Source organism: Ambystoma mexicanum, chromosome 11 (genome assembly GCF_040938575.1).
Source record: "Ambystoma mexicanum isolate Mex_15411 chromosome 11, UKY_AmexF1_1, whole genome shotgun sequence".
NCBI lineage: Eukaryota > Metazoa > Chordata > Amphibia > Caudata > Ambystomatidae > Ambystoma > Ambystoma mexicanum.
The window spans coordinates 586,209,039-586,353,217 of record NC_090934.1 but is presented as its reverse complement, the minus strand read 5'-3'; the positions used below and the strand labels follow the sequence as shown (position 1 = coordinate 586,353,217).

The 144,179-nt window shown below is 43.9% G+C and overlaps 1 long non-coding RNA gene across 1 annotated transcript; it reads left to right on the top strand.

Annotated features, from left to right (window-relative positions):
• The first annotated feature begins 36,234 nt into the window (after positions 1-36,234).
• LOC138503596 (uncharacterized) lies at positions 36,235-119,778 on the top strand. Its single transcript, XR_011279671.1, has 5 exons — positions 36,235-36,334; positions 60,220-60,304; positions 99,948-100,055; positions 102,797-102,903; positions 119,061-119,778. It is a non-coding gene; the product is annotated as an uncharacterized lncRNA (long non-coding RNA).
• The last annotated feature ends 24,401 nt before the right edge of the window (positions 119,779-144,179 follow it).

Below are 144,179 nucleotides of genomic sequence, written 5' to 3'. Positions count from 1 at the left end.
GAAAACATGGGGATATGGGGTTCACGTTGGCCATTCCAATTGTAAACACTAATAGAGGATGGGTTTAATCTGTAATCTGTCATATGTGATTACATTTTTCAAAATTAATTTTTCAAGCTTCCCTTTAGTTGCATTATTCTTCAATGAAAGACAAGTTGTCAACAATGATGAACAAACAAGTATAATATCCGCTATTGCTGTCTTTTAACACAACTGTTGTGCCAGAAAATCCCTGTCTGCTCAAATATTGTATCAAAATCCTTCCAACCAGATGTGGGCGAAAATGTGAAATTCCATTTCGCCTGCTACGGATGCAAAATCTGTAACATTTTCATCTGTTTCACCCCAATCCGCCATTTTCCCACCCCTGCTTATCAAAAAGAGTGGTGCAAATTTTCTCGTGCTGTCTTGCTAACGGAAACGAGATGCGTAAAGTGCGTTGAGCCGCTGAGTGAACCCAGCATGAATTGAATGGAGCGGCATGAAGATTTGCAGGGTGCTGCGCGAACCTAACACAAATCTAAAAGAGCGGCACAAAGTTTCTTATGCCACTGCTCGAATTGAACAAAAAGCTGTGCAAAGTTTCTCATGCTGCTTTGTGCACCTACCACATATCGAACAAAAAGTAGCATGCCGTTTCTCGTGTCACTGTGCGATCCTAGCACGCTTCGAAAAAAACTAGTGAAGTTTCACGTGCTGCAACACAAAACTAATACAGACCTAAAATAAGCCCACGCGAAGTTTCTTGTGTTGCTGTATGAAACTAGCATGGATCATGGAAAACCAAGCAAAATTTCTCGTGCCACTGCATGAAACTTCCATAGATTAAAAAAACCTGCACAAAGTTTCTTGTGCCTCTGCACAAAACTAGTATGTATCGAAAATAGACCAAAGGTTTCTCGTGTCGCAAACCTAGCACAGATCGTAAAAAGACCCATATGAAAGTTCTCGTGATGCTGTGCAAACCTATCACAAATCGAAAACCCGCACAAAGTTTCTGAATCCTACAAAAATGTCGACCTGAGAATTGCGACAGATGAAAATGCTGACTTTTTTTTTATGCCCCCCCTTATACCACATATATATGTGGGGGGATATGGGATATTATAGTAATATAGGGGTTTGAGGGGGGTCTCCCCCCGCATATCTATGTGGTGCAAAGAGGGTTGAATTAAAAAAAAAAGTCTGCATTTCGGTCCATCGCAATTATGTGCGGTCTCAGTGATCATATAGGTCCCAAAGTTTCTCATGTCGCTGCAGGAAACTAAAACAGATTGAAAACAAAGACCTGTGCAGAGTTTCTTGTCACACGACACAAAACAAACATGGGACCAAAACACCACGCTCTGTGCAATACCGGGCAAAATTTCAGTGGCAGCAGCACTGTAATGCTTATTTCGCAGAAATGGCAGAAGCGGATTCAAGTATGGATTCCGCACATTTTGTTTCACGGGGAACATTATGCTCATCCCTACTCCCAACCTACTGGTTTCTGAATATGATCCCCTCTCTGGGGCATCCAGCAATCCCACTCAGGAGGTGGTATTGGGCTGGAAATGTGGCAGTTCACTGTCATAGTACCCCACCTTCAAAAGCCTGACTCATACATCACTCACTTGTGATTGGAATAGAAACTCTCAGGTTACATGACAGGCTGAAGTCAACCATCCCTCTATGGTTCAAAATCCCTGTATCCAAATAGGTCGCCTTTGGTTGAAGATACTGACCTTTAACATGTTGGGCCCTAGCATCTGGAAACCCCTCCCCTCACTTATATCCTAGACGAATACAGCCTCCTCCCCATATTCGTGTTCCTGGGGCCTCTCTCTACCTAATAAATGCAGGTGAAAAGAGTAGGATGTAAATTACAAATATATGTATCTCACTGCAGATGTGGAGATTTGTTTTGTAGTTCGCACACTACAAATCTTGTACAATAAAATAGATACATGCACGCATGAAAATGGCAGCTGTGCACAGTATAAATCTCGCTAACATAACATACATAGTACAAAATCAGTCCGCTTGCTAATGACAATGAGAAAGAAATTCATAATATCCTCGTGTTTTTTTAATCAGATTGCTGCTGGTTGTTATGCCAATATAAGATGAAACAACACAGATCATTCAAGGGCACGAATATTTTTAATTTGTCAGATATAAAAGTCAGGAGAGGACAGAGAGGCATAACGTTTTCCACATTTGACCTCGGAATCTGGAATAGCTTCCCCTTCTATTTGCCAAGAGTGTAGGCTTGATATGATATCTTTATATTTAGCAACACCTTGTACATTTCCTATCTGCTTTCCTTCCTTTTCATCCTGGTAAATAGAATTATCACTCGATTGGTACTCAATGTATCAACCTCGGAAGGATGAAGGACTGAGGCAGCCTTGCCAGGATTTGAACTTGCAAGGGTATTAACCTGTATTCTATTACCTAAGTACAGATTCACTCCCGGATACATGTGCCAATTATTTAACGATAATCTTAACATCTAGTCCATCTCTTCCTCGTCACAGTACTTGCTCTCTTGAAGTCAGGCTGTCTTCCCCAGTCTTTCTTATAAACATATCTTTTTTTAAAATGTTCCACCCAGTCATAAACCAGCGTCCCCTCAGGGTTTAAATTGGACTGGCCTACCCACAATCGTCCTCTTTTTTAGCCAGAGAATGGGGCAATCGGTTAGATAGGGTGAGGCAGGTGTCAGGTCTGGTTTTAGAAGCAATACCCCACATCCTCTTTTCCCCATATTTCTGTTACCAAATAATAGAGATTTCCCCAATAACAACAGAAATGTTAAACAGACCTCTGCATGCGGCAAAGCCCAGTGCTTTTTCATAGCTCTCAACTCGCACGCTTTTGGCGGGTGTCACCCGCCTTGTAAACAGCGGACTCACCCGCCAAGCCTCTTGCACACCCATTCATTTCAATGGGCCTCTCACCCGCCAAAAATAAAATTGGGTGTTTTCACCCGCCTTTGCGTCACAAATGGTTGAGAGCTATGGCTTTTTACCATGTGAGGCTTGATGAGGTCATCTCGAGAGAGAGCAGTTGTGATTGATTAAACGTTGGAATATATTGTTGCATGAATGTGCAGTGTTTTGCCTAAGTGGTGTCCCTGCTGTTGTCCATGAAGGAAGGACCCCTTGCCCCTACACAAGATGTGACTGTTACTTTGGACAACCTTTCTAAAGTCCCACTTGTGGGTAGGAAGCCTGCATGGTTGTGTGAAAGTGAGATGGTGTCAGGATCCGAGGTAAGAATCATGTTGTATTGGTCTCAAGGATGGAAGGAGGGGCTAAAACACTCACGATTCACCCAGTATGTAGCCTGCCCAAAGCACGTCTGTCTGCATGTCATCATTGTACAAACTCGTGTTCCAGCAAAGTTAGCAAAAGAAAGAGCAGACTTAACGTGCCTTTACGTGTTTGCTGGAAGCTACCATGAAACGGTAGTGTTCCTTGCACCTGAGCAGAGCGGAGCTTCCGTGAAGGTAACAGTGGACGTCATCACGTGATTTGGCACTTATTAGCCCCGCCTGCTCACAACTCGCTGCTTCCAAATCTCGTATAGTGAGCATCAGGGGCGTTGCTAGGGGGGGCCAAGGGGGCTGTAGCCCCTGATCTTTTGGTTATAGCCCCAGACAGAATCTCAGGAGCTACAGCCAAAAGACTAGCTAGCCCCCAGTCCCAACAGTTCCGACATCAGCTTAGCCCCGGGTCTTTTCCAGACCTAGCAACACCCATGGTGAGCGTTATACACTTCTCTTACATATCTAGATGCCAACTTTGTTTCTGTTTACCACAACCAGGTTCTGCTTATGACTCTGCTGTGCTACATGGACTTGCCGCGTCTCTGATTTTGTACCTTGATGCCTGATTACCTTTGGACCCGGACCAATTCACGGACTGCCTCGTTAATTTCTGTTCTGTCCCTTTTTCTGCCCAATCTCCTGTTGACCTGGACCGTTTTCTGGACTGCCTCTGCCATCTAAATTGTCCTTGCCACACAATACCTCCAGTAACTCTGTCCAACTTCTGGATTGAAATTCGTCCTGGCATTGTACCCGCCCACAGCTTCCGCGTTCATAAGGATCACAGCGCTGTATTTCGCGAACGGACAAATACCATTGTTCAAGACACACGGACTAGTGACTGCCTTTGTGTGTACCTGGACATTAGGCGTCCTCGTGCTGTCGGATTAGGGTTTTGTGGAGAGTTCACTAGGCGTTCTTGTGCCGTCGGATGAGGGTTGTGGAGTACACAAACTGTATTGCATTAAAGACTCAGTGACTCAAGAAATCAAGGATCCGTTACGGTAAGCCTTGCTACTCATCTCTTAACCTTTCCAGCACCATCTGTCTTCTGTAGCTAATCACTCCTTATGTGAAATTGCAAACTATCACCAGATATCCATTTTCCTGTATCTTCTGCACGAATCCTGCCCTTGCAGTCAACTACTTCTTGGTTTGGCACAGGTCAGTCTGTGTTCTTGGTCTTTGAATGGTTATCAGTTTTTGTTTGCAAATCAAAATCCTTGTACATTGCATTTCTTTGCAGCCATTGGTGTCTCGTTTGGATCCTATCTTTCAATTAATTAATCCCTCGGTATGCTTTATTCTACATTCAGAGGTGTACATTAGTGCGAAGAACTCTTCTTCTAGAATACGGGGTCAACTGCCTGAAGGAGAATTCTGACAGATGGTGATCATGAGACAGCTGCTGATGCAGAGAGAGGAGGCCTTGTGTCCCTTGTTGGCCCTTCTGAAGGCAATGAAGAGGCCATTTGTGGATCAGAAGGACCATCAATTTTCTGCACAGAAATGCAAGAATGACCAATCTGACAGCCAGGGAGGTAAGGGGTTTCGTAGTCCTCTTATGAAGATTTAAGGATAGATAAGGAAGGATGATGTCCTGAGACATGTGGAGACAACGTTGGATCTCAGTGCAGGGTTGCAGTGAAATGTGACAGCATCTGAGGTGACCACCCGCTGTGGGTAGTAGAGAAGAGCCCCTATTTCCCTAATCCATCTGTCTGAGGTGATTGCCCCGAGAAAGACTCTTTTCATGGCCAAGTGCATCGGATCAGCCTGGGCGAGAGGTCAGATCAGAGGGCCCTTTTGGGCCTGGAGCACTAGTGGGAGGTCCCAAGGTGAGGTGAGGGACATGACTAGGAGGTGGGATACAGCAAATCTCCAAAGGAACCTCGATATAGTGCCATCAATTGCCTCTGTCTCAACCCAAGGGCACCTGAAAGCCCAGATGGCTACTCACTGGGCACTGAGATTTAGGTGTACCAGTCCCAACTCAAAGCCCTCCTGGAGAAAGCCAGAAATGTCAAGTGGGCCGGTGGCTAATGGAAGGAGGTAATTCCTGCCATATCAGGAGACATATCACTCCAGTGTTGGCAGTAGCAGTGCAGCATGCATGATTTTCTAGGGTTCGGTAACTCTCGGAGGAGGAATCTGAAAAGGTAATTTCCTTGGATACCCTCCTTTGAATGTCCATGCCTCCCAGTGCCAGTTGTTGGTCTGTTGGTGGGATCAGAATTGGCAGTGGTAAACTAGGCAGAAGGGTAGAGGGGAGCTGAAGCCAATGGGAACCATTTTCTCCTGGCCCGGTATTGTGTGATCATTAGTACCTGAGCCCTGCTATTCTTGATCCTTCAGAGGATTTTCGGGGTTCTTTTTGTAATTGTATATGGGCTTATAATGGGCAAACCTCGCTAGGTAGCAAGGGAACACTGTTCAATGTACAATCTTGGTTGAGGATTACAACACAAGTCTTATCAACCCCTTGAGGGGACACGTTCTGGCTCTGGATATGGAAGGTCCAGGCCCACAGTTCTGGTTTTCTCCAGGGAAGAGGAAAAGGGGGTCCTAGGTATTCGTTAGGTACTTCCTGATAAATAGGATCTTGGGGTTTTTCTGGTCCTGCAAGAGCACTGGGGTCATCCTAATTGTAAGCAAGGTGGTGTTCCAATACACTGGTACGTAGCAAGAACATTATTGTTTCCTGTGTTTTCATATGTTTCAGTTTTGTTTCAATGATTAGCAGTATGTGTTACCTCTGGCCATGTTATACATTAGATGTCCATCCCCTAACCCTCTCCTCCAGGAGTTTCAAACACACGTGGGTTAGCTTAGCGTTGGTTGTCATGGCAGGCATACCTTTCTTTGGGAGACTGAAGACACTTGTGCTCTCCAGGAATGCAGCTGGTTGTCAGTGCATTTCTTATGATGTCATACTTACCATAATTAGGGAATCCACCAGGGTATTACTGAGCCCCTTGATGCAGAATGCCACCAGGGACAGTAAATTCCTCTCTTCCCAGGTACCCAATGAGTGGACAGTTTGACACAGGGCACAAGACCTAATGCCTCCTGATGATTTACATATACCACCGCTGTGGTGTTGTCAGTTTGGACTGCACAGTTCTTGAATGGAGGAGAGCCATTCAGGGCATATGACCTCCCTTCATTTGAATGTCTTGAGGAAATCCTGTATTTGCCACACACCCTGTGTCAGCTGCGTTGAAAATGAATGCCCACACCCGCTGGTAGGAAACCCCTTCAAGAGGTTAGCTGGGTCGAACCACCATTGAAGTGGAAATCTGTTCCAAGGTGCACCCAGCACTGGTTTCTTGAAGTCCATCAAACTATGGGTTGTTCAAAGCATACTCACCACTAATGATGGTGGTGTGCCGATGGGTTGGAGATAAAACACCTTGAACGCTGAGTCCCCTGAACAATCTGCCACATTTATGTACCTTTCAATCAGGCTCCTAATAGACAGGCTTTCAAAGCAATGGGTCCAAAATGTGACGTATCAACGCTTGCCTGCACTAGTATCCACAATACCCACTTAGCTAACAAAGGAGAGGATATTGGTTTAAAAGGCCTCCTGATAGCTGGGAGAAATGTATCCTGACCCTGTTGCCTAACATTTTCAGTCACATCCTCATATGCTTTTAATCAACAGACTATACACAGCTGAGGATGGTCTGGAAAAGCCGGATACGATGTTTCTCTGAATTGCCATTAGTTTGCTACATAATGTGGAACTGAACTTCGGCGAAAATGCCTGACACCCAACACTCTGCGGCATGAAACTAGGCAATGTTACCCAGTCAATTTACAGGATAAAGATATCCTAGAATGAGCCTCTTTACGATGGCATGGCTGGAATAGATATAGTACTTTGTTGACATTCCATAGGATAGAATAACATGGCATTGGAGGTGCTACCACTCTTAAGCAGTCTGCACACTAGTTTTGCTTGCCAACCAGGATGCCTTTTATTACATTATGGTCTTCTGAAATTGCTGATCTTTTTCCATCTTTATCCCCCAATGAAATGATAACTGCTGCTAAGCATCTTGAATCAGTTTCCCCTTCAGATGCTATCCCTTTGAGGATTCTCCAGAACATTATGCCTCAAATTGCACCCTGGGTGTCCCAGCAGTCCGTTTATCTTTCTGAATTAGCCTATTGGCTTAATTCCTGCAGAGTTAAACAGTCCTGCATCATTCCTCTTCTAAAAAAAACCTTCTCTTGACCCCAGTGTGCCCGCTAAATTCTGCCTCAAACTAGAGAGACAAATGTTATGGTTGAGGGGGCAGCAGTGGAGCGATGAGGTGGTAACTCCATAAGGAGAGAGGGTTCAGAAGACAGAGGTAATACCAGAAGAAGGAGATATTAGAGGAGGTCATAATACCAAATGGAGAGAGTGTGTAGGAGGAGATGCTAGCAACAGATGGAGAGCAGAGGCAAGAGGAGGTGGTGCAAAAATCCATGGTGCCTTAGAAGGTGGTGAAACCCAAAGGAGAGGAGTAGATAATAACAGCAAAGATCAGAAGTGACAAAGAGAAAGTGGTAACATCAGGTGTAAAGAGTGACATGGTGGAGGTGGAGATAGAGATAAACACTGGCAACAGTGGCAGTGGAAGAGACATATATCAGATGAGGAGATGGAAAGGGTAGAATGAGGAACCAAGGGAATGATAGCATCTAAAGGAGAAGGTAGCACAGACAAGTGGTGGTAATGAGAGAGAAAGATAAATAACAGGTGGCAAAGAAGTAACAGTTGAGAAGGAGGTGGGAAGACCAGGTAACAAAGGAGAGACCAAGGAGAAGGTGTAGAACAGCATTGTAATTAGACAAGGTAGGAAGGGTTTAGCGGACAAAGTCAGACCCTGCAGGAGCAGATGGTAGGAGGAGTAATGACACCAGGATATGGAAGTTCACTTGAGTCTAGAAAGGTGAGGGGAGAAGAATCAGGAGTACGTTGAGCAAGGGTAGAACCCCAGGGACTCCTCTCCAGCTCTCCCTGGTGGTTATTCCCGCTGACCTTTCTGCTTGCAGAAATTCATGCCCGAGTGAGCCTTGGGGTACAGTACCCTGAAAGCCCACATCTAGATCACCTTCTGAAGAAGGGTTTGGGCCACACTAAAGAATGCACCGCCCAGCTGGAGGTTTATTGAAACTGCTTTAGATTTATTCATCTTGGGAGGACGAGTCCAGAGGTTAGGAGGGCCTTGGAAGTTGCAAGTACTGGGGGGTACATTGTGGGAAGGGTCCCAGATACAATAAGTAGATGAATCAGCCTGACCCTTTTGTTTCTTTGAGAACACCCTGCTTATATTTTACTTGACCTTTGTTGTAGTGAACCCCAAATAATTAATTGTTGAACTGCAACGTTTGGTCTTAGTGTGCTTCTAAGTCCCAGGTGAAACCTTGGACACATGTGTCAGAAACAATAATCCATCCGGAAGAAAAAACATGATTGGTTTGGCAGTGAAAACGCTACTGTAAGTATTGCCTATTGGATCAGTTGCTACTTTGACTTGCATTATAATCCAAGGTTTACACTTGTGTGTGGCACTTGCATCAGAGGGTGTGAACTTGCAGATTAGGTGACAGTTACCTAGACTAATGTGGAATGCTGCAAGCCTAGTTCCCTACACGAATTGAGGTTTATTGGTCCTGATGAAGGCAGAGGTTCCATGAACATATTCTAACCTCCTAGCCGAAACTCAAGCTGGCCTGGGTTCAAAGGATTCATTTTTTGTCCTGTATAATAAATTCTGTTATTTTTTAAATTGAAATACCCGAAAAGGCTGATTCAGTCACCACGGATGTTTGAAATTGACTGTTCCCGATTTTTTGGCCTTGAGCCAGGCCCAGGCAAGGATATTTTCTGTCTTTCTTTTCTTCATTTTTTTGTGTAAAATTGCAAAAGTTTTTCTTTGTTTATGAATGACTGTTGTGTTTAGATGTCGAGGAATGTGTAGGTACGATTGAAGGATGGGCTATGTGTGTAGGGAAAGGGTTTTGTTTTGAAGGATATGTACTGGGTGAGTGCATTGATATGTTTTTAAACAATAAAGGTACTGACCTACCTATAATGCATCTGTTCTTTTGTTGTCCCCCAACAGTTCTTCAAGAAGAGAAGCCTGAAGTGCCTGTTTTTTCGTCAACAGCATCCTTGCTCCTAGAAGCAACAACTACCACAACATCTTCTGAGTTTATGATGTGGTTGTTTATAGAGATTAGAGTGGATACCTGGTAACTAGGAGGGTCCCCAGACTTTGAGCCTGATGGAGGGCTTCAGGAATCCATAGGTCAAATGGCTGCACTTTCACCAGTGACCAGCAGTGGGGCAAGGATCTACTGAATTACAAAAAGAAGTATCTATCAGAGCACACCTAATTACTCAAAGACTAAATAACTATTTAGAGAGATTTTATTACAATTCTGGGTGCTGGGGAGGAATACACGCCCTGACACTGGAGCATGTGTTAAACATAAAACAAAAAGTGTCTAAACTTAAAGACACTCCCGTCCCCTGCACACCTTACAAGCTGAAATAAATCAGTCAAATTTCATAACATTTGCACTTTTATATATAGAAAGAATTGTCAATTTAGAACATAGGTAACAAAATATCTTCATAAAAGTACAGAAAAAAGCTATCAACTGACTTCCAATATGGCCAGCATGAAAAACAAATCAAACCAGACAAAGAAATAAGCTCCCAATTTTGAACTGCAGCTTCAAGCTCTACGCGTTTCGGGGACTATCCCCTTCTTCAGGAGCAAAATTATCTGCAAGTATAGATATATATACAATTAGAGGACATCTCACATATCATTAAAAGTTTGGACAAACTAAACACATTAAATAAAGAGAATACATTAAATAATTATGTACACATAAATCGAACCACAATTCTACATAGCATACACAAGTGGTTGTATATTCACAGTGGTACAACTGGTATGGCTCCAAATGTAAATCTCAAAATGCATTAAAACCTAAAACACTTATTCGTATGTACCTCACAGTGGGAATGTTGTCAAAGAAAATAGAGTCTCTGTCTGTGCATCTGTCTGTGCACGACGTACACATAACCAGGATCCCTGCGAATACTCCTGCCGTCCTCAACAAGTGAAATGTGATTGCCGAACTCTGGAATACCAAAGTATATCTATCAGCTCCAATTACACGTAATTAAATCACCAAACCTTAATGACTAAACAACTAGTTCAAAAAACACCTATTACTCATTGGCAACTAATCTGTGCAGCTCAACGATCACCAAAATCCACAACCTTGTGCCACCACCTCATCTTTGTGCCAACACATCAACTTAACACAGAAAGTTAAAAAGCCCAAATCCTCAAAGAAAACCCAAAATTTAAAATGTGCAACTCTTCCAACATATATTATTTACCTAAGGCAAATCAATAGCCAATCCAATCCAAATTCAGGACTTCCAGTACTCCGCATCCAATGTAAAGCATCCTGCTGATTATAGATATGTATAATGCAACTAAAAAACAAACACAAAATATACCATTTACAAACTAACACCACCTTTCCAATACAAACATAAATAAATATAAACACATCCACACAGCTTAAACTTACTTCCAGAAGCGCACCTCTTCACCTCAGATTCAACGGCTCCTCTCCAATTTACACGTAACAGATCCCAACCCACAACACACTTCCTGGCTCATTTTATACTGTTTCCTGGTAGTCACATGATAAAGTCACGTGACCCGCCGGCACTGAATACTAAAAGAATGCACAAAACTCCCTGCAACCTGCCAAATACACAGCTAATGCTAACTAAGCACACAGGTACTGAGTGAGTAAATCAAACAAAATAAAAAAGACACCAAAGATAAATGTGTGTGTAGTTAAAAAGGAGATAGACATAGAAGAAAGACTGCATTTTTGAAAAAATAAAAAAATAATAAATAAGTGCCTTAAAACTATTGCTGTCCATCAACCATACTTAACTACGCGGCAAATTCAGAAATAACCAAGTAAACTAGTTATGTACTAAAGATAAATGTGTATGTATTTAAAAAGAAGATAGACATAGAAGAAAGACTACATTTTTGAAAAAATTGAAAAAATAATGAATAAGTGCCTTAAAACAATTGCTGTCCATCAACCATACCTAACTACGCAGCAAGTTCAGAAATAACCAAGTAAACTAGTTATGTACTAATTACCCAAACCCAATAACTACTATTCCATACACCTCTAATGGAACAACCAGTATGTAACACCCGGAAAACACAAATCCCTCCATGTGACCTCAAACTCATATCAATTTATGCATTATGAACTACGCGGCAAATTCAGAGATAACCAAGTAACCTAGTTATGTACTCATTACACAAATCCAATAACTACTCTTCCATACACCTCTATGTTACATACTGGTTGTTCCATTAGAGGTGTATGGAAGAGTAGTTATTGGATTTGTGTAATGAGTACATAACTAGGTTACTTGGTTATCTCTGAATTTGCCGCGTAGTTCATAATGCATAAATTGATATGAGTTTGAGGTCACATGGAGGGATTTGTGTTTTCCGGGTGTTACATACTGGTTGTTCCATTAGAGGTGTATGGAATAGTAGTTATTGGGTTTGGGTAATTAGTACATAACTAGTTTACTTGGTTATTTCTGAACTTGCTGCGTAGTTAGGTATGGTTGATGGACAGCAATTGTTTTAAGGCACTTATTCATTATTTTTTCAATTTTTTCAAAAATGTAGTCTTTCTTCTATGTCTATCTTCTTTTTAAATACATACACATTTATCTTTAGTACATAACTAGTTTACTTGGTTATTTCTGAATTTGCCGCGTAGTTAAGTATGGTTGATGGACAGCAATAGTTTTAAGGCACTTATTTATTATTTTTTTATTTTTTCAAAAATGCAGTCTTTCTTCTATGTCTATCTCCTTTTTAACTACACACACATTTATCTTTGGTGTCTTTTTTATTTTGTTTGATTTACTCACTCAGTACCTGTGTGCTTAGTTAGCATTAGCTGTGTATTTGGCAGGTTGCAGGGAGTTTTGTGCATTCTTTTAGTATTCAGTGCCGGCGGGTCACGTGACTTTATCATGTGACTACCAGGAAACAGTATAAAATGAGCCAGGAAGTGTGTTGTGGGTTGGGATCTGTTACGTGTAAATTGGAGAGGAGCCGTTGAATCTGAAGTGAAGAGGTGCGCTTCTGGAAGTAAGTTTAAGCTGTGTGGATGTGTTTATATTTATTTATGTTTGTATTGGAAAGGTGGTGTTAGTTTGTAAATGGTATATTTTGTGTTTGTTTTTTAGTTGCATTATACATATCTATAATCAGCAGGATGCTTTACATTGGATGCGGAGTACTGGAAGTCCTGAATTTGGATTGGATTGGCTATTGATTTGCCTTAGGTAAATAATATATGTTGGAAGAGTTGCACATTTTAAATTTTGGGTTTTCTTTGAGGATTTGGGCTTTTTAACTTTCTGTGTTAAGTTGATGTGTTGGCACAAAGATGAGGTGGTGGCACAAGGTTGTGGATTTTGGTGATCGTTGAGCTGCACAGATTAGTTGCCAATGAGTAATAGGTGTTTTTTGAACTAGTTGTTTAGTCATTAAGGTTTGGTGACTTAATTACGTGTAATTGGAGCTGATAGATATACTTTGGTATTCCAGAGTTCGGCAATCACATTTCACTTGTTGAGGACGGCAGGAGTATTCACAGGGATCCTGGTTATGTGTACGTCGTGCACAGACAGATGCACAGACAGAGACTCTATTTTCTTTGACAACATTCCCACTGTGAGGTACATACGAATAAGTGTTTTAGGTTTTAATGCATTTTGAGATTTACATTTGGAGCCATACCAGTTGTACCACTGTGAATATACAACCACTTGTGTATGCTATGTAGAATTGTGGTTCGATTTATGTGTACATAATTATTTAATGTATTCTCTTTATTTAATGTGTTTAGTTTGTCCAAACTTTTAATGATATGTGAGATGTCCTCTAATTGTATATATATCTATACTTGCAGATAATTTTGCTCCTGAAGAAGGGGATAGTCCCCGAAACGCGTAGAGCTTGAAGCTGCAGTTCAAAATTGGGAGCTTATTTCTTTGTCTGGTTTGATTTGTTTTTCATGCTGGCCATATTGGAAGTCAGTTGATAGCTTTTTTCTGTACTTTTATGAAGATATTTTGTTACCTATGTTCTAAATTGACAATTCTTTCTATATATAAAAGTGCAAATGTTATGAAATTTGACTGATTTATTTCAGCTTGTAAGGTGTGCAGGGGACGGAAGGATCTACTGAAGACTGAAATGAAGAAGCCAATCTTTGCTGATGTGCATCGCTACTGAAGACATCAGCCTGCTCCCAGATAAGGCCCAAACAGATGCGTGAGGATTCATACTCAGACACCACTGGTATAGGCCTGCCAGAGCAGATGCAGACTAGCTAAAGCAGAAAGCAGGAGCGGAAGGTAGGCTGACTGAAGGGAATTAGCGCCGCCCTTTCGCACATGTGCGCTGAATGACTCCTGCAGTGTTCCTCTCCCACACAGGCACAGTGGAACAGGAGGCTCTTTCATGTTTCTGAGTTACTTGTTGCAATATGGGACCTTACAAGCTCATTTATTTACCTCGCAGTGTGATACATTGGGCACCCCCACTAGAGTAATGTCTGTAAAGAAATAATGATGAGCAGGATCTACACATTCTCTGATCAGAGAGGCTTTGCTGGAGAATAAAGAGCTACAAAAGACAGAGGCATGGCCACGAGACAGAGACTCATTCACTATACCTCTTCTTCCTCTTCCTCAATGTCCTCAGCCTCATCCTCACTATCTTCTTCTGATGACAAAGCTAGAGAACATAAGGAAAAATATCTATTAAAGGATGCAGTTGGAAAGGTTTGGTGCCATGTGTCCCAAAACATGGAATGCTGAAAGGATGATCTCCCTGACCTCAAGACAAACCCACCACGAGACAATGCAAGAAGTGAGTCAAAAAGGGTCTCCTTCGGATTCCTGACAAAAGGGGCAAGATCAGGAACTAGACATGATCTCCCTGCCTAGATTTACCAGAATGTTATATCCCTTTGCTGGGGAGAAAACAATCCCACCACCCTACACTGGAGAAAAGGTACTTCTTATTTATTTATTTATTGGACATTTGTATGGCACTTATACACAGGTGTTTCTGTCTAGCCTTACCTTGCCTCCTGAAGAAGTGGCGGTCTGTAACACAGTCGATAAGAAGTTAGAAGGCACTCTCAGACAAAACAATGCATGGAAACACTTATCCATCAGTATTAGCATACTTGATCACGGCCCAATTGACCTTTTCCAAATTGGACGAAATTTTCTGTTTAAACTCTTTAGGAATTTCAGTCAATTTTAATTCAATATATATGTCGGGTGTGGTAAGGGAATAGGTTAAGGTGGGAGGAAGTGGGGGGGTCTCCCTCCACATTTTAGATTTAAAAAAAGAACAAACAAAAGTGGTAAATTTGGAAAAGGTCAATTTTTATTCCATCAAATACACTTAAACCTATCCATCCACACATGTACCTATCCATTTAGCACTCTGTAAGCTTTCATGAATTACATCAGAGAGCTTTATTCCTAAATGGATGATGGATTATACTGTGCCACTCTCCTGGACACAATATAGCATCAGACAACATTCTTTTTGGACCCAGAGTATGTTGAAGTGCAATCAGAAGCACTCACCATGGACACTTCAGTCTCAGCCAGGCAACGATTTCACTTCCAGGGGACACCTTCACCTCCACAAACACTTCAGAGAACATCTGGAGGAAAAGGTAGGTGCATATGGTGCACAAGGAAAAGGCCAAAAACATAAGAGTTGATTTAGTAAATAAAGAGCCTCCTGTCTGAGCTTCACCGGGACCCACAATTCGAAAGCACATGACAGGCCATGTTTCAGAGGAAAGAAGAGGGCCCTCAACCTTGATTAAGCGAAAACAGCACCCACTCATCTCACACCTGACTGGGCCTGCACCCAATTAAATGCCTAGTTGTGAGGAAGACTCTGTTACTGTTTGAATCAGTGGTTCTGTTCTGTCACAGATCATTGGCTGTTAAGCATCACTAGCACATTGTTGCTAGTTTACCCTTTAAAAAACAGAACAATGAATACACAATGGTAAAAGGATCTGTAGAAGAGAGAATCTAGCAGAAGGAGATCCTGTGTCTTCTGTCAAAGAATGCCACCTGCCCAGTTCACGTGGAATCAGACAGCAGGGTTGTTACCTGACGATCTTGTTTGCACCCAAAGCTGGGGGTTACAGGCTAATGCTTAATCTGAAGGCAGTGAAACTAAAGGTTTCCAAATATCAGTTTCAGATGGCAGCCCTGAAATCGATCATCCCTCTTTTTGCAACAGTAGACAGACATGCATCCCTGGAATGCCGGGATGCTTACCTGAATATCCCATAGGTACCTGAGATTCGTACTTGGGACCAGCATTTACAGTTTATAGTCCTTACCTTCAGCCTTAGGTCGTCTCCAAATGTGTTCACCAATATCTTGAGGCCTTTGGTGATGACACAGGGAAGAAGACACTGCCTGCCCCTGTTTCAACGAGTGGCTAATTCAGGGATCCTCTCTTGAAAGCTCAGAAAGTGATGTGTTCAGAGTCTGAAGTGATTCATAGTACAAGGGTTTATAAGTAGCACCAAGAAATCTCAGCTGGCCCTGATACATGATCTTAAATTAATTGGAGCCGCTTCGGTGGATGAGTTCCACTCCTAAAAGCAAGGTACAGGTTCATAATGTGCATAAGGAGCGGAGTTGTGAGCCGAGGTGGAGCCAGTCTGCAGCAGTCCGCTGCAGACGCGTAGTAAGCGGGCAATGGAGACAGAAGTGCGGCCGCTCTTAGTGATTACAGAAACCTCCGGAACAGCTCCGATATCAGGTGTATCAGGGGGCCAACCGGAAACGCCAGAGGTGGAAGAACTGTTGCCGTTAATTCGGACCACCAAAGAAAAGGCATTGATGGCTGCCGCCTGTAAGACATCAGAGGACGTACGTCCAGCAAAGCCAAGAAACCCCAGAGGTAAGCCTCTACTAAAAATACAGCAGAAACTTTTACAAACAGGCTTACCTACTACGTGGGTGACGAAGTCATCTTCCCCGGTCTTAACCCAGAAGTCCTCTGATCCACCTGGCGCCACGGTGGGCAAGAGTGGAGCCCGGGAAGTCCGGCCAGCGAGGGAGGTGGAGCCGCGTTCCAGCGAGTCCGAGGTGACGGACGCGTGCGGTATGAGGAAAGCAGCAGCCGCGCCCGCCCCGCCCGACTGCGCCGCAACAAAGGGCACGCGTACCGTCTTGGTGACGAGCGGGGAAGACGCTGAAGCTGTCAGAGGACGGCCAGCGGCGGACCCTTCACGGGGCCCAGACTGCGGGGCGGGAGGGGGGGGTCGGTGGGTGGGGGAGGACGGAGGCGGTGTAACCGCGTGCGGGACAGTCCCGCGGGAAATGGGCGCAAAACAATCAGAGCCCGGATTCAAGGAACTGGAGGTGTTGAAGAGACCAGTGGAACACAGGGTCCCGATACAAAAGGGAGCCGTAAAAAGTCTCAGCACCCAAGATGAGAGAGGCCCAACCTCAACGAGCAAAAGGAAGATCTCGCTGGGATCTAATCCGCCGGTGTTGCAAGGACTACATAACCACTGCAGCCAATATGCGGAACCACTACAGGCAAGCAACCTTCAAAATCAGACTACTATGGATCAAAGAAAAGCAAATTTATCATCCGCACCTTTGGACTTAGAACCCAAAACGGATACTATACAGACGTCTTCTATCATCAAAGCAATGATACATTCTTCAAATACAGTTCAGGACACTGACCAGAACATCATGCCCAATGGATCAAAATCGACACAACCGGGCCATTCTTCAACAAATATCAATAAGAGACCTATTGAGATTAACTCCGGTGAATCACCCTCAGATAGGGAGAGTGACGAAATCTTTGTAGAGTGCTATACATCAGAAGAATCGCCTAGTCTAAGTGAACAGGAGAACTCTAACAAGGAAACAGAAGACAAGCAAACAAAGACAGGTCGAACTCAACAAAGAACGAAAAAAGTGAAATCCAAGAAAAACCAAACCCCTAGGAAGATACCTGTACCGCAAATAAACAAAAAAAATACGAATGACGTAAATTACAGAATTATAGAGGAAAGAAAGACCATCCAAAAAAAAAGACTTTCTACCACTAAGCTATCCTTACCTGCATTATCCTGCCCTTTAAAAGCGTTCTTCACCCAGCAACACAAACGAAAACTGACAGTGGACTCAGAGGTATCAGATGCAGAGATGCTGGAAGTGATGCAAGACTCGACGTCAGGGTCGAACCTAAGAAAAACAGATGAAAACCCCTCAAAGACTGTGAGGCCAGAACCTCAACTGAAATCCTTAGAAAATGCAAAAAACAGCAACGAGAGAGCTAATGAAACGCAGACTACGATCTGGGGGGAGAACCAACCTCAGATCAGAGACATAGAGTCAATGCACATGAAACCTACATGGGACCCTGATAAGGCCAGCTCTGAACAAAATAACAAGCCACAACCATCCTCGGAAGTCAACAAGGGGGGTGATGACAAAAGAAAACCGTACCTCAAGCCCGTTTTTGAAGGCAACACAAAGACCACTCGAAGCAATGAATGATAAAGATCAGCGGTTAATATGGACGAAACCGCACCTGACTAAGGGTCTGCAAAACACGGCGGAATTAATAACAAGGAACGAAGAGCCGACACGCACTCCGAGTGATACCAGGATGGGTCGACAGCTAATAGACCAGGACAATAGTTCCATAATGGACTATCCGGGCCTACAAACCCAAGGCACATCAAAAAGGACAGAAAAAGCCCAATTATCATCAAAAAATCGCCGGCTAAGCGACATTGCCATGGCAATTCACAAAGACTCTTCAAACAAGAATCCTGATATGGTAACAATTATGTCGGCAATGTCCATTGTCTTAGCACCCTTCTGTAAACTATATGAAGCACTAAAAGAAGAGTTGCAGGACAACACAGCAATCCTTACCAACATGATAGCAAAACTGTCACATGTGGAAAGTTACATAACAGCAGTAGAAGCACAAAAAGGTATTCAGGAAACGCTCTGGGAAAATAAAATCAAGATTCTGGAAAGAAAAATAGAACACTTGGAGAAACAAAACATCGGCTCCGTAGTAACCCAAGATGTAGCAGCGGGTAAGCACGCGACAGTCAAACCACAGAACCTGTGTATAGGACTAAATACGCAGGTGGCCAATACAGAAAAGAACACGGCAAATCAGCCATTGATCAAAAACAAATTAGCAACATCGAGTGCACCACGCACACTTTCCTGGGATAGCAACGTGCAACTGGGACCTCGGGTGCCAACCTTAAAACAAAAAGCAGAGGTGAAGAAAGATGAGTGCTTAACCCGGGACGGTCTGTCCCCGTCAAAGTCCCCCGCTCAGAGGTCACCTAGGACAGCAGAAGAATTTTTGTTGGACTCGTCGTTGATGAACGCCTCATTGTAGAGGAACAAACTCAAACAGCCAGTAGATTACAGGTGGCTACCGCCTTGCCGGTAACCAAAATCAGGAGGGAAGAAAAAAGCAACACAGAAGAAATAAGAGCTCTGAGCGACGAAGAGGATAAATGGGAAGTAGTAAAAGATAGAGAGAACTCATCCAACAAAGGAGTAGCCAATGTGCAAACTAGTAAAACTCAGAAGGACAACAAATACATGCCGCAGAGCCAAACCTCAAGAAGTAGAAGCAGCCCGAGAAAACAAATGCCCACAAGAGTAACGGAGAAAACGGAACCAGCAGAAAAGGGCGCAACTTGCCTATTTAAGCTAGAGCAACAAGACCTCAAAAAAATCAATTTAATACTAAACCGGCCAACCATCTTGCAGATCTTGAAAAAATCTAAGACTCTCAAGGGCGTGAGAACAAAAGATCTGGTATAGGTCGACCCATACCATAAGGGCAAGATTGCGAAATCTTACTTACACGTAAAAGCTGAGAGTATCACACACATGGACAAATCGTTGTTCGAAGACCTCTCATCGATGGGATTTCGGCTGACCGAACTCAAAAAGCCGCAGCAGGAGGAGCAAGTCCAAAAAAAAACAACAGTCAACAAACACAGAATACATTACCAATTACCATTCCATAACAGAAAAACGGTATTGTCAGAATCGGTGGAATAGAAGGAAGGAGGACGAGATTTCTCAAGACGACCTGAAACACCGCCGAAGACCAGCACCGTTTGATCTGGAAGGAACCTTGAAGTGCGAGAGACCAAGCTTGCACCCACGAAGGGCCTCGGAATATACCAAGCGACCGTACGAAACGAGACCAAACAGAAACCGTGGGAAAAAGGTTGAACCATCAAAATCAAACAGGTTTGACAGTGTAGAAACACCAGAGAGGAATTCAGCTGACAAAACAAAGGACACTCGTCCAATGAGAGGCCCGTGGTACTGGTTCACATCTACCTGGTCAAAGAAAGCTGTCAAATAGCAACAAAAAGGGCCGAGCCTCGAGGGAGAGAATGCAGCGACGCCCTCTAAGAAACGGCCCGACAAAGACCAGTATATTGTAGGATCCTGGAACACCAGAGGACATAACCACTTAACAACGCCTGGAGACGTGAATCTGGGGGCCTTTGATATTCTATGTCTGCAAGAGACGTGGTTACTGGAGAAACCAATGCTGGATGGATTTTGTTTGGAAATCTCTGCTGCAACTAGGGGTCCTTTAGGAAGACCATTATCTGGCCTGTTTACAGCCATCAAAAACGGCCTAGGTCTAGACCCACCAAAGAAATGGAGAGAATCATACGAAATGCTGGTGACCCTGTCCACATGGTCCCCAGCCACGGGGAAAAGCATGAGGGCCAAAAGGAACACCTTGGCAATCATAAATTGCTATTGGAACCCGCAGCGTACGCCAGCGAAAGTCTTCTGTTCCTCAATGAGTGCAACCATTGATCAGCTTTATGAAGAGTTTGACGAAATTGAGATTATGATATGCGGCGACTTCAACGCCAACTGTAATAAAGTAACCGAGAGAACGTGGAAGACCTCAACACTGGAACGTGGAAAAGCCTGGTTGGAAGTAATCAGCTCCAGAAACCTACAAAATATAGCAACTTTGTTTCCAAATCAACAGAATTTACCTACTTGGGAAAGGGGAGCATCAAAAGCAACCTTAGATTACATTATCACCTCGTCTGCCTTGGCAGCAAACATAGTCAGCTTTAAAGTTGTAAAAACGACCAACAGCGACCATAACTTACTCACGTGTACATGGGGCGGTCGGAGACCAACGAAACCTGTATACAAAACCAAGGTTGAAACTAACGTTCAACAAACTCGGTTACGAATAACGGAAGCCAATATCCAACAAATAAAATCAGCTTGGGAAGAAAAAGTAACAGCAAACCATCGTTCTAAACTAAGCGAGAAACCAAACTATCTTCCTGCACCCTACCAAAAACCAATAGGAACTAGAAACCCAGCGGCCTCTCAACCCAGCCATGTATACAACAAAGAGCTGGTTGAACAAAGGAAACTAGGCCGACAACTAAAAAGGAAGGCAAGGAAATCAAAAGCTGAACAAGACTGGGCAAATTGGAAATGTGAAAAAAAAAGATATACAACCTGGCGAAAACAATCTAAAGCAACACAATACCAGTTGGACGCAGAAGAAATGATGAGAAAATTATCAACCAATAAATCCAGTGACTTCTGGTCCCTAATCAAAGAGAGCAATTGGGCATCCAATTTAGCACCGACAAATGCAGTCTCAGAAGAAAAATGGATGGAATACCTATCGAGAGAGTTTGACAAACCCCAGACATCGGTAGAGCCCCTGGAAATAACAAAAAACACAACATGGGTGACGACATCGAACGCAGAAGACATTGAAGCAAAAATAAGAAACCTCAAAACATCTAGAGCACCAGGTCCCGATGGACTCACAAATATAATGCTAAAGCAATTCCCGAAGGAATGGTCAGATCTAATTGGAATGATATTTAGCATTTGTGAACAAACCCACGAAATTCCGGAGTCTTGGTCTAAAGCAATCATCGTCCCGATTTATAAAAGGGGCTGCCGGGAGGACCCCGTGAACTACAGACCGATCGCGTTGCTAGATATCCTAGGAAAGATCTTTTCCTCTCTCATCTTGGACCATCTGAGGATATGGGAAAAATCGGCAGAGTGCAAAGACATCTTGCAAACGGGCTTCCAAAAAAATGGAACAATAGCAATTAACATCTTGATAATAAACATCTTTAAAGCAAAAGTCAAAGAAGGGGCGCCAAAAATCTACTTAGCGTTTGTAGATCTGTCAAAAGCATTCGATAAAGTGGACAGAAACATGCTATGGAAAAAATTGGAAGCCTGGAAATGCCCCAGATCACTACTTAACCCACTAATTGCGCTCCACTCAAACACAACAGTGAGAGTAAAGCTTAACCAACAGGGAACCTTATCAGAAGAAATACAAGTGGAAAGGGGTGTAAAACAGGGTTGCCCACTTGCTCCCGCACTCTTTATCGACTTTCTGGGGGACCTGCAGTACTCAGAAAACAAGATCAGAACGTTTCCACCTAAATTAGGAAAAAACACAATTCCTCGTCTCCTATACGCAGACGACGTGATTCTGATTGACCAGACTAAAGTGGGCCTGCAGCGGAAATTGACAAATCTGACAAAATACTTAGAGGAAAATCACTTGGAGATAAACAAAAACAAAACAAAAATCATGACACTTGAGAAACAACGTAAAACTAATACAACAATGCAGTCATGGTTTTTAGACTATACAAAAATCGAAAAAGTAAACAACATCAGATACCTGGGATTTGAACTAGATAACACACCAACAGATAAAGCAATGCAAGTAGCACTCTGGGATAAAGCGAAGAGACTGACAGCGCAAATGAGAACGTTGGATAAGAAATTTGGTAAATTTACGCTAACCCCGGCAATACATTTCTATAAAATGAAATTGGTGCCCTCGCTGACATGTGGAACGGAAGCATCACTGTGTATCCCGGAGAACATCTGGAACAAAATAGAAGGTATGGTTTGGAGAACCGTTCTGGGGCTTCCCAAATCAACCGCAATAACGGCTATCAGAAGGGAGCTTGGGTTAATATCCTTGGCCTCGATAGTCGATGTCAACGCAATGAGACTATTCAGAAAAATCATCCTTGCCAACTCCCTGCCAATCTACGCATTGATTAAAGAAGAACTTGACAATGGAAATTGCATCTTATTCAAGAAGTGGGCATAATTTAGAAAGGAAAGGTTGTCTGAAATACTGTGCACGGAAACAGACCTAAAAGAAAATCCAGATAAAATCAAACGGAAACTCGAAGAAAGGGATTGGATTAAAACAATAGAGGCAGCAACAGAAAACAAACTATTACAACATCTCCCACCAATGTTCAACAAACCAAAGGTTCCAATGAAATATGTGAGCAAATTCCCGGACAAGAAAAAAAGATATTTGTTTATGAAAGCAAGACTAAATTTACTACAAACTAAACAAATACTCGCCATTCGAAATATGACGGAAAACCAAGTATGTCGACTATGTAAAAACTCAGACACTGTGGAAACGATCAGACATTTAATTCTAAACTGCCCCTGCACGAAACAGAATAGAATCACCTACCTATCACCGCTGATCACGAATCATTGGATGATTCAAGAACAAACTTTGTGGAACAGACTCATCGCCGGTGAAGCTACTAGGTGGACAATGGCCATGACAAATTTACTCGAAATGGCTTTCAAACAGATAAACGAGGCCCTGCCCACGGAACCGACTGAAGCAGAGCATGGCTAGGGGACCATGAGTCAGATGACTTCGGAGGTCTCCCACAAGCACTCTAACAAGTCGGATCTGTGAAAAGCCATTCTCGAGGAAATCATTTTCGATGAAACCAAGAGGAACAAATTGCAGGACAAAACTGTGCCACACTCTTTGACAAAATTACAGGCTTTTTCCTGAATATAAGTCAAATAAAAAAAAAAAAAAAAAAATGTGCAACATCTTTCACTTCTGCCATCTAAGCGAGGCCACATGTCAAATGGATTAAAGCCAACCATTTGATGGCAGCATCTGTGTTTGTCACCCACTGGGCACATCTTCACTTTTGCCCACGCATATCTCAATGCCACCAACAACTTCAGAGGGCACTGGAACATCCCAGGCCTTTCGGGAGATGCTAAGCAGATCATTGAAGATGGCTGCGCTCTTGCAACCGCACAATTTTATAATTCAGCTTGGTTTGTCTGCAGTAGCTAGTGTATGGAACAGCATGTGGATCCATTTTCAGCCTCAATATCAGACTTCTTGATTTTCTGGCTTCTTTGGCAGAGCCTGGTAAAGTTTGACACACAGTGAATACTTAGAGATTGGCAATTTTGACATTGAATACTTACAGATGGCAAAACGGACCAACAGTTCATTTGCACCCCTGGCGGAGCCGGTACCTTTGATAGTATCAGTATGCTAGCCTGTGGAAACAATAAGTTTGGAAATATCACTGACCTTTTTAATGAAGAAGTCAGGCAAAGAGTCACATAGTGCTTGTGTGGGATTTATGCCAGCAGATGTGTCAGTACTACACATAAGGGACCGCACCAGAGAGCAAAGCTCCTTAAACTGGTTGAGCACACTTTCCACCTTGTGTGAATAAAATACAGATTAGTCGAGATGGATAGCATGGTGGTAGCTGTTTGAGCTACTTTTGAATGAAGCCCGTTCTTCCGGGGAATAAGAGGTGTGCCACTTGCACTCTTTCTGGCATTTTTCAAGCCCAAGAGATCTCAGGTTGTCATTAAACCAAGGTTCGGAGGGACGACATATGGCCCTCTGCAGTTTGAGTGGAGCAAGGCGGTCGGCAACTGAGAGGCAAACCTGTGCAAGAAACATAAAATCCACTTGCTGGGTGCTATTACATCAGCTTGGACTATAGAATGATCAGGCCGTGGGATTGTAAATGGACGAAAAGTGGTAAGCTTTGAACTGACTGCAAAGATTACGCCCATCACGTTACTCAAAGAGTGAGTGGGGCCACTGACTAACTGTCCCAGGGTCAAGACAGACATAGTTTCAAAGAACTGGGCTGCCACTAATGAGACAGGGGGATTACATTTAAAATTGAAATCACACATAACGATGAGATTTGAGAATTTCAACTGCAGATTAGCTGCCAAGTCAAGAAATGGGTTCCAAGAATGTAAATCAGCCCTAGGAGGCCTGTAAACAATTAGAATGTGAAGGGTAGAGGCAGAGGAAACGATGATGCAAACAAGCATGGCTTGGGAGGGATTGGACTAAGCAGGGTCCCAACGGATCTCTCAACTGGGTATCAGTTACTTGTATGAGATCTGGGCCGAGGCTGCATGTGAAACCAATGAGCGAGCATTCATCAGCAGTCTTTTCAGTTGTACGCTTTAAATATAAGCCATACCTGAGTTCAAGGTATGGTGGCTAGTATCTGTCATGGTAAAATGGAGCTTCAGACTCCCTGCGCATGGGAGGGGGTGCCTGATCACTGCCCTGCATTGTCTCAGAACGTTCTCAGCTGGATCGAAGCTTTAAGAACTGACCTGCCACTTGATGATGTGGGGAGGTTTAAGCGCCCTAGGAATGGCCTTTAATGCAGTATTGTTATTGTTCCCTGTCAGTGACAGGGACCATGCCAGGTTGACCAAGAGATCTTCCCTGTACCATTTACCAGCCCGACATCCACTCACTTGGGGTGACAACAAAACCCATTAGTTACACGCTGGACCCCCCACCCCCGAATTAGGCAGTGCGCTTAATCTGACATTCCCCGCTCAAAACGACTAAGATCAGAGCCTTCTCATAAATCACCATTCACAGAATCTTGCTTCTCTGCTCCTCTTCTCAGCTTCTGTTTTGCATCAGTGAGAAGCTCACAGTCTCCCGGGCCCTGGTTCTCTCTAGGTTGAACTATTGTAACAGCCTCTTTCTAAATCTGCCTTCCTCTACTCTCCACCCTTTACAACTCATCCAGAACAGGACGGCGAGAATTGTCCTTTGCCTCAAGCCTTGGGATCGTATCTCTCCAGCCCTGAATTCTCTCCGCTGGCTCCCAGTGGAAGCAATGATTAAATTCAAAACCCTCTGCATTATCCACAAGGCTTTCTGGGGCCTGGGTTCAAAATACCTTCAACTATCCCTTCGTAAATACCTCCCCTGTTGAGCTCTTTGATCCTCTACCTCTAACTCCCTCAGGGCCAGTCTTTAATCTCTGATCACATGGAGCATGCTCTGAAGGGGCCAACGCAAAGTTCGTTTAAGCTTCAACTATCACTTGTCGCTCAGGATAAAGACTGAGGAAAGGAGTAGTCTGCAATTGATCTAGGCTGGAAGAAAACATATATTCAAAAGGATTTACTATGCCAGGTTTTCAGAAATATCTACTTTTCTCCACAAAAGATGAATAAGAAGAGTTATTTTTTTCTGCAAATACTGAACTTGAGTTTGACTATCTTGCACTGCATATAATAGCGTAGGGCCCTCATTGCAGAAACCTTCCACCAAAACTCAGTTGTTAAAATATATATTTGCCTAGTGCAATTTTTGTATCAGTGATAGTACTGTGGAAAATGGAAAACCTTGTAGGAGCAGCAATGCTGTCTCAAAAATATCACTCAGGTTTACCAATTTACAGAGTTGGAGAAGGAACTTCCAAGGATTCTAAACAATGAATATTGCCTTTGTAACCTATCGAGCTGTTCTACTACAGTGCATTCTAGCCTTTTACTCCCAATGTTCAGCCCCCAGACTCAACTTCTGACATCCCCCTCAGGATAGCCCCAACTACTATTCAACCCCAATGGTTTACACCTTTTTACCCGAAGCAGAGCCCAAAAGCCAGCCCTCCTTTCAGCCATTCAAAAGTTAATGGCTGTCAACGTACTGGGCCCTGATGAGAATGAAAATAAGCTCACAATATTCTATTGTTTCAAAATTCCCTACCTCTGCCTCACATTTCAGAAATCTGCCTCAATATTAAATCCCTGTGGATAATATTCAACTCTTTATCTCCTTCTGCTTGAAAATGTCAAAGGTGGTCTGTCAAAGTTGGACTTCTGTGACCCCTTCTTCTTAAATATATGAGTTAGTGGAATAGTCAATGTGTGTTGCCCAACAGAACTGTTTGCAAATGCTGTAGCTTCACTCACAACAGAGATACAAAATAATGCACTATTTTGACGCTTTTAAGGGAAAGGATTTGTGTTTGAGAACACCATCTGAATGCTTCAGTGGAATTGGGTTTGCTCACTACATTTTCTCTCTAAAAATCAAGAAAACCATTTTAACATTTTGCATAAAATTACTAGTGGCCACCAGCCGCACTGGAGACTGATCAGCTATACTCTGCCCCTCCACTAATAACCACTAATAACCAGCCATATTACAGCTGCCTACAACCTCCTACCCATCTGAAAATGACTAACAAAATTCCTTTCTCCTGGTTTTTCTCCTCATCTGGAACCTGTTGGTCCCTCCTCTGGCAACAAACAACTTAAAAGCATATTTTAATATCCCCATAATGTAATTTCTGAAGGTATGTAATTCTTTATAATGTAAAAATAAAGAAAAGTAAACTAAATTGTAATTCCTCTGATGTGTTTATTCAGAACAGCAATGAGGTAGGCTGAATGTCAATCAAGTGTTTTAGATAAAACAGCATTTTATATAGTTCACATTTTATGACCATAGTGAGGCAGGGGTATGGGCTTTGCACATGCATGGGTCTTGTGATGACAATATTCTTTGGGGTCAGGATGGGCTTTGACTTGATGATTGGCCTCAGAGCAGGGATGTGCCTTGGGATGTGTATGAATTCAGGGCAGGGAGAGACTCCGAATGAGAATTTTCCCTTGTGGTCAAGATGGATCTTGAAGAAGGGATGAGCCTCAGAGGAGAGTTGGGTCTTTAGTAGGGATAGGTCTCAAAGTTGTGATAATCCTTGCAAAAGGAATGGGCTTCAGAGGGTGGTGTAGCCCTGTAGCGGAATGGCCTTCAAGCAGAATTAAGGATGATTTTGAAATCAGAGAAAAGAATATGGCGAAGATTAAATGCTTAGTAATGTTTAACTTTGCCTAGGAAAGGCACTGACTTTATCTCTTTCATATGCCATCAGATCTGGGTCATTGCGTTATAATAAGTTTGCTTAGATATCTTTACCAGTTCACCCTGAGGATATCCTCTATACATATGCTGAGATATTATATTCCTTAAGGCAGTGGTGATATCCCCTTTGATTACTCCAATTCAAGAGCCATTCCAGTTTTTTGATAAATATAATCAATGCCAAATCCTAGAGAGAGTAATGGCCATGGGGTGGAGATGGGTCTAGGAGAAGGGATGAGCCTCTGAGGAGAGATGGAGCTGAAGCAGTCGAAGGGTCTCAAAGCGGTCATGGACCTTGTGGCAGGATCGGACTTCAGAGGTGGGGGGTGATACTCTCAGCACAACCAGACCCAGGTAAGGACTAAGTATTTATTTATTTATTTTGCACTTTTAAAGCACTCACACAGCCTGGGGGCATCTAGGCGCTGTTACCGGAATACGTCTTAGTCGCGTATTTATAACACGCTTAATACCCAGAGGTTTCTGAGCACGGACCCGGGGATCGAACCTGTGTTGCTTTGTGTCATCTTCTTTCCAAGGCGAGCCCATTGCCGCTGAGCTATCCTTGCGGGACAAGTATGATTTTCAAGTGAAAACCGAGAACCTGCCTCAGAAGAATTCTTGGTAAAATGTAACTTTGTGTAGGTAGGGCATTGGAACATGACTTTTAAGTGATCGCAGGACTTGGGAATTATACGATTATCAGCTACCTCTGATTTCTTACTAAGTGATTCTACGATTAGTCTGAACTGTGAATCTAAAGTATCCCTTACTGTACTCTACAAAGATAGTTCAAAGGGACTTGAAATGACATTTTACATATGAGAGGGGGTTATGTTTTCCTTATAAAACCTGCAGCAAATATATAGGATACATACTCCCTACTGAACATTATAAAGATATTGCAAGTCACTCAGTAGTGGAACTCCAGGGGGAATAGCAATTTCCTTTTTCAGTAGGGTAGGGGGTATTTTACTCATTGTAGCACATGGCAGCACTGCCATTGTTTTTGGTCTCTCCATTTACGTTACGCTACCCTGATGTTCTATTGCACTGAAACACAATAGATCTCCCATTTGTTCCTGCATATAAGCAATACAGAATCTTGTTATGTGCTGCAAACATTTGTTATTTAAAATGTGAAAACATGAAAATGAACATTCTCTACTGACCTATTCCAGGCACTTTCTATTTTATTGCCAAGAACAGAGCTACTAAAATGGAAGGTGAATTTCTAAACTTTGTACAGCAAGTTAAATAAAAGTCACATCAACAAGCATATTCTGTTTCATTAAACATATTTTATTTCCAGTTTAAATGCAATCACAATATTATTTACACAACAGACAGCAATATCTATAAAAGGAAAGGAGGAGAGGAAACGAGAGAAAAAAGAGGTGGTGTTTGGTCTGACAGTATCATACATATAATTCATTAAAAGCATCCCACATTTGTCCATAGTTTCCTTATTTGTCCTTCTTTTGAAAGGATATGTTCTCCCTTATAGAAGGGGTCATCAAGTGTCATGTCCACAGGCCCCAGAACACAAAAACCACACCATCTAGTGATGGGGGCAATGGGTCACTTGACTCACTTATGTCCCTTTGGGACCCATAAACACATGGGCCCTGGCTGGACTCAGTCCTAGTGCCTTTGGTGCCAGGCTCATATAGAGATGTGAGCAGGAACACTTTATTCAGTGCAGAAGTGCTTTTACTTTCTTTCAGTGCAGGAGTGCTTTTATTTTACAAGAACTTTCCAGGAGCTGAAAGCCTTTGTTCCAGAGAACATCCTCATGTGCTGACTCAACGGGTGTGGCTCCCTAGGCCTGGTCTTCATGTGCTAACTCATCAGGTGTGGCAGGGTGTGGCAGGCAGGCTGAACCTGGTGGGTGTGGCTTCAGGAGCTCAGCTATGTAAGCTGCTTCATCCTTAAGACCGGTGCTTCGCATTACTGTGCACTTGCGTGCAACGTGAAGCTCACCGCCACTTGGACGAGTTTACATACCTTTGAAACCAGGCGTTCTCCTGCATACTCACCTCCAGGAAACCAGTGCTTCATCGCTTCATCTGCAGACTCATCTCCTGACATCCAGTGATCTTGATCCCGACGCAGCAGCACCGCGCTACGCATCCACAAACTCGGACCCTGTGAAGAAGAAGTAAGACAAGGTTAGAACATCCGTCCTAGGGCCGCGCTGCATTTGAACCCCGGGCGCCCCCCTAGTTCACAATTTACCAGCTACTGTCCCGCAGCAGCTTCATTCGTCATGCCGTCTCAAGCTCCACAGCTTCTGCTGGGCCGGCAACATCACCTGCAAGGGAAGAAAGCAAAAGAGCAAACATCAAAAGCGGAACGGACAGCAATACAAGACAACAAACTTTAAAATACAACAAAAACAGATGAGGAAAGACAAAGGCAAACAGGAACACCCACCTGAAGTATAGTGGCTTAGTCGCAGCAGGATTGGACTACGACGCGCAAGAGACCAGTGAAGGAACTCGGTCCAGATCATACAAGCTCGCCTTCCAGAAGCAGCAGGAAGGAGTGCTCGCCAAACCTCATCAACAGGTGGGCTTTCCAGGGACAGTGCATCCCACGTGTACCACAAGGGGTCTGGAAGGCGATCCGGCGCACAAGCTGGCATACTCACACCCCATATTTTCCATGCAGGAGCAGTTCCGAGCAGCATTACCTATTACCACCAGTCACCACATAAGCGCAGCGGGCAAATTCGGACCCGAGAGATCTCACCCCCCTGAGACCAGGTGAGCGTAACATCAAGCTATTAATCCAGTCTACATAAGAAGACATTTTGTGTTCAATATCATACATGCCTATTGCATCCTGCATAACATACAGACCTAGTACCTGACCTCCGGCCAGAGCCACAAGCCAGGAGAGCCCAGTGCGACAGCAGCGCAAGTGAGGGAGCGGCTGGTCAAAAGCTTCTTCACATGAGCATGCATGCTGCCAGAAAGCAACAGTGACTGCACACGAGGCAGTGTTGATGATGAAAGTATGACAAGTGCCAGGCACGGACTGCACACACTCACCTGCCTCAGACACCCATGGAAACAGACATCTGGCCATGCCAACATATAGCAAACATGCCCGCATCCACAAACACAGCCCTGCACTTCACGAAAATGCAATGGACACATACATACAACCATTTCTACACCAGTACTGCATATCCCTAAAATCCTATAAGGGAAGGCAATGGAATCAGTGTGGATCAACCACAACTCCTTTGCAAACAGCAGCACTCAAACCACCATGTACCCTCCAACACAACGGATTCCAGCATCAGTGTCCACACATAAACACAAATCACCACACGTGCAGCCTACATGACATGACACAAAAGACCAATGTTATGCATGCCGATCCAACCACAATGGCCGATTTTGTACTAGACATTGTGACACAATTAGAGTCCGACAGAGTCCAAACACTCCCCAGCGCCATAACTGATAAGTCACACTTGCGGACCGACAAACACATTGGCTGACTCGACATGGCATGCGTAAAGCAGAGAATACGCCATCCCCCAGCAGAACATCCACCACCCATCCGTCACCGGAAGCAGGCAATGGCAAGAAAGCATTACATAATACTCACTGACAAGGCACTTGTGCATAAGGGGCATAGGTAAACTAGGACACATCAGAGAGCTCACATAGGAAAAATGACTTACCATACTGTATGGATGTGGGGTCATTACAGAAACTCACCCACAATGACATCACATGCACACATGGACAACTATTGTTGCATACTACATAAGTACATAGTGTACAGGACACCACGTGTAATTGGAGCATGAATCTCAAGATTCCCCCGTGCAGTGAGCAAAGCTCACATCCCACCACCAGAAATTGCACAATAAAGAACTGGAAGACTGTGTGACTGGACCTTGGGATGCACACATGACGATGCATGGCCAAGTACAAAATCGCAGGGCAGACGCAACATCATCAAAGCAATGGGGGTAGAGGGACATGGTCTATCCAAGTATGGATTACAAAAGCGCATCACCAAGGAACAGCCATGGGATGCACTGATGACATAAGGCACTGTAACTGCAGGCCACGAAGCTGAACGTCAGTAAGCATCAACGGATGCAACCACAACAACACACAATTCATGATAAGATCACATCGCTGATATCAAGGACACTGATAGTGAGGGCTGGTGGTGCACTGCAAAAGTTGATGCACAATGCATAACTGCACCGCCTGGTATGAGAGATCAGTGGGAGAGGGCACTCCTTGGAACCACATTGACACAGCAGAAAGGTCCAGCCACACCATGGCAACTACTCCACTTCACCCACATAAGTATTTACAGCACCTCAGCCACTCACTGCGGACAACACCCCTCCCCATATGTACACCTCCAACATCCCTCCACCCAACATGAGAGCCAATGACCAACACAGCACAAGTGTGAATATCAGCACACCATGCTTACTTGACATAGGACACCACCCGAGAAGACCTGCGTAAAGCATCATTACACATTAACAAGTTTATTACAACAGGACCCCTGCATGAACCACATGGAATGGCACATATCCCTTCAAGCCCGCTGGCACACATTGCACCTGCATAGCCACTCAGCAGGAACATGATAGAAGCAGCAAGTAGCCACATTTGTGCAAGGCACCAGCATGAGCAACAACCACCATGCATGACATGTAGATATGTTCATGGGGCCAGAGGAGGCTGTACACTTTATTGAAAATCATGCAGATACCATCACATAGGTAACACGAGTGTGTCAGTCACCATGCATACCACATCATAGACGTCACTGTGCATAATCAACAATCATAAAAATCTATTTTCTGGGACAAATATACTGCATCGGCAACAGACAGCAACAATGTATATAGGGACTAGGAGACGGAAGGCACAGTCAGATGCCAAAATAGGGTATGAGATCTGTGGCGGGTCGGAAGATACTCAGAAGACATGATTTCAATTATTTTATTAAACTTATAAGTATGTCTTACTTTCCCCATTACTAGAAGGAATACCCTACCTATATAGAGAAACTGAAGGTGCTTGTCAGTAGCTGGGAAGTAAAAGTAAAATGTCCTCTGTCCAACCTAACCAGATCTGACCCTACCATTATATTTAACAAAATGAAATAGAACAAGGGAATGTCTTGTCTTCGACGGGTCGCTTCAGTTTCTTTGATAGTCTCTATATTTATATATTTCATCTTTGATACAGATACTTCTCAATATAATCTTGCATAGTCTTTGAGATCAATTCATGTAGCTCTTTAAAAGTAGTCTATTTTTCTCTCAGACATTTCCTCATACTGTCATTATCACTTATATATTCTTCCCAGTCTTTCTTTCAACCATTTCCTGAGGTGGACATCTCTTTACCTCTCTTTAAACATCCATTGTGATAACTTCTCTGTTTTACAGTGTCTCTTTGGTTAGCTTGTTCATTCAGGCATTCTATATACTGTTTCTCATTATATGACTCTGTGTTAGACTTTCTCCAGTCTTTAACCTGAAAGGAAGATGGTTTCTTCCCTTCCTCCCAGGGGACTTGTTTCCAGTCTCTGTAAGTTCCCCACCGGGTTTGCTTCAACCCCTCTTTTCAAGACTTCTCACTTCTTATCTTGCTTGGTTTTCTGCTTTATATTTCATCCTGTGAAGTGGGACGAGTTTCTCCCTTCATATGATAACCCTTCTCCTTGACTGGGTTATTCGTTATTCTTTCACAATTCCAATGATACAATTTTAGTTCCATTTTCTTGTCCCTGGGGACGGTGGTGGGGCTCGGCTCTTGCTTGGGACTGTTTTATCACTCTTCTTGCTTCTTGGCTTCCCGTTATCAGTACTTTGTCGGGATCCAGCTTGGCACGGTTGCTGGCGATTGGAAGCGGCACATGCTTCCCATACAAGTGATCTCGGCGTCGTTCGTAAGGCATCCTGCCCACTACATTACTCTTGTGGTCACACCACCACTGGGAAGTTCATTCCTACTTTGTTCCTCACAATGCTCTCCTCGCATCTGCATATGCCGGGCCTCTGGAATCTCGTATTGGCAATCTCTGCTTTGCTGAAACCGTAGGCTCTGTGGATTGCTTTTGCTCCACCTCCACAAGGCGTAATGATGTCACAGGGCTTCCCCTGCGCACAAGGCTCTCTTTGTCCTCTCCTACTCATCACAGTTAAATATACGTCTCTTGTTAAAGAGACATCTTACTTTTCTTTCATTGCTGGATTTCTTTTTGCATTCCCTTCAGCCAAAAGTAAAGATGCCACTTTATTAACTTTCACAGGCAGTCCTATGTATGCGGCTATGATAGTTGGCCTAAGGAGATTCTCATAGGAACTAGAGTTTATTTTCCCAACGGGGGAGTCTCTCCCAGTGAGATCCAACTTGCCTTGGCCCGTTGGGAGAGATTTCCGGGGCGGACTCACCTCCATAGGCTCACAGGGCTGCTCCCCCTTGGAGAAAAGGGATGATTCCCTGGGATTCATCACAGACCCAATCCGTCCGCACAGCTTGTAGGAAGGCACGTGCATGGAGCCATGCTAGTAAAGAGGTTTGACAACATCAGATGTAGAGTTCCCGAAGAATAGACTTGTGATGACATCCCTCCCCTGTGCACGGGTCCGGTGCCGGCCCTATAACACATACAGGCATATGTTCATGCAAGGGTTCACAATGCACATAGCTGTACATTGTGGGACACACGTGTGCATGCATACTCTTAACATACTCAACTGTACCCCAAATGTATCCTAAAGCAGCATAGCCTGATATCAATGGTACACCCCTCGCAGACCCCCTCTGTGAAAAATACTAGCAGGATGAAACAAGGCAACCATATTCATAGTCATCTGGTGAAGGACTCATGAACCCCACACAAATTTGAATGTGCCATCGAATTGACAACTCCCTCTCCACTAATCAGTTGAGGGAAGCTGCAATAAACATTGTGTCTTTCACTGTTGCATAAGAGCCTTTTAACCGTCAACCCACAAGGTTGGAGAAAACAAGGTCCCATTAACCTTATTGACATAGCAGGCAAGTCCAAGTTCAGTGTGTCCCCCCACCCCGGATGTAGGCAAGCCATGGCAGATGTGAACAGGAATGCATGGCATCTAACAACCTCATGGCAACACACCCCTCACCCACCCTTTTGGAATACTAATGCGCATGACCCATTCATATGGGAACCTGCCGTTACTGCACATGCTGACTCGTCCAAGCGTGGACACGACACAAGATGCTGTTGACCCGATGTATACACCATTGATGGGCAGACCACCTCCATGGCTGCAAATTCCAATCCCAGCAGCTGCATGACCAGATGTACACATCATTGATGAAGTGGACAAACTGCCCACATTGCAGGAGCACCCCCCCCCCGACATACCTGCTCCACATCATTACATCCAACACAGCCTACATAGTCACAATGTACACACACATGACAAAATGTACATGAGCCATGGATGGCACACAAACAAAACTATATTCACAAGTACATCACGATGTGTCAATCAATGGGAGGAAATGGAGCACATGAACAAGGCCATGGAATAAATGTATGTAAGGGTGAGTGCAGGTACATGAAACTTACACAGTGAAGGTGTAGTCCACAGAGAGAGTCAGTACCAAAAGTGCACAACAGAAACATGATGAAAAATAAATATCTGGCCTCTCTCTGGCCTCGGGCGAACGGCGAAGCGGAACGATTTATGAGGACGCTAAATAAGATTTTTCGCATCACCCACGGCCAAGGACATGGTTTGCAGAGGGCATTACATCAGTTCCTACGGGAGTACATGGCCACCCTGTGTTGCATCCATGTTCCTGCGATGTCCCAGGGACCTGATCCCGGAAGTCGGAGAGAGAGCTGGCCATCATTGACAATGCAAGGTGGAACGGGAGAGGGGCCTCAGGGTTGAACAGGAGAACATCAGGAGAGGACTCTGGCCTCAGCAGCTAGCCCCGGGAGATGAAGTGCTGGTAAAGAACCAGCACCCTCAAGGCAAACTGTTGTTAACATATGAGCCTGTTCCAATTGGTGTGGTGGCAGTGCATGGATCAATGGTGACTGCTTCAGACGGGACTTCTTCTGTCACCCGTAATGCAAGCTTCTTTAAGAAAGTCAGAGAAACCAGGCTGGAGGTGTTGCAGAGAAGGAACTTCGGTGATGTACCGGATGAGGGCGGTGGCCTGGCCCATCCGCCGAGTCCCCCAGGTCAGGGGAACACAGGTGAGGATGGCCCGATCCGGGAGACGGGCCCGATCTGGGAGACGGGCCCGATCCGGGAGACGGGCAGGAGGTACCAAAGGTTCGAGAGGGGGAAGCCTGCCCATCTGAGTGACTATGTTTTGGACCCCTGAACTGATGGGCCCAGCCCATGGACTGAAAAGTGACTGATAAGTCTGGGGGGCTGGCTGTGATTAAAGGGGTTGTTTATTTCGTGTGCAGTGTGTTGATGTGCCTTGTGTGTACTTCACCTCTTTGCTGTTTTTGTTATGAAAAAGGAGGAGTGTGATGGCTTCCCCTTTAAGGGCGTACAAACGCAGCAGAGTGACGCAACTCTGCCACGTTTGCTATAAATAAAAGGGGCGTTCCTGGCCATGGCAGAGCGACCGTGGAGCCTGAACTTGATGCACGTGCCTGTGTGTGTGTGCAACCAGGAATGCCCGGGTCAGGGGAGTTGGGGGGGGTTCCTGATGTGATTGGAGCCTCGCAACAGGTATCATCTCATTTTCATGTGTTTGTGTTGTTTTGATGTTGTTTTTTGCTGCATGGGCACGGCATTCCCTGATCTTGCCAGCCGCTCCAGCGCCTCAGGACACGGGTGTGTTGTGCAGCAACTAGATGCAGGTGTTGGGAGTGCTTTGCTGTCTTTCCGCGCCAACTTGTACCCTCACGCTCTGTCCTGAGTGCGTGCAGCGTGTTGCAGGCATGGCGGCGCACGTCACAGCCTAATCACATTATTAGCGCGACTACGCTAGCTGCACAGGAAATAAATAGATGTCCTCACAGGTTGGATGGTAATTCCAAAATGCCCTCATTGCCGGGCCTCGTGCCAAGACTCTTTATTCCCCTCCTCTTTACAATCACTTCATGACCTAGTGTCATAACGTGTCACGTAGATTGCACAACAACACGCCGCCACCACCCCCTCACCACTCGCATTTCAGAGCCTGCTACACCTCTGGATGTTTACAAGTGACGACACGGGGCCATTCAGTAACCATACTGCTTCTAATTTACAATGCAGATGTTATTGAAAACAAAATTGTCTATTTGGCCCTGTTCCCATTTCACTTGTGAGGACGTGTTCCCCAAAACGTGCAATGTGCCATATAAAAGCAAATCCCACTTCCGCCTGCTGGGTGGTAAACAAGCCGTGGCACTGCGTTGAACAATATGACATTTCTAGGAATTAAATTGTGATGGTTATTGCAATAATATCTGACCACTAAACCCTTCAGTCGTTCCCCAAAAATACCCAAATGCAACATAAACTTGGCATGTTGCAAGCACTTTTACAGCCCCCACAAAACGCTGAGAGAAAGCGCTCTCTTCCTTCCTCTCTGTGCCTCTCAGCTATGCTGCTGGGACATCTGAGGATTTCGGTTTTTTTCTTGAATGAAACTCGAGCCAAAGCCACATGCAAAGAAAGGAATTCATGGCAATCCGGCTTTTTTTTTTCATTTGGTCATGAGATTCTTTAAAGTCAACAAGAGAGCCGAGGAGGCAAACGCTGTGGGCTATTATAGAAGCTGTTGCAGCCCAGCTTTGGACGGATAAAGAGTATGTACAAGAATCCTCATGTGTTCTGTTTTTAAGTATAAAAAAGACAGAAATCACATCATTTCCTGTTTAGAGGAAAAGTATGAGGCTGGAGGCAAAACAATCCCATTCATGTCCAGAGACAAAGGACCCACACAGAGGTTGTGGGTGTAGCCAAGCGTTTCTCATTGGCCATCAGTGGCACGCGTTCAACCAATCAGCGTTAAGCCTTGACCATTCATAAAAAGATACAATACTGCAGCTTGCTTCAAGGAACCGGAAGTCGGTTATCACTTTCTGTCAGGCTGCCTTTATGGCTGCGAAGGAAACTGAAAAGGGGGAAAACGTACATTGGAATTCATTTAAATCAGACAAACACTCACAGTCAGTAAACATTTCTACAGTTGCACCCAGGCTCACTGTTATTCTAGGAGTTCCTTGTTTGGAGATTGGAAATCAGACTCTGCCTTTCTTCAGTAAACGATGTCAATGAAGTCATTTTTTTCTCCTGATTGAAATCATCTGGTTTCATTTCCCTGACAAATGAAGTGAACTCTCCCCTAACTCAAGGCTTTCTCTGATTTTCTTTTTTTTTGTCTGCAGCCTGTCTCCCAGACAAACACAATTTAATCTCGCAGGCTTTCAGTGAACTTTGCATTTCCAAAAAAAAAGCCAATGAAAGACACGTTTGTTCTGGTGAGAGCATGCCGGCTCCCACAACACAAGGCGCAGGCACAGGGCCTTATAGAATGTTTATGTTACTGCAATTGATAGCAGGCCAAAATAATAACCTGCTAAGAGCCTGTGATTTCCTTTGAGGGGAATGCCTCAGGTACCACTGTAGACCAAGAACACATTTTTGTTTGCCAATTGCCATAATACTGGGATTTACAAAAATGTGGAGTGCGGCTGCTACCCACAAATATCAACATCCTGACCACACATAATATGATATGTGTACCTAATGTTAAAGGTTGAAGCATATAAATTAACTTCTCTACGAGGGAGAGCTTGGCATTTTTTGTTACTCCGGTTGAACCGTTATTGTTCAATGGGGATTTGGCCGGTCTTTGAGCGCATCAGTGGCACAGGAAGTGATATATAGCTAGGTGTGTTTTGTGTGAGTGTGTCTGTCTGTATGTGGACAAATAGGGTTTTCTTCAAAACCACACTGTGTCACTGCTTGGTCACAATGACCATTTTAACAGTGAGATTGGAATGAAACCCAAAAGGTTTTGATCTGATGCTGCTTGATTGAGATAGATAGATTGATACGCTTGTTTATTTTGGGTAAGGTACCCATAAACACAAAAATAAAAACAATAATCAGAAGGACAGTTAAAGCTATTAAATTAATGTCATGTCTATGGCTCTTTGATCAACAATAGGGCAGTTTTTCCTTGATACCGCTCTTCAAATCTTCCAGCCAAAAATGTGTTCCAGGTATTATTTATGGGTCTGAGGTGAGATTGTATGCCGCTGGAGGTTGGTTCATCCATTCAGAAGGAGCCCTTGGTCGAGCAGGGAAGTGGCTGCCTAGAAATACATCAAGTGAATACATACGATTGGAATTAGGCCTTATATCTCCACTATCATTCAAGGACAAATTGGTAAAAACTTCACATTTTTATAAAAATGATTGTCCCAATACATTCAAACAATTAAAAAACATCTCTCTAATATTTCTACCCTTTTAGTAATATTATAGGGACCAAGCATCTTGCACTCACTGACCTGTGCAATGGCTGAAATGTTGGAAGTGTAAAATGTTCTGAGATAACCCCATGCCACAAGGATACCTTGATTGGAGCTTTTTAGCTCTTTTACCTTTTTCTTCTCTTATCTATCCCTCTCCCTCATCCCAACTATCTACCCACCTTTCCCTACCAATTCTGAATGTTCCATCATACTCCTCCTTTACCTCTCTGACAAGCAAAGCACTTCCAAGCCATGAATTATGGCCGGAGGCACTATAGAAATGCAAGATAACATAATATAACATTCTTTTATTAGTATTATTATGGTATTTTTTGAGCACAGAAATAGTTTAGGGAAGCAACAGAGTGCTTTATAATCACAAGGGAAGAGCAAGGTTAGGGAGCAGAGAAACACTTGAGTAGGGATCTAACAACAGGGGAAACCAGCAAAGGGCCTTGACATTGGCAACAGCTTGGAGTGGCTGAAAAGTCCTATCTTTACCTTAATCTGACTGTAAGAGAAAGAGATGGTCTTAACCCACTATCAGCAGAGAGCATGCAATAGACTCTGAGTGACATAATGGTTAATGCTACTCATTTATTGGGTATTACTTAAGAGACTTTTGGCAGCATTGGGTAAGAAGCCATCCTGTTTTTTTTAATGTTTTGAGAAGTGATTTTCCCGTTTTACTTTGCAAACGGACTGTAAAAAAAGATTAGAATTGTTTTAAACCATAACTTCTTGGGTTGCTCTTTCTGTGGACTTCACTAGGCTTCATGACAAATGATGTTAGTACTGGGATTCACAGAGGCTGCACACAAAGCCCACCCAGGACCTCTAGTTCTTCGGTTGACAGGAATTTAGACTTCAAGCATGGCTCGGTTTATGACCAAGGCAGCATCAGATCAGCATACATGGAGTTATGCACTACAGAGGATGTGAACTGTGAACCTGGGGGTGCACGCTCCGGTTTCCTCGAGTGTAAATTGAATTTTCCCAAAGGATTTAAGCTACATTGGGACAGATGTTGGTGTTGGTGTAGTGAACAGAAAACATTGTGAGGTAGTACCTGTACTCTTATTTACCCTAGTACCAACCTCTTTATTGTCCAGAAAGGTTACTGTATTGCCAGATCATATGTGAAGTTTACCTTTTCTGACAGCCAGAGGAGGTTGAGGAACTACCACTTCAGTTAGGGGGGAGAAGGGTTTTGGGTTTTCCCACTTTCCGAGACGATCGCTTAACAGTTCTTGCTTAGTCCTAAGCAGGTCCCAAAATGTAGTCATTCACAGACTATGTCTGACCCCGAGGAAGATCCACCAAAAGTACCCAGACATATTTTTCCACAGCTCTGTGGAATATCCCATCTCTGTGCCTTCGGGGGGTGGGGGAAATTTCAGGATAGGAGGGTAGAGGCAAGGTTGGGCCTCATTTTCTAGAGAAGAGATAAATATTTGATCAGATTATGAAAAACATTAATTGGGAAGAGCAGTCCCAGTACCAATTAGTACTACCCCCCCATTTGTGAAAGCAATTGCAGACCTTGCCCTTTCCCACTTTCTCAGCAGAACCCCAGAAGCAGCAAAAATGCAAGACCATGGCCTCAGTAGGACATATTGACAAGTATTGTGCAGATTGCCCTATTTGCCAAACAACATGTAGAAGTGAGGTTGGGACGGCCCCACTAGGACCTCTTCCCATCAATGATTTCGAATGTTGTGTCTTAGAATGTATGCCATGGGTCCTCCAAATCCCTTTCCCCCAAACTCAGAAACTGGGATAGAGTGGTTAAAGTAGATTATGTCATTCAGTACCTAGTGGCGTTCCTGCGGAAGAACAATGTGGCACATCATATACAAAAACACTTGGTTCCCTATTTCACATGAGTGCATATCTAAAAGAAATACTTACCGGTCAAGGGGCATCTTTCAAGTCAAATTGATGACTGAATTGAGAACTCAAAGAAACTTTTACAAACGGAGACCCTTCGCACCTCCATTTACAGAACCCAGAGGAATAATGCATTGGATGATTCAAAAAAACTTTATAAAGTCTGTTGTGGAAGTTGGTCAGTGAAGATGCCAAGAAATGGGAAGTGCTATTACTGTTGGCCATATTCCTTGTCTGTGTAAAAGGCGGCACACGCACCAATTGTGTTTTTTTCCTGTTTGAGCTAGTGTATGCCGGGAGCCTTTCTACATCCCTCTCATGCTAATGTAGGGACTCAATAACGAGGATGAGCCTGGGCAGAAAATTGCCCATCTTGAGCAAACCACTCACAAAAGGATCCGGGTAGTCAGACACCTCATGCACCAGCACTTAAGATGAACCAAGATATTTAAACGTGTTTAAATGATTGACAGGTCTGCCTATGATGATTCCAGATTGGCAAACGGGTCATGTTGCTTCTCTCAACCTTAGAAAGCAAGTTGCTAGCCAAGTTGCACTAACCCAATTGAACCACTGAGGTTCTAGCCAATTTTACTTACCTGTTCTAATAAAATAGCTGAGAGTACTTCTTAAGTATATCACACCAACTGGATGAAGGCTTGACAACATCCAGAGGAAATTTCACTCATAGTTGTTACGAACAGCCACTGGAAGACAGATTTACACATAGCTGGCCAAGTTGATCCCAGAGGACCAGAAAACTGAACAAAATGAAGATCTCTGGGACTTACCACAGCACTTTAGTTACTTCTTTGTGGATAAGTGCAGCCAAATTCGACCACTGCATTGATACCCTTCCATGAAACGTGTTTTGGATTAGGACATGAAGACATCTGAAAACCCAATGGCAATCCGTGGAAGAAGAAGTCCAGATGATGTTAGTACTGTGAATTCTCTAGCCCTCTCAGAGCCACTGGTCTTTACCTGTTGTGTTGGTCACACCCCCGCATGGAGCCTTGCAGTTCTGCATTGACCTGAGGAAAGTCAATGAGATGCCCTTGTTTGATGCCTATCCCATGCCAGGCATTGATTAGAAGATCGAGCAGATATTACTGTCAAAGTAGATCTCCAACTTGCATCTCACAGAAGGCTACTTGGAAATCAATTTTTTTAGAGGAAGTTAGAGAGAAGGCTGTATTGGTGACTCCCCTAGATTTATTTCAGTTCACAATCCCACCCTTCTGCCTGCGTGAATGTTCATCTATCTTTAAACATGTGACCTATAGAGTGCTACAACTCCATCAGGCCTACACTGGAGCTTATTTAGACAGCATTATTGTGTACAGCTGAACCTTAGCTGATAACATGAAATATCTGTGTATGGATATCCAGAGTCTCTGAAAGGTTATTGTGAGAGTGAACCTGGGGACGTGATATCTTCCATTATCTTCCATGAACTACCTGGAATTTTGAAGCCAGACCTTCTGAAGCAAGAGAAGGACAACAGACAACAATAAAATCAATAAACTTGTGTTGGAATGGAGGGTCATTTTGCGAGGCACAGTACTAAGAAATCTAGAAAGACCTGTCAGGGCGGTTCCAATGCTTATCCACAGACAGTTGCTGATACTCATCAGGTGCCTACTTCGCTTGTATCCCTGAATGTATGCTTGGCTGTTTTTGGGAATCCCTTACAGCACATTTACATAATGGTAATGTCTGGAGCCACAGGTATTTCTGTGACTAGTCGTTAGCACGTAGATTGTGTATTGCCTTCATCTCCAAGGAAAGCAGAGAACACATTTTAACTGTCAATGCAGCAAATATTTGCTCATGGCATTAACACTCCAGCTCATACCATTATTCATAACAATGCCATTACAAAGGGGACATTGGGAAACCATTAAGTTGTTGTTGATGTACTCTGTTTATGGATAATCCTAGTAATTCCTTCACTAACAGAGGACATCCCTGCCATGGATGGGGTCAGCTGGCGTGTCACTGTGAATTCGGACTACTTACTGTCTGGAGATTTGATGCCAAGATGTCAAAAGAACGGAGCATGCCTTGCCACCAGTATGAGATTTGACTTAATCAGATCCTCAAATATTATGCACCATGACTGCCTCACTACTTCCCACATAGTTGTGACTTCTCAGATGTTTTTAGTGAACAAGAAACATACACGTTGCCCACTCATTTATATTTCAGTTATCACAATGACATAGGGCCTGGAACAAAATTGCCTTTCAAGAGAGTGTATGCCTTGATGGAGCCCAAAAAAAAGAACACCTGCAGGAGTATTTGAACACATATTTGGCCAGTGGATTCATCTAGCAATCCTCACGTCAGGTTTCATCTCCTCGCCATGGGAGCTGAGCTCAAACCACTACTTCAATGTTTTGTATTTTTTAAATTTTAATTGTTATGGGCCATACTGTCCTACAATTGAAGCAAAATTATAATAATATGACCAGTTGTACAAATGTAACTTTACATTGTAACCAAGGAACACTCATTATTATCATTATTAGCTCCCTGTGTGGCAGGACCAGTCAACTAGAATTTGCAAAACATAGGGTTCATTTGCTGTGCCCTGTAGCTGGCTGGTCATCCACGTGTTCCCTGTTAAAGAACCCCGCTTCGCCCACACTGTGTGTCCACTCTTAATCAAACACCCTCAGCACATCTCTCGGATGATGCCAGTCTACTCCTCACCCGTCATGATGCCATGGAAGAGAAAAGGACATCAGCCTCGAGTGCCCTTTCTCATTTCCTTGGTGATATCTGTGTTCGTGCTGCAACAGCAGAACTTCAGGAAACAGAATTTCTTCTTCACTTACCACCATTAAGGGTGCCAATGGCAGTAATGTCCAGGATTTGTGTTGCGACAGCCTGTAACACCCCCCTGCCCTCCTTAATCCCGCTGTGTCCTTCGGGTCATTAACTCGGGATGGCTGACTAGTACCAGCTGGCATAAACACGCTCAACAGCCATAATTACCATCATACTGTGCCGTCACTCTACGATAAAATACTATTAAATCAAAATGTATGTTACTGTTTGTAAACAGATAGGGTTCCTTACAGGGAAGCATTAAAATGGAAGAAACAATGAGACCTGGGCTCAACACCCATTGTCGGTCCACTGCTTCTTGTTCATTAAAGCAGGCAGCATTTGCACCTTCCCGATTGCTGATTCCGGTCTATTCAGGAAACAAATGCCAGTACAGCCTTATAGACCAAGGGAGGGGTCATTATCGTGGATAATGATCTGCCACCAAGTTATTTTGAAAATGTGCTTGTAAAGTGGTTCAATGGTGAGTAAAATAACTACTCAAACTGTGGTTTCATTTCACAATATTTAAAAAACAAAGTTGTCTTCATATGTTTAGATTTTTTATTGAAATCTTGTTTGAATTGAAAGGGTTTTAACATAAATATGCATTAGGTACAATGTACAAGTAAATGGTTTACCCTCAGATTTGAGATTATCCATTGTAAATCTTGAGATCTTTTCACATGCTTCGTAGACCACCATTTCTAGATAGACAAAAGAATCTGAGGACCAAGTACACCCAATGATTGTGGAAAAGGAGTCATTATAACTGAAAAAGGTTAATGTAAGAAAGTTGTATTCAATCCAAGAGGACTACGCAAGGAGTTCATTATGACCATATACTTGCATAAGAAGGAAGGCATGGAGTTTTTAATGGAATCACTAAAAAATATATAATTCACATCTACTTCCAAGAAGAATTTGTTCCAGAGTTTGGACCAAAAGGCTGCAAGTGTACACCCTGATGCCTGTTTCTTCGGAATGTGCGTGTGCTCAGCAGGTGAAGCAGGGTAGATCTCAGGTTCCTGGTAGGGGTGTGTTTCATGATGGGTGGAGAGATGTAATTGGAATCAGTGTTCAAAAGACTTTTTTGCAAGAAACAGAGAGTGTTGAAGATAATTCTTGGTGCCACATGCAGGAATTGCAAGGTTTGCAGGGCTGGGGTGATGAGATCCCAATGTTTTAGCATACATGTGAGTTTGGGAGCTTTATTTTGTAGGAGCTTCAAGTGACGGATAAGGTCTTAGTTCAGCACATCTAGACAGAATTGCAATAATACAAATGGGACTTTTGAGACACTAGAATCATTTAAAGCATGCAAGGAATAAGCCCTGATTAAGAGTTTGGTGGTAGTGGAAAATCATCCACCATTTTTTGAATACCCAATGTTACCCCACTCCACAAAATTCTGAGATTTCCTACCAAACATCGTGTGTCCTCCTGCTTTTGTGTGGGGGTAAATACCTCCAAGCAAAAGGAGTACAACCTGCTGTAATTACCATAAGCAGTAGTTACTGGACTCAATTGTGTCCTACGTGACTCCAAAATGGGGAGAAATAGAAAATTCTGCATGACTGCATAATTATCACAAGCAATAATGGTAAATGGGTTTGGCAGTATTAACAATATATTCTTTGGTATCAGAGATGAGGTCTAAACAGATGCTTTGAAAGATCATCCTACATCCTGCCACCGGTGGCATGTGTGCTCTCTGACTTAGCTGCAAGTGCTGAGGGACTGACCATGCATGGGCAAGTGGAGTTTGTTTTTGTGCATGGTCTCCGAACCAGCCAACAACTCTAGAGCTCTGGAGGTGGGGAAGTTAGCATCAGGAATTGGTACTAATAAATTAATTATAAGTACATTTCTCTCTTTCAACCAGACACCGCAGAGCAGCCTCCCATGGATGACTTATGTGCTTTCTGAAAGGAGGTCTTAAAGAATGCAATCGAAAAGTCCTAATTCTGAGGGACCTGGTGAACATCGCTCTGCCCAATATGAGAGAACAACCATCTCACAATCCAAACTGACCCCTTCCACCTTGGATGCAGTCCCCTCCACCAATGAGTCAATCCCCTCATCAATCTGGACCCCATCAAATGGTTCTGGTGACACCATGGCAGGGTCACAATATGCCACCTTTCAGACAATGGCAGGCACCATAAGGGCACTACGATGGCGATGGGGGCACTTCAAATATCAGATAACAACCTAGAAGCTTAATATGGTGAGTAAATTCCAGACATACCCACTGGCATGCCGAGCACCTCTCCCCAGCTCTCTCCATTCAGCGCTGTGCCACAATACAGTTGAGTCCAACAATCAATAAATTTGGTCCAATTTTATACATAGCTCTGGCACCTTTTCCTTTGAATGCCTTTCTGAGCATCTTAGCTAGCCGCACCCTCCTCCCAACTATCTACCCAACTTTGCTCCTACCTACCACTACTGCATGTTCTGTCCTCTCTTACAGGAAAAGCGCTTTGATGTCATAATCTATGGCAGGAGGGACTATAAAAATGCAAGTGTATCCCTAATATTTTACTTTGCCAGGAGTTTACAATACACAGATAAGGGTTGCTGATAGGATATTCTACTTGAGCAGCATAGACAGAATGTATTTGACTGAAGATAAATGTTCATGCTATAGTCAAGTTTTATTTCATGGAAAGTACAATCATGATTGATTTACTGAGCTTTCGAATCATTGTGCAATTTTTCTAGAGTAAATACATAACCACTAATATTAAGCTGGTTGCATAGAATAGAGGTGCCCTTAGATGTAGGATGGACTGCCCCATGCATGGGAGTTGGGAAGTCAACTGTCAATTTGGTGATCCTCCATAGGAGGAGCTGTGTAAGACTTCTTCAGAAGGCATTGCAGGTCCATAGACAGAGAAGAAGTAGCTGAGAGTCTTTGAGCAGATGTATGTTACACCCTATTGGCTAATCCCCAACCATTACATGTGGACTCCGTCCTACAGGTTGATGTTGACTAAACCTTAACTTCCAGGGATCACTGTCTCATACTGATGAGAAACTGCACAAGATATGTTTGACCAAGAACATCAAACACTCAGGCAGAGCCAGCAAACTTGTGCTCTTTTGATTGCATTGAAATCTTCTACCCCTGTTGTGTAAGACATGTTTCACGAAGAACAACATAAATGTATTATTTATTTATTTATATATTTATATAGCGCACCTAACCCAAGGGTATCTGGCAACATTCTTGGTATCAGTAGTTACAATACAGAAGGAGTTTACAATGCATTAATTGATTACATATAGGTTGCAGTAGGTACATGGAACAAAGAAAAATTCCAAACACTGTTTGATAGGTGCTCCAGAATGGGTCTTTTATTTGTTGTATTTTTTGAAAATACATTTTGCTCGTATGCTTATTCAAAGAGAAAAAAACACAAGTTGTTGTCCTCTACACGTTTTTTGAATAATTCTTCCCTTTAAAACATCACTGTATAAATACTTAGAGTCTGCAATTTTGGAATTACTTATTGATTGTGGAGCATTATGAACAGGATTTTTAAGAACAGCATACATTTTTGACAAATATGATACAAGGGATTTATTCAAATTGTTTTAATGCCCATAGGGTTATGTTACTTATGCGATTAGTATCCAAAAGTACCTTTTTAACTGTAAAGACACCTACTGAGAACATGTAGAACTTTTTCTTTTTCAAAAAAAATATTGAATCCTCTCTCTCTCTTCTTTTCTTTTCTTTTTCTTGTTCACAACAGCTAAACATTTATACTTACCTCCTGATGAACCACTGAATATAATTGGGAAACACGTGTAGAGGACAACTTTTGTTTTTTCCCTTTTAATAAGCATAAGAGCAACATTTATTTTAAAAAATACAACAAATAAAAGATCCATTGTGGAGCGGCTATCAAACAGTGTTTGGAATTTTTCTTTGTGGTATGTTTCAAGCTCTCGACAGCCTTGTGAGCTACCAAATACACGGGTAGGCAGCACCAACAAGATTAAGATTTTTACTAACTTCAAGAATTTCCTATTATTCGCCTGGTCCACTCCATATCAAGGCTGGTTTCGCAATCGTACGGTTTAGGAAAAAGGAGACTTGATTAAACTGAGTAGGATTATCGCTAATCTACCATATTCAACCAAACTATTAAGCCAATGACCGACAAATATAAAGCTCGTGAACAAGAAGCAAAACAAATCTCTTCTGGACTACTGACTCATAAATGAAAAATGAACAAAATACAGACAGTAAATAATTGAAACAACTTTTTGAATTACTAGAAAATTTATGAAAAAAGAACTTTCCAAATTGTGGGAATTCACAACCTTAGAAAATTACTTACAAGTGGACAGAATCCCAAGAGGACTACGAATTTGCATGTTTCCCTCCTTTGATGAGGAAGATCTGGATGATCTTAAAGATTGGGAAGAACTTCTCAAAAATACTTCGAAAGAAATGATGATGAGGATCATCAATAACACTAAAAGAACACATGACACACTAACTCAAGAAATTGATGACGTTAAAACTAAAATCAAAGACCTTAATCAACCTGAGGCAAATTTCAAAAACTATCAAATTCTTGATGAATTTTTAGACAAATTCGAACAAGACATCAAAATTCGCAAACAACAAACTTTCCATCGTGATGAAATGGACTACAAGTTCAAAAGAGTCTATACATTTCAAAAACAGACCAACAGGAAACCTAAAGTTTTCACCCCCCTGCCAAAAAAACGAATCCTTGAATAAACAAAAATACCCAATCATCACAATCATCGGATAAAGAACATAGTAGTGAAGGAGAACAGGACCTCCCTAACGCATCCAGTGAATCAGAAACATCAGACATGACACCATATTCTTTTTTAGAAGAATATCGAAATCACAAACAATGGAAAACATATTATCCTACAAGCAAAACAAATACTTCCACAAATGGAGGCCCATCAAAAGAGGTGGAAGAGGCAGAGGCAGTATCAGAAGAAGAAGAATCATCAAACAGGGTCAAAACAAGATTGAAAGAACAAAGTAAAAGGAAGAATTGATCCTTAATTTATCCAACAAAATATGTTCAACATCATTGTGCTCTGCCCTAAAGAAAGGTTTATCCTTTTGTCCTACACATAAATGGACTATTTTCAAACCAGAGTGGACTTATTCAAGTTCAGCAGAAATTTAAAACTGAAGAAATATTTTGCTACCAGTTTCAAACCACCAAAAAGTAGAACAGAAGAGGAACCTGTCCCTTCAGATTTATCAATTGCTCATTCAATACAAACAGTAAATCTGTTAAACCTTTCGGAACAAGACGACATACATGCTCTAGAAACGTTCACGGATGTTCTGGGCATCACCATGGACCAACAACATTTATACTTACCTCCTGATGAACCACTGAATATAAGTGGAGAAACACGTGTAGAGGACAACTTTTGTTTTTTCTCTTTGAATAAGCATAAGAGCAACATTTATTTAAAAAAAATACAACAAATAAAAGACCCATTGTGGAGCGCCTATCAAACAGTGTTTGGAATTTTTCTTTGTGGTATGTTTCAAGCTCTCGACAGCCTTGTGAGCTACCAAACGTACGGGTGGGCAGCACCAACAACATTAAGATTTTTATTAACTTCAAGAATGTCCTATTACTTGCCTGGTCCACTCCATATCAAGAAGGTTTCGCAATCTTACGGTCTAGGTACATGGAATACAAAATATGGTCGGCAATACAAGGCAATACAGGTATAGTGCAGTATGTACATAGGATTACATAAAATGATGGACATCACCTGACAGTACAGTTACTATTGTGGGCGCGGACCGTGTGTGAGTTACCGCTCTTGCTCGAAGAGCCAGGTTTTCCGTTTTTTTCCTGAAAGTCCAATAGGACGGTTCTGCTCTTAGTGTCAGGGCCATGGAATTCCAGAGTTTCGCGGCCTGAACTGGGAAACTATTGCCGCCTGATTTTTGTCATTTGAATCTGGGTATATTTAGTGTGTGAGCATGACTGGACTGGGTAGGTCTGTGGCTGAAATGTTTTGTGAATTTGGTGGTTAGATATTTAGGAGCTGCGTTAGAGAGACGCTTGTGAGTTAGTGACAGTGTTTTAAAGACAATCCTGTGATGAACTGGGAGCCAGTGTGCATTACGTCTAGCAGCTGAGATGTGGTTGGTCTTCGGAATGTTGAGTGCCACTCTGAAGGCATTGTTCTGTAGAACTTCGAGTTTGTTTAGATTGCGATTGTTAGCTCAAACATACAAGGCATTGCAGTAATCAAGTCTAGAAATTACAAGGGCCCTGGCCAAGATAATGCAACTGTCTGAAGAGAGAAAGGGTCTACAGGCATTGATATGTGATGACGAGTAAGCGGCCGCCGAGGCAGTCGCGTTCACTTGTCTGGTTAGCGTGAGGGCTGAGTCCAGTTAGATGCCTAACATTTATTTAACTTCTTTGGAGACCTTCATATTTATGTTGTCAATGTTAAATGATTTAAATTGGACGTCTAATTTCTTTAGTTGGTTCTGTGAGCCAATAAGGAGTAGCTCGGTCTTGTCGCCTTTGAGGCATAAGCCATGGGTAGCCATCCATGCCTGAATAATTTGGTACATTTCGTTAAGTCTTTTAGAGTCATCGTCGTAGGAGCCCGAGATGGGGTGAGGAACAGGGCCATATATCATGCATCAGAGTGAAAAGCATGTATTATGTATAAAATAATAAAATAAATACAATATATGTATTAATGTTAAAGTATTTATGCATTTGTGTTAATCAATCAATTCATAGTTATTCATGTTATTTTTTATACTCTGTTTTTTCCACTTCAGTTCCCCTTTAGAATGCTTATGAAAATATGTTGTCATACACAAAGAAATAAGAAAAGATACTATAGACTGCAGAAAGTTGTTTTGTGCTTTCATCACTACATGGTGGAGAATTGTATTGTCTCCATGTACTGCAGGGGTCTGCATATTTTGCCACTCCAGATGTTTTGTGACTACAACTCTCTTTAGACCTGGACAGCATAGTCAATGGTGAGGGCGAGTGTCAATTGTAGTACAAAACATCTGGAGAGCCACAGACTGCAGACCCTTACAGGGATGTCATTTCACCAACATGCCAGTGGTAACAGAAGTGACATCACACAACCCTTGACCTCAGATGACATCACAGGAAATGATGTCATTTGACCCCACCCCGAAGTGACATCACAGGAAGCGATGGTACACAACCTTTCACCCCTTGACAAAACAGGAAGTGGCATCACATAACATTGTTCCTAAGTGCACTACGAAAAATATGATTACGATATCATTATAATGCGAAATACATTTCATACAAGAATGGATCACCATATGTATCATTAACACCAGTGTATATAGGCCCCTATTTCCAAATTACTGTGAATGCAACCAGATGTCCAAGGTCAAATGATAATGATGTGTCATTTTATAGCACTTACGCTAAACCGCTTTGTATAAAACAAATATGCATAGAATATCACCCAACCTGTGTTGGTACTCAATTATCGACCTCAGAAGGATGAAAGGCTGAGTTGAGGTATTTAAGAACAGACTAAATCAGTGGCTCACCCCCTGAAGTGTGCCTGAAATAAACCTTTAATGGGTCTTGCAATTATTGTATAGAATTCCAGAAAGGCAAACTATTTCTTGTTTAGGGTCACTACTCAAAGTGTTACACTTGTAGAACCCCTTCTTTTTTTAAGTGGACTGAACAAGAAAGCCAGCCACTCCAGAAACAAACAGCCACATGGTGCTGGCCACAGCCCAGGAGCTTACACTTAAAAAATGAATAAAACATTTGTTATTTAAAAACATTATTTAGGGGTAGCAAAGGAGAGCACAGGTGTAGCAAGAGAGACCTCAAGGGGTCACAGATGCGACCCCTAGTGACCTCCAAATGACGTCCCTGGACCCTTGTTGTAATGCTACCAGAAAGGTCCAGATGGAATTCAGTGGTTGACAGGATTTCATACTGGATGTACGGGGTAGCTGTCTTCAAAAATAGGGAGACATCAAGAGCTACATTTTTATATCAGATTAACGGCATTAAGAACAATGTTTTTCACAGAAAGATTTAAGTCTTACTCATGGCTAAAGTCAAAGAAGCACATGTCCCACGTGCCAGTAGGGTAAATGGCGGTACTAAAGACAGGCGTAATGGTGTTATGCCTGTTTTATTGCCCCCATTCATGCTATGGGGATTTTCATTGCATTTGAAAGTGGAATTACGTTTCTGCCTCCCGTTTGAGGTTTTCATGCTCGTGTAAAACCAATGATTTTCTATGGAAACCACCTTCATTTTTGCAGTAACAAAAAGCAGGCGTTCTCCACAGGAAATCATTGTAAACGCTGCCTGCCATGCGTACATGGCAGGCAGCGTTTACTCTATATGCACTGCAGCATCTTTACACTTCTCATTTGTACTCTGCAGTGCAAATGATGAAAATTGCCCATATGGGACCTGTTTGCATGTAAGTGCAAGCATAGGACTTCCGCTCCGGGCAATTATGCTAATTTAGAAAATGAGCTCCAAAATATTTTTTTACCCATTGCTATGGCAGATCATTCAGAGAGAACCTAATTGGTTTGGATTTCGTACCTCAGTCACATAACATTGTGAAAACCCTTTGTTATACTGAAGTCATGTTGGCTATTATTTATGTGGGTTGCAAGTGGTATATTTCTTATTCCAACAGTTTGCCTCTCTCGCATGTTTTAGAATTATATTTTGAGTTAGCAAATCTATCCACGGTTCTGCTAAGTATTGCTTTCTTTCAACACATGTCCTGTGTGGTACAGAACAATATCTGCAGTATACTCTCTCAGCGGCTTTCGACCTGGTGGACCATACTGTTCTTTGCAACCACTTAGAATCAGCTGCACACTTCTCACAACATGCCATAGCGTGGATTCAATCTTTCCTGAGTGAAGTCTTCTCCACCTCAGATGCAGCTTATCCCATCCCCATCTCATGTGGTGTTCCCCAGTGTTCATGTGTCACCCCCACCCTGCATCATATATTTACCAAGCCCCTCTTTGATGATCTGGATTGTCTTGGTGTCACCTACACAAACTATGCAGATGACACTCAGATTCTCTTCCCACTTTCAGAGGATTAGAACCAGGATTTGGCCTTGGTGAATAAGATATACCTCATCATCCAGGCATGGATGGCACTCCAGGGCCTATGCCTGAATGATGATAAAACGGAGCTCATCATCTTGGGGACCACACCTAACATCAACAAACCTGGCCAGAAATACACTTCCTTCAGTATAGATGGCAACAAGATTAAGGTAATGAAGGAGGTAAAAACACTAGGTTGTTACTTAGACTCTGGTCTCACCCTGACAAAACAAGTGAATGCCATGGCATCCGACACGGCTTACACGTGTAAACTGATTAGATCAGCCAAACCCTTCCTCTTAACAAGCAGTTGTATCATACTGGCAAGAGCACTTGTGCTATCTAAGTTGGACTACTGTAACGCTCTCTATATTGGAGTTAATAAATATATCACTCAGAAAATTCAAATACTTCAAAATAATGCCTTGAGAGCGGCACTAGGAAGGACCAAAAAAAGGTCACATTTCCCCAGTGAGGAGAAATAATAATTGGCTATCTACCCTTGATAAAATCAAGCTCAAAACTGCCTCCCTAACTTTCAAATCTCTCAAAAATGCAGCATCTCTTTACCTCACTGAGAGGTTCAACAAAAGACAGACAATCCGACCTACTAGATGATTTGCACTAATTGCTTGACAGTTCCTCCATTCAAACGAGCAACCATTGGCGGAAACGGTTTCCCTATCAAAGCTGCCCAACTATGGAACTCCCTGCCTGAAACCAAACATACCGACATTTCAGGTGCAACATTATCAACTGGTTTAAATCAAATGATCTCTAAATCTAGACCAGAGAGTGAAGGTTTTCTAACTTCCCTGGACTTTTCAGCCCCTCCTGACCTCTCCCTTACTTTAATAGACCCTCATGATTTCCTTCTGTAGATATCACTGTATACTACCTTTCTTCTCGTGAAAATTGACTACATTGTCATCCTTATTAGCTATATCTTCCATCCATGCTATGCTATGTACTATAACCTGTATTTTCTATATCTCAGTATGTAATATGTAATATGTAATTATGTAAATTCCGTGTGCCTCATTATGTAACCTTGCAAGCCTAAAATATCCTTTGTCCCCTTCGGATCTGGCATGCGCTACAAATAAAGAAAGAAAGAAACAAACTTTCTGTCTATGCAAGTGAAATCTGATGGATATCATCCGAACATGATGGACTGAGCTACCTGCAGGTAAATTGACAAAATTAAGAAGAGGGTTTGCACAGTATCCTATGCAGAAATCTCCCTAAATATGTCTGTGCTTTGGAAATTATGCATAATCACAATGAGCACCAATGCCTCCTCTTCTAAAATTCTCCTTTAAATATAGTTCTTTAAGGTTGTTTGTGCATTGCAGACTGGACATGCTCACAATGAGACCCAGCTCTTTCTCTTCGAAATCTCTCCACAAACAAGAAGCAAAACTGCCCTAAAACGCAAGTGCAGTGGTAGATGCAACAGCCATTTTCTCCTCACAAAATCCTATGGTTTTCTAAATGAGTAGATATGGCTCGTGTTTACAAACATTTTAATGGCAGGTTGAATCTTGCAAAAATTAAATGAGCACAGAGCCACCTCTGCATTATTTACAAGAATATACCACTTTTATCACTGACATATTTGTCCAATATAAACATCTGTGGTCATTGTTATGTTCCCAAATTCTCTTTAATTTTATGTAATGCAGCCAGAAACCCTTATTGGTTCTATTTGTCCGCATCTCCGTCAAAGATGTGTTTTTAAATAGTGCAAGGGGAGTGCGGCACACTACGCCTCATTTAAAGAATTCATTAACCATTTATATGGTTATTGTAGACTTTGATAATGTGCTTTTCTCACTAAGACAAGTCTAACGTTCGTATTATAACTACAGTATATTCTGAAAGTGTTGATTAGAAATTAATATTGTACAATTTTAAAACGAGACACTTCCCGATGTTAATATAATTAAATGGTTTCCTTTCTAATAGCTTATTTTGCTAAACAAAACACTCAAACATACATCTGGCTTGATTCACAGTGTTTTCCAATGGGATTGTGCCATTATAAAATGCTTCTGTGAGTCAGGCCCATCATCTCCACTTTCCCTTCAAGTTATCTCTGCTTTTCTGTGGGCAAGCTGCTGTCTACAACGGCTGGGGTGGCTCTTAGAAGGCCACACTTGGCAACATCCTGCAGAGAGAGACAGACATACAGAGACATACAACGAGACATAGAGAGAGAGAAAGTGAATGCAGAGAGCGAAAGATACATGCACATACAATACACATTGTACAGCTAGTTATACACAATTTCCTTTCCTTTCAACAGCAAACAGGCAAAAGACATGGCCACACACAAAAGAGTAACTGTGGTCCACAGAAACTCTCCTTGTGGGGGATATACTTATATGGGCAAGTTCACAAAAGCATGTATGTTGTTTCACAAAGAAATTGTAAAAGTTCCAAGTTTTGGTATTTTGCGAAACAGGAAAATGGCAGATGCAATAACGCCATCCTCTCTGCCTGGCTCCAAACCCTCAGACGTGGGCCAAGAATGTATGGTTTCCGGAGAGGAAAATACAGATACTTGTGAATTTGACAACATGCAAAAATGATTATTGTCATCATGTTACTGAGTACAGAGAAGAAGGAAAAGGATATGGGAAATTGGCCAAATGTGCGATCTCACAATTCCTGTGTTTGAAAAAGTGGGAAAACTCCTGAGCTGCGTAACTGAACGAGGCCTGGAGAAAAAGAGATATAATCAGATGAATAATTCACACAACACCAGTGCTGCGGATTCTGCAGCAATTACTGCAGAGCCTAATGCTCTCTGAGCATTTTAGAACGATATGTATACTATATTCACTGAAATAAATGCAGCAATGTGACGGTAGCAACAAACAAAATAAAAATGACTTAAATTCACCACATATGGACAGCATCACAACCATAGTCCGCCTGCCGGCGTGAACTGCCCCAATTATATCACAAATGACAACACCACTGACATCAGCAACAATATAAATATGGTCAGTCTCCATGGGCACTTGGAAAATAATGTGCCATGCAACCATTCCTCAAGCACAATACCTGCACCCACAGGACTCACATCATGGTTTGTGGCTATAACCTGTGTGTAATGTTTGCTGGGTATGACTTGTGGCAACGCCCTGAACACTTTGCTAATTGTGCCCACAGGGCATGGTTTAAAGTAATTCCCCAGTGCAATACTATCCATGCCCATTGTACCCAATAAGATATCTAGGGATGGTTTTTAATACTTTGATCTTCGAACAACCATGGCATCAGAACTTGACAGATCGTATGACAACACTGGCTCTACAAGGCTTTGCCCATCAGCGGACAACAAAGCCAAACGTTCCACTCTCTCCTCACTGTATAAAAAAGAAGTCTGCCAGGCAAAACGTAATTCATATGATGACCGCATAGCGAAATCCAACTCCAGTATGAAAGAGCTCTTCTCGATTCTAAAGGAACTTGAGTCCCCCATTGCCATTCAGGACACCTGCACCAAGGACAAACCTTGGTGTACGGATATCCAGCAAGCCCTTACCAATAAAATCATCACACTCCAAAATAAAATCAAGCAAAAAAAAATGCACTCAAAATTCAGGATCCGCCTCATACCAAGAACTCATTGGGGCATAGTAACACCTTCCACTTCTCCAAAATGACCACCCTGGAAGTAGAAAAAGTTATCCTGTCGCTTAAACCTTCAAACTGTAAAGGTGACATCTGCCCAGCACAGCTGATAAAAGACGCTGCCAGAGAATTATCCCCCTTTATTGCTAAACTGATCAACGCTTCCTTCGCTTCAGGTACGATCCCGGCCAACCTTAAACAGTCCTGGGTTCTCCCTATCCTAAAGAAGCAGACATTAGACCCTCTCATCCCTACTAACTACCGTCCTATCACGACGGTACCGTTTCTCCTTAAGATTCTGGATAAAGCTGCCTATATCCAAATTCAAAGGCACCTGGAACTACACAACCTATTAGGAGAAAGACAATCGGGCTTCCGACCCCTACACGGAACAGAAACTGCCCTTATAGACTTGAAGTCCCAAATCGATGAGCTAAGAGACAAAGGGAGAACAGTACTCCTACTACTCCTGGACCTCTCAGCGGCCTTTGATTTGGTGGATCACAGAGTCCTCTGTAGCCACCTGGACTCCGCCGCTCATTTCTCGGCAGAAGCTATTGGATGGATCAAGTCTTTCCTGAGCGAGAGAACGATGCGAGTCTTCTCTCCCTCCGCGGAGGCAGATCCCACCCCGATCTCGTGTGGTGTCCCTCAGGGCTCCTGCGTATCCCCAACTCTATACAACATTTTCACCAAGCCATTGTTCGACGATCTGGATCATCTTGGTATCACCTATACTAACTACGCAGATGATACACAGATCCTCCTCCCGCTTTCTGGGGATCATGCTAAGGACACGGAATTGGTGAACAAGGTATACCTTATCATCCAGGCATGGATGGCCACTCACGGCCTTTGTCTAAACGATGATAAGACAGAGTTGATCATCTTAGGTACCCGAGCCAATATCAAAAAACTAGGACAGGAATTTGCCTCCTTCAACATAGACGGGAACATCATCCAAGTATCCAAGGATGTTAAAACCCTGGGATTCTATCTTGATTCTACCCTATCTTTTGACAAACAGCTAAAATCCCTTGCCTCCTCCACGGCCTACACGTGCAAACTGATTAGAGCCAGTAAACCTTTCCTCTCCAACAAGAGTTGTCTAATCCTGGCCAGAGCCTTAATTCTTTCCAGAGTAGATTATTGTAATGCCCTATACTCTGGAGCTAATAAAAAAATAACCCAGAGACTACAAACATTACAAAATAATGCCTTGAGAGCGGCACTAGGCATTAACAAACAGTCCCATATCTCGTCCACCAGACTACATCACAACTGGCTGTCTACAGAGAACAAAATAAAACTCAAGATGCTATCCTTGACCCACAAAGCCCTCAATAACTCTGCCCCTAGTTACTTGTCTGACAAACTCCATAGGAGAACATCTTCCAGACCCACCAGAGCTGGTAACTTCAACTGTTTGACAATACCGAACTTTAGACTGAACACTATCGGAGGAAACAGTTTCCCAGTAAAGGCGGCTAAAACTTGGAATTCTCTACCACAAGACCTGAGAGCAGACATGCCCTACCGTTGCTTCAGGAAAAAAGTTATTCAACTCCTCACCTCGACTGACCTTTGCTGACCGGGGGCTCCTACTTCCTACGAGCATCTTGACCCCCTTGAACTTGTATACTTGCTGTAATTACTGTATGCCTGATCTGTCTAACCCAATGTAATTTTAATGTACATTTTGCCATGATGTAACCTGTAAGTTTCGTATTTCCTTGCCACTGCGCCCTGTTACCCCTGGGTCTGGCGCGCATAAAAAGTGAATAAAACAAACAAACAAACAAACAAGGTTCAAAAACACACAGAGAATATGGGAAATTCTATACACAACCAGTACAGACTTTTTACTTATAAAAAGTAATACCTGCAATCACATTTGGCACTGAAGCAGGGTGGAACCTTGATCAGAAGATATGGCGTGCGCTTGAAGGAAAATTCTGGTAAAAGGTTCTCAGACTGCCGCAATATGTCTTTATAACAACATTGCATTACAAACTTGCAATAAATTCCCTTTTCAACACAGTTCTATGGAAATCATTAGCAACCTTGAGGAAAATGTGTTGGGTTCCCCCTGCTCCACCGTATCGGGTCTTTGTAGGTGCGACTGAGAAACCTCAAACAGAACTATTAAAGGTATGGAAAACTAAAATGAAACAAGTATTAACAGCAGCTGACATAAAAAAAAGAACTGCTAATTGCCTGTCCTCAGTTGGCTAAAAAGAAACTGGAAAAATTGAGCTGCATCATGAACTCAGAAAAAAGAGGAAATGTACAATCAGCTCTCGATCTAGGTACTGGTGGAAATAGTCTTAACGAACAACCGAAATACCTGGTACGGTGTCCATCGAGATATCATAGAGATCAGTTTTGAAGGTTCAAATTAAATGCACTCAAGACCAAAGAGATGCTGTGGTTAAGACGCGATAAAATAGAAATGATAACTGCTGTCGACATTGTAATCATTATCCAGAATCAATAAAGCACTTGTTAATTGAATGTGTGGAAACAGCAACAGTGAGATCTAGGTTATTGGGACGGTTCGCTCCAAAGAATGATAACATGGAAAAGTGGTGGGCCTATGTGATATCAGGCAACAACATCAAACTGACACGTGCAGTGGTTGATTACATGGAGAAAATCTTCGAAACGGCAGCTTGATAAGAGCTGCAACTGAGCGTAAAAGTGAAGTAATGAGAATTTAAATTCGAACAATGGTATCTCCTGAAGAACTGTGCGGTGGCCTTACTTTGAACTGGAACATTGTGGATAAGTAACATGTTAATTTCTGGATAGTTCTCTTATCTTTTGTTATTCACCGTATGACGTACCTTGTTTGAATGATGGTTGTTTGTTTGCCTTTGTTGGGATGTAATGATGAATTATGTTCTTCAATGGATGAAATAAAAATTTTGTTAACAAACTAAGATTACAATAATACATTTTAAAAAATAAATTGTACCCACAAGCCACAACCCTGTGTTGTGGGTACGCCACATGGAGCTTAGCATTTAACATTTACCCTTGTATACTTCCCCTGCCAATAAGGACCACATAATTCATACACCTTCAAGGTCACAACTGCCATGCGGCATGACCTGTGCCAAGTACCCTATCCCAGAGTAGCCTCAGGGCATAACCACAGACACAGTGCCAATGCACATAGTCTCATCAGGAGTTGTCTACGGCTGTGGCCTTGAGGACTACATCTAGGTTATGATTGCAGCTTTGCCAATCATCAGAGGATAACTTTCAGCCATGCCCTGTTGGTACTGTGGTTTGGAGCATGAGCTGCTTCCATACCCAGACAGTACGCATGCCGTTTAGTGGCCACTTGTTTCCTGTTTGTAACACATGCCTCATGTACGGCAGAGCACTTGCAGTGAACAGGAGGGAGAGGGGCATAGTCCACAGAGCTTTCAGGCCAGTAACTGCTTGCATTAACCTTTGTTGCCTCCACATGAGAGTAAAGGGACAGTCCCATGAACCAGACACAGTAATGTAAAGGCTAGAGGTGCTCGAACTTCCTACAATGTCACCCAGGGGAAGTTGGGCTTTTCGGTGGAGGCCCTAATCTCCCCTTTTTATTTCCACAGGATTTCCTGACGGTTGAAGGCCCAGCTTGAAGACTGCTCACTTTGTTTTTTTTGCTGGCTCCCCGGTTAAAAGTGGACAGGACAGGTACAGAAACTGTTAGTTTTGGAGGCATTTTGGAGTGCGTTTGGTGATTTTAAGAGAGTTTTTTGAGAATTGTGTTAGTGGTGGTTTTGTGGTTTCCCAATCCCTGCTTTATCCCCTTGTGTCTGTTGTTCTCTAGATTCTCTCTATAATATTCCATTTTTTTCTTTACTCCCTTTTAAAAAAGTGTTAACAACCCCCCCACCCCCAAAATTATCTTAAATACTTTAATTCCCAGTGCTTATAGAGAAACCTTTGTGTGGTAGCCGAGAGAAGTCTTCATGTGATATGCTGAGCCAGCTTCCCTATTGTTTCCATGTTGTGTGAACCCTTTCCCATGATGTAAGTCTTGTGAGAATTAATTTTCTTGCCATTGCCACTTGCTTTGTCTTTTGCACATTGACACCTTAGACACATTGGGAACTTAGGCATCATGCCATTTTATTTGGAGGAGGTGCCAGGGGAGATGAGGCCAAGCTGGACTACTCTTTTGTCTCATTCTAAGAGGTTGCAGGAGTCAGACAGCCGGGGAAGACACTGAGAAGGAGAGGCAGGCAGAGGATGAGACAATGTGTGATGGGGAGTTGACAGTGGTTGAGCTGGGGGAGATGGTGGTTGCAGAGTGCAGTGTTAGGCAATAATTGTTGTGGTAGCACTGTGTGAGACTACACAGCACTTGTCTACTTGGTATTAGGTAAGCCACCCTTTGGTATAGGTCTGTACAATACACGTTGGTAGTGTGACAGAGCAGCCAGTCCTACCTCAAGAGGGGTACATGTGAGCTGTAGAGCTGTAGCAATGAAATTAGCAAATACAAGTAGCCAAGTAACACTTATACTCAAGGTTTCAGTTATAAATTGTTCTTTTTTTATTTAAGATACATTTTTAAATAAGCATTCTTTAAAAGGGGCAAGATATGTAACAATCAAATATACTTTAAAATACTTTTCCAGAATCAGCATAAGTTTAGTGGTTACTCTTTAGAGATGCTTTTTACACACTTCCTACACCTTGTGACTTCATTCACAAGGACAGTAATGACATTTATATATCACTAGTACACTTTGCAGATTCTAAAGGTTTGCAGAAAGGAAAGGTTAAAGGGATGGGAAAAAGGTTAAACAGGTTCTCAGGGCTTGTGAGTACACTCAAATCTTCCAATGAAGTCTAGACAATACCTTGCTCAGCAATAACAGTCTAAAAACAAGTTATCACTCTGAGGGACCGGAAATATCGAAGTCAATGGACTAGAAGAGTCTGCAGGGAGCCAGGACAGCCAAAGCCAAATGGAGCACAGTCTATGGAGGTGAGGCACTTTGTAGTTGATAAAAATTCTTGCAGAAGGTTTGCGTGTTTTGTAGAAATCACTTATAGGGTCACAAGCTGTTAGACTTGTGGAAAGCAGAGTTTAAATCAACTGTAACAAAAGTAGCCACCACAAGTCCCAACTGAGAAGAGCAAAGCTAAAGACACTGAGGTAAGTAACTGAAATATTCGCCAATACGTTGATTGTAGTTGTAATATATTGTATTACATATATCTCCAGCACTATTCATGCCCCACCGGTCTGTTACACTTCGTCCTTCCAACTGCTCATAACATAACTCTCAACCTTCCAAATTCCACATTCTCCCTACACATTCTGTATTCCATATCTCACCTTCTGCAATTCTTGCATATAAGATGCTACAGTACCCCAAGTCTGAACAGTACCTCTGCTTTGAAGCAGAGTGGTCCAGCTGGATTCTCTCATGTTGCAGCAATTAAGATCCTGGGTTTCTGAGCCCCAATCATGGGGACAAGAGGGAGGACGTCTGCAGAACTCCAGCAGCAGCAATTGGAGGTCATTGGTAGCTACTGGCTCTTTTCGGATAAATGGCACTTTGCGGTTTCAGCGCGCGGTAAACAACACCACCGCGGATCTTGGATACCGGTTGGGCTTCCTTCACTCCGTGAGTCCTGCACTCTGGTGAGGATACTCGAGCTCTGGTCATGCTGCTTTAGTAGGGACCTTAGGCGACTCCTGGAGCTTCTGGCCAGATTTCACAGGATGCACTGAACTATGGATTTCTCGCCCCCTGGCACTCGGTTCCTGCAGCAGCAAAGAAGTACAGCCAGTCGGGGAAGATGGTCCAGTGAAGTTTGTCTCAGGGCTAGTTGGTCCCACTAACCCAAGGGAAGAAGTCATCCCTTCCGGAGCTTCTCTTGTCGATCAGAAAAAGGAGATTCAGCACAGCAGCAGGGCTTCACCAGGGCAATTCAAAGGTCCAGGAGGATGCAGCAAGCTTTGTTTATGTTTTTTATGTAGGGTGTTCTTCCCAGTGGTCGACTCTGCCTCTAGTCCCAAAACCCTCACCTTTTAAGTAGGTTTCTCTGATTCATGCACAGCCTAGGCTGTCAATCACACAGCAGGGTGGCTGTCCTGAAGGGCCAGCCAGCCAGCCAATAAGGACTGGTTGCATTCAAGCACTCCTAGAGACAAAGGACAGGGGAGTTTCGGGAACCTCCATCACTTCCTGCCCTTCCAGACACACTGGAGCCAGAGGCAGGATTCAGGACTGAAGCCTGCCAAAGACAAAATGGACAAAGGGCTCAAACCTGGCTTGGCGCACAGAGTAATACACAGGAAAGATCTCACAGACAGAAAATTGTGAAAAAAGAAGACCGGGGCCATTTTGACAAAATGATCACCCATGGATGCTATACTGCAGCTGAGGGTTCAGTAGGAAAGCACAATGGTAGGAAAATGAAACCACTGCCACCAGCCATTTAAAGTAGTGAGGGTAACATACAAAATGTTACATGAGTAGATAGGACAAGGGGCTACTAGGTAACACCCCAGCACTCCACATAAGATGGTGTGTGCTGGACCTACAAAGAGAAAAGGTAAGTAAAGTCAATTTCACTTTACTATCCTTGTAAACAGTAGTTCACACAAGAAAAGGTATTTAAATCTTATAAAAAATCTAACAGACTTCTCTGTGGCACTGCACTGAAGGTGCTGTGTGTCACCATAGAAAAAGTAGATGCCTATGGAGTTTGTCAGACTACAAAACCAAAGGAAAGACATAATCCAAATCAGGTCAAAACACATGAAAGAGTGAGAAAAAGGGTTCACTGACTCCCGGATTAAAATTAAAAAGTCCTTAAGTCCAGCAAATGAGCTGAGGGTCTCTAAGATAGGGGGAATAAAGCACTAAAAGGTTAGCTGGTGGCTGAGTATGAGGAGACAGTGGATGAGGGGGGGAGACAAAGCATATTGAGGGGGAGGAGCATGAGGAGGAGGATCTGGCTACCAATCTGGAGGAGGTTTGCGATGGATGAGTCCATCGAAGAGTACATACAGAATGTGGGCAAGTACCTTGACCTTGAAAGTGGCAGGGGGGGGGATGTAAACCAGGCGTAGCAGGGAAAGGTAGCCACAGAGTTGCAGGGGGGTGGAGGGGAGAGGGCATATAAGGAGGTGATGCTGCAGGGTTGCAGGAGCCAGAGATTACTCCCCAGCAGATGGCACAGCAAAGGATTGGCTGGGACCACTACAACATTGCCTTACCATGAAGCAGGGGAAAGGAGGGATCAGGATTTCCTGAAGAGGCTGATGTCAGGTTAGAAGACATCTTCAGCCATGACATCACCATTAATCTGATCATTGGTTTAGGACTACTTTAGCTTGCCAGAGGGTATTACTCTCAAGGGGCGGAAGGCAGTGTAATATGCAATCTCTGCTAGAAGAAAGTTCATTGGAGTAACCCATAAAGGAGTACCTTGCGCACCTTCTAGATGCAGAGGAAATTTAGGATGTGGCAAAATGATGGGTCTTTAGAGAGCAATTTACTAAGCATAGAGAATGAAAGTGCAGCACACTCCAGCAGTTGTGATGGTGGCCATAAGAGTGTGTCGGATGACACCCCAACTCATCTCTAGTAACACTCTAGCAAGGGAACAACATGCCCCTGACTCTGGGCCAGGCCTACCATTTCCTAGACCCCCAATGTCTGGTCCAACAGAGCCTAACCAGGTGGCTTCATTACCTAGTAAGGCCACTTTAATGCTACTAGCAGCACAGACTACTGTTGGTGGTAGAACAACTCAGGGCATATTGCCCATTTGGGAAGAACAGTGCCAGACAGTTCATCTTCATTCATGTATGATGTTGATTAGTTCTAATTCCAACATGTTCCCCAGTGGCAGCACCTCACTGAGTGATGTAGTGTGCAGCCTAACCCACTTGCTGGCCTCGTCAAATTGCTACAACAAAGAAACAACATTATTCAACATTTCTCACTATTCACAGTCAGTGGGCCTCATTATGAGTCCGGCGGTAGCCGTGCTGGTAAATACCGGCACGGCTGCCGCTGGAGTCATGAATTTACCGGGACCCGGCAATGGGGACTTACCAGGCATTCCAGCCCCGGCAGACCCCGTAAATCCCCATTGCCGGGTGCGGTATTTATTACTCCCCATTCCCATTTGAGTCCCATTGGACTCAATGGGAATGGGGAGGCCGGATGCACCGGCACCATTCATAAATGGTGCGGTGCATCCATCGAGGTCTGCTTACGGGTGCCGGTCCACCCGCCAGGTCAGACCTGGCGGGCAGAAAGGCACCTGCGAGCAGAGCTCGTAGTTTGCCGGTCCGGTAACAACGGTGCCGGTAGCTTTCCTGCACCGTTGTTACCAGATCGGCAAACTTGTAATGAGGCCCAGTGTCATTGAGATTTTGGCTGATTCACAACCACCTTGGCCCTGAACGACACCCCTTGTATTGGTGAGTGGCATATGGATAATTTATTTCTTTTTTTCATGTCGGCAATGGACCTGGGGCAAAAATGTGCTCACCTCTTCAATCTCTCCACAGTGTGGCACCGGGAATAACTGAGATAACTATGTGTTCTGTTTCTACTACAGATGACAGACAGTACCATGCTTTTTGGAGCTGTCCTCCAAAAAGGATACAGTACCCATTTGCATCCATTACGAGACTTTCTTGTGTTTTGCTCGACAAGTCTACCGTACTGTAGTGCACACATTGTACAATATGGTATTGGTCAGAGCTCTTTCTCTCCATTCAGTGTACATTACAGTACATACAGTATAAAATGGATAAATAATGTATTTTTAATTTTAACAAATGCCTACCAAGAGACAAGATACAGAACGAGGGCTATCATTCACAGTCAAGGTGAACACGGAATACCAACCGAAAGTATACATTTCAATGACATCAACTGTAAAGGGACGAGCAGGTTAATCTTCTGTTTTATTTATTTATTTCATTGGCACATCTGTGTGGGATGAAGAGCTGAGGCAGGAAATATAAATGCCTACTGTTCTCATCCCTGTGAAATGGAAATGTCCATTGTGTTCTTGGAAGCCTTTGAAGTGCAGATTATTTTATAGAGCTTTACCCTGGAGTGTGTTTTGGCCTGGACTGACCTTTGTTATGAGCGCTACATAGATGTCCACACCAGGGTGCCTCACAGTCAGGCACACCTCGAGCAACACTACATGCGCTTCTTCAATGTGTTGTGAACACATCCTAAAAAAAGAATTGAGCCTTCCTCGAGACTGGACCACCCATTAATGTGAAATGTAATGGTGGCACTGCTTATGCTGGGATCTGTAGTAATTGCTAGATATGCACCCACAGCGAGTTTTGTGCTATTAGGACAGTTCATGCTGGGATAGGCATTCACTTGCAGCTATGCGCCAACAGTAAGATTTGTGCTGTTAACACAATGAATGCTGGGACTTGTAGTAATGCAGTGCAAGCTGAGTTACGAACATAGAGTATGGTAAAAGTATTCTACCTACTGTCATATCTTTCCATGTTCTGATGCTGCTATCCAAAGTAAAACTTGTGTAATACAATTAGTAAACACTGGTACTTTATTTTACACGTTATTGCATCAACAAATAACCACTAATGAAGATGCTGTACTCATATTCAGTGCTTTAAGTGAGATCAGAAATCAAGGTGCACCGTAATGAGTACATTAAAATTGTTTATTCGGGGGGCGGGGGGGGGGGGGTGACCTACAGCAAGGAGTTTTCAGCATAGCTGTTTACCAGGGTGAGTGTGTCATGGATCATTATACATGCTGCCCATTTGGTTGGTAGGAAGGGTATGGCCTGGCAGGATGTGTGTCATGTGTAGGCATTGGAGGTTCGATGGTGATAGTGTGGGGCAGAGAGCTAATAGTAGAGGAACAGGTGAAGGTGAGGGGTTGGTGACAAATTACGGGAGAACTGGGATGGTGTTAAATACGAGTGTTAGGGTCAAAGGGGACACGCCATGGGTGCTGTGACGGGGATCTGCTTGGTGTGTAGAAGAGGTGGTTCAGGCATGGGAGAAGGATGGAGTGGGCCTCAGGGATGTATCCTTCCCATATATAAGAATGTGTTCATTTGACTCTTACTCAGCTGCAAATGATCACCTTCGACCCTATGGCCCTCATTACGACCCTGGCATTAAGGGATTACCGGTAACGGTAAGGGTACTGGTACCGGTAATCCCTTAACTCCTGATTACGAGGTCCCTTTGCGGGTCCCGACCTTAACGGCTGGTCTGGACCAGCCGTTAAGGTAACGACCCGCAAAGGGACCTTGAAGGTGATTACCGTACCGTATTTTGCGGTACCGTAATTACCGCTTTCCCCATTCCCATTGAGCCCTACGGGGCAAAAATGGGAATGGGGAAGGGCCAATGGTAAATGGGGAATTAGCGCCCGCCAACCTTGGAATGGGGCGGTAATTCCCCATGTCACCATGGCGGATCCGGTAAATTACCGGCGTTAACCATGGCACTAATAGCGCCATTGGTTAACGCCAGGGTCGTAATGAGGCCCTATGTCAGCAAATGTTTGAACAGTATCCACTCATGTAACATAAGCAGTTGCACCAATCAATAATCTATTGCTCATCCTCAGCTGAGACAGTTTTCAGTTGGAAATATGGCTGCATATTACCAACACTCTTCTTCCATTGAGTCATGCATCAGGGCCAGTGGAGATGTGGGATTTCAGGAGAAGACATGACATGGAGGTAGAAGGCAAGAAACATAAAGGAGACATGGTGGTTGGCAAACTCAATGTGGGGATCGGTGTGGAACAAGTAGGGGGTTACTCTGGTGGCCAGGGGTGAGCTGTGGTTTGTCAATAAGGGCGACCACAGTGTGCGCCTCAGGGTTACTGTCACCATCATCCTACAGTTTGCTACTCACCTACAGGCAACGGTAAGGTGTTTACAGGGCCATTTGTTCTCTCCAACACTATATCTATGCAGCCCTTTTTAGTGCGCACTTGACATCTCAGAATTCTCAACATCCTCCTGCACTCCCCCAACTTAGAAGCCAGACGCGGCATGTGTCGGCCCGGGCCCATGGATGGCCAAAGCAGAGAAGGTGGGGATTCAGTCGCTTGTCACGTTCTGGAAGAAACCAAAGATAAAGAAAATGGAAGCGTTATGTGCAGTACAAGGAGGCATTTCAGAGAAACTGCACAGTGTATATACAGTAGCCATATGTTTATACAGTCATATTAAAGGAACAATTTTACAAATCATCAAGCATTTTTTCACAACGTTCCACATTTTAATTTCCATTAGGACAAAGCTCACATCTTGTCCCAGAATAAAGTAACCATACTATAGATGTCAAGCCAGAGTTGAGTTAACATTCATCCAGTTACATCTAAATCCCTGATTTACAAAATAGCTACCCCTTCAACCATTACCAGTTATGGATACAGTGTGTTTTCCATTCTGGGAGCTCACTTATCATCAACAAAATATTCTCACAGTTCACTCTTTACTCCACCTTTTACCATTCACTAACATAACATACAGTTTCTGTTACCCACTTTCAACACTCATTTTGGTTTCAAATAAACTAGTTTGAAGTACACAACAGCACTGTACGGTACCTTTGGCAGAACCTCTGAGGTGGTTATTTGACATACTTTGGTCCAGAACCTGACCTGCTTCTTTCGGCATCCAGGCACACTCCCATTACTTGGTGCTGCTCCAGAAGAACCTAAGGGAATGTAGAACAAAGATGAGATGCAATGAGGTGGAGAATTCTCAGTAAACACCTCTTCTTCCAAATCTGTGGCTCTCTCTCTCTGTTGCAGAGCTGGTGCCATACCTTCTCCCTCTTGCAACTTGCACTGTATGCATAACTACATTCCCTTTGTATTCACCAGATTCTTTTGAGGCATACATCCTTGTTCATTGCAGAAGAAGAGATCTGCCACCACTGATTTACCAGAGGGGCCGGTGCAGAGACCCACATACTATCTGGGCTTTCCCAATGCAAACAGCTGCTGCTGTAGCAGGTGAAAACTGCTAAACAGATAGCTTCTTCCCCTAATCCTTAACCTGTTCTCTACCATGTTCGAGCAATGCAGTAGATTCAGACTTGTTAATTGAATTCACATGTAACTACCATAGATGCATGTGGGTTTCTCAGTGGTTTTGCCTCCTCCCAGACATGGTAAATGCATGTGTTGTTATCAGAGCTTTGACCTTTCACTACACCAGGTAAATGCAGGCAGGGTTTTCAGTGCTTTGGTCTTCCCTTATGCCTACAAAATGCATGTGGAGTCCTCAGTGTTTTAGCTTTCTCCTCTTCCCTCAGAATGCATGTGTAGTTCTCACTTCTTTGGTCTTCTCCTATGCATAGTAAATTCATTTGTGGTTCTCATTTCTTTTCTTTCTGCTTTTCTTTCTGCTAAGCCTACAAAATGCAGTGGGGGGTTCTGAGTGCTTTGGCCTTTCCCTGTACCTCGTACAATCATATGGTGTTCTCATTGCATTGGTCTTCCCCTATGTCTACAAATGCATGTGCACTATTCATTGCTTATGTCTTTTCTTCCCTTTACTGATAAACATGGGGTTGGCAGTGTTCCGGCCTTCTCCTTCGCCTACAAAATACATGCAGGTTTCTCAGTGGTTTGGACTTCCCCTTTGCCTAGTAAATGAATGTGGCATTCTCAGTTGCTTGACCTTCCCCTAGGCATAATAAAAGCATGCTGGGTTCTAAGTGCTTTGTCCTCCCCCTCTACCTAATAAAAGCACGTGAGGTTCTCAGTGCTTTGGTCTTCCCCCATCACTACAAAACATACATGCGCTTCTTAGTGGTTTGACCTTCGCCTCCACCTACAAAATGTGCATGCGGTTCTCAGTACTTTGGCCTTCTCCTATGCCTAGAAATGCATGTGGGATTCTCAGTGCTTTGGTTTTCCCCTATGCCTACAAAAGGCTAATGATTTGTACTGCCCCCACCCATAATTCACAAATGGAAATAGGTTGTACTGCCCCATCACCCACAATTCACACTCCCCATACACAAAATATCTATGCTAAAATCCACCCCAAATATACAGGCTAACCTAATCTTACTGAGACCTTATTATCGATTTAAATCTAGTCTAACCTAACTATACTACGAATCTCTCCCCTAACAAGCCTGAGCTGGTCCTGGTCTTCAAATGCCCACCATCAACTGTACAAGGTTTCGACAAATCCATCTTTACATAAAGGCAAGGTCAAAACCAGTAGATCCTCATATGTCCAACTTTGGGAAAAACCTGCAAAGTTGGACCGTGTTGAAACCCACTGAAATTCTACGGGTTCAAATTTTGCCTGAACCGTCGTGCTCATGCTTATTTAAGACATTAAAAACAACAGTCAGCAAAATGCATTGTACTACTGTCTTCTGAATAATGCATTTGGTAGGGCAAAACAATTCAATGCAACCATGTACATTTTAAACAAAGTACTCTTTGAAGTATAAAAGATCCATCAAAAGAGCCTGCCTATTAATCTCACCCAAACTAACTCGGTTCCTTACCCTGGTTTACAGACTTCAAGTGCCACAGTTCCAATGTTGCTTTTGGTTAGGTCCCTGGGCAAGACACAATGGGCCTCATTACGAGTTTGGCGGTAGCCGTGCCTGTAACACAGGCACAGCTGCCGCCAAACTTGTGAATATTGTGGCACCCCGCAATGGGGACGAACGTTTGGATTCCGACATTGGTGGACCTGGTCGTCCCCATTGCCGGGCGCCGGTAATAAGGGACTCCCCATCCCTATACGGCCCCATAGGGCTGAATGGTAATGGGGAGTTGGATGCACTGGCACCGTTCACAATGGTGCCGGTGCATCTGACGAGTTGTGCTCGCGGGTGCCTCACTGCCCACCAGGTCCGACCTGGCGGGCAGAGCGAGACCCGCAAGCACAACTCGTAGTATGGCGGTACAGTGACAACGGTGCCGGTAAGCTTACCGGCACCGTTGTCACTGTACCGCCAGGGTCGTAATGAGGCCCAATGTCGGATGGAGCAGAACACCAGGTGACAAACAATCACTCAAATCTGGACAAACCTAAGTTACACCCCTACATCTCAAACACCTTCTAGAATTCTCTCAGCATTTATTTACTCCTTTTTTCAACCATTGCCCTGAGCCCTTCCACACCATGGGGCCCTCTGCAAGCCACTGCAGTGGGTGGGGTAGGTTTGGAGGGCATTGTGCCATGCCCAAGACCTGGTTCCCAAGTTGCAGGACTTCTTCAGCACCCTGGATCGTTCATCATCATTGTATGTGGATCTCTGTTTTCCAGCAGCAGGTGGCAGACGCCAGCGTATCAGCTCCTTACTTTCCTCTTCTACTTCTCCTGTCCTAAATCGAAAATGTGTTTCTCCAAACAGCAGCAACTTAATATTCAAAAGTAAGAAGAGTCAAGCAAGAGAGTTACCCACTGTAGGCTCCTTTCATTTTATTGGCCAGGCAGGCCAAGGCACGTTTCATTCTCCAGCAGATGCATGGCAGGTCCCTGCTATAGAACCCTCTGTTTCCCTGTAGAAATGATCCAAGTACCAGGTGGCCGTCGATTGCTTCACCCTCCCATTCAACCAATGTTCTACAGTCTCTTACAAACTCGCTTCAAGTCAAAATGGAGGAGAAAGTGAAGCAGTTAACATTATGTTATGATATTTTCTTACTGTGATGCATATAATTCTCCTTTGCCACTCACATGGTCTTCCTGTATAACGAAAGTATTCGAAGTCATATGTAAACATTTCTATATTTTAATACGAAATGTAAACATTACTTGTACACATTTTTAAGGAAATATCAATCTGTATCTGGAATCTGCAACCTCTGAACAGGGAACCAGAACCCAAAGGGTGACACAGTGCACAATAACTTTAAATTCATTCTTTAAATATGCTTTTCACTTTCAAATAGGCTTCATGCAGCTGGATCAATGATTCTCCATGTAACATGGGGGTCACGTGCTGCCCCCACTGGCTGTGTTCTGATGCCATGCTTCAAAGTTATTCTACGGCCTTACCAGAATACAGCTTCAGGGTGTGCCCAAATTGGTAAGGCCATTTTATGATGTAGTCAGTGATATTATCAATGATGTCATTTGTGACGTCATCAGTGATTCATTGTGTAACATCACGAGTGGTGCATGATGAAGAAGGTGCATTTTATTGCGGGTCTCACTCCGAGCTTGGCGGACCGGTAAAAAAGTGATAGTAGTTCTGTTACTGGCACTTTTTGGGCAGTAACAGAATTACTGCTGTTTTTATCGCTCTGTCAGATCCTGAGTTTGGCAGCGAAGTGGAGGATTGAAAGCCAAAAATCAACAGAATTACTGGATTTACGTGATTCCACCTAAACTAAATGGAGTCCTGTGAATCCCTAAAATGGGGACTAACACTTCCCTACCACCACTTGTAATCCTGTGGTTAACCCATGGTGATGGTACCGGTAACCCATTTTGGTGGTAATTCAGCAGAATTGCCATGAAATAACTGCCAAACTCGGAATGAGGCCCAAAATGTCCTTTTAACCTAACGTTTCCTCTAGCCAAGAGCTCCTAATTTCCCTAACAAATATTCTTCAGCAAATATGTAGTGTTATTTAGTGATATAATATAATCATATAACCTAACCTACAGTCCCTCGAGGGAATGAGCTGTGGCCATACCCTGCAGGGAGTGAGGCTGGGACATGGATTTCAGCCATGACCCATGCACAGTGACCCGACCTGTAGCAATATTCTGGCTATGTCCTGTGGTAACTGTGCCTGAGGCATCCCTAAAGGTCATGCCACAAGCAAAGTGACCCTGCATGTAATGCCCATATAGAATGGCCATTCTCCATGCTGTGCATGGCTATGCCCGGGGCACGCACTTCAGCTATGGCTCTGAATACATGAACCCCACCTGTAGGAAATGCATTGAGGCATTTGGACATGCTCCAGACACAATGACCCCTGCCCCCAGACTTCCAGCACAGTCAAACTCCCTCATTGCCATCAGTGGCACTGTGCCCAAGGCATTGACATTGCCCATACCCGGGCCCACTGACCCTTATCTTTATCTATATGTATAGATGTTTCCCAGTTTTTCCAGAGAAACAAAACGTTCAACTGAGGTGTCTTCATGGCTTTAGTACAAATCATAACACCACTGAACTTTATCAGTTCTAGGAAAGCTAATTAATCGTAATTCCGCAATTCCATACACTGTTCATGACTTCACACATGATATCTCAAATGACATTACAAATGTAATCAATGATGATATCACCAATAACATCATATATAGCATCACATACATAATTGATGGCATTAATGAAGCCAGGCCTTATGGGCTGTATGCACAGTATCTGGAATGCAGCCATGTACCACAGAACACATGTCATGGCCTGTGGCTGCCATTCGGTGACCAGTACTGCTATCCAAAGTACATATTCAGCATTGCATGACGTTTAACTTCACAGTGTCAATTTCAATAGTATAACCAGAGAATGGCCTGCAACCATACACTGTGGCTACTGTTCAGAGGGGAAAACTCTACAGTGTCACCCCTATCTTTTATCCATAGAGAGGACACCTACTCAAAAAACGGGGTGTAATATAGTATACCAAAAGCACAGAGTAGGATACCCTGCCCTCATATGCCTCAAAAAGGGGACACCTCAGCCTGTGTAATTACTTTATATTGGATAATAAATCCAGTGGCACACTATTTTCAAAAAAATATATAAATCTTATTTTGAACATGGTCCCCAACTGATCACATGTGTGATTAACACAATTCCAATCATAAATGGACACTCTAACTCAACATCTACAATGTATCAACGTTTAGGAACTCACATAACTGACAGGGAGTCTAACCCCCCTTCAGGATGACAAAAACAGACGCCACACATTAAATGTTGATATTCAGGTATCAACACTGTGTTTCGGTCCAAGTTATGATGAAATACATTCATCCATGATGTTTCCTCCAGTGGAACAAAGGGCCTTCATCAGGACGTGGATCAACTGAAATACTTAACTTAATTAATGCACATGTTGGAGTCGAAACTTTCTGTTCGAAAGTAATCTCTACAGGTAGAAGTAAGCCTCTCCAATGGAGGGGAATGTTGTCACCAAATGCGATTCTCCAGGAATATTCTCAGATGGCCAAAACTGCTTCCTTGCCTTTTCAACGGTTCTCACGGGAAAAGGAACCACATCCAATGCCTCAAGCGGATCCGTTTTTTTAATTGGTCCGCTTAACATGTGTATGAATTAAATTCAGTATTTAAGTTGATATACATCCTTATCTGGACTGTAAAAAGGTGATGGTGGCCATGTTGGATGCCGATACACTACTTTTCAATGTGGAGGTTTCCGTGTGCAATAGCAGGTAAATGCAATAGCGGCTTTCATTTGGGGGTGGCAGGTTTATTTCATTAATCTGTACCTTTTAAGTTCTGGCCTATTTCTGGGCCTTGTGTACAATAGTTTACAAGTTCTTTCTGTTTGTCTACAGAGACAGGTTCCAGTGATATCGGCGCAATAAAAATATTAAACATTCATCAAATGAATGTGGTGGATTCATATATTCTTTTCTGCATCAGAATTCACTTTGTTGGCCCAAGATGGTAAAGAGAACCAGGTACATGAAGTTGTGTTGCATTTGTGTGGATATTAATGGGACTCTGTATTAATGGTCGAGCCAGGATGTCTGTTTAGTGCTATGTAAACTCTCCCTAATGTTTTGCTATGGGAATTTGCCTTGCAGAACTGCCAAGTTAGGCAATTTGATTGGGTGTCTTATTGGTTAAGACAGGATTTTGGAAATCCAAAAATAAGGATATTTCATGCGTAGGATGCACATACTCCGTTTATAATAATTTTGCATAAACAGATGTAGCATTTTTATTAATTTGTTTGTCCATACAATAGCATTGGTCACTTTTATTTAATAAGGTGCCTCTCTCTTTCTCTCTTTCCTTTTCTATTTTAGATTATGAAAACCCTTTACGTTTGTTTGGAAGTCGTTGTGTTATGCTCACATAAGTGTCTGAAATCATGTTACTTCTTACCTTCAGCCCCTGATGAATGTCCAAGATATTTAGGTTGCGTTAGAGGGACAGAAACATGTAGAGCCAATTAAGACCCAAATAGGGGTATTTCGGCATATAAATATTCCTTTTGTGTGTGTTAAATGTGGTGTCAATATTATTGAATCTACATTGTTATTGTGTTTCTTTATTGTAATGTGTTTGTGGACCAATGTTGTGTAAACGTTTGAATTTATACACTTTAGTAACTATAAAGTCTTTTTTAACACATTATTTTGTGTGATGATTTAATAAAGATAATGGGTCTAGTTATGAAATTGGTGGTAACCCGCCGGTGCTGCCATTGGGTTTCCGCAACCCCATACCATTGATTCTGCCACCTGATATACCGGTGCCAACAGGATATCACAAGTGGCGGCAGAGCGGTAAATCCGGCACTGTTACAAACATTGCCGGTGCTTCAGTGAGAGACATGCCGTAGGGGTCTGATTTCCTGGCAGGTCAGGAAAGCAGGGGATCCATGCCCCTACTGGCATTCTCTGAGTATGGAGGTCCAGAAAAGGTGTGTCGTCCACAGTGACGAGTAATGTATCGGCACCCATCATGGCCACCATGAACTTTATAGCATGTCACCTGAACGTCTATGTGCGTAAAACAACGTGTAGCTATGGCTACCATAGACCCTGTGAAAAAACACAATTCACATAATCTAAGCAGTTAGTCCCAAACATACATAGAGCTATGAAATCAAACGCAGCCTCAACATTTTCATTGAAACGCACTTATGCATTAACTTGTTCTTTCACACAGGATTCTTCCCTCAACTAAATTACAATACAGTATTCAATATGGCCACCATTCACTTTCTACGGTTCAATGTGATAATGTTGCGGCTGAAAATGTCACGGCAGAAAATGCTGCCCTTTTAAATGCATTTTTCCATGTATTTATATGCAGGGGAAGACCCTCCCGTAACTCCCCATTATCCCCTTAATATATATATATATATAGAACCATGACCCACCCCCCCACATATAAATGCATCGGAAAATGCATTTTTTTAAAATCGTCTTTTTCTGCCACAGCTGTTTTGCCGTGAGATCATCACTGGATATGCTTTATAGCTGGTCATCTAGTCAAATACATGAAAGCAGCATTTTCATTGAAAGTCACTGGGCATTTACTTGCCATTTACACACGGAATCTCCATTCGATTAGATTACAATACAGCAGTCAAGATGGCCACCATCAATTTTATAGCTGCTCCTCTCAACTCAGTACAAACGTAGGCAACATTCTGCAATGGAAAACATCAATACTACTAGAATGCACCGGTCACGTTATTTCAGCATATTATTTCAGCAACCCTGGAGTGGTTTCTCATTCTGCATGGACTGCTGTGGAAGCCGAAAAAAGTTGTCAAAGAATGTGTACGTGTAATGTGTCAACTAAAGGAGTGTATTTAAGGAAAAGCACTCTAACATCATCCATCCCATATGATTAAGTATACGTGATGTAATCGCATCTCCACATATCTGCAACAATTTTTTGAAAAACAATTTATGTTGTTACTTAGGCCAAAATGATATCTTGGAAATCCCAGAACCAATAGGGCTGTATTTTTAAGTTGTCTCACATATCATAACATCTCTGAAGGGAAGACAAACACCTGAAATACCCATATCCCTTCGTACATAGGTATTACATAAAGTCATGGAGCATTGTTAGCATAAAGGTAGGACACACAGTTATAGAGCAATATTGGCATGTCAAATTACCCTCAATACTAATACCTCACGGTATTTACAGTCTTCCTATGAACAGCTCCTCCCACGCTCACTGAGCATCCAAGTTGTCAGCAAAGCAAACAACCTAAGGGCACATTATGCCATTCGACATTCTCATTAAGGACGGGGATATGACTGCTCGTTCTTAAAATGAGTTTCTGTTCAATTTCCCGCACTTTAATTTTCTTAAGTATAACACAAAGCATCTCTTCAAAAGAATGAGAGCACTCTAAGTAGTGCTTCACTAAAGGTGCTTGTATTATTTTATTTCTAATACAACTACAATGCTCAAAGAGCCTGCTCTTATATTTCCTGTTAGTTTTTCCAAAGTAATGCAGCCCACATCTGCAAGTGATCATGTATATTGCATTGTTGCTGTTGCAGTTAGTGTGATCTCGTACCCGACAAATTGCCTCTAATCCAATGTCCATTTCTGTGGTCTTGCTGGTGAATTTACACATAATGCCAGACCTGCATGGGTAATGTCCCACCACCGGGTTCATACCCCACACTGTGGTCTGTCTAGCAGTTGATTGAGTTTGGTTCTTAATGTTATTCCTCACTACTATGTTCCTGATATTTGTATTCCTTTTACACGGCACCAATGGTGGTAAAAATGTTTTGGGAAATACCTTCCACCAGTTTTTCATGATTACAGATTTGATCCTGTTTGAGAGGTTAGTGAAAGTATTAGCAAACACTAATGCAGGCTCTTTCTTTGCTGATCTCAGAGTATGTTCTAATAATGCCTCTCTATTGTTGTTATATGCCCGTTTGGTATATATTGAGGATAACCTCAAACACCTTTTTGATCAGTCAGCTTATCAAACAATGTATCTGCTTCTTTTTCATAGGCCTCCTTCATACTGCTCTTTCATTTAAATCTAAGAAATTGGCCGAAGGGTAAACTGTCTTTGATATGCTTTGCATGATGGCTAGCATAGTGAAATAAAGCATTTTTGTCTGTCATTTTACTGTAGGGTTTTACTAAATGTTTTCCCTCATGATGATAGAGATATCTAAAAAGTTGACCTCTGTATGTATCACTGTTGTTTTTAGTGAATTTTAGATATCTATTATGATCGTTAAGCCACTCAGATAACATGTTGCCACTATCTACAGAGCCTTCCCAAAGAATGAAGATGTCTTTAATATATCGCTGCCATCGTACTAAATGGGATTTGTAAGGATTATGATCAGAGTAAATAGTTACATTCTCAAACATGTCTACATAGAGGTTCGCTAAATTGGATGTGATGGCATCTCCCATGGCTGACCCATCTATCTGTAAATAGCACTGCCTCTTGGAATAGGAAATAATTGTAGGTTAGGGAATATTCAGTGCACCATAATACAAAGGCATTACTTAGAGGGTTATCATCTACTCTGTGTAACAATGTTTCCTCCACTACTTCAACAGTGGCTCTCTGAGGTATCTTGGCGTACAAAGACTTAAATGTCTAAACACATCATAAAATGTGTAGTTGGGGAACATTCGAAACCCATTATCTTACTGATAGCATCTTTGGTATCCTGTATAGAGATTTTCATTTACTGCAAAAAAGGTCTCAAATATTAATCTGCATAGTTACAAAGAGGCTCTAATGTTCAGTTCAGACCTAAAACTATGGGTCTACTCGGGGGTCTCCAGGGGTTCTTGTGGATTTTAGGGAGAATGTAGAATACAGGAATCCTGCCATTCTCCCTAATCTGAAAGTCAGCCTCTTGCTTACTGATCATGTGTGTGTGAGTCCAAAGCTCTGTTAACCTTTGTCTTACTCACCTTTACCATTTCTTTAGTCAGATCCATACTCAAAACTCCATAGTTGTTCTCATCTGATAGTAAATGATTACACTCCGGAATGTAATCCATTGTATTCATTAAGACTATTTTTTTTTAAAGTATTTTATTGGCATTTATATAAGTACATAATAACCATCAAACGGTAACATAACAAACAAACATCAACTAATTAACTACCACAGTCTTCATAGCTCAACATATTGTTCTTAATTGTGGTGAGGGGGAGAGGGGCCGGTAGTCAGTGTACCCAAGGTCACGGGGGATGGGTTTCCGGGTTGTCCTTCTTGGGGGTAAACCCCAGGCAAGTCTCTGGCAGGGGTGAGAGCTCAGGGGGGTTTGTGATCCGAAGCGTATTGGATGTCGCGCAACAGGGCCTTCCATGATTCTAGGGTGTCAGTGGAGTCATCATCGTTTGAGTGGATTCCATCCTGCCAGGCTCTGGTCTCTGCCTTTGTCCACTTTTCCAGGTCCTTAAGCCAACGTCCATGCCTCGGGCCCCCTGGTGATTTCCATGCCATAGCTATGGACCTTTGTGCGAGGATGCAGGCTAGGTCCATTAGTTTGACCAGGTGTTTGTATTTGCTGAGTCTGGGATGGGCTCCCAGTAAGCATTCCTTTGGGTTCCACTCATATCTTGTGAGTCCCGCTTTGGTGCAAGTGCTTTCCACCATGGACCAGAATTTCACCGTTTTGGTGCGGGTCCAGAACATGTGGATCATGTCCGCTTTATCATTTCCGCACCAGGGGCAGTTCGGTGATGCTTGTTTGTTAAAGGTAGCAACTCTTAGTGGGGTCATGTATGTTCTGTATAGCACATTCAGTTGAACTTGTTTGAATCTAATGTTCCTCAACACCGCTTTGGGGTATAGTAGTATTCGCTCCCATTCACTGTCAGTTAGTGTGGTCCCTAATTCGGTTTCCCATTTTTGTCTCAGAGATGCGCTTTTTGGATTGGGTCTATCATTCAGTTTGATGTATAAGCGGGAGACCGGCTTCCAACCGTCTGCTAGATCGTACATCTCCTGGAGGAGGGGGTCCGGTGGGGGTTCCGCTGGCCAGACAGGCCATTGTACCCTGGCTGTACGCTTGAGGCGGTGGTACCACAGGAATTGGGTGTTTGAGATGCCTTCATTAGCTTGTAGCGATTCAAGTTCTCTGAACATGCCGTCTTCAAACAGGTCACCCCATGTGTAGATTCCGGCTCTCTCCCATTTCCTGGCTGTCGCTAAGTCTGCCTGAGTTTTGCATACATCCGCCAGAATGGGGGTGTTGGGATTGTAGGGATGTTTTAATTGTCGAAGGAAGCCAGTTCTGGCCCATATCTGCCTGCCCAGGGTAACAATCATGGGAACTTCGGATGTTTGTTTCGTCAGGTTCCAAAGCATTTCTTTGGGGAATAGCTTGGAGGTCGCATGTCGCAGGAGCCCCACTTCAGCTGACGGGTCATCGGAGAGCCATTTCGTCATGTGGCTGAGCTGTGCAGCTAGATAGTACCTTTGCAGATCGGGTAGTTGTATCCCTCCTTCCCTGTACGGGAGCGTAAGTGTAGGTAAAGAGAGCTTGTGTCTGGATGACCCCATGGTTGTTAGCTACATTCTGCAAGAGATTACTCTGATACTTAGTCAAGTTGGAATTATTTGCCCACTTAATATATTTCAGTTTGTCCACATCTTCCAACACCTTTTTCTCAAATACCAAAGACTCAGGGCTGTGAGTATGGAAAGGAGGACTAAAAGTAGAAGGATTATGCAACTCTCTGTAAGTGCTGATTTCAAAATCTGATTACTAAAACAAATCCCTGAAATTAATTGTGCGCATCAATTGATGGAACTCTGCTCTAAACTCAAATGGATTATGTAGTTTAGAGATTACAAAATTGAAACCTCTACCTAGGGTCTGTTCTTCCTCAGCACTCAAAGGGTGTGATGACAAATTGACTACCGTGGGTTTTGGCTTCTTGTTTGCGTTTGTCCGTTGTTCCAGTCTCTTCTGTTGGTGCCTCATCCTATTAAAGGTCTCCCTTGCCTAGACCGATTTCTCCCTCTACTCCCCTGACATCTTTGTGATCTCTGTTCCTGTTCACTCACAGCATGACTAGTACTTGGGGCATTGCTATTCCCATTTTCAGTTGTAGTGCTGTCCTTACTGGAGCTGCAAGAAGTATCCCCAAATCTTACTTTTCTATTACGATTGATGTCACCAGTAAGAACTCCGAACTTGTGGCTATCAGAGTTGTAAGGAGAGCCTTCTCATGACTGAAGGATTGTATATCATTTTTAATTCTTGCAATCCTTTCATTGGTAGTCTCTGTTTTAAACTTCAACATTTCTTTCATGTGTTGGTCTAATTTCGTTTTAAAGGATTAACCGTCCAATTGTTTCTTAATCTGCTCTTGGATTTTGTTTAAATCTATCTCGATCTGCTTCAACACTCACGATGAGCCAGTCATGGCCACGCTTGTTGGCTATGTAGCTCCACTTGATCTTCCTTGCCTAATATTTTATCTAAAAATAGGTGTGATTCATTGCGAACTATTAAGCCGTGTGGGAGTACTGGCTCTTCAAAATAAATGAGGATATTTCAACATATATCTGTTCCTATTTTGTGTATTTAATGTGGTGCCAATATTATTGAATGTACATATTAATTTTGTTTCTTTGTCGTACTGTGTTTGCAGACCAATGTTTTGTAAACCTTTGGATTTATACACTTTAGTAACTATCAAGTCTATTTAGCAAATGATTTTGTGTGATTATTTAATGAAGACAATTGATATATTTGATTTAATGAAGACAATTGATATATTTGTATATGATTCATACACATTGTCTAGTCCACTTTTGTCAGGACTGAACATGTTAGAGGTTCACAGAGGTCACCAATATTTATGGTCATTGGTACCATGTCCTTTCCTTCGTTATATATATATATTAACTATGTCACACCCAGGCAGTAGGAGAGGCAGGTGTTTTTAACACGTGTTGTTTTCTGGGTTTATACCAATTTGTTGACATCAATATATAAGTGTCAAACATCAATCACAATAAAACTATGTAAATCTCCATGAAGCAAACATTGAGAGCTGCATATCTATCACTATGTCATTGAGCTTGTGAGCAATTGTACCTCTATAGTTTGCTAGTCTTTGAAAGCAAGCCCCTGTACGCTCACACCACAGATAATACAACCCACTAGGGAAGAAAGGCCCACGTCAACCTTGTAAGAATAACAAGTTTAATCTCATGCGCAGATAAGAGCAACAGCGAAGAACTCTGCTGCTAAGAACGTTCTGCCAAAGAGAGGCACAAGCAGAAACATATAAAGCAAAACATTGTCATAAGTTATGCAATACCTACAGTACAGGCCCCATACAGGTGCTGCCTTTATCCATATGGGGTTGCAGTTTATTGGTCCCAGCCCAGACTGTCCGTCTTTCTACGGGGCTCATCTTCTCTTGTCAAAGGTCAGAAAATAAAATAATTATACTCCTACTACACAGCTTGTTTATCACTCATACTGTGCACTTGGCATGCCTTAAAACAGACAGACGGGAGGTTCCAGGGCACTCTAACCTTCACATGCACATTTCACTCACTCCCTCCGCGCCATAGGCTCCAAGGTCTCCGCCCTCGTTCGGAACTATAATTTATCCCTCACAGCACCTCGCAATACAAATCACACGATTGTCGCTTCAATGATACACCCTATCCTTCCTCTTTGAACATTTCAGTACTTGTTACTTTGGGTTTGGTGGTCAAAGGGCACCTGATATCATGCAATTCGGGGATCCTAGGGTTTAGTCGGTTATATGGGTTATAACTCGTGGTCACTCGGCAATAGGACAAGTCAGGCTTGGCCAAAGTGCCAGCCTTTGATCGTGGCATTGTCAGGCACATTCCTTTTGGGTGAAAGACACATCTTTGCAACACTTACAAGAACAAAGAATAAACAGTACGGCGGGTGGGAGGTGCAAACTGTCCACATGGGAGCTCGGGCATGACTGGAGATTTCTGTAACCTTGTGGATTTGGGCCTAGTGCATGCAATACCGCCTTTAGTGTGCAAGCCTTCCCTTCTACCTAGGATTATTAATATCTACGCAAAATAGCGATGTCTCCGCCACTCTGGCCACACCATATGATTACACTACAATCGGTTACAATAGGATAGGGTCCTGCTGGACAGGAAAGCATCCATTTTATTTTCTCCCTCCCCCCTGACTCCTCACAATGCCTTGAATACATCTGGCCTTACTTAAAACGCCTGGGGGGGCCCTTCCCAACATATTCATCAGTATCTGTTCATGTTTTCAAATTAATCCATAGCCATCAAGTTTCTTTAGTAATTATCCTTTCCTAATGTTCTTTCGTGGCTCGTGCTCTTCAGGGAGAGCAGTGTTGCGTGTGTGTTTGTACAGAATAGGACAGGTGCCCATTGCCAAATTGCCAAATCATGGTGAACAGGGAGCTGTTCATCCAGGAGTAAATCCGTTCAGGACATTATAAATGATCCTATCACCCATTAGCACAGTAATGGAATTTCAAACAGAGTAATAATAAGTATAGAGTTATTATGGACCAGTTTCATGTCATAATATCTTGAGAGATCCAAAGTTGTACAGCTTATAGGCCTTTCTTAAATTAATGATGGTCATAATGGTGAAGTGAGGTGCCACCCATTATATTCCCCCGCAACTTGACATAGAGATGAAAAACAGAGGCGACTTTCGCAAAATCCAAGAAGGCTGTGCAGAGATCGAGCCAGAGGACAGTGCACATGAATGTCAAGCATATTAAGAGTGATGCTATGAAAGAGTACTACATACTGCTCTTCACAGTCAGTTCATATTGGAAGTATATTGTGGACAATTTCAAGATGGGCAGTGTCCCACCTAGATGCTGGAAGTGATACCAATTTGGAGATAAGTGCCTCCAAGGAAATAGCAAGAGCTGCGTGGGACTCCCACAGTGGCATTGATAAGCTTGCAATGTTTGGTTATACCAGCACTGTTGCCCCACTACTTGGCATCAGCTCCCAGATTACCAGGTGCCTATTGTAACCACATCCCTTTGTTTCATGAGCAGTACTCAGCAGTGCTGCATTAGGGCGGGCTATCTTCTATTTGGTTTTTGCATTACTGCCCATGGTAGGGTTCCTCATAGTCTTGGAAGAGTTTTGCACTGTTTTTGTATTTCTGGTGCTAGCAAGAGCATATGAACATTGACTTTGGTAGTACATTCTGCAACTCTGGCCACAACTCTGCCCAGTAAGATAGCTATGGCCGGTAAGATAGCTCAGTGGGTTAAGTTCTCACTGCTGCGATCTGTGTGTGATTTTTGGTTTGCAGTTTCGAATTCTGGCTAGGTTGACTCATCCTTCCAAGGTTGATAAAATGAGTATCAATTTCGAGTGAGTAATAATAATTGTATGTACACATGTCCTATGTGAAGATCTTTGGATAAAAGCGCTATATAAATAACACATTATTATTGTCAACTCTGAAGTATTAGCTCAGACTGGGAATGTCATTGCATCCCTTTCTCCAAAATATCAAATCTCACCACTGCAAACACATCCCAAGGATTGATTTTATTGCAAGTTCCCACCAGTGAGCTAATGATATAGAGAAACAAAGTAAATGCAAATGACCAGATGTATCTTTCCAAGAAATGCCCAAGGGTTGCTTCATAGTGTTTTTTTGACATCATGATTTCTTTTTTCTATCATGCACTGGAAGCAGGACTCCAGCCTCTAAGTGTGGTACCGGGTCCTGAAATTGTGCTGCTCACCACTGTCTTGTCTCCAAGAGGAGCACGTTGTTTCCGAGCTATCCACCCGGCCCATCATCATCATTTTGTTTTGGTGCATCGAAAAACCTATCGGTCTGGAATCCTGAAAGGGACTGCAAGCACACCAGCAGTTTATTCCCAGGAACTAGGCATGCTGCCACAGGCATTGGAGGTCTCGTCACGCTGATGCCATGGTCAACGCCCCAAAGATGTTCAAGGCCTAGGCGTTAGCTGTTTCTAAGACTTTGCATTGGAGTAGAGGAAGGGCATTGTTGTCGATTGTGTGATGGGTTATGGTCTCTCGATACTGGAAGTTGGATAAGTAGTGATTGGTAGCAGCCTCACTAGACATTGAAAGTGATCTGCAATGACAAAGCTATTAAGTGGCTCAATGAAATGCATGGCTCCTTCAGCCAGTCCTGGTTTTGAACAGGACCGGCCTTAGATCTAGCAGCAGCCGGGGAGAGGAAAACAAATTTGGCGCCCTCCATTTTTCCTCCACCCCTGGACTCCTGATTAACTCCCTGCTCCAGCATCGGCACCCTATTGAAAGGCAATGTGCCCCACCTCCGTGCTGGTGAGAGCGGAATACATTTCCTTTCATTGAATAGGGTGCCTTCACTCACGATTCCAGCTCTTGACAGCCCTTCAAAGGCTCCCTCAAGCTGGTGCGGCGGGGCTAATGTGGCACCCCGGGAGACTGCCCAGGTTGCCTGGCCCTAAAGCTGGTCCTGGTCTTGAACATTGAATGCTGTGACTCAGTGTTTACGTTTTTACAGTGAAAGAAGGCGAGCCTTGATGTCTTACATGTGACTATTATATGAACAGATTCTATGGTGGCACAAACATGGCGCAACCTTTCGGACCTCGTGTGAACATTGGGAACTGTCTCAGCATCTTCTAATTTCCTGGGTTAGAGACGTCAAAAGCTCTCCACGTTTTCCTATCATTTTGTTCCACATTTTGTTAATTTGTTTTTTGTGCAACTTTGTTGCAATTTGGGCATGTCACATACACTGTCCAACTGAAATACAGAATTCAAATGCTGTTGGGTGAAAGGTACCTGATGTATCCTGGGCCAGCTAATAAGACAAGGAGCAGGAACCCGACTGACCCAGGTAATTTATAAACAGAAACAGAATGCTTTATTTTTCATAAGTACAGCTTAGCAGTAGAGAGGTGGGAGAGAAGGTAGCATTCATCCACTCTGGTCCCTCTCTTATGTCCATATCTCTAACTGAGATTCCCGGAACCTCCAGGTGTCCAGGGTTCAACATACCTCACAGCAGTCTAACAGGCCTCTCACTGCAAACACTCAATACTCAGACAGTCCAGTCACAACAGTACCATTTAATTTGATGAACAAAATGAAATCAAAAGATTTCAAATAAAAATATACTGTTTTATTGATGGAAATGAGCCAAAGCTTTCGAATTAGACATATTGTTCAGTCTTGAAGTTCATAAATAAATCATGTAGTTTGAAGACCAACATTAATGATTTAAAAGTGTCAGTGGTGCATCCATAAAAGCATGTTATCTTGCTCTTCCAAGCACCGAATTCCATTGGCAGTATTTTCTTCTTACTAAGCTCAGAAATTAGATGTTCGCTTTGAGGGCATAACTTTTATTCTGTGTAGAGCTTTTCCTTGTCCCACACATTATTTTTTATCTAGTCCTAGCTTTTAAATTTAAAAATAAGGACTGGATGAATGACTGATGCATGGTATGGGGCCCACTTGGCAGGTATGCAATGATGACAGCGACATCAGTACGATCAGGTAGCAGCAGCGGTCAAAACTGGATGGAGAAGGACAAGATGGGGGCTAGCTGTGGAGGGCGGTGCAGAGACAGCAAAATAATGATGGTGAGGTTTATGTGAAAGGGTGCGGTAGCAGTCAGGCTAATGGGGAGATGCACAAGGTAAGGGGTTGGTGACGTGGATGTGTTAACGTTTGGGAGGAGAGCACCTTGGATTGCTGAGAAGATATTCTGCGGACCAAAGTTCATAGTTCATAGTAACCTACCTCTCATCTGCCTGCTAGCTAATATTTTTCCCTCAACTCTAACCTGCCTCTGTCCCTCACTTTCTCTGCCTCCACTCTAGCACTTCATCCATCATTTGCACATCCCAAGTACAGCTGGCCGTGCCGCCTGCCTGCACTTAAAAGTGATCAATGTTCATTGTCCTTAATCCATGTATGTCTACTTATGTATTCACTCCGGTACTCCCCTCCACAACCTGGTCAGAAGTCCCTCAAACTCACAAACTCACCCCATTGTAAGAAGCACACTGCTTCCCATCAAATCTGATTTCTTATCTATTGAACGTTCTTTTGTGATCAAAAGAGCATTGTTCCTCCTGTATATAAATACATAAATCTGATTTCTTATCTATTGTATGTTCTTTTGTGTTCATAAGAGTATTATTCCTCTCTGTATATACATAAATAAATAAATGTAACTTACAGACAAACACAAATCAGGATGTAAATCCTTCACTTTAACTTCAAAGATTGGTGGACTTACCACACAGAATTGCTGCTCACAGTACATCTACCAAAAATCCCCATGGAGTCCTATGGAGTCCCAAAAAAAGGGTTTAGTGGAAGATGTATCACCGATTTACTGCCAAACAATTAAAGTGGACAATTATCCCCGGTAACAGCCAGGGAGATTAGGGCTGGTAGCTTGAGAAGCGGAGAGTGGTGACTTGACCCTTGGGGGTGGACTCAAGTGAGAGAAAGGGGATATGAGCTAGTGTTGCGGAGAAAGGCAGGGCCATTTTTACCCAGGGCTGAAGGGATAGATGAGCAAAACTCAGGTGAACTAAGTAAAAAGCTCATGAAAGACCTGTGATTGTGGGACTCCTCTGGCTGAGAGGTGTCCCCACAATAATGATTCTCAGACAATGGAATAAGAGCTGAAAAGCAGTGGAGAGGCCTCTAAGAGAGAGACTGGATCCATTTGAAACTCTGACGGATGTTGGGGCACTGTCACATTTCAGGTACCGAGCGGCATAATTGATGGCTGATGGTAAATAGTGTGAAAGGACAGAACCAATGATAGAAGAGAGATGTGAGAAGCCCCCTTAGTGTTTATTTCCCTTGTCCAGCCCACTGCCATCCACCAGATATGATCCTGGGGTGGCTGTGTGACAGGTTCTTTAAATTTGCACACATTTATTTAGATCGTACACATATACAGTGAGGTAACCTAACTCTTAAACAATTTTTAAGGAGAGTCACCCTGTGCAGTCTAATAAATACTAATGCTCAGATGATCCTGGCCATGGACATGTGACAGTTTAGCACCATAGCACAGCCTGAGGTCTGCCAAGCTGATGGCGTTGTCCACAAGTGAGTTGGCAGGCGTGCAATGTCTTTGAGCTGACCGGACTGAAGCCCTCACCGAAATGTTAGCTGAGGGGCGGGGCATCCGTGCCCTTTAACAGTTCAAAGGATCAGGAATATGCTTCTGGTTGCATTGTATTTCTTTTGAGGCAAATCTATCTGCTTGGCTTGGATGACCAAGCACTGCCCGTTTCCTAGAGTCACAGCCCCCCTGAGACACACAGGCTGCGTCCCTGGCTGTGCAGCAAGTGCCGTAATGAACTCCACAACACATTTCTTTTGTCATCAGCAGCGTAGCCTTTCTTATGCACGATGGTGAATTTCCAACTGAAAGACCACCAGGTACCTTGCAAATCTGTGACAGTTAAAGCGAGCAACACAATAAAACACCCTCTGAAAATGTTTTCATACCCATAATGTCTAATAGCATGACAGGCTAAAAAGCAAGGTTTGCTTTGATGTCCTTAGTCGAATGTTCTTAAAACCATACATAACAACACGCTGGAGGTTTGTGACGAATCTCCAAACCTAAGTGAGTTTTATTGTGTGTCTTAAAGCGCTAAAAATAAAGTGGGTAAATAGACATTTTGCCTTTTGCATCTTATAGTTTTCCATTCAGGATGTGTAAAATAAAGGTACACTGATATTATTTTGGCCCACCATGCTGCCATAAGAATTTACAGGCATTACGATGCTGGACTGCCATTGTGGGCGTGACAAAGACTGATATGCAAATGGATATTTGTCCTTTGTGAAAGGTACAGTGAGCAAAAAGCAATGGCTGCAGACTCTCAAACTGGATAAAACCACAGAACAGGTTATCATGCCATGTTTATTCTAGAGAGGGGTGCCTGCTATCTTTTTGTATTTTTACAAGGAACTTGGGGTGGCCTCCCTAAGTTACCTGGGGGAACCCAGATGTGTATCCCTTGCTCACTTTGCTCAGAGAGGCACAGCTCCACCTCTCTGATGAGACCCGACTAGGACGAAACATGTGTCTGGGTTTGCTGTTGGTCCTCTTGTTCAAAGGAGGTTTGCTAGGCATTTTGGTGCTGGACTACCCTTGTGATCGGGACAAATACTGATATGCAAATGAATATTCCTCCTTTGTAAAAAGTACAGTGAGCACAAAGCGATGGCTGCAGACTCTGAAAGTGGATAAAACCACAGAACAGGTTATCATGCCATGTTTTTTCTAGAGAGGGGCGCCCGCTACCTTTTTTGTATTTTTACAAGGGACTTGGGGTTGGTCAGCCTATGTTACCTGGGGGAACCCAAGCGGGAACACCTTGCTCACTGTGTTCAGAGAGGCACAGACCACCTCACTAATGAGGCCTGACTAGGCCGAAACATGTGTCTGTGGTTGCTGTTGGCCCTCTTGTTCAAGGGAGGTTTACTAGGCATTTCAGTGCTGGACTGCCATTGTGGAAAGAAGTACAGTGAGCAAAAAGCAATGGCTGTGGACTCTCGAAGTGGATAAAACCACAGAACAGGCTATCATGCCATTGTGGGATATATTTACCCACTCGGCTGTACTCCCTTCCATAACCAAGCTGCACTTCAGCACAAAAAGCAAAATGGCTGCGCTGGCTCCTGTGAGCACCATTGCCTCACAACAAAACTGTGTTTCTCAGCTACATATTGGGCAGGATGGAACAAGGGGGCACATTCAGAAAGCCTGCCAGGGTGTTCTTACATGTACAAAGGAAGGGAAGTGAAAAAGCAGCGCTGCTTTGCTGCAAGCCCAAAGATCCCATTGAAAAAGGGAAATATTTACATTTAAAAATTATGCTGCTGTGATGCTCTTTTTCCGCTGTTCCTCATCACAATACTTTTATTAATGAGACCTTGCCATGCTTATCCACATTCACATTATGCTCCAGCAGACAAGAGCAGTATTCCTGAATGACAGGCTGTTGTTGAGATCTGAAGAAATGAAAAGAAGCTGTACTTCAGCTACACGGGAAATGCTTTACTTTTTGGCTACAAAATGTCAAGGATCAATGCATCAAAAAGGCCTTGGCTCTCTGGGCCTATGTCAATTTGAGTGCATCTGTGTTTTAACCCATTGCTGCATACCAGAAGCTAACTATGGCTACAAAAGAATGTGGAAATGCAAATGGAAGAGAAAACCTGAGTTTGCAAGCAAACACCACATATTTAAATGTACTTTTACAAATAAGAAAAATAAGAACAATACTTGTTTAAAAGTGTATGTTGGATAAGGCCCTGCCCTTATCTAGAAATGTGAAGGGGTTTTGTGCTGTGAAACATATATGGGAGATCTTATTCCTCAGGTTTTATTTTGATTTATAACAAAAATAAATAAAATAAGGAATTAAATTGCTTTTGCTACATGGGGGAAATCAGCCCCAAACAGGTTTCTGCTTGGGGGTTGCCAGCAACAGAAGGCCCCTCACAGTAGATGCTAGAACACACAAGTGATAATTGCTACCTTGGCAGACTTTCGTCTGGGCTGAGGACTCTTACAATGAAAGTTTCAGGACACCAACCTGTGAAGTGGAAGCGGCCATATACCTTCAATCAAACTTAGAAAAACCCTCCCCACAGTGGGCTGAAGTGACAGTTGGAGGTAGCTGAAGAGAAAACAAATGGTCCCAGTGAAGGACAAAGGATGCCCATTTGTTTCAAGAAACTTTGATGATGGTTATTTTTGCAACAGAAATTCGCAGGAATGTAAAAAGTTAACAGTTTTAATGTACTTTTGTGGGTTTTTAATTGAAGACGTTGTAGCCTTCACTGCCGCCTTGGGAACAGAAATGGCAGAGAATTGGGTATTGGGCATTGGGTATTCCACGAAAAGTGTACATGATGCCAGTGTAAAATTCAACACTGACATGCCTAATGATGACCCATACACATGTGTAAAGTTATAGAATTTCAGGCCAAATATTTCACACTAAAAATGACTAAAAATGATTAGAAGGGCAAAACAATGTCTTACAAATTGTAGAGTTGGACTGGCATGTTCTGCATAAAATATCTAACCTGCTTATGTATTTTGTTAAAAGGACCCAACTGTACAAATGTGCCATTTAGGCAAAACTGGATGTTAGCTAAAGTAACTGTTGGAGGTTCTGGACATTGTAAAACTCACATCACAAATCTGACATTATGCCCTTCAAACCCAACCAGCTGAGAGGAAGGCGGTAACTATCTCCCCTGACCAATCCAGTTGTTTAGAGGCGTGCTTAGATAAGCCTGCCCTGCCGTATAATTCTATGATGTCACCATGCTCTATAAAAAGGGTGGCTGACAAAACTGTAGACAGACTCTTTCCTGAATTTCCTGCGCCTGCGTTCCTGATCTTCTACATTCATTTTGCCGGATTGCAGATCCCACTGCAAAGCCAAAGCATAGCTGATTCCAGATCCCACTGCAAAGCCAAAGCATAGCTGATTCCAGACTCCACTGCAAGGCCAAAGCATTGCTGACCATTCCAGCAAGTCCTCAAAAAAATCCCAATAACCAAAGGGAAAAGCTGTGGTGTTCTTTTGAGAAGCATCCTGAAACCAGACTTGTTTTTTGCCCACTAACTGCATGCCCGCTGCAACCCTGCCATCTAGCTGTCCTGATTAGCTGGTGAACAAACAGGCCCAGCTGTTGTTCTGCTAGGAGAGTCTGCCGCTACGTGTTGACACGAGGCCTGGAGTCCAGAACCCGGTTGACTGTTCCTAATCCCAAATTCAAGTGCGGACTGTGAGTATCCCCCATCCCATAACACATAGTCTACCCCATCGTGACTTTTGTCATTGTGCCACTCTCTAAGCAACCCTATCCATACCCTGATAACTTGTATAGACTGTTCCAATTTTCAGTGCACCCTGTTCTTGTTTCCTAGTGTTAGTTTTATTCACCTCACGTTGTACCTCATTACTGATATTTGGAGTAATTTAAATGAATTCCCACATAGATCAGAACACAGCGGGAAAAGGTGGACGTCGCAAATCAATCTTAAAACGTACCGTGGCTTTCTTTAACAATATAGTCTAAATAATTTAGTTTTAAGTAATTAAGATTGGCTCTTTTTCACTGCTCTATTTTCCTAAAAACAAACCTTATTCTACCTTCCAAATCTCTCTCAATTCTCCAGCTATCACCCTCCTTTCACTTCTATATTGTCCCTTTGCTGTGCATCTATCCCCCTGCCCACAAAACGCATTCCGATTCAGTGTTTTTCACCCGTTTTTTGAAAAAAACTTTTTTGCATTTAAAACTACAAACCAGAAAAAATTCAACTTTTCCATCTGTGAATTCGGCTGCACTGGGTTTTCAATTTCAATCTGTTTTGTGAACTGTATGCTTTTGTGATACCTTGACTGATGGTTGATAGTGAGGTAACATCCCTAATACTGTGATAAAACATATGTATATCTTTATTTAACACACATATAATTAATTATTTTTCAAAATCCGAGCGTCATTTTAGGCTTTTGCAAAGGGTCTAGAATCCATTTTTTTATTTTGTGAGGGAAGGTCGGATTTTGATTCTGTCTGCTGCCTCTTATCCCTGTCTACCTGCAGCTTCTTTCTATCCACTCAGAATTTGATTATTGGCGGGTTGAGGGAACATTTCAGGGGTAAACCTTAACTTGGGTGCTTTCTATCCTAATTCAAAAAGTGCTCCTGTTCATTTGTGCTTGGGATATGTTCTACTAGAAGGTTAAAGTGCATTGCTTTCATTTCCATTGTAATTATCACCCATTGGTGATTGCTGCCCAATATTAAAATGTGTGTGATTTTTGTGAATTCTAAAAATAAATAAATATTGTATTTTCACCAACCGGCCTGGTTCATGGTCCATTGTGACCCAGGGTATTTGTAGAAGGGGGGGTGAGACGTGTCGGGTACCAGTTCAATTTGAATTCATTGAAATTAAAGAAAAAGCATTCCTATTGAGCACCACATCCCAGGCTAAGACTTAGAGCCTCATCACGAGCTGGGCGCTAACCCTTAAATGCAGCAGTAACGCTATAACCGCCGCATTTAAGGGTCCACCAAATCAAGAGCTGGGGTCCAATCCACAGTGATTTTACCATTTCTCGGAGCTATTACTGCAGGCTGTAATACCGCCGCGCTAATAGCGCCGAACATTCCCCATTGGGCCCAATGGAGAATGGGAAATTCCTCAATGGGCCCAATGGGAATGGGGACTTACCGTTCCGCCAAATCCATGATCTGGCGCTAATAGTGCCGGGGGTTTGGGGGTAGGGCAAATAGGGGAAATACCGCCGAGGTAAGCGCCCAACTCGTGATGAGGCCCTAAGTGACCTGGTCCAGTGTGTGACGCCCGACTGGAATCCTTAACACCATGTTTTTTTTAGAAAGGGGCGCCTGCTACCTTTTTTGTATTTTTACAAGGAACTTGGGGTTGGTCACCCTAAGTTACCTGGGGGAACCCAGACATGGACCCCTTCCTCTCTGTGCTCAGAGAGGCACAGCTCCACCTCACTGACTAGGCCCGACTAGGCCGAAACATGTGTCTGGGGTTGCTGTTTACACATTTGATCAAAGGAGGATTGCCAGGCATTTCGGTGCTGGACTTTCCTTGTGGGCGGGACAAAGACTGATATGCAAATAGTTATTTCTCCTTTGTGAAAGGTACAGTGAGCAAAAGGCGATGGCTGCAGACTCCCAAAGTGGATAAAACCACAGAACAGGTTATGATGCCATGTTTTTTCTAGAGAGGGGCGCCTGCTACTTTTTTTGTGGATTTACATGTTGTCATGATGATTTACTATGCAATTTGTGTATTTTGCAAGTAAACTATATAGGACAGTATTATTGTAGGTCTTAAAAACCAAAACTTAAATATTTGTTTCAAGTAAAGCGTGGAAGAAGGTGGCCATGCCCAAATTGCAGAGTGGGTTAAAATCCCTGCTTCACTGTTTAGTGTAAGTGTGTGATCTGGGCAAATAAAGTAATCTCACCCTGACTTCATATGCAAAAACTGGAGTGCTTATAAGTGATTATATTTACACCCTTACAATAGGACAGTTTAAATAAGTGTAGGAACATATTGGTGCACCCTGGTGCGCCTCTGCTAGTGGCTCCAATACTGTCACATAGAATTGCATTATTGCTGCACTGACACTCCCCAGTCCTGTAACACTGATTTGACAGTCCAGAGTACTGCCTCACACTCTGCAATGTCCTGTTATGCTATGATATTCAGTCTTTCATTGCACACCATCTGCCATTTTCACACTTTCTAGGACCTTCAGGATCTGCAAGAAGTAGGTGTTTTCGGACTTGAAGGAGAGAGTTAACTGATTGTAACATTGAAGCTGCACTAGAATAGTCTCATTACAAAGACTATAAATGTTAGATGCCCCCATGTTAGTAACTTTGCCACTCTTCCACCGTCTCTGAAGTTAGCACCTCTCCCAACATTTGAAGGGTTTGCCCTTGCCTACATTTTAGCCTAGGTGCACCCCTGGATGTGCTCACCTGCATTTTGTTAAGCAGAGAGGTGAGGGAAGCCTTTCCCCGAAACACGCGTTTGTTCAGAAAAATGTACTTGAAGAAACGCAGTAAAACTTTAAATCTGCTACTTTCAAGAAAGAATTCTATCACCACTCTGCATATTGTGCCCTACAATATACTATGTAATAGTGGGTCCCCACACCAGATCATGGAGTGGGGGTTGAACAGTGGGGACGGAGCCTCCAAGTTCCCCTCGCCTGTTTTCACCACTTAGCACCGCCCACACCCAAAATGTAGGTTTCGTTGCGCCCATGTGAGCCGGGATACCGTAACTGAAGTTAGGAGTTGTCCCAGAAGGCCCAAAAACATTTTCGTCTTGTATGTGTTCTGGGTTGATTAAATTTCCCTCACATGTCCCCGAGGTTTCACCTGACAGTGTTACCACGAATTGCTCTAGAGCAGGTTCAACGTAAAGGTAGTAACTAAGCAAGCTACATTGAAGCGTGGAAGGGAGAAGTTGTTAAATTCTACAATGACTAAAGAATGTTACTAAACTAAACACTAAACATTGAAGACAGTATCAAGACTACAGAAAAGTGAATTTGGCTTGGAGTTAATCATTTAGCAGATTGAGAGTTTTCTGGTGTTGTGTAATATGGATCATGGGACAGGTGGAGGCAAAGCACACAATTAAAGATCATATAACAAGGGAAATACGCAATGGGAAGGGGATATGGAATCTGCAAGCTCAGTGAGCAGCATAGACACTCAGGTGGGCATAAAGCCTGCTACACGTCTCCTTAGAACTTAGAAACTCTGGACACAGGGCATGCAGTTAGTGCCTTACTTAATATTCTTACCTAATATACCCATCTTAATGCATGTAAACTTAACAGAAAATACTAGCACAACTTCATTCTCATTGCACTACACTTTTAAATGATACAAAGCCCGAACTACTGGCATTGCCATGGATGATGTTTGTGTATTATCACACTACAAATGGAGCCTTTCATTTACAGTATGCATTCGCAAACGTGTGTACATTCACACAGCGGAAATAACTAAAAGAATCATATAGAGTACACACAGAGTAAGATGCCTAAGTTCATACTGCTTAATGAAGCTTTGGTCTCAGTGAGGTGGTCTCCATCCTAAGGTTTCCCAATTAACAAGTCCCACAAAAGGGGGTGGGCCCAAGCCAGCGGAATCCAAATTCCAGACTCCAAATTGAAATCAGCAGATTCTCTCACGAATCTCTGGCCCATTCTGCTCCTTTGCCCTCCTTGAGGGTACCACCTTTCCCCCTAAAGCACTCCAAGGTGTTCAGTGGTTTACAAATCAATTAAGCAGATGCATGAGTAACTGTATACATGCATACATACACGTATGTAAATAAGGACCAGCAGCTTTGGAAAAGCACATTTATACACTTATGTAACTGAGGCATAGGGTGGTTGTCCACTTACAATCAATTTAGTCAAGTCTGTCAGGTGGTTGATTCAAGACGATACCTTTCCGAGCAGGAGACCACAACACCTACTGCAACCAACGGTTCAGTTAGACTGGAAAGGTGGACACATGCTGCAAGTTGAGAAGATATATTTCAAGGGGAAACAGACATTGTCAAAGCCAATAGTTTGGACTTTTGTAACTGATGATTGCATTTTGCATTATCGTTGATGAAATTGTTCCTTTACTGGCAATCATTTGTGTAGGCCCCATGAAGAATGGGCCCAGCTCAAAAAACATACAAGCTGAAGTACCTGTTATGATGTACCAATTATTAGGTGAGCCGTACTGCATGCTGAATGAATAATTGTAACATTTTAAATCAGCAGCTGAGGCACAAAGTCTTCAACTTGCACAGACCACTGGATGGCACATACAATGCTTTGATCTGTGTACCATCTAGCTTGGCAGCATCAATGTTACAACACACCTTTAATTCCCAAATAACCAAGCTCTAAACAGTGTACAACAGAACAGTGTAAGCCCTAAGAATGTGTCTACTACAGGGCACAAGAGTAGCACTGTACCACTCAAAAATGAAATACAGACATACTTGATATATGTGTGTAGGAAGGCATGTACTAGGTGTAGTTGGCATAAGGAGAATCTGATATTATGAAGGCCATATGCCATTTCTGGCCGATAAATAGTTGAGCAGCATTCATGCCCTACCACTTTCCTCTGGAACAACTAAAGAAGCTGGTCAATTCAGTCCTTGCCTACAGATTCCACACTTCATAACAGGGCTTAATTTCCATGCATACTACAAACCCTCCAACCATGTGGGACCACCATTGCAAAATGAAGAAAACTACATTCACATCCGTATGCGGGTTGTGAGGTTGTTTTTATCATGACAGAGGTAGATTTCTGCTTTCACTGTTTTCATCCCAACAAAGCCACACCCCACAATGAGATGAAGGGAAAGAGTGAGAAGATAGTGTCTATCCCTAAAAGTGTTTTTTTTTTTGTGTTTTAATCTTTAAGATTTTTACAAAAGAAGTGGTTTTCTATTTGTCTCTGTTTTATCATTCTTCCTTTCTTGAGTCTCTGAGGAACTGTCAATGAAGCAGTTTATTGTGGTAAAGAAGTTAGTGAGGTACAAGTCGCCACTAAATCTGTTGGGTCCTGGAAGGTTTTTTGTAAGCTGCGTAAGATGTTGTAGGATGCCAGCAGCCATGGAGTCTTGTCGCCCGCTATCAGCCTTGCCCAGCAAAGTGCTTCATCCTGCAACACAAAGTCAGAAAAAAGTATGTCTCAGATACGATGATCTTAGCTTCAAGGTCCCAGGACAAGAAAGCAGCAAGTGGCGAATGGTTTCGATTACTTCCATTTGTCGACAAATTCTGCAGGCATTTGTTGATGCACGCCCCTGTGTGAATAAAATCTCATTCGTGTGTAACAAGTTCAATCTTGCTCTTAGTAACAGGGACCTTGCAGGCTTGGACGGAAACAGCTTGATGAACGGTTGAAGCTCGTTCAGTTTGCGAATGTTCACCGGCAGAAGTCTCGTTAGCTTGTTATAGGCGGCTTTCTCTGCTGTTTTGATCCAGTCGAGTTCCTTCACTCTATTCAGTACTTTTGCTGGATTGTTGTTGAGAGTCTCTACGTCAGATGAAACATCTTGGAGGATTTCCTTGATCCGATTTGACCAGCTGTTTTACATCTGGCAGTTTTGGTCATTTATTTCTTGTTGGATCAGGTAGTATACTGAGGGTTTTTCCGCGAGTTGGCATTTGCGGTAAAGCATTATAGAGTTGCATCTTACTGATCCCTCGAGAGAAAGTAGACTGAGTTCTTGGCTTGTTCTTGTTCTTGTGAATTTGTAACTCCTTGAATAGTGCATCACTGAGGAGGTAAGGTCTGAGTAAAGGGTTCATGGAGAACCTAGAAACGCTTCATGATGGTTATGTGTCAATGGTCAAGTAGCAGCCCAAATGAACAAGTGATAGGCCAATTTTCTCTAGGGATTTGTGCATGGGAGGGCTGGCTCCAAACCTAGTTAGCAGGTTACTGAATGATTTACATGAGTTCCTGGTTGGCCAACAACTGGATGTGCCCAAGGTTGGAGGCCAGGATGCTGCACTCTTGCTATTTGTGGAAAATGCCATACCACTCACAACCACTGGAATATCAATTCAAGGCCTTCTCTGTGCCTATTTGTAATGTCTACATTCACAAGACATGGTCATTAATAAGAGCAAAACATAGGCAATGATAATGGGCCAAGCTAAATACACTAGGAGCAGTTTTTAGGTAAATGGCAAATGTTTAGAGGAAGTGTCAACACTTTGGTTACATGGGAGTATGTTTTGATAATTAAAATAAATCAGGGAGGGGCCCACAGATGGAAAGGAGTGGTAATATAATGGCCCATTCTGTTGACAGGATTCTAAGGTTTGAGGGGAATTTCCCTGCACAGGCCATTGATGTCTATCAATGGAGGTTTGTCCCAGAAGCTATATATGGTATTGAATCCTGGCACACTATGTTCCATGCTCTGCAGTGACTGTAGAAGAACATTACTTCCTTAGAAGACTCTTATCATTGTTGAAGGGAACCCTGTATCTAGAGACTGGTGTTTGTCCTGTATCCGATTGTATCATCCTCTTACCAATTGTATATTAGTTTAGCCTATGGTTAATGCAGAAGCAGAGTATACTAAGTCACATTGAAATATATTGTGGGATTTGATGCTTGCATAAACAGTCTGTGGCTGGCCTCGGTGAAGAAAACTTGGCATGATTTGGACTTTGGAACCCTATCAGAGTCTCCAACTATGATTCCTTATAGGAATGTGGGAGAGATTCTGTTTTCCAAGAAGGGAGTCAATGTTGTTATTTGAAATATAAGTGTAAATTGGGAAGGGGGTGTATTCGGCTTCAAATATTCAAAGCAAGGACAGGAAGGTATTTATGCAGTTTAAATTGGAATTCTTCAGGCTAACTGGCAAGTGGGGTATGGGACCCATGGATGGGCCTGTGTAGGTAATACTGAGACAATTGAGATTGTGGGGCACTTCTTAAACGTATGCCGGTGTGATAAAGGAGAAGGACTCTGCTACAGGACTGTGACAAAGTAGGATTGTGATGAAGGAGAATGGCTGTGATGAGGAACTGTGACATTGGAGAAGATTGTGATGAAGGAGACAAAATGAAGAATGACTGTTATGAAGGACTGTAATTAAGGGAAAGGAATGTGATTAAAGACTGTGATGAATGAGAAGTTATTTGGTGAAGGACTTTGACAAAGGAGAGCTGTGACGAAAGACGTTGATAGTGGAAAAATCTGATTGAGGTCAGGAGCAGGAATTTGACAAAGGATTGCAAAATAAACAAAATACCTTGAAGAAGGACTGTGATTAAGGAGGACTGTGTTGAAGGAGGAGGACTGTCATGAAGAATGGGTGATGGAGATGGACTGAGATGTAAGACTCTGATAATGGAGAACGACTATGACAAAGGACTGTGACAAAGACAGGCTCACATTTATGGACTGTGATGAAGTAGTAAAACTGGGATGAAAGAGAAGGACTGTGACAAAGTAAAAGGACTGTGAAGAAGGAATCTGATGAGGGAGAAAGACTATGACAAAGGAGAAGGCCTCTGATGAAGGAGAATGCCTGTGATGAAAGACTGATGAAGGAGATGAACTGTGATAAAGGAGTAGGACTGATGATCGACAAGGACTGTGAAAAGGTGAAGAACTGTGCTGAATGATTTATGAAGGTGAATGACTGTGACAAATGGGGAAGACTGACAAATGAGTATTAAGATGAAGAGTGACTGTGATGAAGGAGAAGGACTGTGATGAAGAGAAGAACAAAGATAAAGGACTACGATTTAAGAAAGGGACTCCAAAGAAGGAGTGCAATGTAGTAGAATGACTGTGATAAAGACTGTGATGATGGAGGAGGTCTGAGATGAAATAGGACTGTGACAAAGGACTGCGATGAAGGAGAAGGATGGTGGTGAAGGGGTGCAATATAGGAGAATGACTGTGATGAAGACTGTGATGAAGGAGAAGGACTGTGATGATGGACTGTGATGAAGTACAACAATTGCATTAAAGAAGAATGTATGCAACATATGAGGTCTATGGAAAAGGAGGACTATGAAGAAGAAGAAGCACAATGATGAAGGAAAAGGTCTATTATGAAGCAGGATAGTGATGTTTGGGAAGGACAAACGTTGATGAAGGAAGACTGTGATGAGAAACGGTGAAATAATAGAATTGTGATGAAGGACTAGCAAGGAGCAGGACTATGACAAATTTGAAGCACTGTAATGACAGAGGAGGGCTGTGAAGGACTATAACAAAGGAGACAGACTGCAACAAAGTGTGAGGATTGTCTTTCTGTGCAACCCCCCAGTGCACCAAAACGGGCCGGATGGAGATTAAAAAAGTATCCCCACGGCAGAAATTGTAATCCCTGAAAAGGGAGGACCCTCTGGATGCCGTAACCTAGAGAACCCTGGAAAAGAGAGAGGGAGAGAGCAAGACAAAACTATTAGTAATGATGTTAAAATATAATAGAGAGAAATGTATGCACTAATATGTACCTGGTGATTTGTCTTTGCAGTTTTAGAATCAGGCAGTGGGTTTGATCTCACTACAACAATCCATCCAGGCCCAATGAATCGTGGTTGACCCGACGGCACAAGGATGCAGGAACAACCAGTAATCCAAGGTAAGTCAATGTCCCATGTAAGGAAGTATAGTTCACAGTACAGCGGTTGTCCAGATAACAAGTAGGGATGAATGTTCATGAAGAGGGGTACATAGGCAAGCAAGAAAGGTTCCTAGGCAAGCCAGGGTTTAATGTAGAACAGGAAGGGTCAAGGTCAAGGTAGTAGCCCACCAGATGGTTAGAAGGAGACACAATGAATGAACAACACAGGAAACAAGACAGTACCGCCCGCAGTCGCAGACCTGCACTAAAGGTACAAAGTAGTATTGAAGAGCGCTGCATGGCTAGAGGAAGGGACCTAAGTACACCACTGTATGTGCCTTCTGTGAATGGATGGAAGAACAAAACATCTCCAATCACAGAAGCTATACGGTGTCCATAGCACCCAATGGAGCTTTTTGACAGTACCCCTCAGCAAAGATCCTTCCAGGCAGGGTTTGAGTAGATGCAGTCTGAGAAAGCGAGCAAGAAGACAATGCATGTGAATGTTCGTTGTGGGTTCCCAAGACCGGTCTTCGAGGCCGAAACCCTTCCAATCCACTAGGTATTGTAACTTGGATCAAACCAGTTGGGAATCAAGTATATCATTCACTTCATATTCAGGTTGGCACTGTACTTCAATAGGAGGGGGTCGAGCGGAATTGTATGTACCTTGTGTTTTTAATTAGGGACACATAGAACTCGAGCTGTATGTGGCACCTTTTTGGCAATGTCAAAGCTACAGCCACTGGATTAATAACTTGTACAATGGCGTAAGGACCTATGTTTTGTGCCATATGTTTTCAGGGTCCCGGAATATGAAAGTGTTTTGTGGAAAACTATACTAACTCTCCAACTTTATGGATGGGTGATATCTATCCCCATACAGTTTACAAGCCAGTTGTGCCTTCAACAGGTCTTCACAAGCTGCGCTCTGGGTTTGTTTTATTCCAGTAGCTGTATCTACGGTTAAGGGTACTTTGGCTTCTGAGGGTAGGATTATCTGTAACATGCAGGGATGTCTACCGTAATTGGCATAGAAGGGTGAACAGCCAGGTGAGGAATTTTTGATGTTCCTGTACACAAACTCAGCCATGGGTAAAAGATGGGTCTAAGAATAAGGATGTTGTGTACAATAAAACATGAGATACTGTTAGAGTGCCTGATTTAGCTTTTGCGTCTGACCATTGTATTGAGGATGGTAACTGGATGACACACGTAACTCTATGCCTAATAGATTGGTAAAGTGTTTTCAATAGTTTGAAGTAAATTGGGTACTCCTGTCAGAAATCAATATTGTGGGTAACCCAGGAAGATGAAAAATGGAGGGGAGCATAAGATATGCTAACATGGATGTCCCCTCACAAGAGATGAAATTACTTAGAGAATCATCCACGACTATAATATGACGTACCTGTGATGCAAGGGCAATTCCACAATAAGGTCCAGACTGAGAGTGTTCCATGGTTCTGTTGGCACTGGAAGAAGATGTAATAATCCAGAGGGTTTTGTATGAGAGTTCTTGGAACAGGTGCAAACAGAACAAATGCAAATATAAGTCGAAACCTCCTGTCTGAGGTTGGGACACCAGCACCATCGCAGCAATAAATTGATGGTCTTGGTCAACCCAAAGTGACCAGCTATCTGATCGTCCAGGAACCACTTAATTGATTTTGTTGTGTATCAGTGTCAGGGAGGAACAAGAGACCTTGTTTAAGACAGGCCTCTGTGAATAACACGATCCATAAGCAGTCCTTGAAGGGGAACCGTTTACACCCAGTGTGTGATTCCATCCAAAAATGGCAAGGGAGCTGAACAAAGGTATATGACCCATAGGGGTTCTAGAATGGTTGATTGTACTAGTTTCTCACTGTGTACAGGATCGTGACATTTAGAAAGGACATCGACTTTAGTGTAAGCAACCCCAGGGCAGAAGATAACCCTGACATGTCAGCCAGGAAACAAAGCCCCTCATTACAAGGTGGGCACAAAGGGATACCGGGCACCGGTAATGACACCGGTGCCGGTAGTCCCTTTGCGCCCCATTCTGAGGTCCCTTTGCGGGTCCCTCCCTAGCGCCTGGTTTTACCAGGCGTTAAGTACGGGACCCGTAAAGGGATACCAGGGTCAATAACGGTGCCGCAATTTGGGGTACCGTTATTGCCCCCTGAACCCCTTCCCATTGAGCCCTATGGGGGCTCAAATGGGAATGGGGAATGGCTCTGGTGAATGGGGAATTACCGGTCCCGCCGACCTCGGACTGGACCAGTAATTGCCCCCTTCACCAGACCGGAGTCGGACCGATTTTGGAGGCAGCCATAGCGCTAATAGTGCCATGGCTACCTCCAAACTCGGAATGAGAGGCAAAATATGCCACCTGGTTTTACGAAGATTAGAACATTGAGCTGTACATTGAGCAAAGGGGGTTCTTGTGGTCACTGTATTCAGTGACGCAATGGATATTGCCCTGTAGATACTGGCACCATTCCTCAAAAGCCAGTTAATAACTAAAAGTTCACAATCAGTCATGGTATAATTCACCTCGATCCACTGTGCACCAAAAAACTGCTGGGGAGCGATAAAAGTACCCCCAAGACAGAAATGGTAACCCCTGGAAAGGAAGGCCCCTCTGGATGATGCAACCCTCAGAACTCCAAATAAGAGAGAGGGAGAGAGCAAGACGAATCAATTAGTATTGATGTGACAATTATTATAGAGAGAAGTGTATGTACTAATGTATATCTGGTGATTTGTCTTTGCAGGTCTGGAATCAGGCAGCAGGCTCGATCTCACCTCGACAATACATCCAGACCCGATAAAACGCAGATGACCCGATGGCACGAAGATGCAGGAAAAGCCAGTAATCCAGGTAAGAGTCAATTACCCAGGTAAGGAAGTATAGTTCACGGTACAGGGGTTGTCCAGATTCCAATCAGGGGCGAATGTCCATGAAGAGGCGTACCTAGGCGAGCAAAAGGGGTTTCGGGGTGAGGCAGGATGTAAGGTAGAACATGAAGGGTCAAGGTCAACATAATAGCCCACCAGGAGGGTGAGGGGAAGGGCACACAATGAACGAAGAACATGGGAAACAAGGCAGCACCAGCCGCGTACGCAGACCTGCACAGAGGTCCGAAGCAACATTGAGGAGCGCAGCATGGTTAGAGCAAGGGAAGTAAGTACGCTGCCGTATGTGTCTCGCGTATATGGATGACGTAACAAAACATTTCCATTGACAGAAGTCAGTCCGCATGCGTTGCACCCGATGGTGCTTTCTAACATGAAGGCAGACTATAATGAGGGAGGATTGTGGCAAATGAGAACTGCTGGAGGAGAAGGAATGTGATGATGGTGAAGAACTGTGATGAATGAAATGGACTGCTTCTCAACACCTTTTGCCTTCTCTCTTTTCTCTGTAGCAGTGCTTGTAGCTACAAGTAGGCACTTATCTATCCCAAAATAAAAAGCAGCACAATTGGATGCATGTAGTAAACTTAGATGCATGCACACCCAAATGGAACAAGGGAGTGGAATTAAAATGTATCCGTACACCAATCCAAAAACCCATATATATGTGAAGGTAAATCATCTTATATAGGGCTCTTCAAATAATGTTGGCCTTGCGGCACATGGTAAGAAAAACGGATGGGGCGAGTGTTAGTTTGATAGTGGGAACGCAGATGCAGAAAGCCTGTGGTTTTGAAAATTGCAGGTCGAAGGTAATGGTTAATTGTGTTCTGATGTGGAAACTCTGTGTTCTTTGGTGAGGGGTGTATATGGGTTGCAAGTTAACCATAAGTGCATCCCCCAGTTGTGAAAGATTGATTGAAATAGTTGTTGACAGAAGATGGAAGGGTAGGAGTCGCATAAGTATACTAGACCTGGTGACCTAGAACATGTTAGCAAAGCTGACTTTGCCATCTTTCAGACAAAACTAAAAACAGGGACAAGATCAAAGGAAATTGGCACCTGGAGACCGTGAAAATGGCAGAGTATACATCACAATAACATAACATAAAATACAAAAAGAATGCAACTTTTCACTAAATGCACTGAACAAACCAGTAGGTTTCAAGATAAGAAACCAAAATGATTCAAAATCCATACCTTCCAACCATGGACCATGCACAATGTGAAGAAGGGGAAGTCTCCAATAAGCCCAATCCCCAGAATCTCGTCTGGAACAGACTCCTAGAGTTTCATTGGACTAGGACATAAGGTTTTGTGATCCTGAGCCTGAAAGAAAAAGAAGCACACCAGTTAGAGGGCAAAAAATATCACTTTGTAGATGCAACAGGGAGGAAGTTTATTTTGACCCGGAAATCCGTAAACTGGTGGAAAATATGCCCGGAATGGTTAATGAACATAAAGGGACTTGGAAGGAAATGATATCTCACGGCCTGGCTGCCCTCCCTCTTGCCAGGTTCTCTTCCATTGCTCTGTTATCGGCAGGAAACTGTCTCACAGTTTCTGCATTTGCTTTTGGCTTCATATGAGGAAAAGGGGTGGTGAGTCACGGCTGGGCAAGGTTACAAGTTCTCTTTGGAAGCGGCATTCCACATTAGTGTCAGTTAATATCGCATCCAGGGACCTCGAGCCTATCCAAGGGATATCCAGGGTGGGCCTTGAGGCTAAGCAAAAGTGAAAGTCATTGGAGGGAAAAAATGAAAACACAGAGTTATAAGTAGAGATAAGGACTAGGAGGCAAAGGCTGGATAACACCAGAACTATTTGCCACTTCTACTTCTCTTGTGGTCAGCATATAAAAAGAAATGAATTCTTAGAAAAACAGTGGGACAACAGTGAGCCGATGGGGCTCGTGACAGGATACAGGAAGCAACACCACCGCACGGCATGCAGTCTCCCTCTAAGTGCACCAACTGAAGTGATTAAGAGAACGTATGTTTTAAATATTTAGAGCTTTACATTGATTTAAGTAGAGTGCCCAAAAAGCGTATTCGCCCCCTCACCCTGAATGACCCAATCCGCCCTCTTACCACACGCATACACACACGCCCATGAAACAAAGACAGTCTGGTTTTATTTTGAGCAACGACTCGAAAGAGAGGTCACAATTCCATGCTGTGAAGTATTCATGAAACAAAGAAAATTAGCAGCCAAATATGCACAGTTTCTTTCTACACAGGTAAAGAGTTCATGTCTGACATACGGGCGGCAGCACTTAACAAGTTCAAATCCTGCGGCACGGCTCAACTTAGCGTCTCCTCATTCAGAAGAAGATAAATGAAGTACCATTAAACGGTGGGTAATAATCACACCTGTTGCTACAGCACTTAGAAGATTGATGATTCTGGCAAAAAGCACGATATGAGAAGAGTATAGCTTGGGTCCAAAATACCTTCAGCTATCCCTCCGCAAATACCTCCCCTCTCGAACTCTTCGCTCCTCTACCCCTAACTCCCTCAAGGTCAAAGAAACAAACTGGGGTTAGATCTCTGTCTTCGGCTGAGGCCTCCTTCTGGAACAGCCTCCCTGCCACTCTAAAACTTGAGGAGAATCATCTCAGGTTCCGGAAGCACCTCAAGACGTTCCTCTTTGCTTCTGCATTCGCTCCCCCTCTCCCATGCTGATCTGCTCTCTCTAGGCACTGTGCATCTAGCCACCCTCTGTCCCCTTGGCCCAGGTACCTGCTCACCCTGCCACCCTCCTGCTCTGCCTCCTGGCCACCCCTTGCACTGGGGACTGTATCGCTACCCATACAGTCCCCCAGCACCCTATTTCTTCTTTTTCTGCACGTATTCAGACTTACCCAGTCTACTGCCGTAAACACATCACTTGCCACTTGCTGGCTGCAATACCACACTTTATTGCCTCTATTATCTATTTATTTTTATTTATTATTTATCTGTTCTCCTCTGCTCCGCACTTTCCACTCTCCCCCTTCCATGCACTCTCTCCCTTTCCTTTTCCCATGCACTTGCGCGTTCTCAGTGTCACTGGGCCTAGTAAGATTGTTTTTTTGTTCTCCCCTGTTTCCCCTCCCTTTCCTTGTCACGCTCTGAAACACTTGTGTACGAGCACGATACAAATACATTATCATATCATATCATATCAGTCTCAGGCCGTCCTTGTTGCTCCGAAATGGTATTGTTTTGTTGCTATTCCAGCACAACGTTTTCAATTGTGCTGCGAAGCCAAGAGTATGGCTGGGTCCTGGGAATAGACGACAAACATTCAGACACAGTTTAGTTATATGTATGATGCAGTGCACAACATCCTTAAATTTTTCTCAAAAATTACACCCCCTTTCTTATACTCTTAGGCCACAGAAGATCTCACAAGGAGATCTCTTGGGAACCCTGCTTTCAAACTGGAACTCACATAACAAAGGCCAGTTTCAAACCATGGGTTTGCACTTTAAAGGGCCTTTGAAGTGTAGGCATGGGAATGGGTTGGAGGTAGGGTATCCAGAAAGAAGGAAGTAGACCCGAGAAAGAGATCCACCATCTTTCTTTTCTGTGGGGCTCTCGTTCCTTCTTATTCCCTCCATTTCCTGTGGAACAATGTGCTCTGGATATGATGCAAGAAGACCAGGGTCACGTGTTATACCAACATGGATTGCACCCCTAAGAGCAGGTTCTCTTCTGTTCAATCTCTTATGGCCTTTTTTTAAATGTGTTTATTTATAGGACAGCGCACAGGTGATCACATGAGTTGACTATTAAATACAACACCAACCTCGGCATGAGAAAGCAACATTTTCCCCCCGTCTACCCCGGTAACCCCACATATTAACTAGACCCTCAGTCTGTCTGGGCCAGACTGTGTGCAACTTGTTCGGTATCCGATTGCAGGGCCCTCACAATTAGGCGCGGTTTATAAGTCAGCTCTGGGTAGTTACGATCATAGTCCAAGAGTGGTGCCCAAATGTTCACGAACCGGTGGAGGGTGCCTGCTCTGGCTGCCGTGACCTTCTCGGCTATCAGAATGTCCCAAAGCTTAATCCACCAAAGCATCATTAGGGGGCCTTCAGCTGACTTGCAAGTTCGGGCTACAGTAATATTTGCCGCCAGCAAGAGTTGGGTTATGAGGGCAGCCTTCCTGCCCGTTCTCGAGTAGGATCCCGGGACCGGGACCCCAAGAAGGATGTTTTCTGGAGCCAACGGGATTCCCAGTCGGGTGATGTCTTTTATCGTGGCAAAGCATTCAGACCAAAATTCTCTAACCTTAGGGCAAGACCACCAAATATGGAAATAGGACCCTGGAGATCTGCAGCGACGCCAACATTGGGGATCAAGGGCCTGATGACAGTGATGTAGGCGGACTGCGGGGGAGTACCTTCGTAGGACCAGCTTGTGGGCACACTCCCGCTTGGTGATGCAGGGGGAGGATACTCGCATTCTCGACCAAATATCTACCCAGGTCTGATCCTCTATGTGGTGTCCCAGGTCTGCCTCCCATTGAGACATATAAGGCGGCTTAGCAGCGAAGAGGTCATCTTGCATTCATGTATAGAGGGCAGAGATCTTCCTCCGGGCTGGCAGGTCATTCGCTGTGAGTTCTAGTGGGGTAGGAGCTTGCGTTGCTACCGTTCGGGACAGGGGATGGGAACAACAATGGCACAGTTGAGAATAGGTGAATCTGTCTGTTTCCGTTAACTGGAATGTCTCCTTGCATTGTTCTAAGGAGCCTGGGCGGCCCTCCTCATAAAGTTCCCCTATGGATTCCAGGCCCCCCACCACCCAATTCCAAAAGTTCGAGGGACAGGCGCCCAAGGAGAAGGCTGGGTTGTGAAAGATTGGGGAAGATGAACCCAGACCCCCCAGGGGTGCCCCTCTGTTTCCAGGCCCAGTCCCAGGTGTTTGGTAGAAGCCAAAATAGTTGGCCAGGTTTGGTGCAGTGAAGGAGGGAGGAAGTGAAGAGGGAGAGGGAGTAGAGTTTGTTCGATCTCCACCCATTTAGGGCGCCCGAGGTAATCCCCGATGCCTGAAGGCGGGCTAGTTGTGCTGCTATCTGATATCTACGGAGATCAGGGACCCCCAGTCCACCCAGTTTGGGATTGCCCATCATAGTTCTCTGGGGGATTCACGGCTTCCTGCCCCTCCGGATGAAGTTAATCATCTTTCTTGGCAGATGGCGCAGGGGGGGAGCAGGATCGAGAGGTGCAAAGAGGAGCAAGCATAGAGGAACCGTGGGAGGAGATTCATCTTGCAAGCCATGATGCGGCCTAGAAGCGAAATCTCTTGCGAGAGCCAGCGAGTAAGGTCTTTTTCCAGCTCATCAAAGAGGGGGGGGAAATTTGCCTCATAAACGTCCACCGGACGAGCCGGAATCTGCACCCCCAGGTAAGGGATCGACTTGACACTCCACTGTATTGGGCATTGTTTCTCTAGGGGATATTCTTCCCCTGGATCTAACCCCACCCCCAAGGCCACTGACTTCTCAAACTGAATGGCAAAATCTGCCACCCCCCCGAACCTATGAATTTCGGCTAAGCTGGTTTCATGGAAGCCGCGATGTCAGTGATGGTCAACAGCACATCATCGGCATGAAGGGCAATCTTGTGTTGAGAGGGGCCTACTTGTGGGCCTTTACTCCAAGGATTCAGGCAGATGCGTTGGGCCAAGGGCTCCAGCAGGGGGGCATAGGGGGCACCCTTGTCGCATTCCACACATAAGCAGGATCAAGTGAGAGAGATGGCCGTTGACTCTCAGGCAAGTGTTAGGGGACTGGTAATTAGCTAGAACCAGCTTTTGGAATGTTGGGCCAAAGTGAAAGGCTTCAAGGGAGAGGCGCAGGAAAGTCCAGTCCACTCTATCAAAGGCTTTGGTTGCATCTAGGACCAGCAGAGCAAGCTGTTGAGAATCTTGGTTAGCAACATCAATTAGATTTAGGGCTCTGTCGATGTTGTCTCTCGTTGACCTATGAGTTATGAAACCTATCTGGTCCGGGTCTACAATGTCAGGGAGGACAGGTGCCAGGCAGTTTACCAGGATCTTAGAGTGAATGTTGGCATCAATGTTTAGCAGGGAGATGGGCCTATATGAGTTATTGTCCCTGGGGTCTTTTCCGAGTTTGAGAATGAGGACCATGATTTACTCCTGCATGGAAGGGATAGTACTTCCCGTGGTGGCAAAGGAGTTAAAAAGAAGTGTCAAGGGGGCCACCAACTGGGAGCAGAAGATTTTATAAAATCAAGTTGAATATCCATCTGGGCCCGGGGCTCTAGGCTTAAGGCCCTTAATGGCCGCCTCAACTTCCTCACCTGTAATGGGGGCTTTGAGGTTTTCCCTTGTCGCGGTCTTGAGGTGTGGGAGGGCAGCACCCTGTAAGTAGTCCCATTTTTCCGTTTGATCTCTTGGAGATGCTGTCATTATCTCTGAGAGGTGGGCCACCGCCAGCCGCAGCTTATCTGTTCTGCAAATTGGACGGTGCCATGGGGTCACAGAGGCCCAAGATGGTGTTTCTTTCTTGGCCTTGGTGAGTTTGTCTATGAAAAGCTTGTTTGCTTTATTGCTTTTGGCGTAATACCACTGTTTGGTTAGCAAGAGCGCCGTTGCCTCAGCATAATGCGCCTCCAGCCACTTCCGTGCCGCCTGCAACGCCTGGTAGGATTTCGGGGACCAGCCTTTCTGCTTATGGGTGGCCTCAGCTTCCAGGATCTCGTTTTCCAGAGCCGTACGGGCTACATGTCTACGCTTGTGAAAAGCTACCCCTTGAGCAATCAGCTCCCCTCTCATACTGCCATTCCTTTCAAGATGGGGTCATACAAGATCCATCAGCGGCAGGGAGAATGATCAGGGTTGTGTGCTCGCAGGGTCAACGAGACTGGGGCATGATCAGAGAGGACCCTGGGGCCAATGGTAATGTCATCTGTGAAAGCCAGGACTTGAGGGGAGGCCAGTAGCAGATCAATCCGGGAGAAGGTCCGATGCATGTACGAGAAGAATGTAAAGTCTTTCTCATCGGGATAGATTACCCTCCAATTGTCCATGACCTCTAGGGTCCGAAAGAGGTGAAGCAGGCTATTTGCCAACTTTAAATCTCAGGAAGATGGGGGATGTGATCTATCCATGAGCGGGTTGGGGGCTCCGTTAAAGTCCCCTCCAATGATAACTTGCCCCTCTAAGAATGGAAGGAGAGCATCTTCTAAGTCTCGGTAGAACCCCTCCTGGTCATCATTGAGAGCAGAAGCTGAGATGAGGGAGTAGAGTTGGCCGAAGATGAGGCATTTGACTGCGATGAAGCGGCCCTCCGGGCAACGTAGTGAGTCCAGGATTTGCGGCCTGAGATCTTTCGCAAAGAGGATTGCCGTGCTCCCCTTCTTGGTGCTGTTAGAGGCCAGGAGTTGCAAGGGAAAGAGTCTACATCGAAGGCGGGGGAAGTCCGCTGGGATCAAGTGAGTCTCTTGCAGAAAAGCCACTGAAGCCTGCCCATCCTGTAGCCGTTGAAGGGTGGATTTCCTTTTCGTCTGACATTTAAGGTGAACATTTTTTATTTCTGGTGTGGGGCAGGGCCTCTGGAGTCGGTGTGGGTTCCAGGGGAGGGAGTTGGGGGGGTCAAGGTCAGCCATGGTCGAGAGATGCGTTCTTAACAGGATCATCCGGTGGCTGTTTTTTTTTAGGTTGCCTCCAACGGGAGGAAGGGACTTCCAACATTGGCCTCCAACGGTGAGCCAGAACCTTAACTTGGGGGGACCGTTTTCATTTCATCGGTAATCTCCATAGCCAACAGGGCTATAGCCAACCAGGAGGGTTGGGTTTCACTCCAAGGGAAATATGGTGGCATACGCCTTGAAGTCGGGCATGGGCCGCACGGGGCGTGCAGCAGCGATTAGAGATTCATGTTCCTGTGTTGTATGTTCCTCAGGGACGCTCCCGGACATCACTTAATTTAGCGATTTCTTTGAACTCTTGACCAGGGTGACCACCTTGATTTGGGGGAGGATCTGCCCGGTGCTGTCTCTGCAGCGTCGGGGGAGGTTTTCTGAGCCCCCAGGAGAGCTGGGGCATAGGATTGCTGTTGCATCATCGAGGTGGCTAATAGAGGGGGTTCCGTTGTGTGAAAATTGCAGGGCCATTGGAAATAGCCACCGGTAGCGGATCTCATGGTCTCAAAGAAAAAGAGTGAGTGGACAAAGGGCCCTACGCTTCTGCAGAGTTAGGAGAGAGAGGTCCTTGAAGATTTGGAGCGGGGCGCCTTGGAACGTCAGTTCATCGCGCGATCGGCCAATTTCAGCGATGGCTTCCTTGGAGGTATAGAAGTGGACTCTCGTTATCACGTCTGGGGGGAAGTCCAAATCCGTTCCTCATCATGGGCGCAGTCTATGGGTACGATCCAGTAGGAGCTGAGACTTGTCCAAGTGCAGCAGTAGTGACTGAAAGAAGTCGCCCACATATTCAGCCAGATCCTTATCGCGGTTTTGTCTCTCAAGGCCTGAATCGCGTGCTGCACCTCCACAAGGGTAGTAGAATGCTCCTGGGCTAGGTCCTTATTCTCCCCCAACCTGTGCTCATTGTCCGAGACCCTCTGATCCGTCTGCTCCAGTTTCGAAGTGAGCTCTGTCATGCAAGATCTCAATTCCGACTTAATGTACGACATGAAGGTTTGGAGGTCTTCCTTGGTTGCAAGGGTCCCTCTCTCTTCTGGCGTTTTTTGAGGGGTGAGTTTCGGGGGGTCCGCTTTCTTGCCTCTGTCCGCTGAGAGGAGCATAGCGGATATGTCCGCGGTCTTGGGAGGTTTGAGTTGTTTAGCCATAGTACCAGGTCTCGATTCCGGGAATGCTTGAGCGAGCCCGGGCGCCAACAGTGGAGATGGAGGATTGCTGTTGGAGGCGGCAAGGTCAGGTCCGTGGTTTCCGGCTAGCACTGTGTAGGGAGGCGGGCCCCCAAGCGTGAGAAACAGTACTTGCGGAGTCGGACCGTGGATGAGGCGAGAGCTTGAGTGGCTAGTAGGTCAGAAGTACCCTCAAGAGATATTGGGGGGGAGATTTGGTAGCCTTTTATTAAATATTGTTTGTGCGGGCTGTGGTGATTCTGTGGTATTTAATATCCCAGTGCGAGCGGCTATTGGCTGCTGGAAATCCAGGGAAGGCCGCCTCGCGCCACTTGCCAGCAATGAATGAGAATGTCTAGGGCTCCTCCAGCGGGCAAGAGCGGGGCCCGAGTCTGCGGGCTGAGGACAAGGGAGTGAAAGCTGCTAGCGGATCAGCTCCACTAGTGGCTGGCCAGACAGTAGCAACGCCGGGCAGCCAAAAGGAGGCCTGATGGGAGGAGGCTGTCGAGTTTGGAAGGGGGTGGGGGAAGCGACCCCGCAGGGGCCACAGCGCTTTTGCCGGATCACCCACAAATTCGAGGCACCATGAGGTGGTGGTAGGGCCCTGCGGGATCTCCGCAGACGGGTGGGGTTCAGGTCAGCCCGCTGCAGTTGAAGGCCCTTGAGTTGTAGGGCTTGTGGGCAGTTAGAAGGTTCGAGCAAGGATGTGGGCAATGTTGCGAAATGCGCCTGGGGGTGGTCGGAGCTGTATATGGCCGCATCCGCGAGCAGGCAGCTGATGGTAGGTGCAGAGCAAACCCATTCGCCTTTCTGCTTTCCAAAGGTGGGGAAGTCCAGAGAGCGCTGGGCCGAGCAGGGTGATGGAGGTCCGCCTCAGCGCGGCGGCGAGGTTTGGTGGTTTTTGGGGGCGAGTCCTCTCCAGCCGCAGAAGCGCCCAGGCCGGGCCACCCGCTTCCCCTCCACTGACTGCAGGAGCGCTGGGGGCTGCAAAACAAGCGCTCCCCGTGGCAGGACCACGCGGGGTTAAAATTAAGAAACCTCCTGACCTGACTCAGGTCAGGGAAGCAGAGACCCTCTCTGAAGTTCGGGATACGTTACCTAGAGGGCACCAGCTTTATGCTTTCCTGTGGGCTTCCAGTGAGGGGCGAGGATCGTGTTCCTCTGGCTGCCCGCCATCTTGAATCAAGGACGGAGGTCGGGGGAGCAGAGTTTGCCGGCTCCGTTCCGGGGATTTCAAGAGCGTTGACAGCTCATTTCACGTTCAGCAGTTGCCGCAGGTATCTGATCAACGATGCTGCCTCATCCGCCACAAGCAACAGCAGGAACTTCATTTATTTTTGGTTGTGCTGCAGACATCGTACGGAGGTCATCAAGGAAGCAGCCACATCGCTCGTGCTCCTGGCCACGCCCCCGGCCTTTTACCTTTTTATGGAAGGGGTCACCCCCTCCTTTTTTAGTTCATCTTGACCCATCAAGAGAAAAAGTAGGATGCACTTCTGCACCTCAGTTGGAAGTGCACTGCATTCCAAAGTTCTCTGGAATACATGTCAAGACAGAAAGCATCCAAGGCAGAGAAAAACTTGGCCCTCTTACCGTGAAAAGGAAAAATGGGGGCAACTGCTGACTGCTATTGGACTAAGGTCTCAGTGATGGTTGGACTGGAATCAGGAACCTGTTTGCTGGAGATGAAGGATCTCCATAGGTGCCAGCCAAACTCCCTGGAATAGGAGTGCAACAAATGATCTTACCTTCTGCCTAGAGTTCCTGAATTAGGCCTCCCAATAACCCCAAAATCACAGAACAGATTTGGGCCTTGATTCCTGCATTAAACCGCCTATCAGTCCCAAGCTTCTTTGTGCCATGTGCTGTTGTTTCTTTGACGATACTGTGAGTTGGACCCAGTCGGCAAGCTTACCAACCCAACACCAAATCACTGCCTGAGGAAGATTCTGGGAGCATGGCTCAATGTTGTTGAGCCCCCAAAAGACAAGAATAAGATACTGCGAACAGAGCCTGTGCCCCTGGTCTATTTTCTGGGACCATAGAGACTTTTAACTCCCGCTTTGCACCTTTTCTTGAAAAGACATAGGGCCTCATCACGAGTTGGGTGGATTAGTAAAATGTGGCAGTAACGCTATTACTCCCGCATTTACTGCTCTGCCCAATCACGAGTATGATCCTGCCTGGACGCATTTGCCTCCAGCTCTGAGTTGGAGGTGAATGCGCCAGAGGTATGGGCATTTTTGGCGCTATTACCCTGGCAGTATTAACACCGGCCTTAATTGCACCGGCGGTAATTGTGCCACCCGGCGCCATTAAGTTCAATGGACCCAATGGGAAACGGAGATTTACCACCTTAATGCTAATTTTGTCGGGGGTAACCCACAGCATTTAGCGCCGGGATACCGCCCAACACCTGATGAGGCCCATAAACTTTAAAATGACGTTGCTGCAACTGCTTACCTGATCACCCCCACTTAAGTACCCAGGGTGCTGTTCTCTACAAGTTCTGCAGTTTCTGTGTTCCCTATTTGGGTGGCTTTTGCTTTTGCTTGCTTGATTGCTTAATTAAAGTGTATATTTTTTATAAAGCCTTGATTGGACATTACTTTATTTTGATATGATGATATGATATGGTATTTGTAACGCGCCTATACACGAGTGTTTCAAGGCGCGGAGCCTTTCTGCTATTCCTCTTTGGGTTGATAATGAGTTCACTTCACCCCCCTCCTGAGAGTATAGCCATTACCACAAAAGGGGAAGGAGGCACAACCGTCAGGCTATGTCTCCTTTATATTTATGATAGAGATCACTGCTGGTTTAGAAGTAGTCTGAGGCTGAGTAGGCAGTTTAGCCACTTCTCATCCCTGTACCCAAGTATGATATGATATGATATGATATGGTATTTGTAACGCGCCTATACACAAGTGTTTCAAGGCGCGAGTGAAGCAGTAGTCATCTAGTTAGAGTCTGTGATCGTGATGACTGGACACAGAAAAACCTACTCTGATGATGCCTTAATTTTGTATAACATTTTGGCGACTTCTGACAGGGATACCAGATAGGGAAGAGTGGGAAGAGGATTGTAAATGAGGTATGAGGTAGGTAGCAGGAGCAAATCAGAGATGCTCGTATGCATCTCCTGGTTTGTCCACTGTGTTACCGCCAGCCTCACTGGTAAGCAGAATGTATTTTGCACACTGAGAATCTCCAAGGATATCCTTTGGAGACGCTCCATGAGCAAAAAACGGCCAGTGGATGGCTGCAGCAGCCAATAAGTTACTTGCATATTGGCTGCTGCAGCCTTCCCCCAGCAGTATTTTGCTCACAGTATTTTGCTCACGCAGAGTCTCCAAAGGAAATCCTTGGAGCCTGTTTGTGAGCAACTGCATTATGCACATCAGTGAGGGTGGTGTTTACATAACGCTGCACTCACTGGTGTGCAGAATTTTGCTCATGCAGAATCTCTAAGGATTTCATTGAGATATGGCGCAAGAGCAAAAAACTGCCCGGGGAAGGTTGCATCAGCCAATAAGCTACTTACCTGCTTGTTGGCTGCTGCAGTCTTCCCCTGGCAGTATTTTGCTGACAGTGTTTTGCTCACAGAGAGTCTCCAAAGGAAATCCTTGGAGACTCTCTGTGAGCAAAATATACTCTGCACTCCTGTGAAGTTGGCGTTTACAGAACGCCAGCCTCACTGGTGTGAAGAATGTATTCTGCTCACTGAAAGTATCCAATGATTTCAGGGGGAGACGTGCTGGGAAAAATAAACTGCTGGGGGGATGCTGCAGCAGCCAATAAGCATGCATAGTGGCTGTTGCAACTTCCCCCCGGCAGTATTTTGCTCACAGAGAGTCTCCAAAGGAATTCTCTGGAGACTCTCTGTGAGCAAAATACACTCTGCACACCAGTGAAGTTGGCGTTTACATAATAGAACATAGCATACTGCTGGAGGCACGTTATGTAAATGGTGCATTCATTTCCTATGGATCATGAACATTTTGGATCAATTTAATGACTAAACTGATCAGAAAATGTTTATGCATCTATAGTAAAAAACTGCCCATTTAGGTAACATGCCTCGAGCAGCATATTAGAATTTAATAAATGGCTGGTGACAATGTGCTTGTAGCAGTATATAATATCCTGCTGAATGCACATTATGGAAATTAACTATTCGGCTTCCTATCCGACTTTGGCCATATACTTTTTTGTCTATGTCCATTGCATTAACCAGGCTCGGACTGGCCAATAGGGCCAGTTTGATTAGTTAGTTGACTGCGCCACCTGTAGTTATGACCAGTGTTACTGAAAAAAAATTGCGACATATGTTACCAAACAAACTGGGTACTATTTAAACAGTTTGACACAAAAGCTGTGGGCCACTTTCTCTTTGGTGCCTGACCCCGTTTTATGCCCCAAACCGACCCTGATATCGACTACAAGATTGTCCGGTTTTCACTTTGGAAAATCTGGCACCCTAGACAAAGGCGTTTTCTGGGTTTAGCCAAAAGTATTTGATTTAATCAAACCAAAGCCTGTTGATCCCAATCAGGTCACTTTGGACTTTGGTAACTAGGTCACCACGTGAATTAGTATTTTGTGTTTGTTGGAACGAGTTTAAAGTCGTTTACTCGCACTGAAAGCAAAAGTATCCTGCTCAGTGTGACCATTTTGAGACTCTTCATTGTAAACAGGAAGTTCAGGTCAGGATATCCCTTTCCTTGCTGGCATGACTTAGACTGCATGGTAACAGGCTAGAAATATCCTCCAGCCGAAAATTAACTTTGACGCTCATCGTTCCTTAAAAGGGTCCATTGCCAATCTGCCCAGACGTTGGCCTGTCACAGCTGTAACTAAACATGTATTGCTGTTGTGCATGAGTGTGCTCATGAGGTCATTCGAACGTACCGCCATTGAGTTGTTTCTGACAGTTGATGCAGCATACACCGACAGTTGTTGAGAAGACTAAGGTTTATAACTGAAGCCTTCTACTCTAGATATGTACCTGCAACCACTCCCACATTCGTCAATAAACAATATTTAAGGGATGGTTCTAGAACAAGAACTTCATAAGAACCATTAGCACCTTCCTGCAGCAGGGAAAAAATCACCCTGAGTTGAGGGGCAAAAATACCTTCTTTCATTTATCCTTAAAGTACCATATGGCCTGGTCTTGTACTAGTAGTGCTCCACTCTCCAACAGGCGCTTTCTTTTGTCAGAGAAATCCTGCAGAATTGCGCCAGAGCACTTGTGCGTCCAGCTTGCGGACGGGTGCTGGCCTTGCAAAGAGAAACACATACTTGAGATGTTTAGAAAGATATGGCTTCCATGGAGTCATCTCCTACACACAGCTGCTTCCGCAGGCTGACTTTAGAATCTGAGGCCAGCTCTATATCTCTAGCAGGAGGATGCGTCTATTCTGGTGCGCAAGAAGCCAAGCCAGCCCGGGGTTATGCTGGCGGTCTTTAAGGTCCTCCAGTGTGGGTGGCTCAGCACCGAGAACCAAGGTTCAGCCCTCTCAGGGCGTCCAAATAATGTGAACTTGAATGTGTACTTGCAGCCTTCATCCTTGAGAAGATAACGCTCCGGGCTTGCAAGGATGGGAGAACAAGCCAGCTTACAAAAAGTCACAATGAGTGCAGGCACATTTTAGCCAGAGTTTCCGCTAGTCTCGTATGATTGCTTCGTCATTTTACCGCCATGTTATATGTGAAAGGATGAACATCTGCTTTTAAAGTTTGGAAATGATACTAAGTTTGCAGTGAGGGCAGGCGTGATGCATTGCAGCATGCTCTGAAAGAGGCTTAAGAAATACTTCCGGTTTAGGCGCTTGTGTTTTTCCCAGTCCCTGACACAGCTACCAGAATACTCCTGTGTGCTCTAATGATATGGGAAATGTGTGTCACGTTTAATGTATGTATCTGAAGAAGCCCAGTGGGTAAATTATTCAGGATCTCTAACACTGTTTGCGATATGGTCGCCGTTTTGCACGGCGATTATGAAAGCAGGGTCTTCATCAAATGTTTCCACCCTAGCCCTTCCACGGGCCGCAAAAATACAATACTTTTTTTTGTGTACAAAAATGAATCAGAAACATGAGCATCTAATATGTGTGCGTCTCCTTTCACTATTAAAACATGACTTTCATGAACAATGTGCCTTTTCCAGGGATAATAAAAAACCAGAGAGTGTGACCGGTGACCGAATCCATTCATTTAAATGCAACTATGGCCTTCATTATAAGTGTGCCGATCCGGGAAAAATGCTGGTAAAACGTCCGGTATACTGCCTCAGCATTTTTCCTAGACTGACACACTTCGAACTTGTCGGTAGGGTCAGTGAACTACCAGTAGGCCTGCCCTGCCAGGAGTTCAGGCCCTTACCGGCAAACAACTGCCACGATCACCGGCACCGTTACGACCAGTGCCGGTGATAGGGGCAAACCCATTCCATGGAGTCCTGTGGCACTCTGTGGAATGGGAATGTACTGCCATTGCCGGTGCCCATAATATTCCGGTAACACTGGGATATTGGGCATCGGTAACGGTAAAGTGAAATAAAGAAATAGTGTGGAGACATGAAGCGGCGTACCAAAGAAAAGGTGGCAGAGCTCTGCGGCCATGCCAATGTCACAGGGGGTGGGAGAGGCAATCGAGCGAGATTACTCACACACTGGTCGAGGAGCAAGTAGCTGGCATGCTTGAAAGGTTAGCGTCAGAAGGCATTGGTGGACCTGACGCTGCTACACCAGCATCAGGTGAGAGACCCAGCATCAGGGAATGGTCTCATTGCGACAATGTGTATTCTTTTGGCAGGCAATGTTAAGAGAAGAGGGCTGTTAGACTGTATATCCAACAGATATGGCCCACCTTATGTGTGGCATTTTAACAGGATATCAGTGGGCACATGTGCTTTCCCTGCATATATATATATATATATATATATATATATATATATATATATATATATATATATATATATATATATATATATGTATATATGACATGCACACATGTTAATCATGATGCCCTAGGTAAAGTCCCGACAGCTTAGGTGTCGCATGGACTGTGCAAACCCAATAGTGCATTGGAAATGGGTGTGTGATATGCCACCCGAGGTACATGATGAAAAGTGACAATTATGTGTGTCCACTGATTAAGGGAGTTGAAATACCCCTCAAATAGTCTAGGCAATGTTGTCAATGTGCAGTAACAACATATTTCAGATTGCAATACATGCATCTACCAGGTGGATTGAATATATTGCCACATTCTTCATTTCCATCACAGATGCAGCAGAAAAGGATGCAACCATTAAGACAGACCCAGTGATGCCATCCTTGGAAGGAGACGGGAGCGTGTGCTGGTCTTAGAATACCCAACGGAAACCCTGGGTGATGTGTGTGTGCAGAGGTCTGTAGGCACAAGTGACTCAACTCAGACACCAGCCAATCAGATCAGTGCAACTCCGCCCACCACTCCCGCCGCCCTGCCACAGCAAGGGTCAACAACAAGATGCTCAGATAGGGCTGCATGCACAGCAGGTCATGCGCAACCTCATACTCCACCTAAGAGGAAATGCACCAACACCAGTCCACAGTGTGAACCCAGTTGACTGCCATCAGGAGCACCCTGGGGGAGGGCCTTCCAGAAATCTCAAGAAATATTGCAGGCTGCAAGTTCAGCTGACCCAGGAGAAACTTATAGCTACTCAAGGCCGGGAGGATGGCTCAGGGGCAAAGATGGTAGGCAAGCTCAAGGGCAACACAATTGTCTTGGAAACAAGACAACTCATAGCAACACAAGCTCGACCCACGGTCTTAACCACGTTATAAAAGAACAATTATAATTATACCCAGGAGGTGTGAAGGGCTACTCAGGAGGATTGCAATGATACATAGGAATATCCCAGGCTGACCCATGAGGAGAGAGGTAAGCACCATGCACACAAATGACATATGTGCAAGCCAACCTGTTGATTCTTTCTGTTTCTGCTAGTTATACTGCCCATTCCCTTGTTTTTATGTTTACTGTTCAAAACAATCGTCTGATGTTAAGACGAATACATTTTCATGTGAACAGCAATGTTGTTGGTCTCTTACATGACATGTTCTGTTAGACCAATGGGTGGGTCGCACCCTGTTCATGTTACACGTGAAGCAATCCCCAATTGGGACATTGAGAATGATGCTTGGCGTATCACCTGGTTCATTAACAGTGGGAATCGGTAGGTTCCTCGAAAGGGTATTGACAAGGTAAGCTAATGACATAACATATGGGTGGAATGCCTAATTGATTGTCGGTACTATTCACTGACAAATGGTCAGAGAATGTATCCTTGCTCTTGCACATGAATCACAGACATTGGGCCTGTCTGCCACACATTGTACCTCAGTTAAAATATCTTGCAAACATGTCATCCCGTATGGCAGCTGCCACATCTGTCTATTCAACAGCTGCATCTCATGTAGGCTGGGTGATTTTGGTAAGAAATCTGGCCATATCTGTTTTTGAAGTCCACTTCTGAGGGCTGCGCAGTATAGCACTGCACAGACAACTATCATGTTGCACAAAGTCAGGGGATCACAGAGTAGCACTCCCCTTGGTGGTCCAAGCAGCTGAATCATGTTTCAGCATCCCAAAGGTATGCTCAAAGGAATTATAGACCTATGTGTGTGATGCATTGTAACACTGCTGGACTCTAATCACAGTGTTTCTTTATGGAGTCAGAATGTGTCTTCTTGGGGGAGTGCCACTGTCACATGTAGATGAGATAAGCATTGTGCCGTGTGCTGATGCATGGTGTGAATGGATGTGCATCAAGTGTGGTGTGCCTGGCCTTACCCAGAAACCAGGTCTCTCTGTATTCTCTGACATAGAATAGTTGTGCAATTGAGGAGTGCTGGTAGATACAGGAGTCATGGGTTGATCCTGGATAGTTAGCCTTCACATTCAGTATGATATTTGCTGCATCACACACCATCTGTATGCCAGCTTACCCTATTCCTGGGCACATGTTTGGTGTCTGCCGGGGGTATGAGAGCCACTTGAGTACAGTTAATGGCACCACAGACTCTTGGGAGGCCTGCTCAGTCATAGAATGCTCTCACTATACCTGCCCTGGTGAGTGCATCATGGGGCAATGGTGATCTGGTGTATTCGCCTTAACTGAGAGGAGTGTGAGATCTGTGAGGTAATGCCACTTGACCTCTGAAAGAAGCCCGTGGCAAATGAATGCTTTGCTGACAGTATTATGACTATTGCTGGTATGACATGGGCTCACATTGTATGTGTGGTAGGGACCCCTCCAACTGACTCACCATCTCCAGCTTGATGTGGGGCAGGAGGTGGAACCTCTGGGTGACCTCTTCATCAGCCAGTTGAAATAAGGTGATCCTCATCCTATACGTTCTTTTCTCTTCTCATAAGTTGGCCCAGCAGCATGATGCCTTCTGGGCGGAGCCATTTTGGGGATGTGTTCCTGTCTCTCTGTGCTGGTCTTTTATACTCTGTTGTTGGTTATGATTTGAGTGCACTGTGTGGTCTTTGAAAGAACAAAGCAGTTGTACTCTTTTCTGGGCTCTGCACTGTGATAGGAATAAATGTTGAAAGGCATATTTTGGAGCAAATCCATGTGTTCAGGTTTTGTGAATCAGGATTTCGGTGCATTTCTGCTTGCTTTCTGTGATCACTCCCCCTTTGATGCTTAATTGTGGGTATTTGCATGATTTCCACCCACTTTGTGACTGTTTTGCACATATTTGGTGCTCCTTTTATTAATTGGTGCATCTGTGAGTTGCACACTTTGGTAAATGAGGTGCATCTATTTCTGGTGTATTTCTGATGCATTTGTGATGCATCTAATATGTGCGCACTTTTTATATTTTTGAGAATTTGGCACCCAGGATTTAATTTCAGACATGCAGTATCTCCACGCTTTCACAGAAACACATCCACTGCTAACTTTACCAACACCGTTTCAGTATTATCACAGGCATGTCACTGTTGTGTGATACCATCAACACAATTCGGTGAGAAAGTCAGATGTACAATTCAGTCCTTACTATCTGTTTCCATGTATACACTTAATTCTGTTGTTTTATGTAGAGGGCTGTCTTAAGAAGGACTCAGACTATTTAAGGACATTTTTCAACAAAGTTTATTAAATAAGAGGGTGTAAACCTAACTATCCCTGTGGCTATGGGGTATTCCTACATTAAGGAACAACTATGTTGCTCGTCAGTCGTCTTTTCCAATGTCCAAAAAGTATCTGTCCACCATCCAAAAACGAACACTGTCTAACCCTATCACCATTCCAAACAAAATAAAAGGGCAGGAGAATGACTCGCTTCTCCGTCTTGGTGCTTCCAGCACTTGTCTTCTCAGTATGTGCTTTTTCAATAGTTCATGGTAACTCTTTATCATTTCATTCAATTATTTCCGCACATTACTACATGAATTCTTCACTTTAGATGTGATTTTACTTGGTTCTGATTGATTTATCATAAAGACCACTTTGATCTTCAGATCTTAGTGCTATTTCTTTCTTAGGACCCACTCTTCTGCTTGGGACGTAGGTGTCATCTTTCTTTCTTTTCCAGGTAAAGCGTTATTCACTTTATTATTCCATCCTTCAGGTATCTCGGTGTCATTCTGTCTTTTATTCAAAAGACTTATGTTCATTAATGATAAAAATAAGCTTTTCTCACTCTCTTTCACCTCCCTTCTTGGAATCACTAGTTTTCCTTTTCTGGTATTTGCACAATTTGGTTTTAACAATATCACATTTTCATTCTCCTCCCCTTCAGCGGTGAATATTGTTATCTTTCTCAGACTGTCACAATTCAAACGCAATAGATTTATCTTCAGGTTGTTTTCATTAGTACTGAGAAAAGTTATTTGTGTTGAATACTACTTGTCTGTGGTCTTGCTGTGCCTTCCATGCATGCCCCCCCCGTTACCTTTGGTCTCACAGGAAACGTCTACGGAGATCTTACGGGTCCAACGAATGTCTTGTATCTCCATGCACTATTGAGCCGACTTCCTCGGCGTCTCTTGCATACGTATGCCGCTCCTCCTCTAGGTTATTCAGTGTCATAACAGGGAGCCTCTCCATTTGTTGTAGCTTCCCTGTGGCGGTACCTATGTAGTTGCACGGGCCGGCTGTCCACTGTGATTCTCTCACAGTCACACCACCAGAACATTCTCAAGCTTCAGGGGTCTCGGTGTTGCTGGCTCCTTAGCGTTCTCTGTGCTGCATCCCAGTAGATTTGGATTTTGAGGGCTTCTTCTCCTCCTGCGACTCTGTCTCTTCCCAGATTCACGTGACCAGGGTACCTCCCCAGCTTGGAGAGGCCTTCATCTCTTGCTGCTCATCTCCCTTTTTGCCTCGTACTTGATGAGTGTTCCTCTTTCAACCCACTCGTTTCAGTGAATTGGTCACATTTTCTTAAAGAGACAGTTTCTCTTTCTTTGTAATTATACCATTGATTATTTTCGTCTTCAGCCAGTCATGATAGTTGACATGGTTTGACAGACCCACATTTGCCATCATGTTTACTAGAGAAGGACGTTCATTACATGAACGGGAGTCCTTGTCACCTAAGGGGTAGTCTCTCCTGGTGAGGTTCCACTTGCCTCCACCCCTAAGGAGGGTGTTGCAGGGTGGGGCTTCCCCTTGGTAGATGGGACAAATTCCCTCGATTCGCCACAGAGGCTTTCCAGGAATCCAGTTTCAGGGCACTTGGTAACTCTACCCAGGACGTGGTTCTCAGTTTGGTAACTCTGGGATTAGTGGGGTAGGGCTGAGATGAGGAAACTCATCTAATGATGCACATCACTGTTTCCCACAAAGCAATCACACCTCACTTGAGCTATCCTCCTCACATCCCATACAATCCTACAAAATCTTTTTTTCTTCTAAAGAAAACCAATGCACCACATCTAGCAGTTGCACACCCTATTGCCAGAACATAACATGACAATGGTACTACCTGTTTACCCCATTATGCCCATATAATGTCTACTCATTGTGGGCAAGGCCCATTTAACCCCTAGTTTAGCCCTGTACATCTTATGGATTGAGGAATTGATCACTCTGGACACTTCTGAATACATTTGCAGGCAGGTAGCGGACTGGGAATGGGGAGGAACAGGCATCACTGTATAAGATCCATCTCCATATGGTTCTTCAAGGAGATGAATTCAAAACCAGGGAGAAAGGGCAGAATGAATTGGATGCTATGGTAACAGACCCTTTAATTTTGCCTCTCTTCATTGGAGTGCGGTCAATGTTGGACTCAGTCTTGCAGGTATTTTGTTGACACACCGGGACTCTGTTTCAATAGGTAAGGAACAATTGGTGAGACCAACCTCTATCTGCCTGTTCTATCCTGACTTCCTAGCACTCCTTGTCCCTTTCCCAAACTGCCCAGTGTCCTTGCAGTCTATCCTGCTAGAGCAAGATCCTCCTTCTCACCTGCATGTCCCGTATCAGCTGTGACGCGCAGCATTTTGTTGTGCTGTGTTGTGGCAATCACTGAGAACTTGCATATGGCTTCTTGGAATCAGCTACGGTGTTACCCTGTAGTTCTTTATCATTCCATTCACCTGGAGCCAGAGCGGAGTCCTCTTTTGGAGACTGAAGTCATATACTCTGCAAGCTTCTCAAACGTGTGTCTGCCGGATGTTCCCCATTGTCTTTGTTACATTATATTCAGAGAACATGTTGCCTACTTCGGGTATCATTGCTTTCACTGTCTTTGGTTATGCTTGCTGTACATCCAGGAAGCCGGAGTATTCATCCTTCACTACTAATAAGAATGAGTGAAGAATCGTGTTCGTCGAGCGAGGTGGAGAGAGGGAGAGGGAGAGAAAGTGAGAGAGGGAGGAGAGAGAGATGGATAGAGATGTGGAGAGAGCGGCAGGTGGAAAGAGGGGGCGTGGAATGAAAGAGATGGAGAGAGAAAGAGAGATGCAGAGAGAAAGAAAGTGAGAGAGGAGAGGGGGAGAAAGAGAGAGTGAGAGATGCAAAAGAGAGGTGGAGGGAGAAATAGGTGGAAAGAGGGGGAAATGGAGTGAGAAGGAGGTGGACTCAAAGAGATGAAGATACAAAGATGAGAGAGAGAAAGGGAGAATGAGAGAACAAAGAGGCAGAGAGAGAGTTGGGGGGAGAGTGGAGGAGGGAGAGGGACATGGAGAGGGAGAGATGGAGGCAGAGAGAGAGAGAGAGAGAGAGAGGGAGAGGGAGAGAGAGACAGACAGAGAACCTGTTTGCAAGATGCCCTTGGCAGGACTCTTCTAATTATCAAAAACAAATAAAATAAGTTATTGCGTACATTTAAAAAGTTACAATTGTAAGAAATGTATGCAGTAAAAAAAAAATTAAAGTTAATTGTATTGTAATGTTATAAAAGTTCATTTCGAATCACAGTCAGTTAAAGTTTAAAGAACAGATTCCGGCCATTAGGTTTTTACTGCCAGGAAAGGAAGGCATGCATTATGGGGACAAACATCAAAATATGGCAAAGGATCAGCAAAACATGTGGACAATGGGGAATAGCGCCGCGGCTCATATGCAAAGGGATGACACGCAGGCCTGAGGAGGAGACTAGCAGATTGTATGAAGATACATAGCGCCCGGGCTCAGGAGGTGGGTGGTGCACAGTCTTAGGCGAGCATTTCACTGTTTCAGGGGGTCAGCACTCAGGGTGGGGATTTATAAGCATAGGCTCGGGTGTCTTGTCGCACACATGTAGATGGGGCAGAATCCAGCCTCAGGACTGGGACAGCTCGGATGCTCAGCGGGGGAGGAAGGGAAGAGGTGCAATCATGTGGGCAAGCAGGAAGTCGTCACACAGGCTGAGGGGGGGAACAACACTAGATTCAAGAAAAGACAACAAAACATATGAATTTGTAACAACATACGCTTTTGCAATAGTTTGGTTCCAACAGTTACATGAGTTTGAATGAGGCGTGATAGTCCCAGGGGATGGACTACAGTTCAGTAGATGAGCGACAATTCTGGTAGCTAGGATTACAGGGCGCTTAACCGGTCCAGTGGGTGATGGCAAAACCAAGGAAGAAAAACTATTCCTTCGAGACCGAGCAGTCATTTCAGAGAATGACCCTGGTTTGGCATATGACCTCCCTACCTGTCCCACCTGTTGGTCATAAACAGATTCCCTCCTGTTCCACCAGCTCTGGATCCCTCGAGATCAGAGCTGGAACTAGAGCCTCGTGACCAGTGATGGAGTGTCATGACAGGGGCTTAAGTGTTAGCTCATAAGGCTCCGATGGTGTTGGGGTAGCGTCCTCCGCCCTGATTGCGGCAATGGTCTGGAAGGATCAGAGTAACATGGCGCTTGACACTGTGACATTCCATCCTCCCTCACCTTCTCTCCAACGCCCACCAACACTCTCCACTAGGACCGGAGCAGACATCAAGGTGGAGTGCTGTAGTGACATGGTTAATAAAAAACAATGCAAAGTCTGATTTGGGGGATATTTCAGAAATAAAAATATTTCCACTTTAGGGAAGTCTGTGGAGAAACACTGTAGAATTTCATTCAATTGTACAATTTGAGTGGACATCGTGTTCATTGCACACACAGAACAGATGAATATCACATGAACTATGACGCGCATCATGTATGTAAAGTTCCCCACAGGTGCATACGTAAGACATGCAGAAGTGAGTCCTGAGCTATACTTTTGCTATCCACTGTGAGGGGCTGGCTTAGGTTGAAGAAATGTATTATACTTTTACATATAACAAATGTTAAAGCACCTTTGGCCCAGCCCTGCATACAGGACCTTCAAGGATTATGCTGACGATTTTGACCCCTGTAGAGGATCTTGGGCTTGCTGGCAGCACAAACCTACCACAGCTGAAGCTGACTCAGGGCCTCTTCTACAGCTCAGTTAATCTAAGAGGCATCCTAGCCTGCCAACAGCCGGGAAGCAACACGGGTGGTGCTAGATTGCACCTAAAAATATTAACTTTATCGCCAATGGAAGGAAGCGACCAACACAACAGTTCATCTGAGGTGGCATACCTTCGATAGGCCCACGGGGCATTGATAATTCATCATCTAGATGGCTTTTGCACATTTTATGGTGGTAATGCCTGCACTGTTGCATCAGATGGCTGCTGGTCCCTTAAATTCTAAAGTCCATTTGGTGCATTTGGTAACTTATCTATTTGGGATATAAAAGCAACTTTTGGTGACCTTGAACAAACATTCCCAAAGTTGGCTAGGAAATATGTTCACTTCACATTCCCTATCTCATATTAGTGTACCCGTGGGTGGGGTTTGCTGTGGCAGCTGGCCAATCTGTGAGAAATACAAAAAGAGTCATGCCAACTGCTCCCAGAAGCTCATGCTGAGAGCAGTCTCACTGCCCACATTGCTTGCCTCCTTGCCCCCCTACGTGCCCCGGCAGTAACTGATAGACATGGCACTGTAAATCCTGGCCCTCATGCCCATCCTTAGCTGCCCCTTCTACAATTTTCGCTGGCTTACATCTGGCAGACGCAACCTCGCCTCTCAGCCCTGTCTATCCCCACAAACACCCCTGGACCGCCACTCAGTTCCCTTGCCGCTGCAGCTCAGCTGTTTTACAAAGCCCGCCCCTTCCTCGTAGTTGCTCACTGGGGCAATTTGTTTGAGATAGCTCCACCTGCTGGTCAAAAGCCCACAAATATTCAATTGTACCTTCAATAGATTGTTTTTTTACTTCACTACAATTTTTCTTAGTTATATTTTCAACAATGATTTGAAAAACGAGGGATGCACTAATCGCTTTATAGAACACGCCAGTAGGACATACCGGCAATTATTGGTGCATGCAATTTGTTACATGCTCTCAATGTACTCAGGTTTTTAACTCGGTTTTCATGGCCCATAACTCCCTTTATGGACCTTGGGCAAGGTATATAAAGTTCAATTAGCACCTGAAACAGGGGCAACAATCAATCAGGTTGCTTGGAACACAGGCTAAAACAGATCTAAGGTCACGTTCCAAGACCTTCCCTTATTTTTCAATCCTCCCCTCATCACCATTTACCTGATGGCGGTGGCAGCGTTGGATCCACCTCCACTGCTGCAGCTTCAGCTCCTGTTCCCTTATGACCACCATGGAAAAAGAAGGAGTCTTCCATCTCTATGGTGGCCATCTTGGTACAGTATTTTGATTGAATGAGCGGGACGCTGCAAGGAATTTGGTCATTCACTCCAAATACAACGCTCTCTGCACCCTGGATTATCAGATTGGCAATCCATGGTGCTAGTAGTGTTATGATCCTCTACGGCGTGCTGGATCGGGTGTTATCAGCCCAGGACCCTCATTTAACTCGACCCCGGGTCTTAATGCTTAATAACATTCCTTGCAATGCTGAGAGAGCCTTCTCATCCAACATTCTGTAGGCTATTAGAATGAGTATAGCCTTCAGAGTGCTTTGATATTCATTCCAAGACTACCTACAGTGCAGCGAGTACCTACAGCCAACTCCCTTCGACCACCCAGGTGGATTCTTGTATTGACAGCCCCGATATATCCATGTATGCACTATATAATTTAAAGAGAGGCTTGGAATATAAACGCTTAATATACCTCATCCTTGAGTCCCAAAAGAAATCAAAAGCCTGTATACCTCGTTAAACACCCTCACTGATCTTAAGCCTTTAACTCGGTCTACCAGCCCTTTAAATCCCAGTATGGCCCTCAGGCTTGGTCTATAAAGCTTAATTATAACCTAAGGAATGCCGAGAGCATTCTCATTGGACAATCTGTAGACCATAAGAACCGGTATAGCCCACAGATTTATTGTATTTGTTTTTTTATTTGATATTTGTAAGGGGCCTATACAACAAATGATGTTTTGACAGGACAAAAAAGGGTAGGGGCACAAGGGAGAAATATAACAATAATGGTCCTCCTAGGCCTTGTGACATGTGGATTGTGCACATGCAGTAACCAGATGTGCGAGGGAGAGTGGGGTGCCGGACTGCGCATAATGTGAAGTGCATGGGTGGGAAGCGAAGTACAGGGTAAAGAGGAGAGAGTGCAAGTGAAAGGGGGCAAAAGAGGGAGGCAAGGCAGCAACAGGTGCTAGGGGAGAGCTAAGGGGAGGCCAAGAGGCCAAGTGCAGGGAATGCATAGGGTGCAGGGGGTCAGAAATGGCAGGTGAGAATTGGAGAATGTGGTAGGATTGGCGAGTTCCTTGCAGATTTTAAACAGTTTGCCTGTGATGTTAGTGGCCTCAGAGATGTGGGCTTGGATATGGGCCATCTTCTTCAAGCAGATGGGGTGTCTGTTTTGCCTTTGGAGTAGGTGGCAGGCCAGTCTGTCAGAGGATGTGCCACATGCCCGCCACTTCCGCTCGGCAACTCTGCACTTGCATTTCAGTGAGGCTAGATCGGAGTCATACCAGGTGTTGCGTTTGGACGCAGGCTTCATGCGGATCCTCATGACAGGGGCAATGATGTCTAGGGTGTTGGTGATAGAGAGGTGAAGATAAGCAAGAGCAGAGTCAGTGTGGGAGTTTGTGGCAGGAGTGGTAAGGGGAATGAAAGTGGCGGCAAAAGCAACAACTGGCACTCGTTTCATCGCTCGAAAGACGAAGTAGATTGCTCAGATTGCTGCATTTCAAGGCTACTGCCACTGCAGGAACACCTGCTCCTGTATCCCTGTGATAGCCCACATGGCGTTAACCTCTACAAACATCTACATACTACTATATATACCAAGGTTATTCATTAAGTGACCATCCTGATATTTTGGACTACAACTCCAATGATCCTTGAACGAGTGACTGCTGTCTTAGGAGCGGTGCTGGTTAGGACAGCTTTATAGACCCAAGTCTCAAGCTGTACTTTGTGTTATGGGCCTATAAACCAATGCCCTGACTGCGCAAATGCCTTTAAATCAGTCTTCAGAGTTGAATATGCAAGGTTCGCGCCTCGGGCGAAGCTTATAATGTTTAAATGTGACACTGAGTGTTTGTCTTTACCTAATAGGTTTCCTTCCACAGTTACCTGCACACAGTGTTGGCATCAGTTACGTGGTATAAAGTGTGAAAAACTATCAAATGCGCCATATAAATTAATGCAGCACAAAGTTTTTTTTTTTTTGTGGTGGCGGCTTTGGAGGGGCTTGAACTGTTGCCCTACAAGTGCATTGTGCCCATAAATATGCATGTCTTGTTTCTTCAAAGCCCCTCATGGTGAGCTGGCCCCCAGTCTACACTAGAAAGAATTTGCTTCGTGAAACCCCAGGGTGATGCAGAATTTTTCATGGAGCTTACGATGATTTATATTGGTAAAGGGCCGTTTCATATGCATTGTCCACTGTGACAGTGCGAAGAAAGCGACCTCAAAATCTGGCCTCATCATAAGTAATGATGGAGTCAGGCTCTTTTTTTAGGCTGCTACAAGATGCCTGTCCAGGGAGACAAAGTCTTTCCTTGTGATGCATTCATTATGTTTCAAAGAGAACAAAACAAGCGTACGCATCCCATACGCCTAACGCGGTATCTTCACCTAGCTCTTCCCTCATTGTCCCCAAATTGAAATAAATGGGACATGTCAGGCCAAAGAATGCTCTTTCAATGCATTTCAGGAGCTTTCCTGGGACTTTGAAGAAAGCAGAGCATGCAGTGGAAGTTTCTCAGGGACTTCAACTTTGATGGCGTAGTGCCTGTCAGGGGGCAAGCTTGTGTACCTACGTATTCGCTGGCACTCAGAACGGAGGGGCACACTCTCCCATGTTTTGCCTCCTTATTCTGCCAGACTCAGAAGGCAACATTTAAAGATCGTCATCAATTTGACCGATACTCTGGGGAATTGTTTCACACATCGAAATGTGTTAGGGGTGCAAAGAAGGCGATCTCAAGCAACATGATCTACCCTGAATGGTAGCCACCTCACCGATGTCAGCCTTGTTGTTTCACAAACTGGCCTGGACACAAGGATATCTGGTGTTTTCCCTTTTCCTTCCCCCACTATTAAGAGGGTGCCAGGTTCAATGCAGCTTTCATCATTACAACAACAAGTTGTCTATGGCCACTCTCCCAAACCCTAGGTCACTCTTCAATTAAGTCCTGCCCGAAAAACCGACTGACCAAAAACTGACCAATACCCTCCACTTGTTTAGGAATGTCAGAATGGATGTATCTTGTTCACTTTACTAGTATGCGCGGACAGTGTATTGTATTCCTCTGTATCTCTGTAACTAAACCTGCCACTAGAAACAGTGCTGCGATGCCCTCGGGCTGTATGTGCGTTATACAAATGTAAGAATTAAATAAATAAATAGATTAGACCTGCTTTCACGGTATTTAGTAGCCCTACTCCATCATAAACACAATAAATGGATATTGTTCTAAAGTTTGTTTGAGGTATTGCACTCATTTCTCAACCCTGCAATAGATCAGCAGTAATTTGCGATATTTTCTACTGTGGCAATGACTGTATCCCAGCGACCTCAGATCAGGTACTCGGGTAACAGCAGCACTCCTTGCACAGCTTGACTTCTTGCATTAATGCAGGGTCTGTGTCCACCAGGTGGACAGATTCATTTCTATGGCTTCAATTGTATCTGTTTGATAAGGTCACATCACATATGCCAATATATCAACTAGTCTAATTACAGGTTCATTGGTAAGTGTGTGCAAGCACGTGCACTTTCCATGGACAGCCACGTAGGTCATAGGTCATCGGAAATGCAGACTACTATACATTTGGTGGCGTTCTTAAGCCTTTACATCTTAATTTAACTGTTATGTTTAGAGTCAGGGGCGCCGAGTACGCGGGTGCTCCGGGGCTCGGGCCACCCTAAGGAAAGGCCAATTGCGTGAAAGTCCCCTTATGTTACAATGGGGATTCTTTTGTGTGCAGCCAGACCCCTCCCAGCCCCCGCTGCGAAAAGAAAAAGTCTACACCCCTGGTTACAGGGCACGTTTTTGATGCTGGTTTCAGTAATCTTGCTTTACAATATGGCTCTTAAAATTCTATTGGTTCTTTTTAATACAAAATATTCCGCTTTTGCTATGAAATTATGAAACTTTGTTCTAACTTCACATACTATTTGACTGATTGGAAATTGGTAAACTGGAGATGCGTATGACCGTGCCTAAATATGTGATCAAACATAATGTAGACATCATTCGGAGAAATCTGAAAACCTCCCTCTTCAACTAACATGCCCCGTGCCTCTTGGGGTTCATTTAATCATTCTTAAGGTGGCCGGATGATTTCTGGTAATTAAGAGAAGTTATCTTATCCAGGGACAGGTCATTTACCTGTGCAATCTGGCACTAAGCAAACAGGTATTTGTGAGTGAAAACCAATCGCTCAGAGCAGACATCTGTGAGGGACAATGGGGTTCATTACGAGTCGGGCGGTAAGGGATACCGGGCACCAGTAAGGAGACCGCTGCCAGTAATCCCTTACCGACCGATTCCGAGGTCCCTTGGAGGGAACCGTAAGGAATGTGTGGTCTGACCACACGTCCCTTACGGGTCCCGCTAAGGGACCAGGGCGCTAATAACGGCCTTGCCATTCACAAGCCCGTTATTAGCGCCCTCCCCATTCCCATTGAGCCCTAGGCGGGCTCAAATGGGAATGGAGAATGGTATGTTCAATGGGGACTTACCGGTCCCGCCACAGTCGCAATGCACCGGTAAATTCCCATTGAACAAGACCGGACTCGGACACGGTATGGGAGGCAGCCATGGTGCTAATAGCACCATGGCTACCGCCCATCTCGTAATGAGGCCCAATGCGTTGAAGCTTTCACAGAGACATACATCCAATAAAAAGAGAAGATTGTAGCAATCTATGGACCCATATTTCTAGGGATTATCTATAGGAATTGAAATATGGAATGGGGCAGGGACTGGAGTACAGTAACAAGAAATGGGATGAGATGGGTGAATACAAGGACATGGCGGGGGATCATGTGCGAATTGGTCAGGGCTATGAAGTGAGTGGTAATTGACTCTCAAAGGAGGGAGGAATAGAGTTCTGAAACAGAATCATTAAAATAGTATTTATCTTTTCTAAAATGTGATGTGGGGATATATGGGCAATGAATGGGAGGGATTAAAACTGGGGGAGGGTAGAAAGGAAAGTTGGGTGGGTGTCCCAACCACACCAGAATATCAACTAACATCAAACTACTTTCACGTTGTAGCTACAATTTCAACATCCATGTGGCATCAGGGAAATTGCAGTAAAAATATAAGCTATATTAACATATAGCAACGCTGTAACCAACTAATGAAATCTTCATGGTGAAATTACATGGAACCCGTGCATGTATATGCCTTTTCCTTTTGTGCCCTGATACTATGATCTTTCTCGTTATCCGCTTAGCTGCATCACAAAAGTAAGAACGTACTAGTGGAGGATTACTATTGGGCATGTTCATGGGCATATATTAGTATCTGGAGACACCGTATCTGTATAGGGAGAGGGCACAATAAAGATCCTGCTGGCACCTTTGTGTGTCACTACTGTTTCAGTCATGGGCCCTTGAGATCCATCTAAGATCTTGATGCAAACGTTTGTGTGAAATACTCTGATAAAATAGAGTTCTGCAGAGTTTAGGCTAAAGAGCTTTGTTTTCCTGCACTGGTGGGCTGGGTCATCCCATGTGAACAGCCACACATGAATGTAGACAACATGTGGTGTGCTATGGGGAAGCATTGGTCACTTTAGAGATATGCAAATTAAGTCTTGGAATAATAATGGCTTGTTGTCCTATTTCTTTATTTTGTCCAGCACTTATTTCCTGGGTACTCTATCTGGCACATTCAGGGGACAAGTTGCTGAGTTTCATTTTCTTAACCTTTTGGCAGATGGTGAAAATGAGTCTCCCTTTCCACATTTCCATGGATCAGGAATTGTGCCCAACAGGTAAGGCATAGTTAGTAATGGGCGATGGTCTGTGCCCGCTATTTGGGACTGGCATTGAGTATATCTACAGGGATACAGTTTGTTCAATCTTGAGGGATTTCATGATCTCCTCAAGATGGGTTGCAGGAAGGAGCTGACGACTTTACCAGGAGTGTGTAGGGTACCCGCCTACAACTGTACAAATGGACAAATAGACCAGCGACATGCATTTGCTCGTCTGCAGCAACGATGCTTCTACAGACCAGCCAGTTGAAAGACCTGGTACTTCACGTGAACAGACTTCAGAAGATTGTTGTAGCATGTATGTCTGTGGCTCACACTTTTGGCATTCACTGGACATTTTGGGAACCCCTGTTTTGCACTTTCTACCGGGGATTTGCATTTCTTTTTAATGTCTTCTATCTGTGCCACTTGTGGGGCTGTGGTGGGAAGGCCATAAGGATTCTGCTGTGTGACATAACACAGTTTTGGCTCAAACAACGTCCTATCTTCCACGTTGGAAAACAAAGTATTTGGTATTGCAAATACAGAAGAAAATGAAAAACCTGTGGGTGTGCTCAGTGTTCTGTCCTTGCTTTAAAATGTGGAGATGGGCCCTAGCTAAATTTGAAGCAAGGCCTTTTTTCTCCATTCACGAGAATACTGGCAGAACAAATGGTTAAGTTATTTTTGCTAAGTACATTTAGACAATTTTTAACACTGGTGTAGCTATTAGATCATTTGTTTCCTGTAGTAATTACAGTGTCTCTTAATTACAAGTAGGGCCTGCTTAGTCCCTGGAGGGCCATTCAGGGAGCGAGTACAGTGGTGTGTGAACATACATGGGACCCAAAACTGTTTCCCTAAAGCAAACTGATGCTGAAAAGCTTTACTACTTCTTTCAAGTGTGTGGAGAATACCAAAGGCAAATTAAGACTGCTAGAATTAAAAGTGAGAGGTGCCATAATAGTGCCTGCCCCTACTTAACGTATGTAATATGACTATGAACAGGGTGCACCTGCAGGCGCATGTGGTCACCTGCGCACCTAAGAGACAGCACCTTACTCATGGTTCAGATTTTACTACAAACTAAACCGTCCCAGGAACCATACTGGCCCTTAAGTACATTTGACCAAAAGATGGTGTTTTAATCAATGTAAAGTGAAAACAGGAGATACTGAAAGGCCCAGTTTTAAATTGATCTCCATCTCTAAAAGTGTGAACAGGCCCCAGTGTGTTAAAAATACATAGGTGTTAAAAGTATACTTTTGTAAATAGTGTATTTCATGTTTCAACATCAAATGAAACTTGGGTTATTCCCTCAATTATATATATTTAGAAAGAATTCAATGACATCATTATAAAGGTACGCAGAACTCTATAATAAACGTACAAAGATTTGTGTGTGCACTATTTTAACATGGGAAATGCTCCTGTGTAAATGTATGAAAAATCAGTGGTTTTCTAATATGGCTTTGCCTGTTTTGTGTCTTCTTATTGAACTAACCAAAAGTCAAAACCTCACTTCTCTCCTACAAATGGATTTCAATGAGGGTGGCTTATATTCCAGTACAGTTTTATGGCTGGTTGCCAAGAGAATTAATTAGGCCCACAAGGAACAAGGGAGCCATATGGTTTAAGGCTCCTCCCACAGGAGCCTAGTATAAGAATATATATTTGAAAATGCATCCATTAACATTTCCTAAAATTGTAAATTATTGTGTGCTCAGTGATAACTAACAGCCCTGATTTTGTGAGGCCTACCTTCAATCAGACTACAATCATGCTTGTCTGCGTTTGCAAAGGTGCTGCTCCTACCACAGAGTATTTGTTCCCCCACCTATCCCTAAACCCTCCACTTTCCTCCGGCCATGCTGCAAACTGTACCAACCCAATGCTGATGCATCCACATGCGTCCTCTTTTCCACTCAGCCACCAAGGTTTGCACCCGTTTCCACCTACTATACCTATCCACTTTCTCCTAAACTCCTTCCGATCTCTTGCACTGGTCTGTCTGCAAGTACTGGACTGCCTTACTCCTTACCCTAGGACTCCCCCAAGAACTATCATGCATACTTATACAGCTGATGTAGCCCCAAGCCTCCTGGATACAGCCTTTCCACACACACTTTTTATTTGCCATTGTACCTCCTCAAGCTCTGTTTAATGCAGCTGATGTGGCCTTCCCGGATTATCGTTCACTGTATGTCTTTTGCTGTGGTTCTGCATGCCCACCGGCTTTATTATGAACCCAGCAAACTGGTTATGTCCTAAAGATACTTCTGCAAGCTCTTCTATTACTGTCATGCACTGGACTTAACCGTCCTGTATCTATGTCATGTGATACCGTCTTGTCTCTGTGTAACATGCTTACTTCCTGTAACTAGTGCCTAGATGCCCCACGGTGTTGTGCGCTGCTATAAATGAAAAAAAAAATGCCATTTTGTGTTCCTACATATTAATTCATGTGCCATATATTGAAGACAATGATGCTGACAAGATACAGCCTAATGGAGCCTCCAAATAAAGGAGCACTGACATTTCATTCAAATCAGTCTTTGCCTGAAGCAATTACAAAGGCTTGCTCACATGAGTCATTGTGCTAAAGCACAATATCATGTTTACAGTTTAAATGCATCCATTATTTGTATTTACCTTTTTACATACAAAAACATGTTTACCTGTGATTTTGGAATCATATGACTTGGGGGGAAAATGAAGAATGCATTGTTTGCATGATAGTCTCCTCTTTAATATGACAACACATTTCCTAAATTGATAAACAATTATTAAAATGGTAAATATTCATAACATTATGAATAAATATGCACTTGTTGAGCAGTTCCAGACCTGCGTCGAGGCAAAGGGATTACATACATCTGGGTGTTGTTAATGTGGCAGGTAACTACCATGAAGTATGGAATAAACATTATTTTTGATTTACAAGTGTAAGAGGAACACAACCCTCCACCTTTGATCATGTTAAAACATATATCATTATGAGCATCCAATGAAGATTAAGGGTAGATGGTGTACAGGCATGCCTAACTATGAGGCAGGTCAATGAAAATATTGGACCAAACAAATAGTGTGACATAATCATGACATAAGCATGGGACTATTAGCTGGTTTAAAAAGTGAGAGCACATGGCAATAGGATTCAGAATCTAGATATAGCTACAGGAAAGAATACCACCAGTTCTTTTTAGATTAATTTTGCTCATAAATATTACCTGCAGACTAAAATATCGTATCCATGAGGGTATTGGAACCAACTTGACCAGAGGCACACTTGCTTTCTGGAAAAAGGGAGGGGTGGACCAGGAGCGGCCTGCTGACTGGAAATTCCTTGGGAACACAAGAGGGTCTCTGCTGGTCGCATGACCATTAAAGATAATTTCAAAGTGAGTATGCACATTTACCAAAATAAATAATGTATACTCTATGTAACAAATCTTCTGCTAAAGTCCCAAAAGGGGGGTGGTCCTGGGGGTGGTCCTGGATGGTGCAACCAACATATATTTATTTTAAATGGGAAATGAACACCGCATTATCAAGTCAGATGTACTACCAGTCCAACGCAAAGTACACTTCTTTGCTGTGTGTGCAGTGATATGCATATAACGTCTGTGCTGTCTGTTAGCAGTTTCTTGTCAATTATAATCTCATAAAATTGTATCCAAAGTGTTTTCACAGCAATAGTTAACATTGAGCTATGACATGAAGATGTCCATACCATAGCCTGATAATTATTTACTTGACGATGCGTGTTCTGTGAAGACATAGCTATTTAATAAGGAAAGGAACATGCTAGAAAGTTGTATTAACATGTCTACACCCATAGACACTGATGATACAGTAAATCCCATATAGCCCTCATTCTTGAAATTGCAGAGTGGGACTCTACATGTGAAATAAAAGTGGAGCGGCACGTATACCTATTTAATAAAATCTGAAAAACATTTGGGCGAGCCAAAATTGTGTGTGTTCGGGAATCAATAAAAATGCTTCTCTAATCAAAACCTGCAGAATTCTGATGAAATTCATGATAAGCTTACTTTAAGCTACACACTCATACAAACAACCCACAGCACTGCATTTACATGGTAAATGTGTGGCACACAACAAATCTAGCATTTGTTGGTCATATTAGGGAAAACAAATGTATTTCAATCATTTGTAAATGTAACCTTATGTGTACTTTAGAAAGGTATTGAAGTCAAGAGAGATTTAATACAGTAAGTACCAAGTGGTTGCTTTAGGAAATGAGGCTTGAAGCATTCATTGTGTCTTGTTTCTCTGGAAGTCACCTTCACAGCTTAGCAACATGGTGTTTTCTTCAGTGGTAGACCATAGAACCCAAATTGTGTTTGATACAAGATATGTACAAAGACTGGTCGGAATGCATGTATATGGCTTTTAAACTGAAATACAAGGATACAAAGTAACTAAATCATACTCCCCACCAAATAAACCTGGGCACAAGTAAGAGTGGCCCAAATCATGCAAATCCTCATTATTATTTTTTTAAATATATATATTGTTTGAGCTGTCCCTGTGGATGCAATTCTGGGACTAAGTGTGACAATATGTGCATCTTGAAGAACATGTGATGAGTAGTATTGGCCAAACCTGTCATCTGCACAGTGCGCCAATCAGCAAGCTGGCCCACACTGAACCAGAGATCAAATGGCTTCCCTGTTCAGTTTGGCTGGTCCTTCAGTCATTGCCCCATTCCACACTTGGCGATGAATCACATTTCCCAAAAAAGCTTACTGCCTAAAAGAATGTGAAATGATAGGAGCCCTGACCTTGAGAGAGATGACTAAGCTGGTTGGATGCTAATTCAGGAAAAGGCTGCTCCACCATGCCAAGCAATGCCTATTAGTGCTAAGGCACTTTCTGCAAAACTATCCAGCTCACCTGCAGCATTTCACTGAAGTATGTGTCTGCATTTATTCCTGCAAAGCTGTCCGTACCCCAAGTAATACTCCCTGTATGTCATGTCAGAAAGGAAATACCCCAGTCCCTCATAAGCTCCAACTTCTAACGTCAGGCATTGCTTTCCATAAGGTTTAGGGTCATTTAAAAGATGAAAAGTTACATACATCCTTTCACATGGGGCATTTGATAGTGTAGCACTATGACCCCCTCTGTTCACTTGTTCAACGCCAGTATTTATAATTGAATAACGGTACCAGTTGCAATCACAACCTCTTCTGATACTGTCACATTAAATCCAGATTTTGACCACACCACCAAGCACACAATCATGAACCGAGAAGTGGAACCAGTCTGCTCAGAACCCACGACACCATGACTTTTATGGTATAGTTTTTGTTTGTTTGTTTGTTTATTTTATTTATAATGTGCACCAGATCCGCAGGTAACAGGGCGCAGCAGAAAAGAAGATGTAAAGCTTACAAAGTTTCAAATAATTACAATATGATCACAAAGATGTACACGTGAGATTAATTACAAGCAGATAATAGGAAAAATGTTAACATTATATACAAATCAAACTATACAGTACAAGTACAATTGCAACTATTATTTACAATGATGGGCAGCATAGGTGGGCTGTCGTATCTGACTATCCTTCCGTCAGGTTGAGGTGGGTGATATATCTCTTTGTAAAGTGTAGGTAGAGTTGGTCTACTCTCAAGATGTGAGGTAGGGAGTTCCAGAGTTTGCCGGCCTTCACAGGAAAGCTATTGCCACCAATCTTAGTAAGTTTAAGTCCCTCATTCCAAGGTTGGTGGTAGTCATGGCGCTATTAGCGCCATGACTACCACTAATAACGGGACCGTGTCCGGTTCCGTTCAATGGGGACTTACTGGACCAGTCTGACCTTGGCGGGACCGGTAAGTCCCCATTGAATAAGCCATTCCCCATTCCCATTTGAGCCCCATAGGGCTCAATGGGAAGGGAGAAGGCGCTAATAATGGTACCCCAAATTGCGGTACCGTTATTAGCTCTGAAGTCCCTTAACGGGCCCCGTCCATAACGCCTGGTAAAACCAGGCGTTAAGGAAGGGACCCGCTAAGGGACCTCGGAATAGGGCGCAAAGGGATTACCGGCACCGATGTCCTTAACTGTGCCCGGTATCCCATTGTGCCCACCTCGTAACGAGGCCCTCAATCTTGGTACCACAAGGCAATTATAGTTGCTAACTCTTGTTGGCCTACTAGATGTTATTCTCAACAGTTTGTCTATTAAGTAGCTAGGTGCAGCATTGTTTAGGGCTTCATGGGTCAGAGAGGCCATTTTTAACTGTATTTTATTGTGGGTAGCGAACCACTTGTGTTGACGTCTAATCAGGGCAATGTGTACTCCTTTATTTATGCCTAATGCAGCTCTGAGTGCGTTGTTTTGCAACATTTGTAATCTCTGGATAGTTGCTTTATTAGCACCACTGTATAAAGCATTACAGTAGTTAACCTAGAGAGGATTAATGCTCTAGACAGAATAATGCAACTTTTATTAGAGAGGAATGGCTTACCTGCTCTGATGAGCTTACATGTACATTCTGTGGTAGAGGCCAGTGATTTCAGTTGTTTATCAAAGGACATGGTAGAACCTTTTTAATGTTATTTATGTTTATTCGATGTTTTAGAATGCACCACGTGTATGCAGGATACTTCAGAACACACATGGGAAAGGAAAGGGAGAGGGAAGTTATAGGGTGAAAGGAAACCAGGGCATACAAGGGGAAAACGCAGGCTCAGACAGACAAATGTACTACTGGGTTTCAAAGCATTACAAGTGCTATGCAGGACGTTTTCGTCTTGGAATACAACAACAACAATGTTTAATTACATAATGTAACAGGGTGCTTTGGTAGTCTACTGTGGGGAGAGCGCAGACGAGCTCAATACAGTGCAGGGAATCACAGGTGACATGCCCTTAATCCTAGATCCCAGAATGCTCATACATGCATGCAGAAGGTCCGGAAAGGTGTTCCATGAACCAGGGTGCAGCATCCCTCGGCAAAGAGGAGGACGAGGAGGCAAAACTAAACTACAAAGGACTTTCATATTCTCCCGTTTCTAACCAGAGTTCCTGCCTCCAAACGTCTGCATCTCGAGGAGGGTCTTTCTTAACATGAAGGGTGGGCATCTGCAGGTAGGCTGTGAAGGCTTATCCCATGACCAAGGTATGACATGTCCCTGCAGAGCTAATCTTGGGATCAGGAACGACCGCACCCATAAATGCCTACTTGCACTACAAAGGGGATTTTCTGATCTTAGCAAGAAAATGCACCAGAAATCAAAGTTAAAGTTTCCACCTGCTCATAAAGTGTTGAGATCTGTAGCCAACGTTGCCAGTTCAGCCCATAAAAAAACGATACTCACACCTACTGTACAACTCCATGGAATTAACTCTTCTTGTATGTCATTGCTTAACCTCGCCCATTCTACTCAGGTCACAGTCTCACCAGAGGCTTGGAAACAGGCTCTGGTGTTACACATAGGGGTTCAGAGTCAAAGGCTTGTGTGTTTCAATCAAGGCCTCCTGATTCCGGAATAGGTTTGCTCAGTCGCAGCACGTTTGAAGATTCTCAACACTTACATTGTTTTACGGCTTTTAAGACCCTACACCAGGATTGGGCTCTTCTCAGAATTCACACCGTTTCCCAAAGATTCTCAGCTTTACCACTTCAGTGCACTGCACAGATTAACATCACGTTTAAGTCTTTCATAGGCATCACATCATTTCCAAATAGTGGTGCTTCACAGAGATTCACTGTTTCATAGGATTGTAACAATAATTTGAAACAGAGGAGATTACCTATCATCTAGGCAACTTGCCATGTGCCAGAGTGTTTCTTCATTATTCTCTCATCTCTCTCACTATCTAAATGATTCTCAGAGGCCTGCTCCAATTCTATCATCTTGACATGATTCAGGGACCTTCGCTACCAGTCTCTCATCTTTCTCGGCACATGGATAGTACTAAGAAGTGTTCTCGAACCTCTCGCATTGACTTGATTCAGAGACCGCCTCAATCCATCTCTCGAGGTTCTCGGCACATGGACGAATGTCAGCGGTGTTACCAACCTCTCATAGTGACCTAGTTCAGGAACTTCTCTATTAGTCTGCTGTTCATTCTAGCACATCATGGATTCAGCACACTTCTAGCAATTGCCAAAACGTCAAGGTACCAGGACGATTCTTGGAGGTATTCTCCATTCCCTCATTGTGATATGGTTCAGAGACTTCCATCAGTCTCTCATCTTTCACCACACATGGACGATTCTCGAATACATTCTCCACCTCTTATCTTGATATGGTTCATCAACCATCTCCATTTGTCTCCCCTCTGGCTCAGTACTACAAGGAAATGGAATGCATGTAGGGATTCACAACACTTCTTGGATCCACTATACCTTTGAGCTCACATTTATTTTGTGGTTCACAGTGCATTTGGAGTTTGCTACGTCATCTGGATTCACAGTGCTTTCAGACTTCATAGTGCTTTTGGGGTTCACTGCACTTCCAAAGTTCACTCCATGTTCATGGTTCACAGTGATTTAAAGTTCAAGGCATCACAGGCTATCTCTGTCAGCCTCCTTGTGCTGCCGCCTGCAGATCCCTCACCCCAGGCAAGTAAGATGGTGACTTCGCCACTCTGTGGCTGCAGAAGGCAAATATTCCCTCAAAGCTCTTTCCTTCAAACATGGCAGTTTGCTATCTGATTGGTAGCAAATTCCCTTCCTTGTTTCCAACCTCACTTGGTTTCAGAAATTTTAGTCCGGCCTTCCTTCCCATAATACTCTTTATTTTTTCCCTTTACAGGAAAGGGGGAAATCTAGGTGATAGAGGCCATTGAGCCATCATTGTTTTCTATGTACTCATAGTCACTGTGCGTTCTGGCCTTTTCTTCGACTCTAAGTCTCCCTGGTTTCTTAGTGACATTGTGCTGTGGTGAGGGTAAGAAAAGCTTATCAAGGATTTGCTGTCATTTGTTTAGCTACCCCTGGACCTCTCTGTCCTAGAAGATAAACAGAGGGCCTGATTCATGGAATTGGGTGCAGAAATGGCATAAGGGCTGCGCGCCAAGAAACACCCTGCGCATGCGTTGATGCAGACATCGAGGGAGACAGGCAGTGTGGGGGATGTCGTTGTTTGTCAGTGTGTGTTTTTGATTTGCATGCAGTGCGCAGGTGTTGCTGCATGTGTAGTGGGGCACATGTTGATGTTTGTCTTGTGAGTTGCTGTTTGCATGTGTTGTATGTCCCCGAGGGGAGCCCGTGGGTCTTGAGTTTTGGGGTGCATGGATGAGTTAGCTGCACTCTGAATCATTTTTTTCATTGTCTGCAGATCCCTCCGTCAGAGAATGATGCCTATTTCATGGGATGAAATTTGACTGTCAACTGCATGCCAAGGGGACAGTTAAGATGTGCATTTATCTTGATCATTATTGAATGTCTACATTAGTTGCTGCATGTCGGGATGTAGCAATTCTGGTGTGTCGCCCTCTTTGTCACAATTGTAAATTACCTCTTGTAATTTTTTGTTTTTTGGGACTGGGTTTATTGTGGTCATGTTGCCTAATTCAGTCACCTGTTGATTGATACTGCTTCTCTAAAACCCACAATAGGGACATGTTTGTGCGCATCTTGCACATTTTAGGACATGTGTGCAGCTATATGTCATTGCGCTGGTTGTATTTTGTGTCAATGTTCATTTTTGGGCCATGTATGGCTTGCAGCTCGGACATGATGTTTCTGGATTTATCACTGCTTACACATTTGACAGGTATGTCAGTTAGTGATATGGGATGTTTTTGGAGCCAAAAGGGTGATTTACTTCAATGGTGGTCATAGTGGTAGTGGTGTCCTCCCTCTTCAATGTGCTTCTTTTGGAAACACAAAAAGAAATGTATTTTTAGTTGTAAGGGATGCTCACAAATTTGCACTTCGAAGGGCACTTTCTCAGGGTGGTTTTTTGGGCATAGTGGATTGGCCCATTGTCATCATTGAATGGCACATGGGATTTTGCATGATCGTGGGCACTCCTCAGGGGAAGGATTTTCGGTGAAATAAGATAGCACAAGCTGGATACTTACACCGTCTCCACGTGCCCTTGGCCCAGCCATACGCAAGCGGTGTGCCTGTGGGAATGGATGGGGTGCCACCATCATGTCAACCCGGGACGCCACGTAGTGTTACAACATTGTGCAGTACACATGCTGCCACAATGATCCTGCAGACTACTGGTGGTGCATATAGCAACACACCACCAGAGTGGTGAAGGGAGCGGAAACGTAACTTGAGCACTCTGAATGTGCGCTCCACTATGCCCAGAGTTGCAATATGGGCAGGGTTGTACCTTACCTCAGCAGGTGTGTTGGGGTTGTGTATGGGCATCATCATGTATGTGCTCAGTTGGTAGGCACTGTCCCCTGTAGAGGTAAGAATGATTGTCATTGTCATTTGTTGACAGTGTCTATTGGTCTGTGTGCAACATGCATGAATGTGCATGGCCATTCATACTCACCAATGAGC